At 38.7% G+C, this 124,273-nt stretch overlaps 8 protein-coding genes across 12 annotated transcripts; 4 read left to right on the top strand and 4 right to left on the bottom strand.

Annotated features, from left to right (window-relative positions):
• The first annotated feature begins 3,145 nt into the window (after window positions 1-3,145).
• On the top strand, window positions 3,146-7,235 carry LOC122669602 (sugar transport protein 5-like). The gene is made up of 4 exons (XM_043866398.1): window positions 3,146-3,302; window positions 4,972-5,291; window positions 5,423-6,052; window positions 6,751-7,235. Exons 1-4 carry the CDS (start codon window positions 3,170-3,172, stop codon window positions 7,195-7,197), a joined length of 1,530 nt encoding a protein of 509 aa, XP_043722333.1. The 5' UTR covers window positions 3,146-3,169; the 3' UTR covers window positions 7,198-7,235.
• A 7,432-nt stretch (window positions 7,236-14,667) lies between these two features.
• Window positions 14,668-15,877, top strand: LOC122667340 (sugar transport protein 5-like; the record flags this gene model as incomplete). Its single annotated transcript, XM_043863600.1, has 2 exons — window positions 14,668-14,856; window positions 15,353-15,877. Coding segments are annotated over 2 exons (642 nt in total), but the record flags the coding sequence as incomplete, so codon positions are not given.
• An 8,781-nt stretch (window positions 15,878-24,658) lies between these two features.
• Window positions 24,659-25,449, top strand: LOC122669606. The gene is made up of 2 exons (XM_043866400.1): window positions 24,659-24,925; window positions 25,029-25,449. Exons 1-2 carry the CDS (start codon window positions 24,713-24,715, stop codon window positions 25,419-25,421), a joined length of 606 nt encoding a protein of 201 aa, XP_043722335.1. The 5' UTR covers window positions 24,659-24,712; the 3' UTR covers window positions 25,422-25,449.
• Window positions 25,450-27,879: 2,430 nt separating this feature from the next.
• On the bottom strand, window positions 27,880-85,574 carry LOC122669600 (carbon catabolite repressor protein 4 homolog 1-like). The gene is made up of 13 exons (XM_043866396.1): window positions 85,559-85,574; window positions 75,052-75,055; window positions 56,008-56,209; window positions 47,242-47,932; window positions 47,029-47,115; window positions 45,729-45,812; window positions 45,567-45,650; window positions 45,357-45,431; window positions 45,219-45,272; window positions 45,034-45,122; window positions 35,211-35,322; window positions 31,722-31,857; window positions 27,880-28,536 (listed from the first exon to the last, which is right to left on the bottom strand). The coding sequence occupies exons 3-13, from the start codon at window positions 56,133-56,135 to the stop codon at window positions 28,361-28,363; spliced, it is 1,716 nt and encodes a 571-aa protein (XP_043722331.1). The 5' UTR covers window positions 56,136-56,209; window positions 75,052-75,055; window positions 85,559-85,574; the 3' UTR covers window positions 27,880-28,360.
• On the bottom strand, window positions 50,267-74,897 carry LOC122669599 (synaptonemal complex protein 2-like). 4 transcript variants are annotated; one of them, XM_043866394.1, is made up of 18 exons: window positions 74,628-74,897; window positions 74,490-74,539; window positions 73,856-74,063; window positions 73,655-73,780; window positions 73,378-73,476; window positions 72,425-73,101; window positions 72,087-72,335; window positions 71,873-72,001; window positions 71,710-71,778; window positions 71,520-71,630; window positions 70,958-71,065; window positions 70,765-70,875; window positions 70,604-70,690; window positions 67,917-68,006; window positions 66,164-66,250; window positions 65,992-66,054; window positions 61,499-61,618; window positions 60,106-60,447 (listed from the first exon to the last, which is right to left on the bottom strand). In XM_043866394.1, exons 1-17 carry the CDS (start codon window positions 74,782-74,784, stop codon window positions 61,517-61,519), a joined length of 2,523 nt encoding a protein of 840 aa, XP_043722329.1. In that variant the 5' UTR covers window positions 74,785-74,897; the 3' UTR covers window positions 60,106-60,447; window positions 61,499-61,516. The 4 variants fall into 4 exon arrangements, 2 of the variants coding, with proteins under 2 accessions (XP_043722330.1, XP_043722329.1); XR_006334051.1 differs by lacking the exons at window positions 60,106-60,447; window positions 61,499-61,618 and adding exons at window positions 66,476-66,504; window positions 67,736-67,815 and having other exon boundaries at window positions 66,005-66,054; window positions 66,164-66,247; window positions 74,628-74,895; XR_006334053.1 differs by lacking the exons at window positions 60,106-60,447; window positions 61,499-61,618 and adding exons at window positions 66,476-66,500; window positions 67,734-67,815 and having other exon boundaries at window positions 66,005-66,054; window positions 66,164-66,247; window positions 67,917-68,003; window positions 74,628-74,894.
• On the bottom strand, window positions 78,251-86,487 carry LOC122669607. 2 transcript variants are annotated; one of them, XM_043866402.1, is made up of 6 exons: window positions 86,308-86,487; window positions 86,236-86,277; window positions 81,289-81,579; window positions 80,955-81,051; window positions 79,228-79,339; window positions 78,251-78,617 (listed from the first exon to the last, which is right to left on the bottom strand). In XM_043866402.1, the coding sequence occupies exons 2-6, from the start codon at window positions 86,257-86,259 to the stop codon at window positions 78,539-78,541; spliced, it is 603 nt and encodes a 200-aa protein (XP_043722337.1). In that variant the 5' UTR covers window positions 86,260-86,277; window positions 86,308-86,487; the 3' UTR covers window positions 78,251-78,538. The 2 variants fall into 2 exon arrangements, with proteins under 2 accessions (XP_043722337.1, XP_043722338.1); XM_043866403.1 differs by having other exon boundaries at window positions 79,228-79,336; window positions 86,308-86,485.
• Window positions 86,488-98,501: 12,014 nt separating this feature from the next.
• On the bottom strand, window positions 98,502-116,621 carry LOC122667313 (ubiquinol oxidase, mitochondrial-like). The gene is made up of 5 exons (XM_043863571.1): window positions 116,579-116,621; window positions 105,069-105,472; window positions 101,813-101,941; window positions 100,523-101,011; window positions 98,502-98,784 (listed from the first exon to the last, which is right to left on the bottom strand). The coding sequence occupies exons 2-5, from the start codon at window positions 105,429-105,431 to the stop codon at window positions 98,725-98,727; spliced, it is 1,041 nt and encodes a 346-aa protein (XP_043719506.1). The 5' UTR covers window positions 105,432-105,472; window positions 116,579-116,621; the 3' UTR covers window positions 98,502-98,724.
• On the top strand, window positions 112,374-118,038 carry LOC122667312 (probable mitochondrial adenine nucleotide transporter BTL3). Its single transcript, XM_043863569.1, has 4 exons — window positions 112,374-113,181; window positions 115,241-115,544; window positions 116,716-117,183; window positions 117,969-118,038. Exons 1-4 carry the CDS (start codon window positions 112,715-112,717, stop codon window positions 118,035-118,037), a joined length of 1,308 nt encoding a protein of 435 aa, XP_043719504.1. The 5' UTR covers window positions 112,374-112,714; the 3' UTR covers window position 118,038.
• The last annotated feature ends 6,235 nt before the right edge of the window (window positions 118,039-124,273 follow it).

The raw sequence follows: 124,273 nt of genomic DNA, 5'->3' as shown, positions 1-124,273 counted from the left end.
GAAAGACTCGCTCTCAAAATTTCATGTTGAGACTACTTTAGAGGTCTCTCTACATTACATATAAATACGAAATATCTAAAACGTGTTGCTTCAATGGTATTAAAATTTTATTGAATTTCTACTCAATTAACGTGTTTTTGTTAAATATAATATATGAAGATATGGAAATAAATTGATATACCAACCTTGACATATAGGGCAGTTTGGTTGGTTCTTGTTATCAAAAAATTCATTTGGCTTTGAGAGGCGTCTCAAACAAGCCACATTGTCATGGCTTTCCCAACTTTTTGATAAAGATGGAACAAGGTTTACATTTACACAAACCACACGGCCAAATTTTAGACTAAAATTCAATCAAATATCATTGTGTATATCCATGCATACCTATGCTACTCCGACGTTGCACTTTTTATACGATCCTGGATTTTTCAAATCAAATTCTATATTAATTAAAACATTTTTTTTTTTTTTTTAAGAAAGAAAAATCCTAAGAAGGAAGATTTTGAGCATTAAAAAAAGCTTACCAAACATCAACTTTTATCAAGTTAGTGTGGTCTCACTATTTGGAGTCCTGAGATATAAGTGCTTTGAAATAATCTCAAATCAGCTAAATTTGAGATATAAATGCTTTGAAATAATCTCAAATCAGCTAAATTTGAGATCTTAGGGCCTCGTTTGTTTGGAGGGATTTTGGTGGGTTAGATTTAAGGAAGGCCAACCAACCAACATACGTGCAAAACATAATTATATTATTAGTTGTCAAAAACCTTTTTTTTTTAGTAGGATGAGGGAATGCTGACAGAATAATAATGGATTAATTGGTTATTAGATGGTTGATCAAGAGTGAAACTACTTATAGATACCTTCCATTCTCAATTCCATTTAGTCCTGAGGTAGGTAGCTAATCTTCTTCATCTACAGTGTTTCTTATTTGACTTTTTAGGCACTTACATCAATCTTTTTTTATTGTTTTGTTTATGTTTTGCTTTGTTGTTTTGTTTTGTTTTTTGGTTTTGTTTTTTTTTTGTTTTTTGTTTTATTTTTTTTTATCTCATAGGGAGGAGATCGAGAATCTCTTCAATCAAGGGATTTGACTCTCTAATTGGATTGGAGAAGTATTTTTTTAAATTAGACAGTGGAGCGTGAGAGTTAATGATGAACCCAAAGTCCAATTATAGCGTCACAATACCCATAGTGAAAGGAAAACTTAATCCCACAATGTAAATGAAATTTGTTCTCTTCTAGGAAATATTATAGGGAAGACTCACTCACACAACCTCTTATTGTGAGATACCTCTCACAAAAGCATAAATATGAAATATCTACACATGCAATGACAAAAATTTCAGACTTTCTGATCAAATTATCATTTTTGTTACACAAATAGATGAAAGGTGTGACAATAGATTGGGATTTCAACTTTGACAGTTATAGGTCAATTTCATTAGTTTTTGAAAGCGAAAAATTTGTTGCACCATCTGATATGTTGTATGGTAGAAATTTGGGTTATCTTGAGAGTTTTTCTTCTTATTAACTCAATACTTCTTCTTACATGTCTTTTCGTGGCTGGAACATGGTCTATCATCGATGGAGGTTGAACGTAACCACTTTAATACCATATTAAACGTTTATCTTAAAATTAAATTTAAAGTGGGGTGATCTCTTGTGACTTTTATACTTGATAATTGGAGTTCCCAGAGACAATGTGAGACTATTACCTAAATACTCCTCTCAAGATGGATGGAAGTGAGAGAATTCAAACTAGTTGGTATGACCAAAAATACCTTCCACAAGGGTCCAAAATATCAAAGCCTCTTAAACACAACATGGGCAGTAAGTGATATCCAAAAGGTCAAAGCCACTTGTACTATTATTTAGTACCAAGTGGTGAAGTGGTCCACTGACTTATTAACTCCTTGGCACGTGAAAGGAAAGATGACGACAAAATAATCTCAATTCTTAAACTTTCTTTTTACATACAAAAATTAAAAAAGCAAAGAAACATCTGGAACTAAAGGGGCACAGGTTTAAAAATAATAAAAAAAAAAAAACACTAAAGCAAAGGTGAGCCAACGGGCGTTAGATTAAAAACCTATATGTCTCATCACTTAAATTGTTCTTTAAGGGTGTCAAAATTCAGCGTAGGTCGATTATTTAAAAAATGAGTAAAATTTCAACGTGAATCATTGGAATCAATCATTTTTGCTCGGATTAAATTATATTGGATTCTTATCCGTTTTGATTTTAGATTGGGGTTTTATGGAATCGAATAAGAGTTGAGATCAAATTGGACCAACACAAGAGGAACTTGATAACAAACCGAAAAATGAAAAGAGAAAAAAAAAAATCTCATTAATTTTTGTATGTATACATAAAAATACAAAATTGAAACGGACTGAACCCAACAATTGCCCAATTACAAATGATAACAAAAAATTGTTAAAAACCAAACTAAAATCAAAACAGTCGAAACTGAAAATTCTTTAACCATTTGGTATTGAATTAGTCTAGTAACAGATGGAAACCGATTCAACCCATCTAAAATCAGACCGAGCTGATCATTTGGCGCTTTTAGGTTGATTCCTCTATCAGCTTGGATGAAGATGGAATAAAAATATTTTTTTGGTGTTACCCAAAAAAAAGATATGTTTTTTGGTAGTACTTTATGAGAGGACTTATGGGTATGGTTTGAGGAATTGGACGGTTGATTTTGGCCGTATCGAATTGGTATCGGCCAAGATCGGATCGATAAATCGATCCCGATATCGATCCGATCTAGCTGTGCGGATAGAGAAAAAAATGTAAGAAAACTAATATTTTTTTATAAGAAAACAGAAACAAAAGTGTCATATTTTTCCGGATTTAAACGATCCCCATCCATATCGGCCGATCCGATCCAACCGATACCGAGATCACGAACCATGCTTATGGGATACTCATTTATATTGAGATGAAACGGTAGAATTAATGGGAAGAGTCAAAGAGAGAAGAGATTAGAATATTCATATTAAGAAGGAATTAGAAATAGAAAATGGTCTTTAGTTACGTTTCGCACACATAAAACGCGACCCCATTCATTCATTTTGTCATCTCTCTCTCCCTCTCCCCTCCACACCCCCACCCCCAAAGCTGAACTGGGTCTCTGTGTTTTGAGAGAGAGAGAGAGAACATGGCGGGAGGAGTGTTTGCCGTTGACGGAAATGACAGAGGCTTTGGTGGGAGGGTAACGGCGTCAGTATTGATTACCTGCATCGTTGCTGCTTCGGGTGGCTTAATCTTTGGTTACGACATCGGGATTTCAGGTCACTCTTCTCTCTCTCTCTCTCTCTCTCGTTTGTTTCCTTCTTTATTTTATCTGCTTCTCTTCTAATATTTGATTGAACCAATTAACAATCTCTCTCTCTCTCTCTTGGGGAAAATGGATCGGGTGAATGTAGAGAAACCAGACTAGAAAGAGATATTTCATCGAAATTGTCAAAATCGAGGAATTTCTGGCACTGCTTCTGTTACGAATATAGGTTAGGATTAGATTAGTTAGATCATTAGTTAATTAGTTAGCTTTGTTAGTGAAGTTTAAGATTGATTCCGTAGGATTTAACAGAGTTAATCAACTATTCCCTATAAAATAGCTAAGTGTAATCTTTTGCTTTTCCTTATCCTCTTCTTTCCTCTGTATTTCTCTGAAAATTCTGGAGTTTTGGTTCTTGAACTTGAATCAAGAACGTAGAGAGCTAAGGCGTATTTAGTTTCTTAGTTTCTCAGTCTTGCCTTTGAGTCTTTGACTGTTAGAGAGAGTCCAGTGAAAAATAAATAAAAATAACAAAAAGAATTTGCTACCCTTGGTAAGATCAAAGAGACAAAGACTGGTAGACGGAGAGGTGGAGACCACCATGAACCACCACTCCGCGGTCTTTTTATATTCAACAATTCGGTCTACGTAATTTTTTTTGGGGTGCCAAATTTTCTCCCTGCCGGTGGTGTAGGTTGTGTCCAGACACATGGAGTGGACGAAATGACCGCCCCACCCTTAAGAGCGGAAATATCACCCCCATGTGTCTGAGCATAGCTTGCGCTGCGACACAAAGAACATTGACCTTTTTTTATGGGTCTATGTTCTCAGTGGGGAGTGTGGCCCTTGCGTGCATGCTGGGGCTAATGAGAGCACATATTGGCATCATGGGGGTGGAATTTCTGCCTTTCATGGGGGTTGGGTGGTAATCCTCCATGTCTGGTCGTGGATGGGGGTTACATTCCTCACATAGAGTTATTCTTCCTTTTTTATTGGGAAAGAGTTTTCTGTCGGGAGTATGGCCTACATTGGCACCACCTAGGTCTATCTACTTCCTCCCTAATAGGGATAGAAATGTCATTTCATAGGAGAGGAGGAGAGAGAGATAAAGACACACATAGGACCATTGGCATAGGACGCGCTCTTTGGGACAGAAAATATTTTCTCTGGTTTATTTTATTGTTTTTAGGCACAGGATTCTCTATATAATGGGTCTACAAAAGATATCTATAGGGTAGGGTTTAGAAACCAATCCTGATTCCGATTTAGATCATATTGAAATCGATCTGTATCAGTCCAAATTGGCGTTAGAATTGGTATATTTTAGGCATTTAGGGTTTTTCCATACATGATCGACTATAGCCAAATAGGAAGAATCAAGATCAGCTTCAGCCGATTTGATCCAATCCGGTTCTTAAAACCCTGCTAGGTTGTTCAGGACGATGCTGATAATATATTGGATGATTGAGAGCTATTTGATTGAATTAAGTTCTAAAATTCACAAGTGACTAATCCAAGTTGTACACTATTTATCCAATAATTAGAATGACCAAATCAGGTTTCCACGATGTGTAAATATTCTTTGTAGGGATTTTCTTATTGATACCTCAAATAATTTGTAATCTTATTTTTTTACCTTTTAGCGTGATACATACTTTGAATTGCTTTAATTTTAATTGCAGGAGGAGTGACAACGATGGAACCTTTCCTCCGAAAATTCTTCCCGTCGGTACTAAAGAGGATGAAAGCTGCTGATAAAAACATATACTGTGTCTTCAACAGTCAAGTTCTCACATCATTCACCTCTTCATTGTATATAGCTGGGTTGGCTGCTTCCCTTGTAGCTAGTCGCCTCACAAGAGTTTTGGGTCGTAGAGCCACAATGGTTCTAGGTGGTTGCACCTTCTTCGTTGGAGCGGCCATCAATGGTGCTGCTGTTAATATTGCAATGCTTATATTGGGCCGTATTTTGCTTGGATTTGGTGTTGGTTTCACTAACCAGGTGGGTCAGTTTCAGCCTAAGTACATTATATTGGGCCCATTTAAATGGGCTTATGAAATGGGCTTTGAGCAAGTGAGTTCTGTTCAAAGTGATTTCCGTTTCAATAATTCTGGTTAATTTCCATATTGAAGGCAACTCCAGTGTATTTATCGGAGATGGCGCCATCCAAATGGCGTGGCGCGTTCAACACAGGCTTCCAGTTCTTCATTGGCATAGGTGTGGTCTCAGCTAATGCGTTGAATTACGGGTCAGCTCGGCTCGAGTGGGGTTGGCGCCTCTCACTCGGCGTTGCAGTCGTACCAGCAATGATCATGACACTTGGTGCCTTACTCATCTCCGATACGCCGAGTAGTCTTGTCGAGCGTGGCAAGTTGGAAGAGGCCGAGAAATCACTACGCCGAGCTCGAGGAGTCTACTCGGATGTAAACCCCGAGCTGAGCGCCCTCATCAAGTCGACTGAAGCCATGAAAGCTGCAAATCAAGAACCTTTCAAGACCATACTTGAGAGGCAATATAGGCCCCACCTCGTAATGTCTGTGGCAATACCTTTCTTTCAGCAGCTTACAGGGATTAATGTGATAGCATTTTATGCGCCGGTCCTCTTCCAATCAGTCGGCTTCGGTAGCAACGCGGCTCTCATGGCGTCTATAATATTGGGGATGGTCAACCTCGGCTCCATTCTCGTGTCAGCCGGTTTAGTGGACCGGTATGGTCGGAGAGTTCTGTTCTTACAGGGTGGGGCCCAGATGTTCCTTTGCCAGGTCAGCATTTTCTTCTATTTACTGTCATATTTGAACAGTGTGCTAGCTAGGGTTGTAAACGGATTGGATTCGGCTCGGATAGTGCTAAATGGATACGGATAGGATATTTTTTCCTTTTAGATGTAAATATAGCTTTTCAGATAGCTATAGACTATCCGTATCCGCATCCGTTTAGCTTTCGGACGGATTCGGATAGTGCTAAACAGATACGGACACGGATATGGAAACGGATTTCGGCTATTCATTTACACCCCCTAATGCTAACTTGACGGTGTGAGCCAACCTTAGGGTGAACTCAAAAAAATGGACCCGGTTAACCCAAACCCAAACCAAAACCATATCGATTCTAATTCGAATCCAATCAAATCTTGGAATTTGCGACAAGAGCTAAGTTGGAGTAAAGATTTCCACATATCTATAATTTGTTGAAGTTTTTTATTCAAAATACTTGTAGATTTTGCTACAAGAGCTAAGTTCCACTGATTTTTTTTTTGCTATTTTACAAAATAAGGAAAAAAAAAAAAACAGATTGAAAAGCATTCATGATCGATGAATCGGCATCAATCGGTATCGGGTCTGCCAATTCGGTTAATTCTAATTTGATTTCGAGATCATGTGTACTACATTGGTTTTAGTTGAATTTCAAACCATCATCAATCTATCCATATCAACTTGTGTTGTTTACTCTGTTTGTGAAGGTGGCCGTGGCTTCTGTTCTAGGAACTCAGATAGGAGTCTCCGGGAAGGAAACTTTGTCTAAAGACTATGCTGTTTTGGTATTGTTGTTGATATGCGCATATGCAGCTGGATTTGGGTGGTCCTGGGGTCCCCTGAGCTGGCTTATACCAAGTGAGATATTTCCATTGAAAATCCGACCAACTGGTCAGAGTATAAGTGTTGCCGTGAACTTTGCTACAACCTTTGTGCTTGCACAGACCTTCTTGACAATTTTATGCCACTTCAAGTATGGAATTTTCTTGTTCTATTCCGGATGGATTGCGATAATGACCCTATTCATTGGTTTTTTCTTGCCTGAGACTAAAGGAGTCCCTCTTGAATCCATGGACACAGTATGGGAGAATCACTGGTATTGGAGAAGGTTTGTTAAACAGGAATCATCAGCGATGACATTGCCGAACAAATGAATTGATTTTTGCATATCACATTCATGCAGCAATGTCAGATCATCAGTCTTTTTTCTGAGCTTAATAAATTTAGTTCAAGTTAAGAAAAAATGTATCATTTGTACTTTGAAATGTTTTTAGATCCTTAATTTGATAAATGTCTAGTATAATGTCAAAAGATCTTGTTGGGGTTCTATATTGAAAAAACAATTCCTTATTGAATGTGAGTAGTCCGATGTGAAAGATTATAAGAACTTCGGCACCCTGTATGTAATATCTAGCTTTTTAAGGTCCATCAGGAACTTCATCCATTTCCTTGAGAATTATAACTCAACTGCTCACTACACTACCTGTCCTAGTCAAAGAGAACAGTTCACTGAATTTCGGTAAGCAAGTTAGTTCTTCACCATAAAACCCACCAGCAATTCTCATTTGAACAAAGATTAGATGATCAAAACAGTTGTGGGAATCGTATGCTAAATTCACCACTGATTTAAAAACAGTAACAGTTCAATGAAACCGAAGAACAAAAAACACTCTGTACTTTTAAAGATGTAGAGTTACTAGGAACAAAATTCTTCAATGAAAACAGCTACAACCATACAAAACATATCCTGTTTAATCATGTTTTTAGTTGGAAATTGTTTTAATAGAGTGCATAAATCAAATCAAAGACAGAATTAAAAAGTTCCCATGGCTACCTTCAATCAGTTCACTAAATCCTGAGAATCTGACCATATATCTATATCCTTGCTTCCCATCTACATTGCTCTGTTAAACTTATTATAGTTCTATGATCTCTGCCTCTGGTAGATTCCTCCCTGTATAGCCATAATCCAAAACAACAAGACAAAGTGTTTGATAATTAAAATTACTACTGCCCAATCTGCATATTTTGTTTGGTGATCAAATCTGCCATCAGTAAATGTAGTGGATTACCATAAGTTGGCATTAAACGGTAATTAGACAAAGTACAAGCAGGGAATCAAGGATAAATGGTGACAGAGGATGCAACACAGATCTTCTGCGACGTGCTGCCTTGTCTTGCCTGTGCTGCGTAGACACAGGGCTGCGTGCAATAATCGCCTTACCCTCACTCGGGTAAGATACTTGGACAGGGGTAAGGCAATCAATGCACGCTGTCTTGTGTCTGCGCAGCACGGAAGGACGAGCAGCTCGCCCCGTAGAAGATCTGGATCGGCAGAGCATCACCTTCCATCCATCCAACTTCTTGCATCTAACCATATATAGCATCTGGAGAGGTCCCTTTTATATTATCAATTGATTTAATTTTGGGTGGGGTCCACGCCCCTAACTGGGTGTAAGCAGCACAATGGTTGCTACCTGCCTGGCCGTAGAGATCCAAATCCGGTTCGTAGTCATCTCTCCCAACGGCTCCTCGCCAACTCTTACATCTCCCATCTCTTGCCCAACCCTATCAGGAGTCATGACACGTAGAGAGGAACAATCCAATGGTTCTAAACTCTTCTTCCATTTTCTACCACAATTGACCCACTTTGAATACATCCCGATTTTAAAATGACCCAAACCCGATTTCACCCTGCAACTACTTCACCACCGCCAAATCCCTCTCGTAAAGCATCATCCATGAAAGAAGAAGAAGTGGTTGAGAGTTAGCAAGCTACCTTGGCTCTACAAATAATCAAGTACCCAGAAATTCCACCTCTTCAATGCCAATACATGCTTACTAAAGTAAAACATGTAAGGGTATTTATATAATATTCCTTCATTTGTTCTAATATAATCATACTTGTATTAATACTCAGGCTGTGAGGGGTAATGTAGTAATTAGTCCATCTGACTTAAATCCTAGTTTTCCTATAAATACTAGCTGGAAGTAACAGTCTGAATATTTCAAACTAGATACCCAGAGTGTAATGCTTTAAGCACTCTTAAACACTAAACCCTAACAATCTTAAAGCATTAGGTATTTTCTTTTATCGATCGAATGTAAATTTTTCGGATTCATGACTCTGATTTTCTCGATGATCAGTTTTGGCGTTCATCACTCTTCATGATTCTGTATTTTGAGAGATCGGCTCAATATTTGTTCGTATGATCGATAGAAGGATAGAGGTGATCGTGCGAACGACAAAAGCGTAGAGTTGTTCGTGTGCTCGACAATGGGTACTGTTTCTGCCGTTCCTATTTATTTTATCTACAAGTTTCAATCAGATTGATTGTCAGATTTAAAATAATCACAGCATTGATTGCATTGATTGCCTAAAGCAACAACAAGACCCCAGTTTGCACAAATTTACTCTTTTGGCCGTAGGCTTTGAGTGCTTTGATTTTTGAAAAACAAAAAAACAGAGAAAGAGACAAAAAGCAATTCAGGATGAATGCTTTGAGAGAATGCTTTTCACAAAGCATTAATTGCTATTGATTGTTTGTTTTTTAATAATAATAATAATAAAACAAATCAAAGCAATTTTGGTTGTTTTTGGAAGATTACTTTTGGCAGCTTTTATCCGTATTACCTTTTGGTTACTTTAAACAAAAAAAAAAAATTTTGACAGAAAGTTTTTTTTTTTCTTGGGTTTGACCACTATTTGCGAGCAGTCAACATCGCATCAGAGTCGACACCACTGCAATTTTACGATTCTTTCCTTCATCGTCTAAATTCAGGGTTCTTCATATCAGGTGTGATTGTTCCTTAAAATATTTATTATTATTTGAATTTTTACTTGGACATATAAATAAATCACATAACAATGAAGAAATATGTTGTTCCAATTGAGATGATCAAATTAGAAAGTTTTAGTAACTCTGAGTTCAGTTTTTGGAAAAGGATGACTCAGTTTGGACTGAAGTACCTCAATATTTTCTACACTGTAGTAAATAAATTTTCTGATTGCACGGACCTAACTGAAGCTTAATGGATAAGTGATGAGGACTTTTGCAAAGACTACCTATTGAACTGCCTGTCAGATAAGTTGACAAAAACCTATAGTAAATATGAGACTGTAAAAGATATTTGGAAAAACTTAGAAGTCCAATTCAAAAAGGAGGAGGACCTATCAAAGACTCACTTGGTTGACAAGTTTATGGATTTCAAGTTTCAAGAAAACAAGAAAATACTTCCTCAAGTAACAGACTTTGAAAACTTGAAAACAAAACTGAACCAAGAAAATATCTCCGTTGTTGATGCATTCTTAGTGAATGTAATTATTTTTAAGTTATCCTCTACTTGACATTCCTTTAAAACTGAGATGCATAGAAAGAAAACACAAGTGGAGCTGGATGACCTCTAACGGTTCATTAGAATCGAAGATGAGAACAGAGCCAAGAATAACTTGGAGATGGTGAAACAACAACAGGCATCTGCTAATTTGGTTTTACAACCCAAGAAATATTCTAGTTAGTCCAAGCCACCTAAGAAAGAACCCCAACAGTTGGAGGCCAAAAAGACTAATTTTAAACAGTGGGGTCACTATGCATCTGAGTGTAGGAGTCCTAAGAAAGGGAACACTGACACACCATAGCAGGAAATTCACATGTTGGTGGACAAGGCTGAGACTACTAACTTTGTTGCCATGGTTGGCAAGGGTAAAGAGTTGGCCAGTATATCTTCAGATTGGTGGTTAGACTCTGGAGCGACTTATCATGTTTGCAATAACAAGGACCTGCTAACTGATATTGTTCAAGTAGCAAAGACTGTCACTGTTGCAAACGGAGACGTCGTGAAAGTCATATATATTGATATAATATTTCTCAACCCAGGCCCTATTCGGGCTCAGAGCAGGCCAAGGCAGGTTCGGGCTGACAGGGTCAAACTTGCACCCCTAGTAACTTGTGACAACAACTAAACGACTTACCCTATAAACTGGGTATACCTCACCGATATAAAAAGGCCCAGTTTCTTTTTCCATAGCGGAGCAACACGTTTCAAAGTTTCAAACAATTTTAACCATAAAGTATAGTGACGGCCCCATACGGAAAGTTAAAGATACCATAATTTTCAGAAAGCATAGAGCATCAACGACCGACCTAAAATGGTCAGGTATCCTTTTCATAATGGAGCAATCGTGCTTCCAAGAACTGTGATTTCCTAAGTGGCATGCGAAAGCTGTTTAATATTTTCTTGAGAGGGCAGTGATGGACGTTGATCTATTATCATGTTTCCAGAAGTATATTTTTGATCATCTAGGCAGCCTGCCCAATCAGTATCAGCATAAGCTTTTAAGGTCAAAGCTGAACTAGGCCATATAAGAGTTTCCTCCATACTATGTTTGAGATACGGAGGACACGCTTGGCAGCAGCCCAATGTACATCAGTGGGATGATGCATAAACCGAGCAAGACGATTAACGACAAAATTGATATCAGGCTTGGTCATAAGTAGATATTGGAACGCGCCAACCAAACGGCGAAATTCAAAACCATCCACTAAGGGAGTGTCAGTATCCAAAGTTATGGAGAACCCGTAGCCATAGGGTGGTGATAGGCTTAGCATCCACCATACCAATACTTTGCAATAGACTTGTTATATACTTGCATTGAGATAGCATAAGGCCATATGTAGACCGAGACACCGCAAGGCCCAAAAAATAGTGCAAGTCCCCCAGATCCTTAAGGCAAACGTTGTTGAGAATGTACTAATGAGAGTCTGGATGGCGTTGAATTTATTGCTTGTAATGATAAGGTCGTCTACATTGACCAAACAGAACAAAACAAGACCATGGCGGTGGAAGTAAAATAGTGATGTGTTGGTTTTCGAGGCCTCAAAACCATAAGAAATAATAAAGTTACTCAAGCGAGTATACCACGCACCGGGGGGTTGTTTGAGGTCATATAAAGACTTGTGAAGATGAGACACCAAGTTTGAATGTACAGGATCAACCAAACTTAGAGGTTGGGCCATAAAAACATCCTCACTGAGCTGCCCATTTAAGAATGCATTGTTGATATCTAGCTGGCGAATGGCTACTGTTGTGTAATTGCTATGTATAATACAAGCCGGATAGTTGCTAGCTTCACCTCTGGACTAAATGTATCGTATAATCAATTCCAGGTCGTTGATGAAACCCGTTAGCGATAAGACACACCTTGTAGCATTCAAGAGTGCCATCAGAATGGCATTTAATGCGAAAAATCCACTTACAACCAACTATATTTTGTGTGGGAGAAGGTGGAACTAAGGACCATGTTCCATTTTGTATAAGAGCTGTAAACTCAGCATCAATGGCAATGAGCCACTCCAGGGATTTCAACGCCTGAGTATGGCAAGTAGGTTCAACCAAAGTAGGAGAAATAAGGTGCTTGGTAGAAGTAAGATTCAAGCGAGATGAGTGGCGAAGGAACCTAGTCTAAGATCTGGTGGTCATGGGATGGTGAGAAGTCATGGGATGGTGGGAAATCGGGTGGTCCTGGTAAGCCAGGCTGGGTTGGCGCATCCCTGTGGGGGCGCCTCACAAGAGGTTTGGGTCGTAGAGCCACAACGGTTCTAGGTGGTTGCACCTTCTTCGTTGGAGCTGCCATCAATGGTGCTGCTGTTAATGTTGCAATGCTTATACTGGGCCGTATTTTGCTCAATCCAGATCGTCTACGGCCTGCCTGCCAGTAGCGGCCAGAGCAGCGCCCTGATGAGGCGTGGCACAATGACCGCCTTATCCCTGCCCGGTGCCTTGCCCGAGCGGGGGTAAGGCGGTCATTGCACCCCGCCTCATTAGTGCACTGCTATGGCCGCTACGGGCAGCAGGCCGTAGAGGATCAGGGTCCTATTTTGCTTGGATTTGGTGTTGCTTTCACTAACCAGGTGGGTGAACTTCAGCCTAAGTATATTATATTGGGCCAATTTAAATGGGCTTATGACCTGGGCCTTGGCTCTATTGTTCCTGAGAAATTCTATACTAGAGTAAAGAGGAGGAATCTATACAATGGCCACATATGAATTGGTATCCACCCGTGTCAAGCCAATTACCACACAAGAGGCAGTGTCTAATTTTTAACTGGTTTTTGGTTTCGATCGTTTGGTCCGATTCAGTTTCTATTAGTTTCACAAAACAACAAAAAAGCCAAACCAAAGTTGTACGAAAATGCTTTGGTTTAATAGGGTTCAATTTTGGATCAATGTTGACCGGTCCAATAGATTTGGGCTAGAAATTGACACCCCTGAGTGTCAAGGAAGAGAAAGAATGTCAGAAGATGTACATCATTTTCCCTTAAAATAATTATACTCATTTCAGCCCTCGCGTATTGGCATTAATACCCTTGGATGCCATTTTGAGATGTGTGATTTGAACTAGTGAGTTCTGTTCAAAGTGATTTCCGTATTAATACTTCAGGTTAATTTCCATACTGAAGGCAAATCCAGAGTATCTATCGGAGATGGCGCAATTTAAATGGCGTGGCGCGTTCAACATCGGGTTCTAGTTCTTCATTGGCATATATGAATTTGGCTATCCTCCAGCTGTTGTGGGAGCTGGAGGATCCAGCCTAGCCAAAACAGAGGTGTTTGGGTCATTTCACAAGTGGATCCCACCCTATGAAATGACCAAACCCCCCTGTTTTGGCTGGGCTGGATTCTCCAGCTCCCGCCATGGCTAGAGAAAGCCAGGTCCCATAGGTATGGTCTCAGCTATTGCGTTGAACTACAGCTCAGCTAGGCTCGAGTGGGGCTAGCGCCTCTCACTCGGTGTTGCAGTCTTACCTGCAATGATCATAACACTTGGTGCCTTACTCATCTCCGATAGGCCAAGCAGTCTTGTGCAGCATGGCAAGCTGGAAGAGGCCGAGCAATCACTACGCCGAGCTTGCGAGGAGTCAACTCAAATGTAAACCCCGAGCTGAGCGCCCTCATCAAGTTGACTGAAGCCATGAAAGCTGCAAGTCAAGAGCCTTGCAAGACCATACTTGAGAGGCAATATAGGCCCCACCTCGTAATGTCTGTGGCAATACGTTTCTTTCAGCAGCTTACAGGGATTAGTGTGATTAGGGCTGCAACAGGGTCGGGTTGGGCCGGCCTTTATAAAATCCTAACCCAACCCTAACTCCCTTTAGCTAGGCCCAGGCCCAACCCGACCCTGACTCAGGGCCAGAAAATCCCAACCCCGACCCGCCGTCAGGATCAGGCCGGGTTGACCGTAATTGGCTCTGATCATGGGGAGGGAGAAAGAAATGCATGGCCTGGAATGAGTCGAGGAAAACAATATCAATTTTACATAAAATAACACTAATAAAATATATTATATCACTTATTGTCTTCATATATAATATATTATATAAAAAAATATGGGTGACGTTTAAAGTTTATAATGTATATATAAATCAATATATATTTTATAATATAACTTAAATCAAGGTCGGGCCGGGTCAAGCTTAGCCCGAGGTCTTAATCCTAACCCGACCCAACCCTGACTCATGGTGAGAAATTTTCAACCCTGACCCGCCTTCAAGGCCAAATATCTCAGCCTAGGCCTTGTTCAGGCTCAGGGCGGGTTCAGGCCCACGGGGCCAAACTTGCACCTCTAATGTGATAGCGTTTTACGCATCGGTCCTCTTCCAATCAGTCGGCTTCGGCAGCGACGCAGCTCTCATGGCGTCTATAAGATTGGGGATGGTCAACCTCAGCTCCATTTTCATGTCAGCCGGTTTAGTGGACCGGTATGGTCGGAGAGTTCTGTTCTTGCAGGGTGGGACCCAGATGTTCCTTTGCCAGGTCAGCATTTTATTCTATTGACTGACATATTTGAACGGTATGCTAGCTTGACAGTGTGAGCCAACGTTAGGGTGAACTCAAAAAAAAAGGACCCGGTTAGCCCAAGCCCAAGCCCAAACCCAAACCATATCGATTCTAATTCGAATCCAATCAAATCTTGATCCGGATCGGAAGGAACCCTAGGAATTAGAGTCGGCAAGAAGTAAAGATTTCCACATATCCATGATTTGTTGGAGTTTTTTATTCAAAAGACTTGTAGATTTTGCTACAAGAGCTAAGTTCCACTGATTTTTTTGCTTTTTTATAAAATAATGAAAAAAAAAAGAGATTGAAGAGCATTCATGATCGATGAATCCGCATCAATCGGTATCAGGTCTACCAATTCGGCCAATTCTAATTTGATTTCAAAACCATGTGTACTACATTGTTTTAGTTGAATTTCAAGTCATCATAAATCTATCTATATCGACTTGTTTTGTTTACCCTTTTTGTGAAGGTGGTCGTGGCTTCTGTTCCAGGGACTCAGATAGGAGTCTCCGGGAACGAAACTTTGTCTAAAGACTATGCCGTCTTGCCATTGATGTTGATATGCGCATATGCAGCTGGATTTGGGTGGTCATGGGGACCCTTGAGCTGGCTCATACGAAGTGAGATATTTCCGTTGAAAATCCGGCCAACCAGCCAAAGTATAAGTGTTGCCGTGAACTTTGCTACAACCTTTGTGCTTGCACTGACCTTCTTGACAATTTTATGCCACTTCAAGTATGGAATTTTCTTGTTCTATTCCGGATGGATTGCAATAATGACCGTATTCATTGCTTTTTTCTTGCCTGAGACTAAAGGAGTCCCTCTTGAGTCCATGCACACAGTATGGGAGAATCACTGGTATTGGAAAAGGTTTGTTAAACGGAAATCAGCAGCGATGACATTGCCGAGACAAATGGATTGATTTTTGCATATCACATTCATGCAGCAATGTCAGATCATCAGTCTTTTTTTCTGAGCTAAATAAATTTAGTTCAAGTTAAAAAAATGTACCATTTGTACTTTGAAATGTTTTTAGATCTAATAAATTCTTTTATTTTCTAATTGACAACGGTGCCTTTTGTCAAAGCTCTTTCAATTTGATAAAAATAGCTACTATAATGTTAAAAGATCTTGTTGGGGTTCTATGCCGAAGCAACAATCCCACATCAAATGTGAGTAGTGCGATGTGAAAGATTATAAGAACTTCGGCACCCTCTCTTTAGTAGCTAGCTTTTTAAGGTCAATCAGGAACTTCATCCATTTCCTTGAGAATTATAACTCAACTCCTCACTACACTACCTGTCCTAGTCAAAGAGAACAGTTCACTGAATTTCGGTAAGCAAGTTACTTCTTCACCACAAAACCCACCAGCAGTTCTCATTTGAACAAAGATTAGATGATCAAAACAGCTGCGGGAATCGTATGCTAAACCCACCACTGATTTAAAACTAGTAACAGTTCAAGGAAACTGAAGAACAAAAAACACTCTGTACTTTTAAGGATGTAGAATTACTAGGAACAAAATTCTTCAGTGAAAACAGCTACAACCATACAAAACATATCCTGTTTAATCATGTTATTAGTTAGAAATTGTTTTAATAGAGTGCATAAATCAAATCAAAGACAGAATTAAAAAGTTCCCATGGCTACCTTCAATCAGTTCACTAAGTCTTGAGAATCTGACCATATATCTATATTGCTCTGTTAAACTTATTATAGTTCTATGATCTCTGCCTCTGGTGGATTCCTCCCTGTATAGCCATAATCCAAAACAACAAGACAAATTGTTTGATAATCAAAATTACCGCTGTCCAACCTACATCTTTTGTTTGGTGATCAAAACTGCCATCGGTATAAGAAGTGGATTACCACAAGTAGGCATTAAACGGTAATCAGACAAAGTACAAACAGGGGAATCAAACATAAATGGTGACCTTCCATCTAACATCAAACCATATATAACATCTAGAGATCCCTTATAGTATCAATTCTGGGGGGTTGAGCACACCATAGATCAATCTTACTAACAACCTTGTCTACGCAATATTTGACTAAACTTGAAGGAGACTTGAGTGATGAAGCAAGAAAGATGTCTTAATGTAGAAAAACAAAAACCTATAACAATGTAGAAAACAAATGGAAATCGCAAGCAATAATCACACACAAAGATTTATGTGGTTCAACGAGATTGCCAAAGTCGACAGTGAGATGGAACTGCTTCACTATCAATTGAATAGAGTTATAGTCTCTCGTCCTCACACTTCTTTCATATTGATTACAAAGACACAATAGATGTCAAGACACTTAATTTTCTTGGCTTCTGAAACTGCTAAGTCTTGCAAGAGATATGGATACGATACGTTTCAACACCTCCATCTGTTCTCCTACATGCTGCTATCCCTTTCAATTAACTCTTCTAGGCACTTCTCCTCAACATCCTCCATAGTTCATCTCCTCTCTGTTGTATAAAACCCTCAACAATTCACTCTTCAGACCATCAACAATTCATACTCTTCAGACTCTTAAGAACAGAATTGTTGAGTCCATGCCTTGTTGTGGACTTTGATTATGCTGATAATTCATGCTTTTGAGTAATATCTTCTCAGTATCAATTTTTTTTGTTGATAAGAGACCTCCCAATACCCAATAGCTAGTGGTAATCCACTCAGAATATAATTTCTTTTAATGAAAATGAAATTTCCTACACTTCCCATACCGATTATGGAAACAACAAAAAGCTTCCAATACTCTCTTTGTTTCAGAAGAGTCGCTAGTTCCTCAAAGCCAACAACGTCAACTTCCTCTTCCGGAGCTCTCCTTACCTTCCACGACCAGCCATCATTTAAAAGCGCCAAAATTCCTCCAGCTTCTAAAGTTTCAATCCCGAACTTCGATTTCTTAGCTAAAATCTTCTCAATCCTTCTACCAATGTCTTCCATTTGCTTCCCTAACTTACGTAAAAGGATGTTTAGGTTAACCCAAAAACCTTAGAACAACCTTTCTTCTGCAATTACTGAGCTAGAAAAAAACAATTAAAATGAAAAAAAAAAAGAAGAAGGATGATAATAGGGGCTTTAACTAGCCCAAGATTTATCAACAAACTCCATAGATAGAGGCAAAAGGATAAACAAAAGAAAAGGATAGATACATACAAAAAATTTTGAGATCCATCCAAGATCCACAAACTCTGTTTTCTTAATACAACAAAAATTAAAAGGAAAATACATAGAATGACTAAAAAAAGCTTATCTGTGCTTCAAAGTGAGATTCGTAGTTATTCCACCAATCTCTATCCCAAACAAAGCTGCATGATCTGAGTATTTTTCGCTGGATCTTTCATTTCAGCAGATTAGGGTTAGGACTGGTTCTGCACAAAAGCATCAGTCTCTAAAGATGGAGAAAGCAAATGTGGTCCTCTCATCCTCCTCTCCTTTTAAGTTTCTCCCTCCACCTTCCCCTATATCTCCGCTACTTTTCTCTCTCGTACTATACTCTTTGCTCGATTTGGTAGACTCGACACCTGTACATATGAAAATCGAACGGTCAGTTTTAAATTCGTTGAGTATTGTTTGTGATAGACGGTTGATCCCAGCAAATCAAGCCGGATGCCAGGCAAACCGAAACCGACCAAACCCACTTCGGTTTCAGAACAAAACTCTAGGTTTTTGGAGATTTTTGGAGGTGTTCTATCTTTGAAAATGGTAGATTCTCTACTTGTGTAGCAGTTAATTTTATTCAATGGTCTTTGAGATCATATGTTCACACTAGGATTTCTTGTTAGTGGCATTTTTTCTCGATGCTTTCTATTCATCTTAAATTAAAATATTTTTTTTTGGCGTGTCTTACCTGCAAGGATTTCTGTTAGAGCGACTATTTCGAAATGGACCCAGATCGATTTCCGTTGTGTTACATCTCTTCCTTTCATGTGATTGGTCTAAGCATATTTAGGTTCCTTGGGATTTAGAATGGAATATCTCTTCCTCCCTAACTTGCTCCAGCTTTGCTTCTCTCTTTTATGTGATAATTTTCGGGACAATTATCTCTCTAAATGGGTTTTTTTTTTGGGTATTTATTATTATCTGTTATTTTATTTGCCACCTTAAGAATAAGGTGGTTCATAATTTGTTAAACCTGACCTTTAGTGGGTTTTAAACAATATCTGAACTTGGTTATGTGATTTGAATATTTCTCCCTCCAATCCCCCTTTGCTTTCTGAAATGCCATATCCAAGTTGCTCATTTTTTGTGCTTTTGTTAGGTTTGAATGGAAAGTAGGGATCATCTCATTTTTTTTTTATTTTTTTTTTTTTTTTGCAGTTTCACATCTCAAGTTGGGAGAAAATCTTAGAGATTTTCAAGTATATGGTATCGAGGGCATAATCTTGTGAAGGAAACTACGTATTAAAATCCTCTACAGTGCAGGCATCTTGTGGTGCATTGCTGTGCGGAGCTGAAAGCTCGACACGTGTAAGAAGCTTCATCCAACGGTGCAAGCTCAGTGCAAGGCAGTTTTTTTTTCTTTCTTCTCGAGCCCGGCATTGTTGGATGTCGCAACTTCCACGTGTTGAGCTCTCAAGCATGCACTGCAGTGCACCGCAAGATTAGGGTACTACAAAGGATTTTTTTTTTGTCCAAGAAACTACATGGGTAGCGCAAGAGTTTGGTGGATCTAATTCTATTGGGCTGATTGGTAAACTTGCATTATGAGCTATTATCTCTCATTATGGGAGGTGGGGCGGAAAGGAACTTCAGGCGTTTCCGTAACAACACTAGTACAAAGTCATTAATTTTTTTGGATATGAAGGCAAATGTTTTGGATCGATGTAGCTCTCTATCCTTATCAAGATTTAAATCCTCTCCAATCCCCAATGGTGCAGTTTGGGTTGGAGAGGTCAACACCTGGCAGTCTAGACATATTCCAACTGTCCGAACATTGACTTGATGTTTTTTTTTTCTCTCAAGTTAGGCACAGTTGGATGTTCGAGCTGCTTGGTGTCGATAACTTCGGATCTTTATCACCTCTAGTTGGCTGCCCGGCCCAGTTCCCCAGTTTCTCTAACAAAAGGGGGCTGAAATGATCTCTCTATCCATGCCCAAACACTCTGCCTAGGTGGGGTCCACCATCCCCCTATTAGAGGAACTGGAGAACTGGGCCGATCAGCAAACTGGAGGAGATAATTTTCCCGATACCTTCACCCCGCACCGCACTTCACTTTTTAAAAGTAGAGAAAGAGAGGAATATGTTTTTGGTGGAGAAGTGGGGAATGTACTTCACTTTTTTAACTTCTTATTATTATTTTTTCTTTTCTTCTTCTAAATTAATATGTCTATTATCATTTTCTTTCCAATCCTATAATCACAATGCCAAGGAGATTGCCCTTCTTATTTCATTGTCCATTCCAAACCTATAATTTGAGTCCGGATAAGCTACCCACATGGGGACGGGTGGAGATAGACCTGAACCCTCCGTGGGTCCCACACCCCCAAGGAGGGTTCAGATCTTTCGCCACCCGTCCCCATATGGGTAGCAGATCTGAACACAATCCACCTATTTCTTCGATATTTCTATTCATAATGATTAACGCAAGAGTTGGATGGAGAGAATAAAAGTGTTAGACATGGACTTCATGTTTATCTATGCCAAGTAATTCAATTAAAAACCCAAATAAAGCCCAAAAGACACTTCTGATTATTGGATTTAGATATTTTATTCTTAAAAGCTAGCCACAGAGAAGACTAGGGTGGCCCGAATCTGCCCTAATTCACCCTGAGCCCGAATAAGGTCTAAGCTGAGATACCTTGGCCCTAAGGGCGGATCAAGGTTGATAATTTCTAATCCTGAGTCAGGGCTTGGCTAGGCCAAGGCTGAGGTTGTGGGCTGAGCTTGGCTCGGCTCTGAGGGCGGATCAGGGTTGGATTTTTCAGGTCTTGAGTCAAAGTCGGATCAGACCTACACCTAGCTAAGGGGGCTTAGGATTGAGCTAGAGTTTTAAAAAACCGACCCATCATAGTAGTCCTTCATATTGAATTACTCACATCCGATATGGAATCCTTGTTTTGCGTGGAATCTCAATAGTCTCTTCCTCCACACATTAACACACTTTAGAATTGAGATCTTCCCCTAACAATTCAGAAGAGGATGTCCAACCAAATCTTTATAAACCTTCACATCAGACTACTCACATCGTTGCTTTTGTGTGAAATCCCAACACTGATTTCACAAAAGATATTAAATGAGAAAGCAAAAACCGATTCATATACATGTCATGTCATTAAAACCTTACACCTAATAAACGTTCAGTTGGCCAACCTACAAAAAAAATTTTGCAACTCAAAAATGTTAGATTACCACATGCAGGTGATGAATAAGTGATTCCAATTGTTAGGCTATAAAGTCATCAAGAAATGAACAAAACCTATCAACTAAAATTTTAATAAAAGAGTCGGTGAAGACACAAGTGATTATCACCCTTCAATTCATGAAGCTTTTAAAGCTGTATTTTGTTGGTACGTCCGTTTCTTTAGGGTTGCCATAATAACAAAGGATCAATATTTATGGCCCTTAACTTCAAATTTGGTTACCCTCCAAATATATTTTCCAAAAAAGAGAGTCCTTGACCACTGGGTCCCACCTTTGTTAAGTTTAAACTTCTTGTCAACTTCATTCTTCCATTGAAAATCATTCCCTATGTACAAAGACCTAATTATACACATTACCTTGGTAAGGAGTAAGGACCAATTCAATATGTGGGTTCCATTCCCTCTCCTTAAAATAAGTTATGTTGTAAGATGTGGGTAGACCACTTTTAATGAGGTTATAAAAGAAAATAAGAGAATTTCAAGGGTGTTTCTATAAACAATGTTGGAGAGACTTTGAGTAGCTGAGAGCATTTAACAGAAACCGGTGGTGGTGTGAGTCATGAAGGTGTTGCAGAAAGCGAGGTTTGTCAATGCTCATCTCAATTCTATCATCCTTTGAATTCTAACATTTAATAGAATTCAAGTTGAGTTAATGTAGGCTGGTAGAGATCAACCCCAACCACAATGATTCTCTCTCTCTCTCTCTCAATTTCACACTAGAATTTTAAATTCTTGGGGACCTAGTAATATATTTTGTTTTCACCATCAAAAAAAAATAAAAAAATAAAAAAAATTTGTCACCTGTTAAGCGTATTTGGAGGCTTCTCTGAAAAATTATCTCCTTCAATTTCCTGCCCTATCAGTTCCCCAATTCTCTAATAGGGAGATGGTAGACTCCACCCAGGCAGGGGTGGTTATTTCAACCCCCCATTGTTAGAGGAACTGGGGAACTGAGCCGGATAGAAAACTAGAGAAGATAAAGATTCGAGGGTTCCCGAGCTCTATTTAATCTGGTAGGTGATGCTTCTAGGCTCTCTTGAGTTTATGTACGATGAGGATCATGTCTTTCTTCAAAATAAATTTACTAATTAAAACCATAAATTTATTAATTTTAGATAATTAAATTTCTAAAAATGGTTATTAAAACTTTTTCCTTAAATAATCTAAATGCCTTCTTTAGTTAACCGACCTAAAGATTTTTGGTGTTTCAACAACCCCATTTGCTCACTTCGGTATAAGAAAGAGACGAATGCATTCATGTTAAGTACAAGTCTGCCAAACATGAGATACGTGGAGAGGTTTTCCACCATACTTGAGTGCAATCTCTCATCAATAGGTATCGTGGAAAGGTTCGTGTATAAGGAAAATTTAATTTGGAGAAAGCCAGATTTGTGATAGAATACAGACATAAAATACAACAACATGGAGATCATATTCGCATTCAATTCAATATAGAGATTAGTGTTTAGGCATACTTGAAATGCACGAGCATGCTCTTGTCTGTGATGGCTGTTGGTCTTGTTTATCCTCTTCTCCAAATCTAGAGTTTTTTCATCATATAATTTCGATAATATATAGAGTGAGGGACAGGGACCAATCCTATAAAGGAAAACAAAATCTTCTTCCTCAAAAGAACAAAGGGGGGGGGGGGGGGGGGGGGGGGGGGGGGGGGGGGGGGGGGGGGGGGGGGGGGGGGGGGGGGGGGGGGGGGGGGGGGGGGGGGGGGGGGGGGGGGGGGGGGGGGGGGGGGGGGGGGGGGGGGGGGGGGGGGGGGGGGGGGGGGGGGCGAGGGGGGGGGGGGGGGGGGGGGGGGGGGGGGGGGGGGGGGGGGGGGGGGGGGGGGGGGGGGGGGGGGGGGGGGGGGGGGGGGGGGGGGGGGGGCGGTTGGCCGGTCAACAAAATCGGTGTGACCTATTGGATCAATTAATTATTTCAATGGGATTGTGAGTCGATTCAGCCATTTTTTGTGGCTGAGTCATCAGGTTGAGTTGGTGAACTGGGCCGGTTTTAGACAGTTGTGACTCATGAAGTCATGAAACAAATACTTGTAGTAGTTACTATTGAGAAGGGTACCTTTTCCTTTGGGTTGGTGGTCAAGCCGTCAAAGATGATGAAAGCAAAGAAGAAACATTGAACGGTTTAAAGACTTCAGACTTACAAGTTACAACCATTCATTTTGGCTTCGAAATGAAAATAGGTATTTTGGTGACACGGCTTTTTGTTATAGGAATATCAGTAATTGAGGGGAGAGAGAGAGAGAGAGAGAGAGAGAGAGACTTTAATTCAATTGAAGGGCCATGGGGGTTGTGGTTGTTTTAATAAGTAGAGGATTAAAGGTACAAAGAGCTTTTAAAGTGTTAGTTCTCTAGGTGACCAAATTGAGGAAGTTGGAGTTATTGAAGAGCGATAGGCATTTAATCATTATTCAACTGTATTCAATCTCCCCCATTTAATATCTTTTTCAGCCTCTCTCTCTTTCTCTCTCTGGTTGAAGGTCACAGCCTGTAATAACGGTTAGAGTTTAGGGTTTAAGCACAAGGTTGTTTAAAACAATACACCCTGCATATCAAATTTTGAAATATATAAACAGGTTGTTGCATGTCTTCGGTTAATATTTATAGGAAAGACTAGGGTTTTAGGTTAGATGGGCATTATCAAGTGGGGTCTCCACAGTCTGATTCTTTATTCAAGTAGACTTATATTAGAATATATATTAGGGTTATAGAATATACCCAACAATAACTCACTCAAGACCGATTCGGCTTGACTCAGCTCTCATCTTCTCATGCATGCCTTGGGGTTTGATGTCTTGTATTTTGTTGTTATGTGCCTAACGAGATCCACTTTAGTGTATGGACGCTAGATTAGGCCAGCCTACTATGGGAAAGGTTAAAGGGTTTGATTTAATGTGTTCCATCAACTTCAGAGCTTTTGGCGTATCAGTCAAATACCTAACATCCGTCACTTGCATTAATATGGTAATTCTGGGAGGAGGATTTTTTTTACGGCTATGTGGGTATTTCGATATATTTTTTGTATAAGATTTCGCTATATATTTGTAGCAAACTCTATATACAATCTGATAAAGGTATGAGGACGAGCGACTGTAACCATATTCTTTACTGCAATATAGACAATCTTATTGATAAATCCTTGTGTTCTTTGTGTGGTTGTTTATTTGCAATTTCTATTCTTTACTGCATGCTTATAGGTTTCGTTTTTTACACTACCATCCTAGTTTAAAGAGCGGCTTGAGGTTGATGGAAAACTAGATTAGCTAAAGTTGGAAGAGAAAAAGTTCCACAAAAGGTGGGTCCTTATTAATGTCTACTAAATTTGCTCCATTAAATTCTCACTCGTAGTTATTTGCCTGCAGTTATCTATATAAACACCATCAGTTCACTATTCGATCAAACCAAAGAGTTGCAGAGAGAGATAGAGAGAGAGAGAGAGAGAGTTTGTATCTATTCATGGTTTCTTTTCAATCACCAGTTTCTCCGAATCAAAGAAAAATGATTCCTCAGTTTGAGAATTCATCAAAGAAGAGGAGATGGGAAGAGACAGAAGAAGCCAAAGAGGATCTCGATAATCATTCAAAAACACCCTCAAAGGAGTTAGGCATTGAGCTCCACCTGGAACAGAAGCCCTTGCCTTTGGAGTGGCAACGATGCCTCGATATCCAGGTAATAAGATCTTTAAATGCCAAAAGTGGAAATAAACCATTTTTCAACTTTAATGCTTTTATTTATTCTCTCTCTCTCTCTCTCTCTCTTTAAAACTTTGCAGTCTGGGGAGATACACTTCTACAACACTAGGACCCAGAAAAGAACCTCAGAGGATCCAAGACAAAACCCAGATGAAAATGGTTCAAGTAGTCCCAAACATATGAGCTTAGACTTGGAACTCAACCTCCCAAACGAATCATCATCATTCAAGACCCATACTTCAGATCATAATTGGGCCAAACAAGAACCGGTTCGTAGATCGATGGGTTCGGAACTATCCTTGGAGCCGGACCAGTCAGAGATGGTGGCAACAGTGTGTCACCGGTGTCATATGTTGGTTATGTTATGCAAGTCGTCACCTGCATGCCCTAGCTGCAAGTTCATGCACCCACCAGACCAAGGCACTCCAACTCTATTCAAAAGGCATAGGATCTTGTGTTGTAAGCAGGACTAAGGATTATTAATGTTGGTTTTTCCAACTCTATAGGTTTTTTAATTATAAGGGTCTAAATTAAGTAGTCATTAATCTATCTTTCTCTAACCCACCAGCACTGCAGCACAAAAGAAAGAAAAACAAAATGGAGATTAATACAATAGAAATTAATAATACTATATATAGGATATAAATATTGATTAATGTTTGTTTTAAGTGAGTGTAATTCGTTCCATTCTCAACTACTACTATGGTCTATAAATGGTGGTGTAAAATGTAAGTATACGTTACGTACGTGCAGCATTAAGCAATGGATCTGTTGAGTTGCTTAACTAAAAGCAAAGGTTCCAGGTAAACAAGAATTTCACTTTTGATTCTTGTGTTTTGGTGGGCTTTTGATAAGTTTTCTTATGGGTGTTATGTAAAGGGCGTCGTATCTTGTGCACAAGCCTTCCGCTACTCTAGGGTTTGGAGAGGGTTATTATGTATATAGCATTTACGTGGCTTCAACATTTTTTTTGTTAAACCATTCAAAAGCCGGCCAATTAAAGAATTGGGGCTTCAATTTGAATTACGTTTAGGCCGAGATTAGGTTTTTCTGATTTAAAATTTACCAAAATATGCATTCATGAAACTACTCTTTAAAGCTAGTGAAGATTTCCTCGTGGACCCTGAGAAAAAGCCACCAATGCAGACGCTGAACAAGGAATCTTAAAACTAGGTTTCTCAATACTGTGGGATTCATCATTCGTGGGTAAATTGGATTAATAATTAATTTTGTTTGGATTAATATACCCGCACCCTTGTATTGGTGGCATTCTCTACACCCACACACAAACCCCATTTTTTTTGGTAAGCAAATTTCACTAAAGGACAAACCAGTACATGAGGTTCCCATTACAACGGTATTTGGAGAGATTCATAATGTACGCAGCCTTACCCTCGCTTCACAGAGGGTAAGCAAACTTAGCTATAAGAAAGAAAAGTAACTACAATGAAGATGTAGGAACCACCCAGGGGAATCTTTTTCAAAAACTTTATTGGCCTAACAAAGAGTTGGCACGGAGTACATATGATCTAGAAGTATAAGTAATATTTACATAGCTAAAAAGAGCTTTTTAAAAATTTTGTTTGCAATAGTAAAGGGAGAAGCTGCCAATGATGAAAGCTTGAGTCATTCAAAAGAGCATTTACTACCAAGCACAGTCACTGTAGATAGTAGCAGGTATGAAAATGGATAGAAGCAAGTTAGAACAGTGATAGCACAGATTTGTTTATTTATTGAGAAAGGATATCCCTCTCCCACACCAAGTCTTTTTTTTTTTTCGCAGAGAAGTGTTTATTGGGATTTAAGGCCCAAATTCTATAAATATGTCCACATCATTATTCATTATCTAGCTATGTGTTCATTTTTGTACTTCTTTGGTTTCTCCGTAATATAATGTTCTGAATGTTATTTAAAATGTCCAACCAACTTCTTCATTTTTTTGGTAAATATGTCCAACCAACTTCAAGAACACTGACATTTGAAAAAACAAAAGCATGAAAAAAATCCTATGAATGGATAGGCTTTATAATTGAAATAAACAATCAAATTTGATATGTAACTTATTCCCAAAACTATATCTATCATACGGTTATAATGACCAAATTTATTGTGAGGGGGGGGTGGGGGGGTGTTGCAGTGGTTACAAGGTTAGAGTCCAAGAGAAATAGCTGCAACAAACATGTCGGGGGTGCAGCCATTTTTCTTCGTTTTCTGCTTCAGACAATGATTCGTCAAATTGCAAATTTTCATTGCTTTGGGCAAAATTGACTCACATAATACGCTCGCCATATTTGGGCTTTAATCAAAGAAATGGTTGTGAAATCTTCTATCACATGGACCTATCCATGATTGTTAGTAGTTGAAATTTAATCAATGAGATTGTTGTGAGATCTTCTATCACATGGCCCTACCCCTTCCCATGTGCGTTCATGTCTGCATGTGTCAATGCTAGCAATTCACTAATACTGATGACCCTTAAGGGACCCTGTTATTTATCACATACAATCTTAATTGGAGCTTACCAGGATAGAGGAACAATGCACTTGTCTGGTCACTTAATGGGTCTGTCGTAATACGGCATGATCTTAATCTACCAACAATTTACCCAATCTGTACCCACCATAAAGAGGTCGGATCCAGATTGGATTTGGCTCAAGAACTAAAAATTTTTGGCAGATATGGCAGTGCACATAGCAACCTGGGAGATATTAGTGAAGAGGAGCGTTTGGTGCTACTGTTTTGTCGGATTTCATCACATAGGATCTACAGAAATTAGATTGCAACTGCACTGACACCACAAACAATATCTAAGCAATCACAAATTCAGGTTAGCATACGCTAGAAGTAGATTTCAGCCTGAATTAGAAATACTGCTATTCTATTAAGATCCATTCAAAATCACATTCACTGGAAGCATCAGAAAAAATCACATCCACTGGCCACTTCCATTTCCTTACATTCAAACACATCTTACAGTACATTAAAAGAAATATAAGATGGGGGTATGAAGTTGACCTGATGTTTGGCCTAGAAAGATTCATGGTCGGTGCCATTTCTAATTTTGTCAGGAAGAAGCCATGCACCAATCTGTAAACACATCATCACCACCATCCATCCCTTCTAAAGTCTGTGTCTTCTCTTTTCATTTGAAGAACTAGTGTTTCTACGATTTTAGCCATAACTTGAACCCAAAAAAACGAAAAAGTAATCATTATTACTGTTGTCACTCATATCATCCAATGGCAGTTGTCTAAACCAATTCAAAGAATATCCTGTATCTCAGCCAGCAAGAAAATAACTTGCCTGCTAAGAAATCAATCATTTGAAAACTCAGTGATCTTCACTCAAAACCTGCACCTCACCCTTTACACTCAGATCGACACTAATCAATCACCAGCTCAAATTTTCACTCTCACCATAGGGTCTCAGGAAGCTCAACTTCTTTCTCCCTGCAGAATGACTTGAAACTAAATTTTGCCATGAGTGCAATATGGTCTGATGACCACTCTGGTGATGGAAGTGCTGTATATTTTGTTACAGACTCCAAATCAAGAAGCTCCAAAAGACCTTCAACCTTCAAACTGTCAGCTGTTTTATGAATCAAGACAATATATTAATCAATGAAACATGGAGCAGCAAGTCAGAAGAACTAGCTATCAAGTTAATAGTGGATAAATGAAACTTATAGTACATCTGTTTGGTTGTTTCAAAGCAAAAGAGTGCAATCATACACTCCATAACCCAGGTATTATAGTTGTGATTAGCTGTGTAGGTTATTCAAATCAACTGACTAAAAACAATATCCACTTGCAGGAAAAGGGTGCGCAATCATTGGAGGTAACTCATTTTCTCCATTTAGAGATCATTTTTTTTTGTAGACCTTTTTCTTCTCACCCACCCCCCCCCCTCCCCCCCCCACAAAAAAAAAACACTTTTGCTTTCTTTCCATTGAAATCAAATGTTGTAAATTGTGTGAAGACCAGATAGTACATTCCTTTCTTTCAAAGAGAAGCAGCACCTAAGTTCTAAATCAGATGAATTTGCTTTCCAATGTTGACAAAACACCTAAGCAATCCTAGGTAATGGAGTAATTGGCAGTGCCTGGATACAACAGGCCAAATGATGGCCTAGTACTCCCATGCTCCTTATTACCTGGAATATATTGAAGCCAAATGAAGGCTAGGGTTTATATTAATATATACATAGATAAAAACAAGTGAAAGAGCATCTAATGCTAGTCAATTTTCCTTGCATAAACTGATAGTGTAACCCACATGAAACGATAGGTATAGTGTCATACAACACAACTAAGTGAAACAATGAGACAATATCTATATTTACATTTTTATGGGTGTTAAAGTGTACCGTAGGATAGTGTAACATGGGATAATGTTGAGCTGTAATTAGTTAAGTATTTCAGTTTATTATTTCCCTCATTGTAATTTTTACTTCTTTTGTAATTATAGACTCTTAGTAGGTGATGCAGGGCATTCAGCCATCCTGCGGGCACAAATCTGGCCTTGGGCTGGGCCTAGTAGGCTAGGCCTGGGTGAATTAAACCCAGTGGTTCTGCCTTTTTCATTTTCCTAGGCAAGTATTTACTCTTACTATGTGTCTTGTCAATTTCCTAAGTGGAGTTATGAGGTTGTTCATGCTCCTGGGCATTGGTTATTAGTCGTTAAGAGTCTTTTCGTTTTTCCAAGTAACTTTCTTGGTTGTAGTTCCCTATGTCTTGAGGATGTTATCTATGACTAGGTTTTAGTTTCTAGGTGTTGAAAATCCAAAAGTCTATTTAATGTAAGTTGATGTATCCCAAGGGCTTTTAATGCCTCCCCCCCCTCTATATAATGAAACCATGGGCTGTTTTCTGGAACACCAGATTTTGAAGACAAAGAACTCTTGTAAGATTTAGCTTGTGGACTCAAGTGGGCTGTGAATTCAGCAATGATATCCAAGGTGGATCTCCTTGGTGGGGCTCTAGTGGACTCTAGCAGCCAAAACTATCTACCTCCATCAATTATCATCATCATCAACCACCATCATCCATCTCCATCTTCATCATCAAACTAAAAGGTCCACATCTAGTGGCCTATAACTTTCCGGTTCTCAACCAGTTGTTGAAACACGTTAAAATCTAAACCGCCATCTGAAAAGAAGAATGCATCGATAAAAGCAAAAGAGGCATGGGCTAAGTTGAAACAACAATAAAAAACTCAGCCTTATCCCAACTTAATGGGGTCGGCTACATGGATCCAAACAAAACAAGGTAGGGAAAACTGAGGTCTAAACAAAACAAAAAGGGGGGGGGGGATAAAGAGATGAGAAAAGAGGGATGAAAAATGAGATGATAAATGAAAAAAAAAAGGAAAATGACAGATGAAAGTAAGAGGAAAGAGGCACAATCCAGCAAGTCAGGAGAATCTCAGCTAAATGGGGTCTGCTACATGGATCATTGCCCTCCAATAGGCTCTATTCGACGTCATACTTGGAACAAGACTTAGACTATGCATGTCCTTCCTCACAACTTCTCCTATGGTCATTTTAGGCCTACCCCTATCTCTTTTAGCTCCTTCAATTGGGATCATATCACTCCTCCTTACTAAGGTGTCCCTAGGCCTCCATTGAACATGACCATACCACCTCAAACGACTCTCTCGGAGCTTGTCATTGATCATGGCACCTCCCAAGTCAGCTCTAATACGATCAAGACCATACCACCTCAAACCCTTGCACTTGTGTAGCCAAGTATTGAAGCAAGATAGGGTTTTCCTGAGCCGTTGCTACGGTCAAAAATCACTAGTGACTGAGTAAACACTGAAGTCAGTTTGATCATTACTCCGTGGATGTAGGCACACTGCCGAACCATGTAAACCCTGTGTTATTATGGTTTGTTTATCTTTGTTTGGATATTGGAGTGTTATGGTGATGACATAATGGGTGTGCATCTCCCGATTGGCCTGATTAATTGTGGTTGCGAATTAGGACACATAAAATTATAGACTAGTAAAATTAAGGTGTCCCAGCCAATTGGTGTTTGTGCCAGTGATCTCAGCATTTGTGTTTGTGAGACAACGACATCAGTTTGTGTACAACTATGTGTGTAAGTGCCAATTGTGAGTGTCGTTACAACATTATTGTTTGAGATATTGCCATCAATGTTGGGAATACCAAGGGTGTGTTATAAAAAGTGTTGGGGGAAATTTTGGAGAATTTTTGTAGACACTGAGTCACCCTCCCCTCCCCTCTTAGTGTCAACCTGGGAAATATCAAATGGATATCTAATTTGAAGGTCTAGCTTCCAAACTTCTCAGGACAACTTTTTAGAAACCAATAGAATGACTATTTGTGGAACCTAAGTGCAACAACTTAGGTTTATTTTCTACTTCTTTTTATCTGATTATTGGTGACCCTTCATAATTCGCTGCAGTTCTCACATGAAAATCAGAAGTTAGTTCCTCCAAACCAGATCCCATATCAAATCAAATGTAGTTTTGTTCTGGTTGATGTCGGAACTTCACTGTCCTACATAGGGATTTTTTTCCTTCCGGGAGTTGGAGGAGGGGGGGGGGGGGAGGGGGAAAGGGTTTTGAGCTTTTGGCCTTTAGTATCCCTGCTTGGGCCCCACTCAGGCCTCGTGTAGCTGTTCACATTTCTTATTTTCCCCACCCAACTGGTTCAGTTTATTTTTAATAAAAACCTTCAACTACCAATAAAGATAAGAAAATAACAAAATGAGAACAATTCAAAAATTTATTGATAAATTATTCGCATACCTGTGTAGAAAATGTAATCCAAGGTTCCTCTGAATTGCGGAGAGAAATGAGTGAATGTAGGCTCATGGGTTTTAGGGTCTATGTTTCTCCATTGCTGCTCTAAGAACATGCCACTAGCACTTGCATATGCACTCATCTGGTATAGAACCCTCTTTTGATTAGAGATTTGAAAAGAAACAATAAAAAAACTAAGAGCTTTGAGCATGGTAGTGACAAATCAAAGCAAAGAATTGTGAACACCATGAGGTATAACACTACAAGCCATAATAGGTACAACAGATCTTTGGATTATCTAGCTTTTTACCTGAAAGTAAATTATGGTAAGAGAGAATAAAATTACACTGCCAAACTGTCTAACCCCCCACCCCCACCCCAAATACCAAGCTCAAATTTTGAATTTCTAATTAGGAAACATAGAAGGTGCTACAGGGGAAAATCCTTAGAGTCTTACTTCAAGCTAAATCACTACTTTAACGCTATGCCCGTTGTACAGACAATAAGGAAAAATAACAAAATATGATAGAAAGTTGTTTGGGTTGTTTTTGTTTCCCCAAAAACTGGCCTTGGTTGAGTGTTTAGAAATTTCTCACATCAATTTCAGTGTTTTGCACACTTTCCTGTCAAAGCATTCACCAAATCCAACTGAAATATTGGTTGGAGACACTTGGATGTCACGAATTTTCCCTAGGAATATGATGTAGGAGGTTTAAGAAGCTTCTTTCCAGGATCAGTTGAGGATATCCAGAATCAAGAGAGGAAGGTTGAGATGAGTCAAATTTGTGTCAATCTAAATTAGGATTGATTTGATAACCAAGGAAGCTGGTGTCTTGGATGTTGATGGAAGATTGAAGCTGAAGAGAGGAGGCAAGAATTGGGCAGATTGAGGACTCAGAAGGAATGGCCGCATGTAGCCAAAGTATCAATTAAAGCAGAGTATCAAAGACGATGCTTAATTCTCAGTTCCAGTTCCCTGTTCCAGCTGAATTTCTTCATGGAAAGTGTACTTTTGGCATCTCCTACCAGTCAAAGTCCAAATCAAGTTGATTTCTGAGTCAAAGCTCCATGCAACTCCTAGAAAAAGTAGGGGTTATGCCACTTCTGAAACGAGATCACTGTGCTGTTATCTATTTCAGTTATTTCATAGTCTATTTATTTGCATGTGTTGTTTAAAGTGTTTCCAAAATCCAATCAGATCTCTTGAGTTTCAGTTTTAGTGAGAGTATGCATTTACATATTTCAGGTCCGTAATTAAGGCCCAAAACAAGGCATTGTGGGCTTGTGGCAGTCAAGGAATTAGACAAGAATAAGTTATTCCGGTTTCAGATTTTCAGCATTTCTTCAACTCCTGAGTTTTCAATCCAGAAAACTCTAATGCAAGTGGCTTCTTTTTTTTTCTTTTTTGTTTTATTATCCTAACTAAATTTGTTTTTCCTTTCCCTCATTGTCCCAAAAAACCAAAAAAAAAATCATAAAGGGCAAAGAGCTGTGCAAGGCATAAGAACAACTGGATGCATTAAGCATAAGCATCAAACCACGAGGCTTATACTTCATGGTTGCTGATCTCTTCCAAGAAGCCCGTCTTGGCTACCCAAATAATTGGATGTGGCTCATGTGGTAAGGAAGGGCATGCTACTGTGCATGGTACATGTAGTGATCAACATGGGAGCCTCAGTTACATCCCTCACCAGAAAAGTGTCATACCAAAAAAGAAAAGAAAAAAAAAATGGGGCAGGTATACTAGTAGTATTATGTAAAATCTACCACCATACGGCTTAGAGAAATTGGTAGTTATACATCGGAAAAGAAAGAAAAGAAAAAGCTTAAAAGCAGAAAGTCGAGAGAAGTAAAGATAAAAATGAATTTAAAGGATGCATACAAAATGCCTCAACTAAGAACCATCCGTTCTTCCTTCCACATATCTATAAACAAACAATGTTGTATATATTATTCTCAAGGTACTAAAACTCGGAACTCAGTCCCTTTAAAAACCGAGTGGAGTCGAGATCTCGCCAAGTTGGTGCATATTTTTTTTTTCGACTCGAAGCCTCAACTCGGTGGGTTTTAGACCTAGTTTGGGTCTGAAACTTGGCATTCAGCCTATTTTAGGCCATTTAAACACAATGGCACTATCAGATTTTGCAAAAACAAAGTCCAAATAGGAGTTATGTACCGGTCAAACTTAATTTGGTGTACACGAATGCTGTCAAAATCGCTCTGAATGAAAATATTTTCTTGGACATCAAAACAAATGAATATTTTACCGCACTTTTGGTTTTTAGCAATGTTTTACCATATTAAGATTTATGGAATTTTTAGATTTGAGAAAAACCCCAGCATTAGAAAGTTGAAAATTGCACCTACCGCCAAAAATCCAGTTTTTGTTCTTGAACTGGGGGGTTGACTTTTTTTCCTTTTGGAATTTGATTTTTTAACTATTTTTATTGGATTCAAATAGGAGGGTATTCGCTTATTTATGAATAATATCTTAAGTAAATGAAATACAAATACAAAAACATACAAAGGAGTTTGGGTCGAGATTCTAGAGATCTCGAGAACTCAGAGACATCTCGGCGAGATCTCGAGATCTCGGTCGAGTTGTTGCACTTTTGCAACTCGTTTGCCAACTCGTCTCGGTTTCTCAAAAAACTGAGAAACTCGCCGAGATCTCGGCGAGATCTCGCAAGTTCTCGAACTATGATTATTCTATCTCATACAATGACAGAAATCACAGATTCCAACTCCAAAAATGGTCACAAAATAAGTCAAATATATTGCAGAGTTGCTGCTCCAAAATCCTTCAACATATCAAACAAACTCTTAATGTGAACATATTGAATCCTTCTCATTAACAGAAATCTTCTCTTGCTTATTTGGGTGGTGCAGGGGAAGGGGGAGAGAAGTGAATATAACCTTTTAAAGAGTTTAAGTAACAGAGTAGGTTTTAAACATAATAAATGAAGTGTTAGACTCTTAGTATAAACAAATAAGAAAGATATATGAAAGGATATGAATTTTAAGCCTCAAACATGGAAGGACACCCCTACATAAATTATTTAATGAGGTTCCCACCTCAATAAGGTAATAAATTGAGAATGAACTCAAGGTAAGCTTCCCAAGCATAAGCTTCACACACCCTTTATAAGAAGCGCCTAGAATAAGAAAGGTATCATCAAAATCATCGTTGATTTCTGTGTTTATAGTTGTAATGGGAACTACGTGTCTGATGAAGTGACTGATATTTCTTTGTGTATAGAAAGACTTGAGTTCAAGCCTTACAAAGCTCTTTCAGCTTCACCTTGAGCAGAGATGATAAATAACAGTTTACCCAAAGCAAAAAAGCTACTTTTTAACCAAAACAGTGTCTATAGAATGGGAATTAAGGGGTGACACTTGAGCCTTTCCTCATGCACCGAGTACTTGTGCAGAGACTCCAAGATATGGGGACTACAACAATTTGTGATCTCCACGGGAAGAGAAGAGCAACTTTACCAAGTGCAATGAGTGCTTAAACACAAGATGTTGAAATACGCCATAAGGGTCTTCTGCCATATCCTGATGATCAGAATCAACTTTGCCCATAACTAGAAGATTATAAGGAGCACTGTAGTAAACAACGACAGAAACACAACTTTATAAATATTAGTTTAGGAAAGGACCTAGAAATAGATGACATACTAACGTAAGAAAGCAGTTGAAGTTTTCGACTTAGAAGATGGCAAAAGATGTAATTATTTTCTGAAAAACAGCTGAAGAGCCTTTACTATTGAGAATGGTAAGATGTAAGATGCATTTTGGTTTCACAATTGGATAATATTGGGGTAGCAAGTAGATATAGCAGCAATATGTGTGCAGACAGGAATATTTTTTCTAACTTCAGTATAGCGCCCGACATCCTTGACCTTTGGATAAATACATGACTTCACTCCAACATAAATATATTACAAATACAAACAAGGCTTCCGTCATTCCACATACATGCAATGGAACTCAGCCATTACAAGTAACTTTCCATTCTTTCACTCCCTGTATTTTTCTTCAAACAAATAGAAGACAAAATTATAGCGGAAAACTAAAGAAAATTAAAAAAGGAGTGCCTGGATTGCATATCCAATATCCTCTCTTTTGAGCAAGGAAAGAAAAAACATGCTGAAAATGCTGCAATTCTTATGTCAATATACTATAAAAACCATTAGACCATTGGAAACATTATGAATAAGAAGAAACATGCTGGAAATGCTGCAATTGTTATGTCAATATACTATAAAAACCATTAGAACATTGGAAACATTATGAATCTTGGGCATACCATCTACACATTATAGACTAAGCATAAATAAAATTTCTAAACTATTTTTCACCACAAATGCCCATAAGATAGTGAGAAAAAGAAAAATAACTAGATAAGAAATACGCACTTATAAAATTAGAACTTTGAGTATCTCAGTGATCAACTGCTGATCCCCTTTTCATAGACATTCCACTAATCATTTCAATACTACTCTAGATCATGACATCCAAACCCTATGATAATAAGACGATTTTGCAATTGTCTATTATTGTACTGACTGGCTATGTCAGACTGAATTTTGATGAATTCTTGCAGGGGAATCTGGGACAATTGGGAGTGGGCCAATTGATTAAGGACATTTTAGAGGTGGTTATCAAAGCTTATTCGGGCCTTTTATGTGAGGATGACTTGGCTAGCCCAGAGCAGTCAGCACTGAAAGTGGGTTTGGACATGCCTTTGAGAACTGGTTGTAGTAATCTCATGGTTGAAGGGCACGCAGTTAAATTATATGCTGGTCAGATATGTTGTTCACTTGCTATTAATTAGTTTCTTACTTAGATTATGATTGGGTTGCTTTATTATAAATACACGTATGCGGCTGAGCAGAAGAGGACAGAGATTGAAGAAAAAAGAGTTATGGTTGAAGCTGTGAGACGCGGCAACGGTGAGAGACCGTGCATGAGAGGCCCTGGGTGAGAGGATGATGGGCTGAGAGAGCTGATCCTATCCCCCCCTTCTATATCCCTTTATTCTTCTTTTCCTTATCCTTTATGTTCTTGTTGTAATATGAGGTATAAGGGTAAAATTGTCCTTAGGATTTATGTAATGTTGCCCTAGGGGCTTTATTGTCTTTGTACCTCATATCTCATTATTATAAATAAAGTGGACTGGTGTCACATTGACACAAGTCATAATTTCCCACACCATCATGGCATCAGAGCTCTCGGGAGAATTGACCTAGATATTCCCAACACCGCCACTGCCATCTTTCTCCTCTCTCTTTCTTTCTCGTTTTAACCTTAGCACCGCCACCACCTAACCACCTCCGTCACCTTCCACCTTACTTCCGGGGGCCTTTTTTTCCTCTTTTTTTCAATCAGCCTTTCTCCAAGTTCTAAAAAGGCTGTGTTTTTTATCACGTGGATTATTTTTATTTAAGATATGTTGATGATCACGTTTCTCTTCCTCCGCTCTGGGGTTTGGTTATCCTGTTTTTTTGTAACAATGTCGGATCTATCTTCTGCAACATCTGGAATTGAAGGGCAAGGTCATGGGTCTCATGACGGCTTCCCTACCTTCCCTATTTGCTCCGTTCATTTTGATGGAAGCAATTATTGATGTGGTCACGACCCTGTTATCTCGCCAACTACTCACGCGGGTATTTAGGTTACCTCGCTGGTATTTAGGAGAAACCCACCACTGCAGGTGTTGAACAAGACAAATGGAGTTCTTCTAACTCCCTGGTTATGTCCTACCTTCTCAGTGGCATGCAACCCCAACTTGCTCAGGGTTATCTCCTATTAAATACGGCCGCAAAAATTTGGAAGACTGCTTAAGAGACTTATTTGCAGGTTGGGAATGATGCACAGGTCTATGAACTACGCAAGAAACTTCATGAGACTAAGCAGAAGGAACTCAGCCTGTCCCAATACTATTCTGAGTTACGCAGTTTGCGGCAGGAGTTGGATTTCTATGATACTTTCTTTGCCACTACCCCTGAAGATGTTATAAAGTTCAAGAAACATGAAGATAAGTTTAGGGTGTATGACTTTCTTGCTGGACTTCATGTGGAGTATGATCAACTCTGTGCCCAAGTTCTTAGCAAGGATCCTTTTCCCACTCTAGAACAGGCTTACTCCCTGATTCAACTCGAGGACAGTTGTCATGCTGCAATGCTACCTCCTCCTCTCCAAGACCGATCGGCCCTTCTGTCCGATCCTACTGTGCAATCCAAAGGTGACTCTTCTCGCCCTGGTGATCGTTCTGAACGCGATCCTATCAAGTGTGATTATTGTGGGAAAGAAAGACACACCAAGGAATTTTGTTGGAAGCTTCATGGGCGCCCCACTGCCTCTTCCAACCAAGGTCGTGGTCGTGGAAAACCTTCTGCCAATCATACAGAGGCTACTGCAGTTGATGCTCCACCTAGTGTTATCCCTTCCACCTCTCAGTATGAGCTTACCAAGCTTCTCCGTCATTTGGTAACCAAGTTGGACTCCTCTGGTTCTGCCAATTCTGCTTCTGCTTCCTCTTCCACCTTGGTACCCTCGGATTGTACAGCCCCAGGTATTTCTTTTGTTGCCTTTGTGCATCGACTATTTCCCAATCCTGGATTCTCAATTCTGATGCTTCAGACCACATGACCGGTAAGGCCAGTTTTTTTCTCCAAATGTTCTCCTTGTTCTGGTAAGGACAAGGATTGCATTGCTGATGGCTCTCTTTCCTCTGTTTCTGGGAAGGGGTCCATCACATGCTCTCCCACTTTGACCTTAAATTATGTTTTATATGTTCCTAATTTTACTACAAATCTTCTTTCTATTAGTCGTCTCACTTCCGACCTTAATTGTAAAGTGACTTTCTTTTCTTCTCACTGTCTTTTCCAAGATCTGGTAACAGGGGAAACGATTGGCTCTGTTAAAGCTTATGGTGGTCTCTATTTGCTCGATTTCACCTCTTAGTCATGCTCATCCGCAAGGTTCGAAAACTCGGGTCTCGGTGCCAACTCGGACCCTTGAAAAACCGAGTCGAGTAGAGATCTCGGCGAGATCTCACCGAGTTGGTGCACTTTTTTTTTTCTCGACTCGAAGCCTCATCTCGGTGGGTTTTAGACCTAGTTTGGGTCTGAAACTTGGTATTCAGCCTATTTTAGGCCATTTAAACACAACAGCACTATCAGATTTTGCAAAAACAAAGTCCAAATAGGAGTTTCACTTAGTGGAAAAGCAGGACAGACACTTACTTATGCTAGAAACCAGGACAGACACAGGACAAACACACTTATTTATACCTAATATCATTTAAGTAAATGATTTTGTATTTGTATTTCATTTACTTAACATATTATTCATAAATAAGCAAATACCCCCCTATTTGAATAGAATAAAAATAGTTAAAAAATCAAATTCCAAAAGGAAAAAAAGTCAACCCCCTAGTTCAAGAACAAAAATTGGATTTTCGGCAGTAGGTGCAATTTTCAACTTTCTAATGCTGGGGTTTTTCTCAAATCTAAAAATTCCATAAATCTTATTATGGTAAAACATTGCTAAAAACCAAAAGTGCGGTAAAATATTCATTTGTTTTGATGTCCAAAAAACTATTTTCATTCAGAGCGATTTTGACAGCATTCGCGCACACCGAATTAAGTTTGACCGGTACATAACTCTTTCAATATAAATCAGATTTAAGCAATCTTGGACTTGTTGGAAAGCTTTCAACGGTCAAACTTAATTCGGTGTGCGCGAATGCTGTCAAAATCACTCTGAATGAAAATAGTTTATTGGACATCAAAACAAATGAATATTTTACCGCACTTTTGGTTTTTAGCAATGTTTTACCATAATAAGATTTATGGAATTTTTAGATTTGAGAAAAACCCCAACATTAGAAAGTTGAAAATTGCACCTACCATTGAAAATCTAGTTTTTGTTCTTGAATTGGGGGGTCGACTTTTTTTCCTTTTGGAATTTGATTTTTTAACTATTTTTATTGGATTCAAATAGGGGGGTATTTGCTTATTTATGAATATTATCTTAAGTAAATGAAATATATATTTAAATGATATTAGGCATAAATAAGTGTCTGTCTTGTCTGTCTTGGTTTCTGGCATAGATAGGTGTCTGTATACCAAGATTTTCCAGCAAGATCTCGAGATATGGCACTCATATAAAGGACCTAGATGGGCATTTTCCTATGTCAAACCGAGATCTCGGAGAGATATTGTACTTTTATGACTCGACCCCCATCTCGTCTCGGGATTTCGAAAAACCGAGAAACTCGGCGAGATCTCGCGAGTTCTTGAACCTATGCTCATCCGACTATTGCTGATCTCGATGTTCCTCCTGACTTACTCCTTTGGCATAGATGTTTAGGACACCCTCCTGTGCGTACTCTAGTTAAAGCTTTTCCTAAGTTATTTTCAAAATGGAATCCCGAGGATTTTTTTTGTGATGTTGTGATCCATTTATTACAGTACTTGAAGGCTGCCCCTGGTAAAGGTATTCTTTTCTCCCCTCATGATCACCTGCGGGTGGAGGCTTTTACGAATTCTAACTGGGCTACTTCACCTGATGATCGAGAGTCCACTTCCGGTTACTGCACCTATGTTGGAGGAAACTTGGTCACATGGCGAAGCAAGAAACAGACGGTTGTTGCCAGATCAAGTGCTGAAGCCGAGTTTCGTGCCATGTCCCATGGGATTTATGAATTAAGGTGGCTCCAAAGACTGTTGAAAGACTTGGGTCTTCCTACATCATTACCCATGATGCTTTACTGCGACAACAAGTCTGCTATCAGCATTGCCCATAATCCAGTCCAACGTGACAGAACCAAGCATGTGGCGACTAACTGCCATTTCATCAAAGAGAAGTTGGAACAAGGACTGATTTGTTCTCCATTTGTCAAGTCAGGTTAGCTGATGTTTTTACCAAGGGTTTGAGTAGTAAATTTTTTGTACCTCTTGTATGCAAGTTGGGCATGTGATATCCATGCACCAACTTGAGGGGGAGTGTTGTAATATTGGGTATAAGGGTAAAATTGTCCTTAGGATTTACGTAATGTTGCTTTGGGGCCTTTATTGTCTCTGTACCTTAGATCTCATTATTATATATAAAGTGGACTGGTGTCATAATTTCCCAAACCATCAGTTCTCCTTCATATGTAAAGAAAAATAGCAATAAAAAAAGAGTTCCAATTAATTAATTTGTTCTTCTTTTTTATAATCCTGCTTCAATCGATCTCCCACTGGTTTCCCTGGTTCGAGGTTGATTTTCCATTGCCCCTCCATTTATCTGGCATTTTCCTTGTGCTCATAATCTTATTAAACATCTTGGTTAGCCAAGACAAACCACAGATTCCTAAGCTCTTCCACACTTCTATTCAGACCTCATCTGAGCCTGGTGCCTTGCATACTTCATCCTCCTTAAATCATTTTTTTTCCATTAGACACCCTAATTTCTCGTACGTATCTACGACATGTGGTGTTTTGATGGGTAATGCAGACTTTTGGGACACTCTTACTCGAAATGTCTTCATTTAGTAGGTTGTAGAATAATCTTTCCATCTCTCTTTAATGTCCTCATCCCTTATTAGTACTTTACCATCTTCACTTTTAATACATTCAACATGGTCGAGATCTCTACTCTTCCTTTCCCTCATTTTAGCTATTATATAGATAGTTTTGTCCTCTTCCTTTGTGCTCAAATTGAAATAAAGATCTTCATATTTCTTCGCCCTTGCTTTTCCCAAGATCTTCTTAACTTCATTTCTGGCAAATTTATACATTTTCAGATCATCTACATCCTTAGTCATTTGCTATGTCTTAAAACTAACTTTCTAATGGCTGCTTGAACCTCATCCTCCCACCACCAAGTCTCCCTAGAGGAATGACATTTTCCTTTCGATTCGCCTAGGACGTCTTTAGCAACCTTCTTAATAAAAGTAGTCATCATGTTCCACATCGTATTAGTGTCTCCCTCAAAGTCTCACTTTCCTTGTTTGACCATTTTATGAGTAAATGATTTCAAGGTATCTCCTTTTAAGCTCCACCACCTTATCCTAGGGCAAATAAGCTCATATTTCTTACAATTCTGCGTAATGAGGCACATATCCATGACCACTAATCTATGTTGTGTGGTTAGGCTCTCCCCTGATATAACCTTAAAGTCCTTACGCCATTCTAGTTAGGAAGAAATCTATTTGGCTACTATGATGCCCACTTTTGAAGGTAATTAAATGCTCCTCTCTCTTTTCAAAGTAAGTGTTTACAATGAATAAATCATAGGCCACAGAAAAATCTAAAACTAAGGTGACTACTTTGAAATCTCCTCCATACATAGAAACCCATCCATAATGTATAAGGTGAGCCGATGAACATGTAATCAGTCAAAAGAAGTATCACACTGTAACCAAGCCACCAAGGTTGTAGACTGTAATCTTTGGGGGGGGGGGGGGGGGGAAGATTTCATGCAATTCAGAAACTGAACCTTCATAAGACCTTCAGCTCATTTTAATATTTTTTGCAGTTTTAGGATGGTTTGGGAGGGGAGGCATGGCAAAAAGGAATTTGCCACTGAAACTTAGTAAAATATTCAAAAGAGATATGTTTATACATGCATAATTTTACCATCCAACAGTCCGGACTTCAAAAAAAATTTACAAGACTTTCCCACACTTGAATCCAGAAAAATTATATCAATTATTTCATAATCTACAGCATCAAAGTTCATCTTTGACTTTATTTTCAAACTTACAACCATAATGCAATCAAAGAAATAAAACTGTATACAATCTCTATTGGCAAAGTAATGCCCAAAATTAATCATTAATTCCTTATATAAATGATTAAAAGGTTTCAGTTGAAACATATTTCGCCCTTTTAGTATCAGCAGAAGCTTCAAAGAACTGCCAAAACTACCAAAGAGTATTTCAAATTAAACAAAAGTAAAAGAAATAGACCTAATACAGTGCATGGTAGGAGCTTATACTGTTTACAGTTCCATGGTGAACACAGACACCTTTTGGAAAAGATTAAAAATCAAATTGCAGTTGGCCATGATACCTACAATGGTTTAAATGAATTGGCATATTTCTGTAACGTGAGACTAAAATTGAAGCCCAATAAACCAAAATTCAAATCACGGTTTTTGATAGTAAGTAACACTTTGCATCACGCAAAAGGAGGTATTGCCAATCAATACACCGTGGTTGGCTATTGCGGTTTTACTCTCAAGCACCCAATAACCAGCCAAAAGGAATCACAATTTTGGTCGCTTGCGTACCAAGAAAATTATGAATTCCAACCAAGTCTCATGGTTAAATTAAAATAAAATAAAAATGGTGGCCATTTTTGGATGCCGCCATCAACATGATGTCGTAAAAAGTATGATATTGTTATATCTATTAAAACATTGCCAAACACACCATGTAAATTAAAATATTATCCCATGGTTGGATTGTTTTGATCAAATCTGTCCTCCAATCCTCTTAAATCTACTGGCGTGGTATCTATGGGCTTCCTCAGTCCACAATCAAAAACATGGAATCCCTATTCTGTGACTTCCTTTGGAAAGGCCAAGAGACTGCCAAATTCCTCCACCCGATTAGCTGGGAAGCAATCTGCCGCCCCAAATCTGAAGGTGGCCTTGGTATCTGCCGTATCCGAGACTACAATACTGCAGGTCTCCTTAAGTTAATCTGGAAAATCTCCTCTAAGCAAGACTCTATCTGGGTAAATTGGGTCTACTCTTACCTCCTCAAAGATAACTCCTTCTGGACTGCCCCCCAGCCTGCTGACCCCTCCTGGGTTTGGCGGAACCTTCTCCACCTCCGTCCTCTAGCCCTTAGTGCCATCTCCTGTGGGATTGTCAACGGTTCATCCACTTCCCTCTAGCTTGACCCTTGGCACCCCTCTAGAGTTCTTTTTAATTCCCTAGGTTTTACTCTTCTGGTATCCCCAAATCTGCCCTCCTTTCCTCTATAATCTCCAATGGCTCCTACCCCCCCCCCCCCCCGTCTCTCCCAGGTCTGGGCCTCTCTCCCCCCCCCCCATCCCCCCCTCTCGGACAAAGTTATCTGGCTCCCCTCCCGCAACCTCCCACTCAGCTTGGAAGTCTGTCAGACCCCATGGCCCTACTGTCCCTTGGCTAAAGCTTGTCTGGTTCAAGGGCCACATCCTGAGACACTCCTTCACTGTTTGATCCCTGAACCGCTGTCTCCCCATCCAATCCTTTCTCCTAAATCGCTACATCTCAGCCTCCTCCTGTATCCTTTGCTGGAACGGAACTGAGGACGTTGACCACCTTTTCTTTTCTTGCCCCCTAACCTCTTCTATTTGGAAAAAGACTTGCAATCCATTTGGCCCCGCTGTAGACGCCCCCCTCCCCTTTGCTAGAGAGTGGCTTTGGGTGATCAGGTCTTTTTCTGGCAGCTCTATTTGCGATACCATCGGTAAGCTTGTGTTTGGGGCGGTTATATCTCATATTTGGATGGAGCGGAACCTTCGTAGATGGACCTCCAACTCTCGGTCCCTTGACCTGATTTGAAAAGCCATCTTCTTCGATGTCAGCTCCAGACTTCTCTCGCTCCCTCATGGCTCCCTTTCAGACTCCCCAAGGAACAGGCTCATTGTTGTTACCTGGGGTTTAGATTCTTCTATCTTTCGTCCTCCCCCCCTAGTTGGCCCTCTTGGTCTTGGGCTTGTATAGTTCTCCCTCCCCCCTCTCTTTCCCTTTGTATATCCCCCCCCCTCCATTCTCCTCCCTTCGGGGTTTTGGTAATGAAATTTTTATTCACCAAAAAAAAAAAAACTATTTCGTTTAAATATTCTTCTGCGAAAAGCGCATCAAAGAAAACAGAATGCTCGTATTTTTATTTTTTCTGTAAGAAACTTCAAATAGTATTAAGATGGAAGGTAATTATATTAAAAAAAAAGCTCTTTATAAAATGTTTTAGGGAAGAAGAACTATCCTCTACAGGAAATGAAACTGATAAAAAGGAACACAAAGATTAAGAAAATGATAGCCTCCCTCCTCAAGATCTTCATACTACTGATCCCTAACTCCTTAAGAACCGAATCAATCAACCAACAGATGACCTATATCCAAGCATATTTTTGGGGTGACATCTCCAAATTGTGAAATATTGTTCTATTGAAGTGCTTCCGAGTTGGAGAAATGCAGATCATCCCTAGATTTTCACTCCAACACTAACCCCATTCCCACTTGGGCAGGAAGTGCAAGCATTCTTCACTTTTAATTTTAAGTTCTTTGTTGCAAAATAGGATCATTAGAGGCATAAAAGAACACTGACCTTCCAGGTAGAGAGTTCAGATCCCCACATAAGATTACAGGGATATCTGATTTGCCAATTTTCTCTAACCCATTGATAAGGGTTGCAACCTAGGGTGACAGAAGGAAAGAGGACTTATCAAAATAAGCTTTCCCACCCATAGATTAGAGATGAAATTAAGAAACTGATAAGAAAAACCTCACTACCTGCCATAATTTGACATCTGAGTGCAATGCCTGGGCATGTATATGAGTATTTGCCTGAGGATACAAGAATCATCTTTTATCAGTCTACAATAAGAATTTTGCATACCCATAGATTATTGTAGGAATTTAGAATAGTACCACACATAATCTAGGATGCGAAGTGTCAGAATCGGTGTTGATTTTTTCCAGTATTACAACAAGGGCAACATTATCCTGCAAAAAAAATGTAAACGGTCAAATAACAAATTAGAGCCAAAAAAAAGAGCCACTGGATTAAGTACATAATGAAAACACATGGCACTCTAATAACTCACATGGAAACAATTCATAGAGGGACAAAACCAATACCTTAGCCAGGCGTATTTGAGCATCATTTTTCTTCTCTATATTAAGGGTAGAAACCACTGATGATGCAACTTTAGCATATTCAAGCTACAATAAAGACAGAAACCATTACACCTCATGATATTACATGCACAGCTTAACTCAAGGTAAATTAATGTTACTTACCTCATACCGCTTAATTTCTTTGAAACGACCTCGATGGAAAAATGTTGCACACCCATCAATTGCAAGTCCACAACCTGTATACATCTACAAGAAGTACAACCAAACCACACCTTACTAGAAAAATAGGGAATAAACAAAGTTGACTAGAGCCACATGCACAAAATGTGCGCCAGAAGTGCACAGAACATTATATAAGATAGGGGTTAGAGTGGGTGGGTGGGTGGATGGAGAATGTGGCCCTGTGTGCTAGCATGTGCTTGTGATTATGTGCTACAAAATCTGATGTGCATATTAAGTAATTGTTACAGCATGCCAAAAAATAAAATCACTTGATAGAAGTCTAACTTGGAGGGTTTAAGAAACTAAACACCAGATAAGGTGGAACATTATATTCTTTAAGCAGCAGAGCAGAGAATTACTTGATAGATACAAGAATTAGAAAAGGAATAGAAGCAGTAGATAATACTGCTGAGAGACCCATGTGCAGCAATTATTAACTGCAGGATTACACTCCCCTAAGAATTATTTTTTTTTGGTAAAGACACTCCCCTAAGAATAACAAACCTACAAACAGAACTCCAAAATAGATCTCAAAAGAACCCACTCAGAGATAGTAATTTAAAATGGATTATGTAGGCTCCTGACATTTCTGAAGCAGAAGCTCTGAAGCCTCCAACAATCCTCAGTACATGACCTTCAAGTTTCCTTACACTCACTGATATGGTACCTTATAGAATATGAGAAACCTATAAAATTGTTTCATATACTTTTTTTTAAATTTTTAATCAGAAAAAATAAAGAATTTTATTAAGAACAAAGAAGCAGAGAAAGCATAGAGAAGAAACAGAGGTTGGAAAATAAATAGAGAGTCAACCCGACCATAAAACAAAATTAATCAGTCCCGCCCTCTCCCTCGCTCCCTCCATAGGAAACAAGCATCAAAATGTCACCACCAGTCCACCACCCACTCATATGCTCTGTTCTCATCCAAATTCTGTCCTATTTTGCTGAAATTCTTCAACTTTCCCAGGATAAAAAATAAAAATATTCCTCAAAATCTGATTCCTTGATTTGGTTTTCCTTTTCCTCAGCAGGCTATAACCCCACCCACACCCCCCCCCCTCCAAAATAGAGCAAAGAAATCCAGAAAAAAACTTTTTTGAATCTCCTCAACAGATAAAAGGATTACTTTCCAATGGAGAAAATTTTTTGTTTTACATCAGGAACACACCCAGAATCTTTAAAACAATTTATACAGAACCCAGAAAGAAATAACGAACACGTTACAGTTATGCCATACCTTATTTGTTTTCTCCCTATAAAGGACTGAGTAGCCACATTTTACCAGCTCAGGTTCAAAAAAATTCTCGAAATGATCACTTTGTACCTGCTCAACTAACACAAATATATACATGTTAAGAAAGCTAGAAGCCACAAATACACTATGGATCCTAAGGGATTGGTTTTTTTTTTTTTTTTTTTTTTTTTGGGGGGGGGGGGGGGGAGGAATTACCTCCTGAAGGCAAAGTATATCTGCTTGATATTCAATGATCTCACGGAGCAGATTATGCCGACGGTATTCCCACAAAATAGCCCATGATTCGCTGTAACGGATGTAGTAAGCATACAACTGTGCTAGTACATTATAAGATAGTACATTAAAAGTTCCATCTGCGGAGGATTGGCGTTCCAAATTGAAGTTTCTAGGTCCTTCCTGAGGTATGAATTTGATCAAACAACGTGGACGAGGCTCAGCTGCAGAAATTACAGGGCAAGTCAATATGATATTTGTTGGGGCCAATGGATTTCCCTCAGTGCTGTCTGTGGCTGTGGATTCTAATCTCAAAATGTAGCCAAAATCATCCGCTGAGGGTATATAGGTCTTTGAAGAACCCACCCTAATCCATGATCTACCCTCTCGTTCCACCACGGTTTCCATTGAATCGACTAAGTCTCTGTTTTCATAGGCAAACCAAGAACTAGTAGGTAACCAAGATCCATCTGTAAGCTTACTTAATGTCTCAGCTGCCCGTTTATGACGTGCTTGGTGTTTCACCCATGTATCAGAGAAGCACCTCTTAGAGCAATAGTAACTCTCTTTCACTGGTACCTTTAACATTACACAACACATACACTGAAAAGTAGCTATCTCAGAATTGTGCACACAACAAGTAGATGTCACAGTCTGATCCTGCTCCCGATACCTGCTTACAAGACATTTATAGGATACATGTCAAACATCCAACCCAAGAAAAGTCTCCACAAAAATATTCAGGCAATACTGACAGCAACCTCTTTAAAAAACAACTTTGGATAACAGAATATCGGAAATAAATGTCAGCAAATTACAATTTTACAAAAAATAGAAAATGAAATTTTTAAGCAAAAATAAGAATATAATCATAACAATTTAACCCGGTTTCATCTTTCTATAGATATGCTTCTGTCAAGTTCTAATAAAAAGGTCACAAGTTAGGAGGCTGCGATAAATAAAAGCGGCATGCCACCATGAAGGCATCCAATCACACGAAGTGTCATGCCAAGAAAATTTTATGATTCCAATTTCATTTCAAATTTTCAAAATGGAAACCAGAAATATGTCAAAAGGAAGCAAGCAGTGATCCTAAGAGATGGAGAATAATGATTCAATTGAAAAATCATCACTATCCAAAGAAGTTAACTGATTATAAATTTTTTACTTATAGGGCAAGGGTTCTCTGAGTGAGCGGCATAGTGGGAACGCACCAGTAAGGTGCGACAAAACGGTATTTTACGTAGAAGGGCAGCGAGGTCATTTCATATGAGAAGGAGAGAGATAGACACAGAAATGCTAGCATTCCCTGCCTCGGCAGCTCAGATAACCTTTTCCCTTACCTATATTTCAAAAAGGAATTCCAGCAACTCCTTTGGGATAATGTTTATTTGGAAGATAGGTCACAAAATTAGATCATAATTCATAAAGCCAACAGAGTGGGGCTGTGGGGTATGATGTGCTATCAGAACGGTGGAACTCCTACAGGCACAAGAAAAGAAAGTTCTACAAGGACATTAAATGGTACAAAAAAAGTCGGAGGTCTAAGTACCATATAGCTCACCAAAGCCAGTAATTATGACAGCCTATCAGATTGAATAAAAGATTCACTCCGTGGAGGAAAGCAAATACATTTCCATCGTCAGTTGTAACTGGTAAACATTAGATTTGTCTTGCTTGGCTCTAGAAATACTTACTATAGTCATATCTTTTAATGAGTACTTGAATTATCTAGAAAGACCCTGAAGTATAGCAGCTCAGAGCAAATATCCCTGAAAATATCATTTGCAGCTGCCCAATTTGCCATTTTAATGGTGATCTCAAAATGACCACAGAAATATCAGCAGAAAGATACTAAAATAACCTTGCATTTTGTTCCTCCCCGGTACACCACAATGGACCTAGCAATACTTCCCATCCACAGGAAATTCCCTTCCTTTTCCCAATTAAAAAAGTGACAAAACCAAGATATCTTGGACATCATTAGTAAATGGCTAATCCATTTGATTTTGATACGATGATATTTAATAGTTTTATTAACACTGTTTTCAGTCATATTTCGAAGTTTAAGTATAGGTGGGAGTCGAGTTCATGAGTCCTAGTAGTACTAAATAAGTAGTTTGCCTTTTCCACGTTGGACTTGGATTGGGATTGGTTTAGTGATTTTACCTTTCCAAGCTGGATTAGAATTGGTTTAGGAGTCTTTTATTCATAGCAAATCAAAGTCCAAGTAGAGACTTGCAGAAGTATTTGGGTTTGGTAATAAATTTGATTGGTTATCCCAGTCATTGCTTAAATATAGGTTTCTAATTCAAACTACAAATTTCTGCTTCATGGTATGGTTTTGTTTATGAGTTAAGAGATTATTTCTCTTCAATGATGTTTAAGTTTTGATAGTCAAACCCCAGCACTGTTGCCCCTTGTTCAATTCTTGGTAATAAATTCTATAAAGCAACGTATGAAATTTCAATTGGATGAGTCATTTCGACCCCTCTCAAAATCGAAAAATTTCCTCGAAAAGGTGGAAATTTGGTAAAATTTTGAGAAATGAGGAGATACTAAGTACTTAGACTTGAGCAATGAAACTTTAGGGGTTAAGCAGAAATACACTTGTAAGAATGATAAAATGGGGAAAAAAAAATGGAAGTTTGTTTCTGCATCGTATTTGTCTAGCGTATAGCATAGTATTGTATCCTTTCACCTATATAAGTTATGGTGCACATACCTAAAAAATTGACATCAAGTAAGTTATTCATAGTTCATACTAATGTCTATTCATTTTCATGAGCAAGCAGAGCCTGATGTTGTTAAAATATAAATATATGGGCCCAACAAAGCCAATTCAACCTATTTTTGGGGGGAAATGAGTTTCAAGAAAGTAGGGGTTTTAAGATTTAAGAAAATATGTTTCAATTTTGCAAAACTCCAACAAACCCTCATAGTATGATGTGAATCTTATGAAGCATTCAGCCAATGCTCAAATCTAACAAACAAATAGAACCAAGATGATAAGTTTTAGGGACTAGCCACTTTCTTGAAGTTTCAACCCAAATGTATGCAAAGATCTTAGAATCTCCTTCCAATCTTGTCGTGATAGCTTAGATGAATTTGGGAGAGGTTTGAATCTCCCAAGATTTGTAAGTTCATCAACAAAAATTTGAAACATTTTAGCAATATCCTAATTTCAATCATTTCAACTGATTTCCACAAATTTGACATATTTAGACTCGAAAATTGGTATTTTATATGATGGAATGTAGCATTTCTATCATTTAGACTGAAATTTCGGTATTTCGATAATTTCATTTTGCTTATTTCGACAAAATTTTGTATTCTTTGTATTTCCCATGTGAACTTTTTTCGAGGTTCAGGAAAACTAATATATTTGCAGAATTTTGACCATATCAATCAAAATTTTGAACATAACAATAGATTATAGATAGTTTACTTCTTCTTATACTTTTGGGTTTGTGTTGCTTACTGGTATTGGGTTGGGCCTACTATTTGTGGCACAATTCTAACGTAGTCTTTATTTTGTGTATGAGTGCCGTGTGCGTGTGTGTGGATATGTTCTAACTTATAGTCTTAGAACATATTAGAGCTCCATGTGAATGCATGTGATATCCTGCAAAGAAGACCGACCAGGCATCTTTTGCCTTAGATGTGTCAGACGTGTAGGAAGGGCAAGGGAACCGCTAGTCACTTTTTATTCAGTATCATTTTGTGAAGGAGGGGTGGTAAATGTTTTGGGGTCTTTGTTGGATGCGTCCTAAGACTTGCATCCTCCTAACATCTGAATCAAAACAAACTCTGCTCACCCAGCCTGAGGGCAAGCTTCTCATCTGAGCCCAACTAAAAGAAAAAGTGGAAAAAAGAGAGACTAAGGGCAGAAAACCATATTTTGCTCAAGACTCAATACCCAAGCCATCCGATCCCAAATCACAGCCTCTGAAAGAGCCCTTAAACATGTTGAGATGATTCTTCATCAACTCTCATCTTTTGAGTTAAAAAAAGATTTGGTCGAAGTTAAGATGCTACTTAAAATTGGAAAGGAAAATATTACGCAAGCAACCTAGAAATCAAACTCAGTTTTATCCCTCAAGTTCACTATAATTAAGGAAAGATTAATCAATTTTGTTGAACCAAAATCATACTTCAAGGAGGATGGTCAACTTTGATAAATCAATCTTGGGTTCATGCACTGTGTTTGGGAAAGTAGTTGATTGAACCCTATGCCTCAAAACTTGATAGTTGTCAAAAGTTAAAACTTCAACAATTACAATTCCTACCCTCATACTGATGCAGAGCTGAAGCACTACATCCGCAAGAAGAAGAAGAACAAGAAGCTGCTGCCCAAGTAGAAGTAGTGGTAGTAGTAGTTCTATACTTAGTTTTTTTTAAGAGTTTTATGTTTTAAATTGAACCAGCCCATCCTAGTTGAACCAGTGGTTCAATTTAAGCGACTTAAGTCACCCCTTTTTATTTCATGTAATTTTCTTTTTTTTGGGTCCACTCCACACTCCCACAATTTAGAGAGGAGTGTGGACTAGTTAAGTCGGCTAGAGGTAATTCAGACTCCTTGGCTGAATAGGTGTAAGGCACTAAGGCCATTATTTAAATCAATAGAACCGTGGAGCTCCTCATTCTCCAACTTTGAAAATTAAAACTTGTCTTGCAAGCTGATGCTTCTCTTCCACTGTGAAGGTTTGCTTTGTGTCTGATCAAAACTGGTGGGATTGGTGTGCGACCCAATCGACACCTTGCAGTTTGAGGCCTGGGTGGTTCGTTCAAGCTCTCTTTCAAGTTCTTCTGTCCAAGCTTCTATTTTTATTCAAGTTTCTGCTGCTGAAGATCCTCTGCAACTACAAGTAAGTTTGAGATCTCCCCAACCCCATACTTCTTCTCCTAATCCTCTATAGCCCCAACCCAAACCTCCCCCCTTCTTATTTTACCTGTTTTCACACTCTTAGTTCTGTCCAGTCCTATTACTCCAAAAGTTTATCACCACAGCACCCCATCTAGTACTTACACTCGATCCACACCCCTGCCCCCTGTCACTCAACTAAACCCTAGATTCCCTTACTCCCCATTAAACTCCAAAACCCTAACTTCCTGTCCAGAAATTTCCAACCATCAAAATCCATTCATACCTTGGCCGAGTGCTCCTCTCCTCCCCTGGAAAACTCGATCCAAAGCTCCCTCCCAAATTTCCCCTCTAAACCCTAGATCCCCTCACTTTACACTTTTCAAAAACCCAAAACTCTAACTTGCTGCCCATTCAAGTTTACACACTTCCACCCATCAAAACATCTCAAGACCTTCACTGATAGACTCCCCTACACCTGCCTAGCATAACCAACACCTCAAATCCTAACCCTAATTTTGACCTAAAACCATATTCTGCCCCAATCGGACTGCCTGTTCATAGCAGATCCTGTAGTACTGGTTCCTAGTTGGTCTCCTACAAACCTAGGATCACATTACATTCAATCATACCTATGGACCTAAACAATAGGACTTCAACACTTGATGCTTCAACCAATACTAGTACAGGAAATAATGTTACCCCATTAATTTACTATCATACCTTCTACCAATGGACACTTTTGCAATTGGGTTGGTATATCCAATCCAAAATGTTTGAATAGAGACCTTAGGCCTAATATCAACTCCACCAAGAAATTGGGACGTGAGGGAGGATATTAGAGCACTCATGGATGCCCTTGGAAGAGTGTGCAGCGTGTTCTCCCAAATTTCGTTGCATGGATAACATACACCAAGGGAAATGGGTAAAGGATCAGGTTTTGGAAAGATTTCAACTGTGGAAATATATCTTTGGTGTCGGATTCCGAAGATTGTATTCTATTTCTGAATGGAAACGACAAAGTCATTAACTTTCATATGCAGTAGTTCCCCATAGAGGAAGTCTTAGGGACCTATGGTTGAGGAGAGTGCTTAGGAAGACAGAGACAGTGTACAACATCTTCTAAATCCCTTTAGGAGGTCTACATCCAATGGCACACCAGGATAGGAGGATTTGGATCTCCAATGGTTTGTTTTCACCCAAAAACTTTGTTTTTTCATTCTTTTCTTATTGAAATTAATTTGCCACATAAACATTTGGGACATCCAAGTACCTCTGAAATATAGAAGTTTCTTGTGGGACAGTATAGCACCCCATAAAAAGGAAAAGATAAATGTGCTTCAAAGGAGGAGAAATGGATGGTCTCTCCTCCTCCAAGTCAGTTTCATGTACAAAGAAAACTGGAAGGCAGTTAACCACCTGTTCTTCAGTTTCTTTCACCTCAAGAGTCTGGTACCATTCCCAACATTGTTCAGTTTGGAATTGGGTCACTCCGAAGGCAATTTTTTTTGTCAAAGTGATTCTCGCTAATACTGCAAGAGGTACGCAAGGATATCTCTATATAAGTCCAGTATTGTGCAGGTCCTAGGAATATATTAATAGAACAAGTATAGCACTTTGCACATCTGTGTTGGAATAATTTTAAGTATTCAGTCCAGTATCATCCACAAATGCTGGCACTCTTTTTCTCTATCCAGACTAATCGCTCACATTGTCACTTCCTCTCCTTATAAATAGACCACAGTTTAATAAAAAAACTAGGTTCAAAGATGACCCTCAGGCTAAAAACATTCACCAGCAAAGCTAAAAAAATGAGGATAGAAAGGCCCAATCGGAACCCACTACATCCCAAAGAACCTAAAACGCAGCTGAACTTTAGATATGAGGGTGTGCCCCATGCAGTGAAGAATGCAGTTAACTGAATCTCCATTCACTCAGCAAATGAATTGTCCATTGGCCTTAAACTAGCACCACAAATGCCTAAAATTGTTTCCATAGTCTGTTATGTGCAATAGTCCCACATCGGTCCCATAAGGGATTGGATGTGGGCATATATGATATTGGGTTCCCTCCCCTTGTAGACCGGTTTATGAGGGTGAGTTCTTCCAATCGTAACATTGGTGCTTTCATTGATCCGTCCTTTGCGGTTGGCTACTTGGGAGGGGCGACCTGATGCCAGAGTGCGAGCCGTTAGGAAAGGGCTACCTGCCGCCAGGAAAGGGTCCTGGAGCAGAGTGGAGCCGCCTAGAAAGGGCTACCTGATCCGGAGTGGGCCGACGAGGACGTCGGCCGTTAAAGGGTGGGGTAATGTTATGTGCAATAGTCCCACATCGGTCCCATAAGGGATTGGATGTGGGCATAAATGATATTGGGTTCCCTCCCCTTGTGGACCGGTTTATGAGGGTGAGTTCTTCCAATCGTAACATAGTCTTTCTAGGAAATTAATTCCATACCAAAATAAATGCAACAGCAAACAAGATTAATGAAGATCAAATTTTATTAAATAAGAACCAGAAATATGTTCCGGAAGAACAATTGGTAATTTAGTTTTCCAAAGAAGGGAATAAGACCGGGAACATTGCGGCGAACAGAAACAAGAAGAGTATGTATAAAAATTGGAAAGATACAATTAAACCCAAAGACGAACAATTAAGAAATGCACAAGAAAAGGAAAAGGTTGATTCCTTTGAACTCCTTCAAATAAAAAGACCCATAATGTAATAATTGATAACTGATCTATTACGTGAATCAGACCGGCATCAAAAAACAATAAAACAAGTAAATTGGAATTCATCTGTCGATAGATAAAACATTAAAATTATTTATAATTTATAAGCGGATTTCAGCACATACAAGGCCATAAGCTAATCTGGCAGCTGCCATATGGAAGTTCAGTTAGGGCTCAAATTCAGTGGGCATGTTTCCTAGGTCATAGTCCGAACTTAACTTTCAGACCAATCTGATACCACCACCATTCCAAAAAAATATTTTAAAAAGTGTGCAGAATAGTCAAATGTGTCTGGAACTGTTTGAGAAACAATTGACTGTTTAACAAACAAGGGGGAAAGCCCATATATTGTGGACTATATGGTTGAGAAAGGCCACCGAAATTTGACACAATTCCTATCCAATGAATTCTTGATATATCCAATAATCAGAGTTACCTATATGGAAGGTATATAGCCATGTGGGATGGATGAGCTACTGGCCTTGCATGTGGAAGAAACCTTTGTCGTAACAACACATAGTTCATAGGTTTTCCTAAGAAACTATTTGATATTACTATCTATGATACCAATGATGAAGAAGATGGTATTAACTATTAAGCAGAGTTTACTGCCTAATAAGAATTTATATATCTGGATTTATTGGATAAGTAGTATTATCAGCAGATAAATATAGCAGCAAAACATCTATTGATCTATCTCATTAGTAACCACCGATACTACAAATAGCTCATGTGTAAAACCATTAAATCAACCTAATACATAATCGAACAGTGAACCAACTAAGCTATTGTCGCACTAAAGATGCAACACTTCATTAATCCAGCATCGAACCATTTTTTGTTTGTGTTCTACTAAAAAAGGTGATCACAAAGTTCAGCCAACTTTCTACGATTTATACATGCAAAGGATATAACTGGACGACACGTTAACAGAACATCTCAATAAGTATGGATTGTTCTCGTCGACTTTTTCATTAGAAAGAGCGAAACTCACTAAACCATAAAAGCAGGCCAACCATTAAAAAAAAAAAAGGGCGTAACCAGTGCACAAGGCTCCCGCCACTGCGGGGTCAACCATTACCATTAGAAATTCGAATGAGCAAGTGGCAGTCAATAACATGAAAGAAAAATAAACACGATAAAGAAAGAGACTAACCATTCGAATTTAACGGAATGAAGAGGAACACCGAATGATCCACGACATGTTAAGGTGGCAGCGGGGGTGATCTCGCAACCCACGACGGGGGTTTTAGAAAGAAGAGTCACTCTCAGTTCACATTGCATGCTTTCAGATTTTTCGAAACCAATTCGAATGAGTCACGTTCGCACGATTGAAAAACCATAGCCATTACAGGATCAAAACCGAGTAGCAGAGCAGAACAGCGGATGGAAGTACTCCGAATAAAGGGGAAATGAGCGGAAGGAGGACAGAGGAATAAGGAAAACGAAGAGAGAAAAAACAGAAAAAAAAAAGATCGCTTTCGGGTTTTGGTTTCCCGGATTTAGGACTTCACAGCTGCTTGGGCTGCCATCGTTGATCGGCGAATTCTTGAAGCTTTCTTTCTGTGGGGATTTTCAGGGTTTTCTAGTTTTTTTCTCACGGGGTTTTGATCGTAAGAGCTAAAAAGAAGAGCAAAGGGAGTTTTCTTTTTCAAAGTCGCGCCAATTCCTCTTTACCCATTTATGGGCTCTTACGGTCTTAATCCTACCGTACCTTCCGTCTTTTTTGGTTTTGGGTTTGGTCGGAAATTGGACTTATTTTCTCACGGTTTTCTTATGTCCTTAATTTTTCCCAAAGGAAGTCTTTATCATATGGTTCACATTTCCTTGTTTACCTAAAAAATAAAAAGAATTTCCCCTTCCACGACAGCTGTCTTGAACCAAGCTCTTGATGAATCCGTGAATACACTTTTGTGTTCGTTTGTCCAGATGGAAAAGAAGAAAAAAATGTGTCAAAAAAAAAAGAGAGGGAGACGGTTCCTAAAAGCCGCATGCAATACCAATGAGGAGTTAAAAAAATTTGGCATGAGGAGTTAAAAAATTGATATCTATCTATATGGCATCCATACGGAGCCCACATATGGAACCCACATGATTAGGAGATAGTGTGTCAATGTGGGCCCTATAATTTGGGGTTGAGAGCTCAATACCGATCAAAGAATTGGATTTTATTTCCTATTGTTTATTATGTGAGAATGGTATAAAAGAATCTATACCAAAGCGGCAAGTAACAATCTTTTAAAAAATAAATAAATACATAAAAAAGAAGGAATTAGGTCAACACTAACCCATCCTAAGACTATAAAGGGGAAAGGTGTGGAGCTAGGGTTTTTAGGCTGGTCCTACCTTAGCGCTATATATTGGACATGTCATCTGACTTGCTTAAACATTACGATTCATAGAGGGATTATTATCCTCTCCAATTCCTAAAGTATGGTAGTGCGGCAGTGCTAGGTGGAGATGTCGATACCTGGCAGTTGCTGCATCCAACGGTCCAATCTCATTGATATGGACTATTGGATGCAGCAGCTGCCAAATGTCGACATCTCCACTTAGCACTGCCACACTTAAACAAATTGGAGAGGATAATTTTCCTTCATAGAGAACAATTGGATTTATTTTTTTTTTTTTTTTGAGGTAGAAGAACAATTGGGGTTCATCATTAAAAGAAAACTAGGGTTTGTGTTTTTGCATTCAAAAGAGAATAATAACTCTTTTCTTGTTTTTGGAACTCTGTTCCTTCGTCAGTAAATTTCTTTTTATCAAAAAAAATAATAATAATAATTCTTGTGTTTGGTAGGAAAAGACAAAAATAACTCATGGGACGGTTTTCCTCACCTACAACGAAGGAGGTATTCTTTCACTGTAAGCATTAATAGGAGTTAAATGAGTGTCATAAGATGAGAAAAAATGTGTTTTCAACATTCAACTAGTATTTTACCAACAAAAAAAATAAAATTCAACTAGTATGAAAAGTACTCCTACAAAAAAAAAAAAAAAAAAAAAACACTAATATGAAAAGTACCATTGGCGGTCAAATCGTAAGCCTTTCTTATCTCACGATGGAGAAAAACTCTCTCAATTCAAAAAAAGGAAGTAATAACTTTTTTTCAGGGACGGTTTTCCTCACTTACAGCGAAAGGAGGTATTCTTCCACTATAAGCATTAATAGGGGTTGAATGAGTGTCATAAATGAGAGAAACATGTTTTCAACAATCAACTATTATAAAAAGTAACAATGGTGGTCAGATCGTGTGTCTTTCTTATCTCACGATGGAGAAAAACTTTCTTCAGACTCAAAGATGGAAACATACCATAAACTAAACAATAAACTTAAATAAAAACGCCTCAATCAATTATTAGTAAGTGATATATGCATCATAATACTAGTTGGACAAGCATTGTTTGGAGATAAGAGAAAAATAAGGTAACACTAACTGGGTCACCCTGATTGTGTTATATGGACAGACGATGTAGCTATTCCAGGATCTTTATCCTCTCAATTACACTGCTCGTACTTGACCTCAAGTACATCTAACAAAGGAGGCAAAAATGATTATCCTACCCCCTGCCCGAACACATTGTCCAAAGTGGGGTCCACATCCCTCTATTAGATGTACTTGACATCAAGTTTGAGCAGTGTAATTGAGAGGATAAAAATTCACCAATTCCAACCTTTAGATTGATATTGAAGGACATAACCTAGATTAACACCTTTTTTTTTTTATCAAAAAAAAAATGACAGGTTTACCATAATGATGACATTTGACAGAAGTTTCTAATGAGTCGTATATCAAATCAGTTAAACAATTTGGTTTTGAACAGATTAATCATTGGTTTTAAAATCGACTAAAACCGATTAGAACCGGTACTACTAATCGATTAAAAAACTAGTTAGTTCTGACATTCTATATAAGTTCTCTCCAGTGTTTTATAATGGTTTTACTCCATATAAACTGTAATTTAATCTGTTTTTTATTTTCTTTCTCAAGTTACAATTTGAATGTCTGGTTCGAGCTAATTAAATCCATAATTGTTAACTCGATTTGACAACAAAATCGAAATGAAAATGATAAAATCCATTTAACTGGAACTGTTTATTAATTGTTTTCAATGTGGGATATAGGAATCGTTTAATACACTGTTCAATTATTAATTGGAGGGATTTTATTGCAAAATTAGGCAAAATTTATGACAAACCAACAGTATATTTGAAGATTGTAGTTCTCGACTCCAATTTCTACCACATGACATGCCAATTGAACAAATCAAAACCATTGAATCAAATAGAACATGATGCGTTCACAGGATCTAGTGCTGACTTGATGCGCATTGGTAAGGGGACGTATGCCCGTGCCAAAAGGGCCTAGTCAAGTCAAGCACTCGGGTCAAAGGTCCGAGCACCCTCACTAGCAAAAAATGGAAAAAAAAGATGCATTGGCTAGGGTTTAAATTTGAGGATACCAAGTCATCGCATGGCCCACTTCAAATCGCACATTTTTTCTATTAAATTTTCAAAGTTTATTTATTTGTTTTTGGTAAACAAGATTTAAAGTTTTTGAGGATGCCTTTTCATATTTTTATTTGTTTTATTTATTTATTTATATTCTTAGTACAGTTACATCGGACTGTAATTTGATATATAGGGAGAGGCGGTGCAACCAACCTGCAGTTAAAAATTGGACCCCAGTGGCAAATAGGGAAAGCAGACATTCACCCGGTTCCCCAAAATAGTTTCCAATTTTTTGAATAACTCCTAAATTTTTTTTTTTAAGTTTTTGAAAGCTCGGCAACTTGTATTTTTGTATTAGAATATAAAAAGGGAAAACCTTTTTGTAAATGAAAAAAATATATATAACCTATTCTTTTATCCTTTTAGTATAACACAATTCATATCGTTTTGAACAAAGAATTTTCACATATCTATTTGTAGAAATTAAAAGACGAGTAATAAAAAACCTCCACTTTTTGCAAGGACAATGATTACCTTTTCATCCTCCAACAAGGTTTTAAAGAGCGGAATTGAGATCTGGATCAGAAGCACGGTTAGGAATGAACAAGAATCCGATGAAATCTGACCTAACACTAGATTTTGGAAGGGGATCAGCTCGAATTGGGACTAGCCTTGGCCGATTCCAATTCTTGAATCTATGTCCACAAACTGAGGCAAGAATTGTGATTTTTTTTTTTGGGGGTGGGTGTGGGGGTTGTAATTTCCAGAGATCTACTAGCAACTGCTGGAGAATTTACCATCTGGTAAAAAGAGGTTGTGTTTATGGTTCATATTCTGATCTATACGCCACCTGGATGTATTTACAGCAACCATATGAACAGGTGTCTATTCCTAATTCCCAGAGACTGTAAAATGGGAGGGTTGTGCAAGCATAACAAATATGTACATAAGAAAAGTCTCAGCATCTCTGCTGGTGCAGTAACACTTAAAGAAGAATCTTGGTAAGAGGTCTTTCTGATTAAAATCAAATCTTTGTCAATGTCTCCAACTCCAGCATGTCATTCTCATCTCATCTCATCTAGCAGATAAAGAAACCTATAACCAGCTCGCAGATAAAAGAATCTTTGCCATGAATCTTAGCGCATTCTGAAAAACAGTGCCACTAGCCACATATTTAAGACATTAATTCCAATAATCAGGCACGAAAAATGTTTCAAATAGTAGAACTACCACATTAGAAATCATAAGAAGAAAGAGATAGCACGAAGCCACAAAACACTTATTGCCTATTGGGGCTGGGATGTTGGTCTTCTGTGATCAAGGTCTTAGGCGGGTCAATGGTACGGTACGGACAAAGGAAAAATGGTAAAAAAAAATGTTGATATTGGTATCTTTGAGGGCAAAAACAGCCGATACAGACCGTTGCGTATCAGTATCGGTATCGGTTTTGGAATTGGCCGAAACCCGATCCGATGCCATGAACTAAATCCATATATGTGATGCTGGATCCAGCCCTAAGAAATGTTTCCAGATCTAGATAATTCTACTCCTTTTATCTCCACTTGCAGACTCTTTCTGCAAAATAAAATCAGAGAGCACTAAGGTTTAGTTCAAAGAGGACCTTTTTCCTTCATTTTAACTGATTTCGGGATGGTTCCATCCAAAAGTTGTCAGGATTGAGTTCACTCCTCCAAAAGAAAATTTTCCTGATGAATATTCCACAATTGAGTGGTTTTGAATGACAATGGGAGTGGGGTTGATCTAGTTCAGGCCCACTCTGCTAACTGGAGCACTCCAGGCTTCAAAAAATTGGCCAACATTTAGTGGTAGGTGTGATGGTTGGAGAGCAATGTCTTTTGTGAGTCCCTAGTCCCCCATCTGACAGGCATAGACCCCTTTCAGAAAATCGTAAAGGTGCATAGTCTAATCTCAATTCAAAAACTCAACTCACCAAGCCTTTTGACGGCATTATGCCAACAGCTAAATCTTGATTCACCAACAATGTAAAAGACATATATTGATCTATTATTGCAGGAAAGATGAGTTGGAACCAGGAAGGCATGGGATATTTGGGACAATAAAGAGAATGCAAAAAAATTGTGGAAAACTCAGATTCCTAGGCCAGAAGGTGTCCAAGCTACCAATTTGAGCCACGAAATAATATGAAAATTCTCAAATGACTACAATTAGATATCAAAAGTTGACAATACCTCTAATCAAATGCATAAGGATCATCAGTATAAGGATTCAGGGACCCTTCTAAAAACAAATCACCTATATTTGAATGGCGAGTATGACCACCTCTCTTGACTACCTGCAGAAGCAAATAGATTCTTATATTATAATGAAATCCAAGGCATACAGAAAGTAACACAAACATGTGCAACTGTAAAACAGTTCCATCATCACCTATGATGGATTTGTAAAGGTCAAAGTGGGATACCTTTCTCTTAATTTCTTTCTTCCATGTCCATCCAATTTTAATCCTTGAATTCCCTGTTTTCTTTTGCATTAAATGGAAGAATGCAGCCAATGCAGAGAAGTATTTGAAATGCCTCATTATAGTAACCAACTTTGATGTTTACTTTTTGTCTAACAAGTCTCCAATGGACCCCAAGTGGAGATATGGCATATAAAGCCATATAACAAAAGCAGTATTATTACAAACAGAAGACGACAAATTTTAGGTCAGACAACAATCTACCTAGCAAGGTCATCGACCACCAATTAGCTGGCATATGTTTTATTAAGAATAGGCATGTCCATAATGCAAGATGCCTGCAACACCTAATGAGATGAGAGACACCACAGACCACTAGCTGGATCAGTCATCCAACCAAAATGTGTTGGCTGAGTCTCCTTCTATCACCATCTCATGGAAATTTCTGAGTAATGTGTCCAATGTGAAATCTTGAGTGCCTACTTGAGACCCTGTGGATTAGGCACTCAAGATTTCTCAAAGTCCGGACAGAACCTCTAATCGTTGATGGCTCAGATTGATGACACCAATAGTCTGCACTTATCCATATTGGTTAACAATTCACAAGCAGTGCCCTATCTCACCTAGGAGTAGCTGCATTTCTACCAATAACCAATTACAAGCTAAGAGTATAAGCAGCTCTCCTCATTGAGCTTAATCTTTTAAAATTCATTGCTTTACAGACTATTCAGTAAACTACTCAGTGATCTCTGCCGCAAAAAAACCCCGGTGCCCAAAAAGAAATTTTGATTCTAGAGAGGAGTATGGGATAACACGTAGTGATGATGATGGAAGACCTACGTTTATTTAAAATATTATTGGATAGAACTTAAAAAGTACATGGTGGAGGATAGGCGGGCTGAACAATTTAGATATCACACATTTTAACAGGATCTAAAGAAAACCCTAAATCAGAAATTAGGTTAAGTAACAAAGTCAAAGTCATCCTTAATGGATGGGGCTCAGATTCTGGTCAAAGGTAGTAGGCTGTTAGGATAACAAAACCTCAAAGTACAACAATGATCCAACGGTTGGATTAAGATCAGAATTCAAAACAATGGAAACTGAGCTAGAAAACCAAGAATTTAGGAGATTTCAAACCACGGAAGATCAATGGCTCTGAAGTCTGATCAACCTACCATGAAAAACTAGTGTCTTTTTTTGTTATGCTATCTGCATGAAGAATACTAACTGCTTCCGTATTTCCTTGGAGTTATTCATCTACAGGAATTGATCTTTATCAACATAAGGACTGGCGACAACCTGTTTCGGGAGTTTTTTTTTTTTTTTTTTTTTTTTTTGGGGGGGGGGGGGGGGGGGGGGGGTGTGGCAGAATTAAGATCTGCCCTTATTTTGCATCGAGCCAGAATTAAAACACCTCCTGGTATTTTAGGGATTTGTTGGCACTCATGGTAAGGACATTCGATCCCTGTTTGAGGCTGGGAACCTCCAATATTGTGTAATCAGATTTCTCCCTAGGCCATGCGATACTCTATTTTTTAGGTTATTTAGACAGAATAGATTTTTGAGATTAACTTGGATCTGACCATTAGATCCCTATGAGGTTTAGGGCACTGTTTCCCTCCTGTAGTAGGTCATTCGACCTTGGTTTGGTGTCCATCTGACACCAGATTTTGCTGCTACTAAAAATCACCCAATCTCTAGGTTTTCAAGGTTCTGATTTGACTCGGTGTGGTGCTGCTGCTTTTTGAGCTCATCAGATCAGTGTTGAATTGTGGGGTTTGTACTCCCTACTGCCCTTCTACATATCTCCGGGATTGGAGACAATGAAAAGTTTCATACATCTGTTTTTGAGGAATTATTCTTGCTGGCCAGAGGTGTTTCTCCCTGGCAGTATCGATTCCTCATGGTGTTGTTGCCGTTGTGCATGATGACTGATCCCAAACCTACTTCAGACAATGCCAATGTCCAGATCACTACTATCAAATCATGGAACTAAATCTCGGTCGAAACTGACCGAAATCCAAGTTGTCTCAATCTTGGGCCTGGCCGAAACGATAACCAAGGTCAAAGCCCTAGGGAGGCCTAGGATCGAAAGCCAATGTGTCGAAACCTAGAAATGAGATCTGGTACATCTCGGTTTCAAGCCTGGCAAAAACCGGCCTTGAAACCGAGATTTATAACATTGTATCAAACTAAATGGAGTTTCTAATTATCTGTTACGGGCCCAGGTAGTTAAAGTTTATATTAATGCTAAATGGAAGATGAAGTATCTCAAATCTGAACCGCCTTCAAATGATTCAAAAGACTATGAGGAGTGGATGTGTGAGAATGACACTCTTCTCAAATGGTTGTGGAACATTATGGACCCAACTATCATAGCAAATGTCATGTTCCACACAACAGCCAAAGGGGTTTTGGATGACTTGAAGGAAAGCTTCTCTCAAGAGAAGAATATGTCTCGTATTATGATTTGTATGATAAAATTTTTAACTTCAAGTTGGGGGACAAATCTTTGAATGAGCATTTCAGTGCCTTTCAAGGAATGTAGGAGGAGCTCAATATTCATCAACCTCTCACTATTGATCTGGAACAGTTGAAGGTTCAACGAGCTGAATTTCAGGTTGCAAAACATATAGTTAGGGTAATCTTCAATTATCAGTCTGTTAAGAGCCAATTGCTTGCAAGGGAGAAGGTGCCTTCCCTGAATGGCACCTTCTCTCGCCTTTAGCGTATTGTTTCTCCTTCTCGGGCTGACATCTTACCCTCTCCTACGAAAGGTTCTGCGTTTGTTATTGGCTGTGTCCGAGGTTCTACCTTTCTTGGGAGAGGTCATGGTCGTGGTACAAGTGAACAACAGACTGACCAATCCTCCAGACAGAGTATTATTTTTGTGCAAGCCCAATCACAAAGTTGAGACATGTTGAGCCAAACATGGCAAACCAAAATGAGCTCAACAATTGGCTAATACCGCTGTGTCAATTGGTATACCAAGAAGGTGTCTTTTGGTGACACCACCCTTGGCTATTCATCTAGAGCTTCTCCATCAGGTTCTATGTCTCGAGACTACTACAATGAAATACTTAAACGTCTCCAAAATCTTTAGTCATCCACTGCTACTCCATTAGGTTCTATTGTATGGGTCTTTGTAAGCAGTCCCTGGTTATGGACATTCTTAGCCAGGAAGGCTGGGCTCCTCAGTCCTCCTCCCCCCCCCCCCCGCCCCCACAGGTCATTGCACTTTGGAGCACTCTTCCTTCCCTCCCTAGAAGGCCCCCAGGTTCTTCTGATATCATTGTTTGGTCTCCTTCTTCTGCCTCTTCAGTTCCAAGTCAGCATGGGACCTCATCCGAGCTCATGGCGCTATATCTCCTTGATGAAAGTTGGTTTGGTTCAAGGGCCACATCCCCTGCCACAACTTTTCAGTTTGGCAGGCTTTTTCTAACTACCTCTTACGCAGTCCTTCCTCATTTATTGCCCTATCCCGGTCCCCCCCTTCTTGCTGTCTTTGTTGGAATGCTGTTGAATATGTGGATCATCTTTTCTTCTCCTGTCCGTTCTCGTCTTCAGTTTGGAAAGGGGTTTTGGCTAAGTGTTGACCTAGGAGAAGGAGGATTCTGACCTTCTCGAGAGAATGGATTTTGGTTGACATGTCTTTCGCCAGCAAGACTATCTGTGATTTGGTGGGCAAAATTGCCATTGAGGTTTCCATCTACCATATTTGGATGGAGCACATTCTCAGGAAATGGACCCAGAGCTCCAGATCTTTTCAGCAAATTCGGGACTATTGATTTTGATGTCTGTCGTAAGGTCTTGAGGATCTCCTCTAGATGAGATGATACCCTAAGGAACATGCTCATTGTTGTCTCCTGGGGTCTCCCTTTCTCTTGCTTCAGGCCCCCTCCCCCTTATCTGAGGCTTTGGGTTTGATCCCTTCTGGGTTCTTATTGTAGTCTCTTTTTCCCCATCTTTCTAGGGATCCTTGTTTCTCTCTTCTCCTTTGGTAATGAATTATTTATTCATCCCCCACCCAAAAAAAAAGAAAACTATTTCAAAAGCAAAACAATAAAGGAAAAAAAGAAACTGAAGATATTTGATGTATCAGACTACAGAAAATAATTCATTAGTTATTATTCAAATAAATAAAAAATATGATTTTGCAAGGATGGATAAACATATACAGCTGAATGAATTATTCAAATAAATCGAGGGATACGAAACACTAAAATCAGCTTTTCATGCCTCACCTTCTCAACATCTTTTCTGGTCTTGGGTTTCGGTGTGTTTATCATCTTGTTCTGTTTAGGGTTCTGAGGTTACAACAATAAAGAGAAATGAATAAGAAAGTAAAATAAAATGGTTGAACAAAATGTCGGATACCTCTCAGAACAGAATTGATATTTCTGGGTGAGTGCATACCCCAAACATGACTGTGCTTGTCTTCCTACGCTTTCTAATCGTTCTTCCATTGGACGTTTCAACTTCATATTCATGATGAGTGACCTGCTGTGAAAGAACAAAACTGGGAGTTAGGGCACATCTCAATCAGATCTGAGAAGTATTTCAGGACTATTGCCAAATAGCTGAACTGATGTACTGAAAGAATAGTAAATGATTTTCCACTTCTATTTTCCTTTACTAGTTGAAGTAAATTGGAACCATCCCACAGTATAAGAACATATTTAAATATTAAAGGGCATATACAGTCAGATACATGTGGAGGCAGCTTACCTTCTTACCATGCTTAGGAATAGCCTGATGCAGTTCAAAAGAACAAGAAGGCCAGCAGCAAACCAGGCCATCAAACTGGACCAAGAATGGACTAATATGTTTAATTTTAAGTGTCCAATGGGTTATATGGGCCATGGGATTAATATTTTTGGGTTTTCTATGGGCCATTTCTATAAAGAGCATCCCAGTGCACGAGGCTCCTGGTACTGCAGGGTCTGGGAGGGATAAATGTATGCAGCATTACTCCACTTCGCGGAGAGGCTGTTTCCATGTTAGGGATTTAAGTCCTATACGGGATTAAGTAGTTAGTAACTATCTTTTGTTTCTTAGTCATTAAAAATATTAGGTTTCTATATTGGAGTTCCTATTCTTGTAAGCATTAAAAAGGGCGTACCCAGTGCACAAGGCTCCCGCCACTGTAGAGTCTTGTAAGCATTTATTTAGTTTAAATTTTACTAAAACTCTTCCTTAGCTAAGGAGAGTTTCCTTTTTGTGTACCAAGACAGTTCTATTAATAAAGAAGGGGCAGCCCAACCCCCCCCCCCACCCCCACGATTTTGACAGCCGAAGAATATTGCCATGTGCATGTGTGTGAGTGTGAGACGGCAACCCTTGGTGGGATTCCAAGGTGAAGACTGGTGAGAGGCCTTCTTCTAGTTGGTGGGAGACCAACATATCTCTGTTCTTCTCTTCAGTTCTTCATCTTCAACTGCAGAACCTAATCAGCCATTGATTCATCCTTTCCTATGGTTGGTACTTGGTAAGACTCTTCTTTATCAGTTCCTCTTATTATAAATTGGTTTCTAATTTCCAGAGTTCAGCTCTGTCCTACTTCTGGTATTCCTTCTTCTGTTGGCTGACAGTTCTGAGTCGTATTTTACAGTTGATTTGAACTTAGTTTATTAAGACTACTGATTTGTGGATGGTACTGTGCTCATCAGCTATTCTTTGTCCAGCCATCTTTCAGATTTAGAAACTTTCTAATTTCTCCATCTTCTAATTTAGATTTTGAATAATTTCTATTTTCTGACATAGGCTATATCTCCTGACCCCACAGTTGGATGATTGCGAAACTTTGACGATTTATTCCAGCCCTTAGATAGACTCTTCGACCAGAGTTTCTGGTCCATCTGATCATAGAACTCTGAGTTACATTTCCCTTCAAATCTGGTCTTTATCTAGCCCTGCGGTTCTGGGTTTTCTTTGGATTCCTGCTCACTATTGTTAGGTGATTAGGATACCAATACCATTTTTAGTCATTATGCTCCCTGGGTTCACTTTATCTACTTTCTTTAGTACGTTTGACCCAGTTGTTTGCTTTGCTCTTAAACAGTTGAATCCTATGACAAGAAGCAATTATATATTGAACCAATTATAATACTTTCCACTTATTAAGGACCCAGAATTGAGAAGGCAGATAAATTATAGGTTTATTTATTACCTTCCCCATGTTCTCAGGTCTTCTGTGAGATCGCTGATTTCTTTTTACATCATCTGTATCTCGCATCTTAATTGATGAAATTGAGTACTCCTGCAAAAGAGACAAAGTAGTAAAATCAATTGCATTTTGGAAAAGAAATTATAAAATCAATTGCAGTTCGGGAAAGTATTTATTAGATCAACCATGGTTGGAGATTATATTTACAAAAGATCATTAAGATTTATTAACTTCGACGCCTTTGCACTTCAAACTACTCAAACAAATGGAAAATTTTGGAACCTTCAAAGAGTCAACATAACATAAGCTATATGGAGCTACTGTGAAACTAAAAGGTGAAATGAGGCACAAGAAGTTGGAGAATGGAAATACTCATGCTTAATTGAAGATATAAAAGCATAAAACCAAAGAAGCTTATTGTCATGCAACCACGCCTCAATGTTACTTCAGAGATGATTTAAAGCCAGAAGATTTCCTTGTTCAAAAACCAATTAAGTAGTTTTCCCACCTCAAGGTAAGAGTTTTATTGGGCATTTGGGGAGAGCTGTCAAAATACCAGAATGGCAGAAACTATGTGATCAACCATATTGATGTAGATATGCTGGTCAATCTTTACCAAAATAGACCGTTACAAGTAGTCAAAACAGTCCAAGGACACATCTTCTCATTGAAAGGAATTCCTCTCGAGTAATAAGTCCTGGAATCTGACATTTCTCGGAAGCTAGCTCATCTGATTAGCAGAGCTAAAGTGCTATGTCACCAAGAAGACATCTAATTTTCTTGGCGATTGAGAAGTGCAAACTCCTTAGGAGATGCTTTAGCTCATGAAGGGTTTGGTAGACAGGTTACATATGTAGGCCCATTATCCAATTATGTTGTGAGAGATTTCTAACATCATTCCCTAAGGGGTATCTTTGGGCAGGAGGGTTCCTTTTATATCCTTGTATATTTTATATCTTTTTTGTATATCTGTTCTTAGACATATAGTTCTCTTTGGCTTCTCAGTCTATAAATTCTCTTATTCCATAAAAAAAGAAATCCACTTAAAAACATCTACTCCTCCATTGACAAGCCTCTTGAAAACCCTAATCTTTTTTCTTCCAAGATCAACTAGCCCTAGGCCTAGTTTTCATCTCTCTCAAACCCTAATTTCCAATCCTAGACAACTTCTCTTGAAACTCCAATTAAGTGCATTTCTTTGACTGGTAACAACATAATCTAATATTTTAGTTACACATTTCCAATTACTTTGCACTCTCATTCTAATCTTAATACCTTAATCCTCCCCTTCCATTTTCATACAAACCATGGGATTCCTTTGCATGCAATTCAGCAACTTAATTCACTATGACAAATATTCAAAACCAAATTAATAACAGCCATGAAAATATTCCTATTTCTCATACCCTAGCTCCAGTGTCCATTGTATTTCAAAAGTAGACATTGAAACTATAGGCTGTCCTACATCAGAGAGTTCGTTTCCAATTGTTTGCAAAATCCAAAACACACAACATGATCCATTTGGAATTATGCACATAACCTGAAGAGCATTATTGACTTAGTTCTCATCCTAATTTTCAGCAAGGGCAGCGGAAAATGTTGAAGAAATGGATGCATATGCCAAGTTGATGCATGAACATTTGTGCTGGCAATTTGAAGAAACGAACAAGATGCACACAGCAGATGAACATCATTTGAAAATTCCTCTTAATGTGGGAGAAAACAAATCACCAATTCCAACAAAAGAGAAAGTGTCAGCAGGTAGGTACCAAGAGAGAGAACAAAATTCTGTTTGGCATAAAATTACACAACTTCACTTGAAGTGAAAGTACTTTGTAAGAGCTTATGGAAGTACTTTTTAAATCCAGTAGAAATTGTGATTGGAATGATGGAAATCTTAGATGAAACTTCAGGAAATGCCAGAATAAGAACCAATACACATCTATGAGTGTTACATGAGACAATCAGTAGCAATTTATTTATGAGAATGGTACATTGTACATAGTGGATCACACGGGAATGGTGTAAATTACTAGGGCCAAAGCTCAAAGAACCCTTCAAAATATTTTGTGCACATCTTGAATCTAAAAGTCAATCTCACAATAGTACAGATCTACAGATGGAGTTTTAAAGTACATACTGAAGTTTCACAGCCATTAAATGGGACTGAAAACCAACCAAAAGCAAGCAATGATAATGGTGTGTCACATAGCGTACAAGGGTTTCATTCAGCACTAGTTCTTACAGATAACCAAGTCCAGATTGAAACTACAGGAAGCATGGAATCAGCAAAATTTGGTGGGTTAGACACATAATCAAATGCTTATAAAAGTTACACAGTTACAAAGCAGTAGTTCTGTATTATTCTGATCATAGTCAATACATTAAAAGCATAAAATTCATTTATAATAAATATGTGGCTTGCTTTCTAAATTTACAGGAAGGAAATATACAAAACGAAGGTTATCACAGTCAAAATCGAAGCTATTACCAAATCAAGATAGTTAATTCGCGACAAATGTAATCATCTCATGTACAGATTGTATAGTCTTTCCACATCTCTGTGTGTATGTGTCTACGTGGGTGGGTGGGTGTGAGGGAGTGTGGTTGTGGCTTGTGGGTGTGGGGGTTTGTATGTGCATGTGGGAGTCTGTGTGCGTGAGAGAGAGAGAGAGAGAGAGGTGCTAAACCTTTTTTGAGTTCACTTCCTGATCCTCTTGAGGATTGGCACTCATTACTTTCCACTGCAATTGCAGCAATGCCCTTTGCCTTTCTTCCTGTTATGTATTAACCTTTAGTTCAAATAAGGGATAAATGATCAATAGATATGGCATCTGAGTCAAATATATACCTTCGACTTCTGAAGATCAAGTTCTTCTTGCAGTTTTGCACACTCATTTTCATGTTGACGCCTCAAAGCTTCCATCTGAACCTCATGTTCTTCACTCAGTAACCTGGTTTTCTAAATTTTGACAAACTTAATCCGTTAGCAACTGAATGAGGCTCCTAGACAATGAGAATATCAGCACTTTAGAGATGTTTACCTCCTTCAATTCATTTTCATCTTGAAGCTGAATGCATTTCAGCTCTTCCTTGTGGTCCGCTCTAATACACAATTCTTTTTTATCATGCTCCAGCTGGATACGGTTAATCTGCAAATTGGAGAAAGGTGGTTCCTTTCAATACTGCGATCTTTTAACTAAGGAGGGAAGCTTTAACACATTAAAAGTTAAAACACTGATGCACAACAGCAATGGAGTGATGATAGAACATGCACAAAGATTATTATCTAGCAATATATTAACCCTGAACTGCAAGGGGGAATTTTCTGTCCCCCTGAAAATAGGATGATGCTTAAGGTATGACAAAGATTGACCCCTATCTGCAAGTAAATAACCCTGTGATCATAACACAACAAGCAAAGTCAGGTATGACAAATCTGGGACTTTTGAACTCACAAAATATGTGAAATTATAAACCTGAAATTAGATGAAAGGAATGATAACATTGATCATCTATCATCCACATGAAATATGAAATCATAAACATAGAAGAAAGAAAGATCAATTGTACAACTTTATATGTGAGCACCAATCTTAAACATACCAAAGCAACATGTTCCTCCTGAACATGCATCAAATACTGCCTCGATTCTTCTTTGCTCTCTGTAATTTTCAGGTCACATTTTCTTTCCATTTCTTCAATTAATCTGTCTGCCTGAAGGTCCACACCCATCAGTTGAATGATTAATAGGCAAAATATGTACCACAGACGGATGAATTTAAAACAAACAGACCTTTTCCTTTTCACGATTAACAATTTCCAGCTTTTCCACCTCGTATTTCCTCCGAATGTCATTAATTTCCTGATCACACTCCTCGTAGCATCAAAATAAGGGGATTGCATAACCATTTGGGGACTCCTGCAATGATAAAATCTGAATAGGAAAAGCATCAAACCTGATCATTCCTCTGAGATATTTCCTTCAAATGCTTTGACAGCTCTAATTGTTTACTTTCCAGCATCAGATCATATTGCTTTTTTGCTTCTACAAGTTGACTTTCAGCTACCTCTAGCTGTGATTGAATCTGCAATAACATAATACGTTGTTTCTTAAATATCCACTAAGTTCTCATAACATAACAATACCAATAACTCCAACTTTTCTATAACCTCTTCTGTTTTATCTTCCAACTGTTTCTCTCTGTCTCTTGATTGCATAAGTTGCTGCTCCTTCTCTTTTGAACTGTCATGAAGCTGGCTGACTTGTTTCTCGAGGGAATCCACAAGCTCCAAATGCTTGCCAATCTCTTTCTCAAGAGTTTCTATTTTGTCTGCTTTCTCTAGTAGCTTTGCCTGTGATTTCTCTTGAATATCTTGGTTCTTAGATTCTAATGTTGAAATTTTCAGCAACAAATCTTGCTGCAAAGTCCAATGAAGTATCAAACAGATTAGAATAGAAGAGTAACAATCTACAATTTATCCTGAATAAGCAAACAAATCCTTCAAACCATTTTATTTTCTGATTGATCTGAAGTATGTATAAGATTCTTGATGTTCTCCTCTAGCTCGGTAACCACTGTCTCCAACTCAGTCTTCTTTGAAACAAGAGTTTTTGCCTCAGACTCCAACTTCCGAATTTTCTCCTCAGATTGATGGCATTCCTCAGAATGCTGCACCATCATATATTCTTGAACTTTTTGCAGCTCAAGGACCTTATTATTTAGACCTTCATTGACTGATTGCAAGGAATCTTTTTCTGAGATAACATGCAGAAACTGACCATGGAGTTGATCAAAGTGGCGTTGAGAAAGCTTGGAGGCCAAGTCTTTCTCTTGATTGGACAACTTGTAGCAAGCATCAAATGCAGAGTTTAGCTGAACAACTTTGTTTGAAACAGTCAGACTTTGTTTATCCAATTCAATTAACATTGCCACAAATCCATGAATCAAGTCTTCAAGACGTTTTATGTCTTGACCCGATATAAGCAGCTTTTTGGCAGATTCTTCATTGCTAGAATGAAGAGCATTCTTTTCTGTCTCCAAGCTTTCCTGAACGGATCTCAAGACTTTGCAGATGTCTTCTTTTAAACTTAAGTCAAGATGCATCTCTTTCAACTGAGAATTAAGACTATCAACATCCAACTTTTCAGCAGCAAGAGTTTCTTCTAATTGTTTGATCACAGAATCTGGGGCCAAAAAAAGATGTCTAAGAAAAGAATAATGTTCAACCTGTAGTGTTCCTTTCAACTTTCAAAAATCAGTCAAATTTGTCAAAGTCAAGATCCTACTAATCAATCTGCAATTACTCTAAAATGCTTTCAAATAAATTTATTTCACACATTTTCCCCAGTAAAGCAGCAGGGGAGAGAAAGAGAGAGAGAGGGAAAAGAAGCAGTTCAGGTTGACTGAAGGATTCTCACCAATTGAAAGGCTGGTAAGAAATTTCAAGGAAAAACACATACCTTTGTCCTCTATGAGGCTGGCAGCTCTGCAATGTTCATCCCTATAAGTTTTCTCCATTTCTTCTTTCTCAATTCTGAGTTCCATAAGCTCTTGTTCCCCTTCCAAAAAAATAGAACACATCACAAGAATGAAGCATTAGACTGGGTTCCATACGTGTTCTGCCACATTTAATATTGGTTTCTGGCCAGATAGCAGGTTCAGTACCCACTTGCAAGGAAATGAAACAGATCAAACAAAATGAATTCTCCATCAAATAATTACTTGACAAGGACTTACTGCTTCTAATAGTTTTCTCATCTGACTCCAATTTCACAGACAGATCATTCATCTGAAGATGCAAAATGTCAAAAGCTTTTGAACTTGCAGACAGTTTGTCTTCAAATAGTTTCTTATCCAACTCAGCTGTGGATGAATTTTATAAATAGTTAAGACTATGACTCTGCAAAAGCAAACAACGTAAGAATCAGAAGCACCTACCATCTCGAACCTGACCAGCTAACTGCTGTAGAGTTTCAGTGAGCTGATCACATAAGGTCTTTGTAGAAGAGAATTTCGACTCAAGTCCGTTCCAGAGCTTGGAATCTTCATTCTGCTTCACTGAAAGCTTTGCATTTTCATTGATCGCATTTTGTAATTTCTCCTCTAGCAAATGAATGTGCTCTGTTGATTTCTTCAGCTTTGAATTCTGCATAATTCACCAAATGAACCTATACATAACTGAAAATATCTAACAGCGATAGATGAAAAAACTATTTTGAAAAAAGAAAGGAAGAAATTGATATTCAATTAGAGCATGAAAGAAAACGATGGAACTGGTAACTCGGTAATACAAAGGGGAAATTCATTAGTGAATGAACAAGCAGTTAGTATTAAGGAAAGAAACAGCTTTAAATCTATCAATTGATTTAGGCACAGATTAAATATGACTATAAGAAACGAATCCAAATAGTTTAGTAGTATTATGGAGAACAAACTAAAATAGAGCGGAGCCAACTCTGAAGTTAAAAGACAAGTGAAGTAAGATTCTATGGAAGTACGCACTACCAAAGGCGTGAGATATTAGAACCAATATCGCCTAGTTACGACAAATAAAATATGGAATTCATTTTACCGCCATTTCAAGGCTAGTTTTCACGGAAGCTTGTTCTTTAGCCAATTTCTCTGGAAATGAAGAAATAAAGAACAGGTATCATCACACACATTCAAACTTTCTACAAAGACTGAAATATTAGAATTCATCCTCTACAACCTGCAGCGAACTTCAAATTTGCAAAGCCTGACGATGAAAATGAATCAGATTGCGACCGTGAAGGTGGAGAGAAGGTCTTCACGGTTCCTGAAACTGATCCTGATAACGATCTGAACTGATCTAAGCTCTTCATCCCTGGAAACCCTAGCTTATTCATCGCGAATGCGCAGTTAAATCTCGTAAGGAATACCACAAAGAAGCCAAAATTCACTCACACTCGTAAGTCTCTACTGCAATTCCACACTGGAGCAGTTCAAACACATCAGAGCGCCAAACCCCATATTTATACTGTCGGAGTCGCTCGTGTCGTTTCAGTTTGTTGGCTTTCATATACCAATTATTACCAAAATTACGATCATACCACTACTTTAGAGACTCGACTCACTTGCCATCTAATTTCGAATCCACGTGTCTTTCCCCTTCTCTTCGTGGGATGCGGCTCCTCTCCAACGACTGACGCTCCAACCATCCACCTCCCAGCTGTCCAACGTCGACACCTATTCCATGTTTAAATCCAACGGTGGTGAGCAATCCGGTGCACATTGGTTTTTCAAAAGCAAAAGCATACTCTCCAACCCGATCCAGCGACTAACGCTCCGAACCCGTGAAATTTGTAGCAGAGAAGGAGGACAACGAAATCAAGCGAAGAAGGAGAACGTCTGAGTCTGTGTTTTGAGTTTTCTCGTTTTTCCTTGGCAGAGAAGGAGAAGGAATTCGTGTACTACCTCTCTTTCCCTCTTTCCCTATCACTGCAGAACCCTAGAGAAACCATAATCGAGAATCAGATTTCCCATTTTCTTGTTCAATCGGTTATAGTTTCTCTAGGGTTCAGCAATGGGAGGGAAAGAGGGAAAAAGAGGTACGAGTCGAGAGTGTGCTACTGCTATATCGGGTTGGGAGTATGAAATGGGAGGAAAAGATGATGGGAATGGTTTCTTTATAGGGTTCTGCAATGGGACGGCAAGACGAGAGGTAAACTTTCTCTCGTTTTTCAAATCTCACGGGTTTGGAGCGTCAGTCGCTGGATCGGGTTGGAGAGTATGCTTTTGCTTTTGGAGAACCAATGTGCACCGGATTGCTTTTTGATAAGGCTGTGCACCGGATTGCTCACCACCGTTGGATTTAAAATAAGACAGGTGTCGACGTTGGAGAGCGGTGGATGGTTGGAGCTTCAGTCATTGGAGTCTTGGAGAGGAGCCGAATTCACCTTTGTGTCGGTTTCCGATAGGTACGCAAGGATGAATATCCAGTATCGGTGGCTATATTGGTCTTGATTGATGTCAGTATGGATCCAATGTATTAGGTTGGATCATAGTTAGTAAGTTCACGTATTAATTGTTGTATTAATTGTCGTACCCAATTGTATAATTCAAATTTCTGATTCTTACCATATTCTAGGGGTAGCTTAATTCCGTACGCGACTTTTAACAGCAGTCGTACTAAATGTCATATTAATTGTTGTATTAATACATATTTATGTATTTTAATTTAATTAAACAAAATAAATAAAAAAAACTAAAACCTAAACCTAAATATTATATTAATTGATGTATTAATACATGTTTATGTATTGATCGTCATATTAAATGCCATATTAATTGGTTGTCTACTTATTATTATTATTATCATTTTGTACTGATACATACTATTATTTGTCATGATAGATTGTGGTTGATGGATTATCTATCAACATTTGTTTCGATAGACCCGGTTAAATTTAATTAATATTAGATGTAGAGATCCAAAAGAATGTGAAATGATTTCAAACTGGAAAGCCATATTGGTTTTAAGTGTTCATGAATGCATGAGACAATTAGAATTTAGTTGCAACAAAATTAGTTTTCTCCTTGATTTTTATTAGGATAAACCCGTATTTTTGCTCCTATATTATTTCAGAGCAATCATATTAAAACAAGGACCAATTAATTGTCGTACACGTTTTATTGCACCGGATTTTTTAGAACAAACTATTATTGTGTAGGCCAATTAATTGCCGTATGTATCAATTCCGTAGTATTGTTGTACCAGAACTTACTATGGGTTGGTTCAGACCATTTTTCCCTCCGATGATACTAGACCATTGATTTTCATACCACTAACATCGATTTTTGGACCATTTTACCCTCTTATGATAATGAGTCTGACTACAATCTGTATTGGTATCGGTGTCAATTGATACCAATATTTATTGGCCGATACAACTAACACGGTACCGTTATCTAAATCAGTGGAGAGTGTGAAAGGGAATCCCATGTGGGCACTGTGAGAATCATTTTCCCTTAAATATTACATTTGAAAATTGGGAAAAAGAACTCTGTCTGGGAGTATGGCCTACGCCCGCACTCCCATGAGTCTATCTCTCCTCCTTATATGAAAAGACACATTTGCCCCCTTATTTTGATGAGAGATATAGACACATGAGAGTCCTGACGTAGGCCACACTCCAGAACAGAAAGCTACTTCCCTTCAAAATTATAAGGGAAAAAAAATGCTGCCAGCAACACCCCTACGCCTTTTCACATGGGCCAGTAAAATGATCACCCTACCCCTCCCCTTGGATGTTAGTGCACAGCCCCCATGCCATGTAGCAAACCCCCTTCCCACAGTATAATTACAAAGGGATTGAGTTCCATGTCCGACTGCATAGCGTACGTTAGTGCCTCCTATGCTCATCTCTCTCTCCTCCCACGATAGGAGGCAGATATATTATTTCATAGGCGGAGAGAGATAACCACAAGGAGTCACTAGGCTATGCAGCCTAGCAGAGTTGCTTCTCCTAATTACAAAATTTCAAACCATTCCAAATATGGTAAGAATTGTTGGTAGGTTTCACAATCATGATTATAAAACTTCCTATTTTCTTTCCAAAACTGATTTCACTTCCCTTCCCTTCACTTTACCTGCAACCACAGTACTACAGAGGGAAAAGAAAATCGAGGGAAGAACGCCTGACTTCTTCTTTTCTTCCTCTCACAAATGGGGAATATCTAATTGTAATTCTTGGACAACCAAACAACAATTGAATCTGTCATATTTTTCCTTGATTTTCTCCATGAATTGGTATCATATGCAGATCCAGTTGTAACCGCTTCACTATACTTATTAAAGACATTGATAACAGGATGCCATATAGGCAATCGCCTTCAACCATTACAATAACAAGATGGATCTGCTGGGTTATAGAGAAACATTCTACCAAAGACTGCCTCATATCATTCGGCCACAAACTTGCATTTGCAAGCAAGGACCCTGGCCAAAAAAAATTCTGAAATGGCTAAAAAAGCGGAATCCAACGAAGATGAGCAGCACCTAGAGCTTGAGCTTCCTCAAACATGTCACCCTCGAATAATTCAGATGAAATTCATGATGATTCCATATGACATGTTCGGGTAGGGCAGTGGATGACCTGTGCGGGCGTTTCTATGAGATTAGCAGAACTTGCTTGGAAATGCAGTTCAGGTGGAAGAGTTACTGCACAGTAAACTTCAGTAACTCATTTGATTGAACCTATGAAGCTCCAATATATCCACCTACTGTTGATTCTTGATTTGCGCACATGCAATGTACGTGAGGGTTGTGAGTTGTGACTAGTAAATGGTAAATTCAACATTAACAAGGAGCGAAAAAACAGTATTTTCCTTTCCATTTTCCTGAGCCTCAACAGACCACAAGCAATAGAATCAACAGATAGTACCATAATAAACAAGGTCCAGGAAATGACAGAAAATCAAGAGTTGCAGAAAAGAGGACACTAACTTGAATGTGGGCATATGTACATTAACTGCCAATGTGCGTGTGAGAGAGAGGGAGAGGGAGAGACTATACCAACAACCACGAGAAACAAAACATGGAGCACCCACACTAGGCATGAACTAGCTCATTACCAATCTGTTTCACTCCAAGTGTCACCACTAGGCATGAACTACCCCATCAGCAATCTGTTTCACCCTAAGTGTCAAGTATATCAATAACAGTGTTCCCATGCTTGACCTGAAACAGAATTTAGAAAACACTTGTAAATGACGTTGGTATGTGAGACAAGAAAACAAAAGATACGACAATACAGTTTTCGATTCCACCTATAAGATATTAGCATCAGAATGGTATACACATTGGAATACAGTCATACAAGATTGAACATATTTACATATTTTCACTTGCCCCTAATATGGCTGCCATATTCTACAAACAAACATTAAACCTTCTTAGTAAATGACAAGATATATAGCACTACATTTAACACCAGACTTGAATCCTGAATTTCAGGTCCAACCAGATCAACTAAAAGCAGTGGAATTTACAAAAGATAAATGACAACAGATTTCACGTCCTTCTAAGTTTCTGACTATGCCCATGATCAGACAAGATTTCAAATAGATTGGATATCTAATAGGAATATGAATTTACCAAAGATAAATGACAACAGCATGATCAAGCACTTTATAGAGACATGCTTTACAAATAAAATTGCATGAAAGGTTAAATCTTTAGAGTACTGGCTTTTGAAGATCTGATGCAGTGTCAAAAACTGAACCATGCACATATACATATGAAAGGTTACATGCATTCAGTTACTTGTAATGAAGGACTGGAATCTTACAGTACTGAGAAAAAAATAACAACTTTTCTTGAATCTAGTGAGGCAGCACGTTTATATCTCCGCCATCTGCTACTAGGTGTATCATGAGCTCCCTCGGTCACTGATTTGTCTGCTGATGAATTGGAGGAATAATATTAAAAGAAAAGGAGGATAGCATATGTAATTAGCTGTCGCAAACAAAAATAGTAAAGATCTGATGATGGCAGAAAATGGAAATGTGAACATCCAGATCGAAAAATTAGCAAATGGTAAAAATTGAAAATTTCAACACTTAATGATATACTGGGTAATGAAAGTAAGGGGAAAAGGACTCTGTCCAGGAGTGCAGCCCCTGCGCCCAGACACAAGATGGGTGAAATGACCGGCCTGCCTCCCATGAAAGGCGGAAATCCCGCCCCTGTTGATGCCTCCAAGCATGCTCCCATTGGCCCCTGCGCTGGCGCAGGGGACACACTCCTGGACAGAGAATGCGTTCCCTGAAAGTAAACTCACAATTGATTTTTAACATGGCAATAAATGCCAAGCAATTGAAAATCTAGCAATTTTCTGATAAACTGAAGAGAATGGACAATCTCTGAAACACTCACCTCCACCCCCCCCCCCCCAAAAAAAAAAAAAAAGAGGGCGGGAGGGGAAGAAGCAAAAACATCAAACCCCCTCTGTTTGTGTGCGAACCACTTTAATGTCTTTTATTTGGTTGTTGCTTGGTTCATTTAGCAACACTAATTAGTTGTATATTACTGTTTATGTGGTGGCTGTGAGCATACATTTATTTACAAAAGATAACTATTGAAAAAAAAGGTGTTCTGTACAATCTTACTGAAGTTAACTTTCCTTCTTTTGTCATAACTCATAAGCAAACATATGTCTTCCAAATCTCAAGAAGGAAACCTGTGAATGCATGTGAAGAGAATGTGCACATAATAACCATGTGATTATTCTGAGTCTTCTAAACTATATTTATGGTTCAAAATTGAACTATAAAAATGGTTGTAAGCTTCACCTATGTATTTGTACAATTGAATTTTTCAAACCAGGCCTAAACTTTCCCCCTGCTGCCTTTTTTGCCATCCTAGAATTTTCTAAAGTCAAGGAAAAAGTCTGCTTCACATAGGGGGTCATGACAGTCAACTTTATGAATCTCAATAAAGAGACCATACTAACAAGTTGAATGAAATTTAATGACCTTAATAATCCAATACATATTTCTACTTTTCTTGAGCTTGTAGATAAATTGCATTGTAAGTTCAATCCACTTAACCACGAAGTAGTGACTTGTTTTGGGTGATAACTTGGTTAGTCGAAAAAAGGGAAAACAAACCAAATATTATTTTTGGGTAAATTACAGATCACCCCCTGGTTTTTGAAAAAACTCAAATCATCCCCTAGTTTAGACCCCAAAATGACAAATTAGTCCCTAACGTTAGTTTTATGCTGTTAAGTGATGATGTCAGCCAGTCAAATAAATTTAAATCCCTAAACTACCCTTGACCAATGTTGAAGATGAAGGAAGGGTAGTATTGTAAATTTAATTATAATGTTTTAGTAAAAGGGTAAAATAGTCCTTTCACACCAATAACTAACAGCAGACTAACACCGTTACTGTAGAGGGGGACATTTGAGTTTTTTCAAAAACCAGAGGGTGATCTGTAATTTACCCTATTATTTTTTTAAGTAAATTTACACTAACACATATACACGGAATCTTATGCAGTCCTAATACATACCTCTTAAAGAGGACTGCAGTAAAATTAGGCTTTGATTCAGTAAAAGCTGCATGATCTTGCCACCTATTTGTATGCCAATCTTTCTCTGGGATGCCCTCTGCAATTGCAAACCAGTTGGCAGGTATAACAACAGTGTTGACAAGATTAGGAGCAGAGGAAAACAAAGGTGCACATCAGTTAGAGTGCAACAATAGTCTTATCAATGAAAAAATTCAATGTCCTTGGTAGACTATTGTTTTCCATCCAATGGTACCTCCGGTTTCCTCTTAATATAATGAACTTGTAAACATTTTTACGGCCATTTAAAAACACATAGAGGTGAATGGTGCCATACAGTTTGAGAACTCTCAGGTTTTACTGAACAATGATCACTTTGTTCTTTGGTTTTAGGTATTCCCAAGATTTCCTCTGTAATATCTATATTCACACTGCATGAGGAACATCTAGCTGCACTTTCCATCTCAAAACCAACACAGTTCATGCTATTCCAATCATTATCCAAGCTTGATTCACTTTCAGATGTATAGGGAACTTCTAAGAAGCTCAAGAAAGAAAATTTTGAAGGGCACTGCTGATTCGTATCCCCTCTTTTAGAAACAACTGAAATGTTGTAGTCACCTTGATCCTGCACCAACGGAAAACATTGCAACTCAAAGATATATCTAGTCCATAGTTTGTCATTATTTTGAAACAATCATCTTAATATGAGACAGCCAAGTTAAAAACACCAGAGTGGATAAAAAAATTGGGAAAGAGATCGCTGCCAGGCCTCCAGAGCCTGCACGCACGCACAAGCATCACCCTGTGCGGGATTTCCACCTTTCCATGGGGGTAGCACGGTACTTTCGCACGCTTCTGTATCTAGGCGCAGGAGACACGCAGGCGATGTGACCAGGTAGCGTTCTTTTCCCCAAAAAAATTACAAGAACTATTTTGTCAGATCAGCAACTGATACACAGAGAAAGGGTTCATATAATGCAATAAGAAATAAATTAATGAATTTAAGAAACACCAAACAAAAAGACTAGAGCATACAGAATATTTTCAGAAATATGGCTGATAAACAACCCTTGTGACATGAATAAATCATATGGGAAATTTATAGCTCATTTGAAATTTTTTGCATGTTGCAACATCTCTCAGAAGACTTGGTCTCCAAGGGACATTTCAAACTGGAAATGATGCACCTCCATACAAGCTCTCTAAATTGCCCAATTTTCTCTGTCCTTCCAAGAATAATCCATAAACATACTTGTTGGAACCTCTGAAAACTAGAATAGATTAATCTCCAAGACTCCAACCGCACATAGATTCGGGATAATTTATTTCTGATCCACATGTTACCCTGCTTTATAATCTTCATCTTTTCTTTTACCCCGCTGACACACCCAGTTTGTAAGATCACACTAACCTAACTTTTCAACCTATCAAATTAGTAGAACTCAGCCTTCCTGACAAGCTCTGTATTGAGTCTGTAACCCACAGCCCAAAAGGTATCCATCTTTGGCACCATTTCTGTCTCCTCATATACAGCACTTGTAATAGCAAGGTCAATTTTCAAATACAGCATTCAAAATACAATTTTAACAACATTCATATTTGGGATGCTTTCACTTTCCAAAAAGAAATAATTTTCCATAGTATGATGATCAAAAACTCAATACCAAATTTTCAGTGACAGCACAAGCAGATATTTGTTGGAAAAAGACCACCAGTCTATTGTAATAAACATTTCATTTTCCTGCTAAACTGATAATTATAAACAGGTAATGCAATCTAATCTATTTCACTGAATGCCCAATTATTTCTTAATGCCATTTTCAAGAAAACAAAATTTGTATGCCCGAGATTAGACTAGGATTTTACTAGTTTTCAAAGTCCATTTACTCATATAGCTCAGGTGTCTATATTAATCATCACAGAGAATAAATAAAAAAAAGAGGAAAATGTTGCACAGGCTGGGAACAGGACCAGCCTACAAAGATCAAACTACCAACCTAAACTGAATCAATGAGGTGATCACAACTAAGGGTGTTAATCGGTTAGGTTTCAGTTAACTGGTTCGGTTTTGCTTCGGATGAAGATATGAAGGGTAGAAACCAGAACCAAATCGTTTACTAAACGATTCCATTATCCGAAAGTGAAACCAATTAATAAACTGTTCCTATTAAACAGTTTTACTGGCTTCAGTTTCAGTTTTGTTGCTGATTCAAGTTATCAGTTCGAGTTAACAGTTCTGGACCCAATTGGGAATGAACCTATTTTTAAAGCCTAATAAAGAGATTTGATGTTGTTGGGCTTGAAACATGGCATCTAGGCCCAAATTGTGACTCAAGAAATAAAAATAGTTTAAATTAATCTACACGGTGTAAATCCACTATAAAACACTAGAGAGCATATGTAGAATGCCAGGACTAAATGATTTCTTACCGGCTTAGTATGTATAATGAGTTTAATAGTGCACCGGTTCTAACCGGTTTTAATCAGTTCAAAACCGAACTGCACTGTTTAATAAACAGTTTCACTTTTTAAACCAGAACTGAATCGATTAGTAAACGGTTTATCAGTTCCATTTTAAATGGTTTGGTTCAATTTTGTTAAACGGTTTCAGTTTGCAATTCACACCCTTAAATCACAACCACTAATTATGGCATTATTTGAACAATCAGAAAGATACAAAAGCTGAGGTATACACAAAAAGGACTTCTACAATCATCATAGAAAGTCAAATCTGGCAGTGTTTCTAAAAAGTACAAAGGCTGGAGCATTCTAGGCTAGCAGTCATCTTGTCCAACCATTAGGTTTTAACACTCCCGGCCAGTGATGCAATAAACCAAAAAACATAGAAGATTAAAAGAAATATAACAGCTGTCATTCAAACAAAATAAGGTGCTCATCCATGCTGCACTCCATTAGATTAATTTAGCTCATCACAAAATGTCTAACCATCTCATCCTAATAGTGTAAAGTGTGAACCATTCAAGCACTAGAACCAGGTGATACAAGTCAATGGTCCTTGGCTCCAAATGGTCAGTGGCAGAACCAGACTGCCCACCCCCACAGTGATCAGTCTGAAATCTGAACAGCTGGAACCTCCCATCCAAAATTTTCCAACAAACCCATGCCAGCACAGAAGATCATTTTTATGGTCTAACATGTGAGAGGAGATATTTTAGTTGCCATGACTTAGAGAAGGAAAACAGTCCAAGGTATCTTTTCATGTCATATACCCATATATCGTATCAGTATGCCTCTGTCTTGCCCTGATCGTGGACTTCATCATGACTTGAATGCTGACTGCTTTGTGCAAATGAGTTCATTAAACAAGACTTCATTGCAATGCTGTAAAGAAGCAAGTGCCGGATGTGCAAAAACAATTCCAAACTAATAATATTGAATTACATAAAGAAGCACCTCCATGCATATATGGTAGAGTGGCATACACTATCACTCACTTATTACATCTTCACTCGCACTTTACAAACTTCACTCCTCATGTGCATTAGAGATACACATTCATCACTTCACTACCACTCAGTCAAAACATACAAGACAATACTCCTATAAATACAAATAGTGACCCAAGGTTCACTCAATCACTCACACTTTCTTTAAGACACACATACACTACACACAAGGACTCAACAGTCCTACTCATACTTATTCTATTCTGAGGCACTTAATGGGTCGGACTTTTGTGTTGGTAACTTGTCACGTATTTCTAGAAAATTTCTGAAGGTCAATTAAACTAACTGAAGGAGATCTACAGATTCTTTTATTTTTCTTCTTCTTTTTGAAAAAAATTTCAGCATTGTGAGTGTGTCGAGTCCCAACAAATGCTTCCTATCATGAACCATTTCGTAGCAGGATAAACCCCAAACTCAGCATAACAGAGCTCCTAAATAAATTAAAATATTGAGCTCGATAATTGAAGAAGAGTTATTAGTCACATAATGAATCCATTCATGGAACTACATAAAAATTGGTCAAAGATGACATTAATTAGTCGCATACTAAATGAATCCATACAAACAAAATTTGTAGAATACCTCAATAATGATTCTACACACACACACAGAGGAGCTAGGACTCTGTTCAAATACTTGGGCCACACGTGTTAACTGATACACATCTGGCATGGCATCTCACACCAAGATGCTCATCAATTAAATAGTAACATCTGTACAGAAGAAAAGCTTGCAACTGCATTGTCCATGCACAAAAGGGAGGTAAGAAGACAAAATTAATATATCAGAACAGAAAGTTATCACTTCCAAGTTTCTCGTTCATTTGAGAAATTATTCACGAGACAAACAGAGGATAAACTCACTAATAAACCCAAGCAAAAAATAATTATTATAAAAGGATCTTTCTGTTATTAATGCAGTGAAACTTCTGGTATGAGCTTAATTTATATTTTAGTTTTATACTTGTATGTGGACGAGAAAGATGTTTTCCCTCCCGTTAAAATTTTGATAGAAATTCAAAAACGTTCCTTAAGAAAAGATACATCAAGGATATGGAAGCATTAATTAACCGTATAGGTGTTCTTAGACCAAAAAATATATTTCTTCCGAGTTGCCCTATTTTTCAACAAGAATCAGAGACAGAAAAGTCAATACTCGAAAGTTAGTGTTAAGGTGAGATTCATGTTTAATTCAAAGATGACCGTGGAACTGTACCCGGAAATTTACATTACTGGGTTGCCCCTATCTCAGCAACAGAATTTACTGGCTAGTTTTGGAACCAGCATCATCCATAGATTTAAAAAAAAATTCTGCAAAATCATAATGCTGCCACTATGGCAGAAGCATATTATGAGCTGATCTGAAAAATCTCCATATGGTCAAAAAAACTCCTTATCAAGCAATTTTAAGTTCTCTACTGGCTTATTAAAATGCTTCCATGGCGTATTCTCGCTCCAATTTTATTCGTTAAAATGTACTAAACAGTGAGCAGAATTGGTTTATCTATACTTCAAGAGAACCTCGGCCTCATGCATCTGCTACATGAACTGACTCGAGCCCAATTCATCAAAACCCAAAAAGTAAATCCCAGCTCTGAAGAACAGCAGAAATAAAAATTAACTAAATTTTAAAAAATTGCTTCCCAAACCACCCCCCTTCCAAAATAAAGAGAAGATAACTAAATTAATAGCATATTGCATCCAAACAGAGCATCAGAAACAGAACAAACACCAAGTCAACCAAAGTTGCCTTGGATAATGATGTAGGCACGAAAAATGAGCATTAAAAATAGAAAGATAAGCAAGAAATCTCACCTCATTGCAAGGAGGAGCCGCCATGCGTGACACAACAGAGAAGTTTAAAGTATTGGAGTTGGCTTCAGAGATGTAAGATCGAAGAACACTTAATTTTACTTTATAGGGAAACAATGAAGAATCGGATGGAAGGGTTTTTATGAAATTGAGGAGCGGAAGTCCAGAGGAAGCAGGTAAACAAAAGCATTAGACGCTGGCCGTGAGGCGTGGATTCGAACGTTAAGTTCGAAGGAGCTTTTCAATGGCGCTTGTGGATACTCGTGACTCCACAGTTGAATCCACAGATGAGACTTAAGAGTCGAGAATAACAAAAGTACAAAACTCCTGGTCACGAGTCACAATGTTGGTAAAGATTGAAGAGGACAAATTGAAAGTCAAGATGACTGAAATACCCCTCTTTTTCTAAATCAGAAAATAGAAGAAGAATGCACTATTCTTTAACTTCCAAGCATGGTTTTAGGAATAATAATCACCTCCAATTCGTGGGCACCTCCAATTCCATCAATTCTTCTAATAGGAAGGAGTGGACCCATCTTGGACAGTGTTTTCGGGCAGGGAATAGGGTGGTCATTTCTACCCCCATGTGAGGAATTGGAGGAATTAGAGGGGATAACGATTCTGGTTTTAGTGCACGATATAACTTCCAAGCATGGTTTTAGTGCACGATATTGGATCGGGTATCGGTCATCTTCAAAATCAATGCGATATTGTATCGGTATCAGCATAGATCCGACGTATCAGACAAGTTTATCCCTAGATTTCCTTTAAAATGTGTTTTATTGACTATTTTAATCCTTGTCCTTATCGGTCTAGCGATACGATATCGATCACCTTCAAAACCATGCAATATCGGTTGTGTATCGAGCAATCCAATACTGATACGGCGATACCTCAAACCATGCTTCCAAGAATAAGAATTGGAATCAAATCAATGAACTTGGTTGATTTGGATCAGAACCAGTTTGATGCAACATAACAATGGTGATATAATTCATTAATTTTCAACAGCAATATCACAATGATTATATATCCCAACAACTTTTTTCCTTTCTCAGGGGGAGCATAGGGGCCACACGTGTGTGGCGACCAATGAGAGTGTTCATTGGCATGGGAATGGGGGGTAATCATTCTCCTCCCCCCCTCCCCCCCTCCAATATAGAACATTTTCTCATATATGTATGTCTTTTGACTTGTAGAAGAAGAAAATTTTGAATTCAATGTAACATCTTGTGGTAAGTGAATCTCATTATTGGGTTGAATAAATTCCTATTTGAAGTTAAGATCCTCTTATAGTTGAGTGAGTCTTCAAATGGTTCCATATAGTTAAGGAGTCCTCTTACACCCTCAAGTTTAAATGGTTCTCTTTGACCCTTATTATATTATACTTAATTTTTTATTCTAACAATAAAACTCTTCTATATTTTTTAATTTATTTTTGGATTGCATTATGGTCAAACCAAACCCCTATTCCTACCTGTAAAGGAGAAATCGATCCCACTAGATTATGTTCCCAACCTCATTCCTTCTTTTTACCCAAATAATTATGTTCTACAATCAATAATCATTATGAATCTCAATTACAATGGCAACTTTTTGGATGGTGCGTTTATGCACTAAGAAAAATGTAATTTTATTGAAAATAGAAAAGATAAGAGGGCAAGAAACACATCAAGCACAAAGGATAAAAATCCTTTGCAGTACCGCAGGATGTGCACTGCACACCCGACGATCCCGCAAAGGATCTTGGTTCAAGCACAAAATGTACTTTAAAACCCACACTTACACATACTCAAATCATGTATATTTTCCATTTTGAGTCGATCTGTCTTTTTTTTTTTTACATACATTTGACGGGAAAATATCATCCCCCTCCCCTCTAAGTTTGCCTAATATCAATCCAGTACTCAAGTTTTGAAAAATATCTTCCCCCTCCCCTACTTTATAAAGATTATATCAACCGTACCCTAACCGTTAAAAAACGTCATTAAGTGATATCCAATTTTTCTAAAACCCCAGATTACCCTTAATAATTTTATTCCAATTTTACCCTCTTCAACCCAAAACCCCATTTCCTCTTCTTCCTCTCTACATTTGTTCTTCTTCTTCTACCAGCACCACCATCATCGGCACAGCTGCCGCCACAGATCCTCTTCCACCACCACCACCGTCGAACCCCATTTCCATCTTTTAACCCAGCTCCTCCATCCTTCTCTTGGACTGGATATTACCCATCTCTTTCTCCACACGAAACTGAAACTCAAGCCCACATCTCCATCTCCAATCTTCTTCCCGCCTTTCTTCTTCTTCTTCTCCAAACACCCTAACTGAACCCATCTCTCTTTTCCTTCAATTAACCAAATGTATCATCACACCGTGACCCACTCCCTTTCCAAAACCCAAAAACATGATACCCAAAATTCTGGAATCCAAAATTTGCAGGTTTCGGGTGATTTTAGATAGCAGCCAAGATATTGATCTGATGCCCACCAAACTAAGGTTGAAGGTTACCTAGGAGATGCTCTTTGATGTCCCAAAAGTTGGGGCTGAACAGGTTACAAAATCAGATTTAAGTAACAAATCAAACCATGCTGAAATAAATAGAAAAACAGAGAATCCACTGGTTTGTTAAAACTGAAATTAAGCTTTGGAGATTTGATTTCTATTATCTTTTATCATTCAACCATCCACAATCACCCCAACTTCCGCCTTTCACCTTCCACCCTCCACCCAACTTCTATTTGGCTTCTCATTTCCATCTCCTTACCTTATCTCTTCCCTACCTTCTTCCTTATTTTCTTTCAACCCGGACCCTTGTACATATCAGTATGTCACTTTAACATAATTAGGATTTGAACTCAGGATTCAAGAGATTTACTTTAACACACTCAAAGAGACATGGATGAGCTTAAAAATCCCATTGAGTGGAGATAATATATCAAGAGATAAATTCTAAAAACTTCAAATTCTAAAAACTTCAAGTTAAAGAGATGAATACATTCTAAGATATGCTAATTCTTGATATAGGGATCAGATGTAGAGATTTATCAGCATAGATCAAACCTAATCTCAGACCAGCCTTCAACTACTGTTGAATAGCCCTTCTAGTTTGATCTCCAAAATAACAGCAACAGTTGTCGTTCACCCATGATTTTGGAGGCTGCCGGCCATCCTTTTGGCCACCACAAGGGGGGGCGGTGGGTGAATTGAAACCCTAATAGGGTTTTATCCCTGTTTGTCGATTTGGGGAAGACGATGGGGAATATTCTCCATCTGATTCCCTCAATATAATTAAAAGAAAAAAGTTTTCTTTAAGTTAAGTAATTGGAATTTGCTAACTTGCACTACTGAGAAGGTGCTAATGTGTGCTAATGTGTGCCAGGGTCGGGTTGGTGGATCCACCCATTAACTCTAATTTAAAAAAGGTAATATTGACTTTTCATATGCTATTTTAACAGAGTTAGTCATTTAGGGTACGGTTGATGGTAACTTTATAAAGTAGGGGAGGGAGAAGATATTTTTCAAAACTTGGGTACTGAATTGATATTAGGCAAACTTAGAGGGGGAGGGGGATGATATTTTCCCTACATTTGACATGAAGGTCAATCATCATTTATATTTTTTTCCCCCACCAATTAACAGTTTTTCTGAAAGACATTTTAACTGAAGGGAGCGTAGTCGATATCTATATTTTTTCATTTAAGAAAAATTTGAAACACAATATATGTCTTACTAAACAAAAAAATAAAAATAAAAATCGAGATCAATAAATTAATTACAAAATAAGTAAGTGTAAAACAAAGTCAAACCTACTTGTTTGGTATTAATTGTCTTATCTTAATTTTATCAAACAAAAATGGCATAATATAGATCATTTAAGCTCTCAAAGATAATAATTTTTGCATGATTTAAGTGATTTTAAATGTATAATATGATAAAGCCTCACAAATTATAAAATCAAACTTAATCACAGTAAACGATTGACCAAAATTCCACAAATGTCAAAAGAAGAATCAGAACCTTATTACACTACATAGTGACGTATTAAAAAAAAAAAGCTAAAAACCTATGCCTCAATAGGTTGGGGTCAGTTACCAAAATACTGTTCTTCAATTCCACTATATTTTATTAAATTTTTTGGATGAAAAATTCCACTATTTAGGGTGAAAGAAAAGTAGTATCCCTCGTCCCCATGGAATGATGATGTGGGATTTTTTATTGCTGAAGATAGAAGACATGATTACGATTAACCATCTTTCAAACTTTAGATGCCTAATTCATTAAGGGGGAAAATTCTTTGTGGGGGATCATGCACACACAGGGGCCAATGAGAGCGTGCACAAAAGCATTATGGGATTTCCACCTTTCATAGGAGGTGGGGCAGTCATTTTACCCCCTGTGTCCTGATGTGGACGATACACTGTCCCACATAGAACATGTCTCCTTCATTCAAATACCCTTCGCTGTATGTCGAGAGGATATGGTCAAGATCAGCCATTTTTAAATATTATAGATGGCTCCTTGAATTGGTATGTACACTCTTGATAGTTAATACCTTAGGCTATGTTTGGAAGCCAAGAAAAGAAAAGAAAAAAATTAAAAAAACTCTTAATGTACACCCTCTTGGTAGTCAAGGTTTTTTAGAGCTTTATTTATACCATTTGAATAATAAAGACAGCATTCTCAAGACTTCTTTCTTCTGCAGTATCATCTGGAATATATGGAATGGTTATTGGGACTTAATCTTTAGACAAATGAATTTCCAACCAGGGAGATTTTCTTAAGAGCTGTTTCGGGTGCAAAAGGATATGTCACTGATTTTCATAGGATCTCTACTAAGATTCCTAGGTTGGTAAGATGGTCTCCCCCTTCCATTCCTTTTGTTAAGTTTAATGTTGATGGATCGAATAAAGGGAATCCTGGAATGGCTGGGATCGACGGAGTTTATCGTTCATCTGAAGCTTCATTTATTTGCTGCTTTTCGGTGGGAATTGGATGGAATTATGCTTTGGTTGCAGAGACTTTGGCTGTTCGGTTCGCTATTATGATCGCTATTTCAAGGAACATTAAGAGACTAATCATTGAAAACGACAACCTGCTTGTGGTGAATGTTCTTTGTAAGAACATTGATTCAATTCCTTGGAGAGTCAAGCCTATCATCAAGGACTGCCTTCCACTCTCTCAGTCGTTTGAGGACATTCAGTTCAAGCATACTTTGCGTGAAGCTAATTCTGTAGCCGACTGTTTAGCCTCCTTTGGGGCATCTGTTCAGAACACTCTTGTATGGATCCCCCCCCCCCCCCCAGCTGTATTCTCCTTCCTTTGTACGCCGACTATTCGGGAACTTTGTTCTCTAGATAATAAAGTCTTTTTACCAAAAAAAAAAAAAGTAATTCTATTTGGGGTGAAATTTGACACCTGAGTAGAGAAACTTGAAATATAACACACAAAATTTAGGCCCATCCAAATTGTAATGGACTATCCTAGAAACTTGGTCTAATGTATTTATTTTAATGCATGGGAATATGAACATCTTATCCTCCTATGGGTCGGGAGTGAAATGAAAACTAATAATTATGGGAACTTATTAGGAAACGTAAATCAATGAAAACTCAAGGGCATCTACTTGATTCCGTGTTTTGAATCATCATAGGGATCGTAAACATATTTTTGCATGTGAAGCTGAAAGCGAAAGGTTATAATACTTCCTAGAAGGAGAAGTCAATCAAACTCATGAAACAGTCTCAACTCTCAAAGGCCAAAGCAGAGTCACGGGCGTCTCAAGCGGGTGGACGGACGATAGGACGATAGGACGATAGGACGAGTGAGAGTATATTAAATGATCCACTTTACTCTTTCTTCTTTGAAAGCCAACCTTCTCTAAAATAACTGGTAATGATAGTATCATGTATCGGTCAATACAACCAAAAATATTTTTTTATTTAAAAGTGATTTTTTAGGATCCAGATCCTCTATGGTGCGCTGCGTGTAACGGCCTGAGGGGCATAGATTGAGCCGCATGCAAAAACCGTCTTACTCCTGCCCAAACGGAGGTAAGGTGGTCATTATGCACGCTGCCCAATCTGCGTTGCACAGGCCGCTACGGGCAACTGCACCGTAGACAATCTGAATTGGACTTTTTTTTTATCTTAAATCAAACAACACAGTCTAATATAACCGATCCATAATACTGCGGCTATACAGATATGCATCAATATCTTTGGAGCCCGATACTGATATGACACCGATGGATCGTCATATGCAACCAAAAAGAGGCAATGGGTGAGCACGCCTAGACATCTCTACCAGGGGTAGAGGCATCATCTCACATCCAAAAAGAGGCTATGGGTGAGCACGCCTAGGCATCTCTACCAGGGGTAGAGGCATCATCTCACATCGCCCTGGGAGAGGGTAAAGAACACCACCAAATAGAGATCTTTTTCCCAATGACAATTTACTATCATGTCTAAACTCTCTAGCCAGCCTAAGGGATCTATGCTCATGTTTGACTTGACACGATGAGTGAGCCCTTCATATGCTTCCTCTTTATTGGATGAAAATAAAAGCAAAAAAGAAAAGAAAAAAAAGATACCTGGTTGTTGTTCAGTTTTAGAGAGGAAGGAGAAGAAGGAAAAGAGAGGGAAAGAGAAGAGCACATACGGTTGTGTTTAATCTCTTCTATCTCAAACTAGAGACAAACTTCCTTATATTGAAAAAGAATAACTAATTACACAGGGGCCCTGGCCTTATACAAATAATGAAAGAAATATAAAATACATGTGGTTATATACAAGAATACCCTTAAACTCCTATTCTTAACACTCCCCTCAAGTGGGTGGTATATGTCATACATACCCGACTTGTTCAATAAACAGATCAAAGTGATGAGTGCTAAGTCCTTTGGTGAAGATGTCGGCCACTTGTTCATTCGTCTTCACAAAAGGGGTACATGATGGTCTTTGACTCAATCTTTTCCTTGATAAAATGTCTATCAACCTCAACATGCTTGGTCCTATCATGTTGCCTTGGGTTGTGGGCAATACTTATGGTGCCTTGTTGTCACAATATAAACTCATAGGTTTGACAGTCTCAAATCCCAATTCCCGAACAAGTCTCTTCCGCACAAGACTTCACACACTCAGTGAGCCATAGCTCTAAATTCGCCTCGAGACTTGACCTAGCCACCACAGGTTGCTTCTTACTTCTCAAGTAACCAAATTCCCACCAACAAAAGTACAAGATCCGAAGTGGATCTTCGATCGAAATAGATCCAGCCCGGCATCGATGTGTATGCTTCGATCCTCAAGTGACCATTTCTAGAGAAGAAAGACCTTTTCCAGGGCATGACTTTAAGTATCCGAGGATCCTATACACTGCATCAAGATGTCCCATTTTGGGTGCATGCATAAACCCGACTTACCACGCCAACAAGATAGGCTATGTCCTGTCGGGTAAGGGAAAGATAGATTAGCTTGCCTACTAATCTCGATATTTTTCAAAGATCTACAAGGGGCTCACCACAATCTTCTCCTAGTTTGTGATTCGATCAATAGGAGAGAAGGTTGGTTTACACCCTAAGTACCCTGTCTCTGTAAGTAGATCAAGGACAAACTTCCTCCGACAAACACGATCCCTTGCTTGGATCTTGAAACTTCAATCCCGAGAAAATACTTCAATGGACCAAGATCTTTGATCTCAAACTCCGAGCCAAGTAAAGTTTAAGCTTTGTGATTTCGGTTTATTGCTCCCGTGACCACAATGTCATCAACATATACAATAAGAGTGTAATAGTGTTGCCCTTCCTTTGTATAAACAAAGTGTGATCAGCTTGACTTTGGATGTATCCATTCGTAGAATAGCTTGCCTAAACCTCTCAAACCAAGCCTTAGGAGATTGTTTAAGGCCATAAAGCGCTTTCCGAGGCGACACACTTTTCCATTGCCACTAGGATGCTTGAACCCGGGGAGAGTGCATGTAGACTTCTTCTTCTAAGTCACCATGTAAGAAAGCATTCTTTACATCAAGCGGTATAATGGCCAATCAAGGTTTGCGACCATTGAGAGGAGTACCCGAATGGAGTTATGCTTGGCCACTTGGAGCAAAGGTTTCCGATAATCAATGCCATACACTGGTATAGCCCTTAGCAACCGTCTTGCCTTATATCTCTCTACGATGCACATCGGACTTGAACTTGACCGTGAATACCCATCCGCATCCAACAGAACTCTCCCTTTGGGAGTTCAACAAGATCCCAAGTGTGGTTCTTCTCAAGGGCCACCATCTCGTATTCATTGCTTCTCTCCATTTTGGATCAGCCATGGCCTCTACTACATTCTTAGGAATAGAGATGGAGGAGATAGCCACGTGAAAGCAATACAGTAGGGGAGACAGAATCATAGGAGACAAACTTGGCAATGGGATTAGTACAAGCTCGAGTTCCTTTGCGGTGAGCAATAGGAAGATCTAAGTCCGAGGGTGTAGGAGTAGAGGAAGGTATACTGTCTCGGGATGAGGAGACGAAGGAGGATTTTGGCGGTCTTACAGTATAGGGAGCCATGAAGGAGGATTTCTCTTGTCCTTTGTGTACACAAGTAGCTCCCCCTCTCTCGTTCACCTCTGCACTCGGAGACTCCCCTCAACAACGGTATCCTCGGTCCTTTTCTTTCCCTTGTCAATTTGAAATGGGGAAATAGGGACGAGAGAGGGGAAGGAAATGATAGAAACTCGGAGCCTCTTCAACCTCACTACCACGACACTCCCCTGAAGAGGTGGTAAAAATACGGAGATGTTCAAAGAAAGAAACATCTTTGGAGAGAAGCCACCCGACGGGTAGGAGGGTGATAACATGTGTAGCCTTTAGAGGTAGAGGAATACCCAAGAAAGATGCACTTCGAGGACTTAGGATCCAATTTAGTGTGGGCAGATTTGCTAAGATGGACATAGCGGATGCAACCAAAGACCCGTGGGGGAAGTGAAAAAGAAGAAGAAAGTAAGGGTAAGACCGCAAGAGGTACTTTGAAGTTCAAGACACTGGAGGGCATATGATTGATAAGAAAGATCGAGTGAGTAAGGCATCGGACCAAAAGGTTTTTGGAACATGCATTGTAAACCAAAGAGACGGGCTACTTCCAAAAGTGGCGGTTTTTCTTTCAGAACCCCATTTTGTTGAGGGGTATCAACACAAGCCACCTGGTGGATAATGCCACGTCAGAAAAAAAGGACTCCAAACCACCATACATATACTCTCCACCTTTATCGAACGGACAATCGAATACGAGTTTGAAACGAGTGTAAACCAACTCATAAAAGTTTTTAAATGCAACATAGACATCACTCTTTTGTTTCAAGAGATAAACCCAAGTAACTCGAGAGAAGTCATCAATAAAGGAGACAAAGTAGCGGAAGCCACGTAAAGAAGTAACAGGGAAGGGCCCCAAACATCAGTATGAACAATGTGAAAAGGTGAAATAGATCTATTGCTAGAAGATGGATAAACTGTCTTACAACTTTTTGCAAAAAGACAAGGTTCACAATGAAAAACATGATTGACAGGAAAAGAGGTAAATAAATGTGGCAACATTTTTCTCATAACGAAAAGGAAGGATGTCCCAAACGCCTGGTGCCAAAGCAAAATGTCCTCCTGTACGTCCGCCATGTTGCCCACACACATAAGATTGAGCTATCGTCACGGGGAAGCACAAGTGTCGAACATATAATCCATCGTCTCACGTCCATCGCCAATCACTCTCTTCGTCACCAAATCCTGAAAAAGACAATGGGTAGGAAAAATGTGACAAAGCGGTTCAAAGATTTAGTCAATTGGCTAATGGAAAGAAGATTAGTGGCAAAGTTGGGAACATGAAAGACAGACTTCAAAGGGATAAGTGGAGTAACTTGGACATCTCCCTTACCCGAGATGGAAGAAAGGGAACCATCGGCAATTTTTACCTTATCTTTTCCAACAAACCGAGTAGGAGTTAAAAAGTGAGACCTACCGGTCATGTGATCCGTGGCCCCCGAGTCAATTACCCGGGTGTAGTGGCGGATGAAGTAGAGACATCAGTAGAGCGGGAAGTAGTGGGTGCGAGTAGAGGAGGATCCATCCAAGTGTGCTACAATCCGACGAAAAGCTGCTATGTCTTCTTTGGAGAGGAGGATGAATCGGACTCATGAACCCCAACATGGGCTTTAGGCCCATTCTTCTTCGGTCCTTTCTGTCCTCCCGGATGCGTAGGGTGGTTTCCCATGAAGATCCCAACAAAACTCCTTTTTATGCCCGGACTTGCCACAATAGTCACGGGAGAATCGGCCTCTACCACCCCTTAGTGAAGGGAGGACGGTCCGTGGAGTGGATGAAACAAGAGCGAGCGCTCAACGGTGGGAGTGGTCTCCATAGCACTTCTACGCGTCTCCTCACTCTGTAAATAACCACACACCTCCTCCAGGGAGGGAAGACTTGGTCGGCCAAGTATCTCCACCGTATGGGTTCAAACTCGAGTTAAGACCTCCAAGAAGGAACAGGACCCTCTCCTTCTCAAATAACGATGCACTTTAGGCTCATCAACGGGACACGGTGGAGATCTCTGTAGTGATCATACTCCTCCCAAAGTCCCACAACAAGGCTATAGTACTCGAGAGATACTTTTGTCACCCTGACGCAGCTAACAATGTGAAGAAGTTGATAAACCTTTGTAGAGTCCCCCACTCTATCAAAAATACGAGCAACACTATCCCAAATATCTTTGGTCGTCTCCTTGCTCATAAACCTTCTTCCAATCTCCGGCTTCATTGAAAAAATGAGCCAAGTCATCACAAGGAGTTCTCGGTTTCCCATTTAGAGTAACCCGGATCATCAATGGAAGGGGCCTTAAAGCTCCGGATATATATCCCAACTTCCCCCTACTTGAAGGATAAGCTTCATTGACCGTGACCAATCCAAGTAATTGTTACTATCAAGCTTAACAATGGGGAGTGAACATTTGGATTCTCATATGATAGAGGGATTGGCAAGGCTCGCAGAATGGGAAGTTCGGATGTCTCAACAGCTTTTTCACCCATTGTGGTTTTAAAACAAACACTTGAGAGGAGCAATCAACAAAGACTTCAAGCAAGAACAATAGATTCCCAAAGTAACAAAAAAAAACAGAGGTAACCTAGACCACAAAGCTTGAAAAAACTTGTAGAGCCTCACACAAACAGAAAACAGAATGAGTAGAAAAGAAAAGTCTTCCTTACCAAGAAACGACGGTGGGTAGTCCAAAAACTCCCAAACAAAGCTCTAGTGAAGAGCTATTGCCAATCCCACACTGGTTGGCGGAAAACAGGCGAACAGTCCTGGCCGAGATTCACTCCTGTCCCTTGGATGCTCCCAAGCGGCTTGAGATGACACAATGGGAAGAAAGGTAACCTCCAAACGAAACTAGAGCACTTGGTTGCTCTCCATTTGGATGAGAACCGAGAGAGAAAACAGATCTGTGAAGAACCGCAGTTGGAGCTCAAACTCCAAGAACAACCAAGAGAAAACCACCTCTTGGTCCACTAAACACCCTTCTAACACCTTCAAACTCCGGGAAGAGTACGCTCGATACCATGTTCGAGCTTTTAGAGAGGAAGGAGAAGAAGGAAAAGAGAGGGAAAGAGAAGAGCACATACGGTTGTGTTTAATCTCTTCTATCTCAAACTAGAGACAAACTTCCTTATATTGAAAAAGAATAACTAATTACACAGGGGCCCCTGGCCTTATACAAATAACAGAAGAAATATAAAATACATGTGGTTATATACAAGAATACCCTTAAACTCCTATTCTTAACAGTTGTATGGTCCCTGCGCTTAGGCACAACTATGTGTAAAATAACCACCCTCCCATGAAAAGGCAAAAATCCCACTCACTGTGATGCTTGTATACTATGCATGCAATTAGACAGTGTGGTGGCACAGGGGTCAGGCGACCAGGTAACAATTTAGCTAAAGTTAGAGATAATTGCCAATGATCCTATTCTTAACTCAATGCAACTGATCAAGGCAGTTATGGTCTCAGGGGTAGGGCCCACTGATTAGTCAAAAAGTTGGAACTCATTTTGTTATAAATTTATATGAAAATATGATGGTAGTCTTGGTTATATTGGTCAAAGCCAAAAATATTGTCTATATTATTAGGTAGTTTAATATTATCCCTAATTTATATTACTTCCTAGAATTTTATGTGAAAGGAGAAAAAAAAGACCAATAAAATAAAATTAAAAGAGTAGATGGTGCATAAAATGGTATACTGGCAAAGGCAACTTGTGCTTTCTTGTTTTAGTTTTTACCACCATCCTCAGAGATCTTTGTTCGTGATGTTCAAACAACAATATATCGCAATATATTTCAGTTATATATACGACATTCAGCTTACTAACCAAACTCACTCTAGCAATGCATGACAACTTTAAGGTCTTCTCATTGCCACCTATAGACATCAATAAACACACGAAAAAAAGGAAAAACATGTTAATGGTATCCAAGTGGAGCTGGAGCCTCCCTCAATTCTTTTCCCTGATAATGAATGTCCTGCATCACGAAGAAATCATCAAGCACCAAAACATGGCATTAGACTGATTATCACTAAAAACACAATAATACTTGAAGTTAAAATAATATAATCTAAAATGACAACATTCCTGAGAAAGCCAGCAATAAATCAAAATAGAAGCAAAGTCCAAGGGCAACTTAGAATCGAAAATAAGATGGGAAGGTTGGTAGATTTCCCACAACTGCAATATTAGCTGGATTATCAACAACGAAGAAAGGATGAAGATGCTGCTGCCGATGATGCAATGTGCTTCTATATAGAATGATGTATGCACATAGCCATATTCATTGGAGGACTTTAGATACTCTAGTACGAAGGAGTAATTTGATTCAAATTGAAGGAACTACAAGAGCGAAGGGCAGACCTAAAATGACCTTCGGAGAAGTGGGGAGGAAAGACATGAATAACTCTCAAATCCATGTAGCCGACCCCATTTAGTTGGGATAAGGCTGACTTCTTGTTATTGTTGTATGACCAGGCACATAGCACAACCAGAATTAATTTTGATGAGGCATCACTGAATTCCTAGGTGATACGACTAGAATCAACTCATCACGGACTGAGCCTGCCCTTGCCATGGCTTTTCGCATGGAAAAAACTTTTCGCACACTTTTTCATTCTATTTAATGAAAAAAAGTGCTTTTTGCACTCCAGTCATTATTGTCCATTTAGAATGTGGAAGCACATGTACAAAAAAAATATAAGAAACACATTGAAAACTTTTTATTGTTTGTAATTTCATTTTTCTTCATGTAAAGCTGCTTTTTATTTGAGTCATCACAATCCCTTCCCCAACCCCCACCTCATCCCAGAAAAAAAAAATCGATAAAAAACAACAAATAGAATATATGCACCAAACACAACCTTAATTCATGGGTGGCCTAATTCCCTTTGCTAAATGAGACTCCCCACCTATTGGCAACATGGCTAATTCCAACCATCTGGTGGATGACACCCTGAATTGGCCATGTGTTCAGCCTCGGTCCATGCCGGATCAGAACATTAATATGGTGGACTCTTCCCTTGCAATAAACTAGACTTTTAAGAATAAATAAAATTTTGGAAACAAAAAAGGGGGTCCTTTTTGCACCTCATGTAAGCAAGCTACTTGGCTGAAGTTGCCACATGTGGAGAGATTGACATGCATAACATACAGTACCCTTTTGAGATGGCAACTTCTAAGTTTCCAACTGTGAGTTGCCAAAATGCATAACCTACAGTACCCAAACCATTTTGGAGATCCATTCCCCTTAATTAAAAATTTTCACATTCTGGAAGGATTTCATAAATTCCTTACTAAACATTTACGTTTATTAACTTCCCCCAGAAAATTCCTAACTTAAAGTACATATCAGTTGATACTGATTCAGCGGCGAAGAAGAGTTTCAGACCCAGGTCTGGTTTGAACCCCTCCCCCCCCCCCCCCCAAAAAAAAAAAGTCTGTAGAACTGGAAACTTCAACTTTGGCTGGCTGCTACTGGAGAGTCCCAGCATGAATGCAAAAAAAATTTCCTGGTATGGCACTATATCATGATTAAGGAAATGATGGAATCATGCACCCATATAACCTATAAAAACAGGCACTATATCATGATCAAGGAAATAATGGAATCATGCACCCATATAAACTATAAAAACAGATTACAGTTCCATTCTAGAAAATATTACCCAATAATCACTAAAAATCATGGATGGAGAAAGGTTGGAAGTACTCACAGAAGCAAAATGGTTGACATCTCGATGGTGCGCTTCATCAGCTCGGATCACAATCACAACATCTTTAAGAGTGGCATCCTTGGGCAACCTCCAATAGTCAATAGCAATTGCAGGAGCTTGAATATTTTCGATGGCACCACTGTCAATATCCTTCAGGTACTCTGTATATGAATGTATTGCTTCCTCCTCCAGATATCCAACAATTCGATGAGCCAACTTCGGAGAAAGAATATAAAGAACAAAGAACATGTTGAAGAACCCTCCTTGAACAACAAGAACCAGTAGCCTCTCATACCATTTGGGCTTCACAAGCTCCACCATAGTCATCAAGTGCATCCTTTCATTCTCCGCTTCTTCTAGTAGGGCCTTGACCCAACCACCAGTCTGCTGGAACTTACGGAGAGACCTAAGATGCAACAGCATCCCTCCCACCATACCAGGAACAGCTGCAACTGTCTCAAGCATCATTGCGCGACATCCATACCTTCTCTGTATAATGAATGAAAATATAAAGAAAGTTGAACAGTCTTAGAACCTTTTTCTTGAAAATAATATAGATTTCATGAATAAAGAAGTGCTAAATGACTCATTACATAAAAAGTCAAGAACAGATTGGCCTAGTCAACTTGGGATCAGAAACTGACACTCTGATTCCGAGTTTTAACACCTTTAAATAACTTGAAATATGAGTCTATTTCCCTGATAGCACAGAGAAGATTAGAAACACTGTGTACAAGGGGGTACAAATTCACCAAATAGTAAAGCAGCCTACAAACTCAACAAAGCTCACCCTTATTACACAATTCAGTTGACCATTCAAATCCTGTTCCACTAATGGAACACAGAGGGACCTATCATCCAGCTTACGGGAACATACAAACCAGTAAGTTTCTCAGCCCCTGGTTTGTCAGGAAAATATCCTACACCTGGGCCAGCTGCAGTCAATCAATTAATTGATTACTAATCTAGTTTCAGGATGGGCTACTTGCATCATGCCAACTCCGATTAACCACAAATCTAGGCAATCCAACTGAGTCTAGATAATTCCAGTCAAACCCAACTGATTCCTGGCCAATTTCGGAAAGATTCAAACTGAAATCGAATCAGAATTGGAGAGACCAATCCTATATACAATTATGAGTTTTTTAAACCTTCTGGGAAATACAAGATATGATCCTAATAGCTATATTCATAACCTATGCTTCATAAAAAATTTACTAATAATCATCAAAACAAAACAAAACAAAACAAAACAAAACAAAAAAAAGAAAAGAGAAGCAGATTATGCACCTGAAAGAAAATATCAGTTGGTAACCGAAGAAGCTTCACTGTCCTAAACGCAAACTTGTCCAAAAATGTTTTAGGTACATGATGCTTAGTCAGATCAATTGACAAGTCAGCTTTGTAGGTCTCCCATGGCTGCAGGAAAGAAATAAAAAATATATTAGCAAAAGGACCTGATAACTTCCAGAAAGATTATTTGAACACAATCAGAATAAAAAAAAATCTTAATTAGACATAAAGGATAAGCTCATAAAAGTACAAAGATTTCCTATCAAGAAAAGTACCCACTAATAATTAATCATTTAATTGCATCATTTTAAATACAAACAAGAAAGGTTTTGAGTTTTTTTTCCACAGCTTGTAAACTGCAATTTTCTAGAAAAAAGCATGCATCTTTAGAACAGCAGGAAAGTAATATTATCTTACTCTAGTAGTATTATCTTATTCTATATTATGGGCCATTAGCCCATTAGTTGCAGTATTCTTCAAATGAATTATTTTAGCATTTAGAACTTGCTCTGCCACTCAATAACTCCATCACTCATCTCAGTTGACTATGTTTATCAAGCAAGAAAAAAGCCTGATGTAGGATGGGGTACCCCAAAACTCACCTTAATAATAACTAAGATTCTTGATAATAAGAGCCAAAACGGAAACATTCATTAAACCATAAATATAACTGCATAGAGAAATCGCAAACAAAAAATATACAATGAACCATGGGAGGAAGAATAAGATGATGATGGATGTAATTTTGTAAGCTAAAGCTGCAAAGCTGTCAGTTTTTTCTTATCAAGTATGCTCAGTTTTGCTTTTAGAAAAGAGGAAAGATGAAGTGTTTCACTCTCCAGGAGTCATGCTAGCACAACTTGATTAGAAAAAGGGGAGAAATAAGAAAAAGAATCAAGAATAATATGTTAAATAAAATCTACAAGGAAATGAACTCTGAATCTTTTTTGGGTCCTTATTCTCAGTTCTTAACGTGTGGACTTGCATTATTTGTGTCACTTCTCTAATTAAGAGCAGAATAGTCCTTCCCTCAGGAGTGGGGTTGAAAAGGGGTATTAAAAGATGGTAGGATGGGAGAAAATCAGGCAACAAGGTCAGGGACTCAGAGTTATTAGAAAGGTGTAAGATTTAAACAGGTCTTAAGGGTTAATAGGCTAAGAAAGATTGGGTTTCTCTCCATCGTTGAAGGGTGTAGCTAGGCTGGCAGGATTTTATACAGGGCAGGTTTTGCTTGCTTGATTCAAGAAAGAATCAGCTGACGTTTAAATTTTAAAGTTAAGCGACTTACAGTACCAATTAAATGGTGGGAAAAGTGGGAGAAGTGAAGTAATTGAAGGGTATTATTTGACAAAGGTTGAATGTGATTTTCATGGATGAAGATGCAAATTTAATTTTAAAAAAAAGGTGTATCCAGTGCACAAGGCTCCCACTACTGTAGGGTCTGGGGAGGGGCATATCTACGCAGCCTTACCCCGTTTCACGGAGAGTTTGTTTCCTGACTCCGACCCGCAACCACAAGTAAAGCAACCTTACCGTTGCGCCGAGGCCCGCAATGGTAAACAGTATCAAGAACTCAATAAATAAAGAGTTTCTTAAAACAAAATTACAACACTTCCCAAATCACCAAAACAATGCCAGCTAGCCTATGGAACCTCAGGCTCAGGTTCCCATGGCAGCAGGTTTTTGTTGAGCCACAGCCCGTAGGGAGGGTCCAAAACTTTACTCAAACATCTTAGAAGAATGTAGTATATTCTGTTTGCTAGCAGTTTGTTCTCAAAGATACTTTGGAGAAGATCTTCATACGGGGTGAATTAATTAATAAGGCAGGAGGATGGCAAACAGTGCATAATATTCAATAAAGTGGAAAGTAATTCCAACCCTTGTTAGACCAAAAACCATTGGACCAGTTCCATCTGGGTTTGGGTCTCCAAAGCCTATCATGCTGGTCCAACCAGTCAAGAGATACTGCAACAATCACTTACTTATTTGGGCATGTTTGGCTAAGCTTTTCAGGCTTCTGCTTCTCTAGAAGCCAGCTTCTAATGTTAAATTCCAGTTTTAGATTAGGTGATACAGAAGCTAGGCACCAGCAGCACTCACTCAAGTTATGTTGTTGCAGATTTTCCATCTTATGAAATGGATGTTAATTTGGAGTGGAAGTCATTATTCCAGGAGGCCAGGCAAGTTCTAGGGCATCCTTCTGTTTTTTACATCTCGTACAGGGCCAGTTTTTAGAAGCACAAATTTATTGTGTAGTAATCTTTGTGTCAGCGTGGGTACTTCTCATATTTGTACATATAAACATTTTTTATGAGATGGGTAATATCAACGTCTTACCTATTGTTCCAGCTATTTACAGGGATCAGTAAATTACAGGACTATTAACAGAAGATAAGCAGTTTTTTCAAAGGAAATCATCTTTGTTTGATAACTAAGACATTGCACACAAAGTGATATCAAAGAATCCAAGTCTCAGACGCTTTATCAATCTAGAACTGTTGACAACTTTATATAGAGCAACTATTTGCCTATTCTTTCATGCCACAACTAACAAATGAGCCTTGTATTCACAATTCGAAACTGCCAAAATTTAGACAAAAATGAAATAATTATATTTCCATAAAGCTGAAAATGGAAAACTAATCATTTGCAAAACACCAACCGTTAGCTGTTCTTTCTTACTGTATCTGATGTCTAATATCTCATATATATCAAAACTAGTTGTCATATTTGTTAACAACATACAGATTGAATCAGTAAACTCACTGGAAAATGAAATGGACAAGTGAGAATACATTACTTTTGATCATGTAAAATTTAAGTACAGATTCAAGCGAGGGGGTTATCATAGAAACAAAAACTGGCCAGCAACAGCATCTTGAGAAGTTGCTTTGATACTTCCCCATAGTAAATATACACTATTACCCGGTAGAAACCAGATTACCTGACAAATCAATCTAAATATTTTCGAATTCAATGTTTCCAATGAGTAAAATAGAAACAATACTCATTGGAAATACTGGATTGAAAATTCAAAGCCTACAAAGAGTGACCCGAAAAATCGGAAATCCAAAGCCTAAACTGTTCCGTTCTAATCAAATAGGAAACAATTGAAAAAACAATAGTGGTCCAGACTCCTAAAGGAGAGCGGGAGAGGAAACAAAAAAAAAAAGAAAAAAAGAAACAGCACAAGTAGAGAGTAACATAGGAACAAGGCAAAATCAAATGTAGAACCTTACTTAATTCTCCTTACCATGAAGCAGTTCCATGGCCAAGCAGTCCCGTCCTCCCTCGTGATCTCCGGCCGTATTATACCCCAATAGGAATTCACAGAACCCTTACCCGGAGACTTTCCACTCTGCCGTTCGGCGTCATCTGTAACCGAATTTTCCTTCAGATCCTTCTCAGCCAACGCAGTCTCCGCCGCAGAAGAGGCAGAGCTCAAATGACGTCCAAAATGCGAGATACCAGGGAAGAAATAACTCGGACAAGAAGAAGTTGATAGGGTTTCAGTACACCTTCTGACAGCATACGAAGAAACAACGTAACGTGCTGAGTTCTGGTACTGTCCATGGAGTAAACCACGGATCAGCGATCGAGCCAGGTGTTGATTCATCTCCGATCTCTGCACAAATGGCCCTGTGAGAACACCTTGGAAATACTATAATTTCTCACGTTTACACAAGCGATTCAGGTTTCAGACTGGTGTGACTCTCAGTACTCAGTCAGATTCAGACGCTTGGCGTGACACCCCGATTCCGGTGTTCAAATAGCCCAGAGTCGGTGCAAGTATGGAACTCCGACTGTCAACCCGTGTAATAAGGATTTTGTTTAATTATCTAAACGTCAATACCTTTCTTGACCTCCAAGACAATGGATGATTAGCAAAGCTATAACGACTTTCGATTATCTTAAATAAATTTTTTTTAGAAAGACACCTTAACGATAGTTGTATCGTTTGGGAAACTCTAGGGTCTTGGTGTGGCACATGTAAAATTTCAGTCCACATAAACTAAACGAATCTTTGAATATTCAAGAATTTGAGAAACTGCATTGTAGTGACAGCAGTACAGGAAAAGGTTGGCCACGCCACTCGCGTACGCTAATGGGCGCTGTATCTGTCTATAATGATGTGATAGTTCTCACCGTTAGATAGAATTAATAAGATCTAAATCTTTAGATGATACGATCTGATGGTTGGCATTTAACTGAACACTTTCTAAGGATATGACTGTTCTCTTAGAAACGCTTTTCTTGTGCTCTGGTTAAGTTGTATTACTTAGGGGAACTGGGGAAGTACTCATTAGAGTGATCCACTTGAACAAGTTTATCAAGTCATCGTCCATACGAATAATACGGTAGGAGAACATAGTTAGCCGCTAGAACACGTTTTAATAGCCGAGAGGCGACGGGAGTTGTGGTCAAGGGAAGCAACACGAAGGTCAGTCTCTAGCCACCCGACCAAGAGGAGTTTTTCGTTTTTGGTAAGAGCTGACCAAGCGGAGTATTATAGAACGTTCTTTTAACGTTTTCCTTCTTAAAATAATTTTCTCATGACGTAGAGCATTTTTATAGTATTTATGCTAATGGAATGTGTGAGAAGTTACACAATGTTACGGAAGGCACATCTCTTATATCCTTTTTCCAGCTTGCTCAGGGATTTAGGAATCGGAATCGGATATTGTATTGATCTTAGCCGATACTAATCTGATACCGATACAGATTGGATACATCGTTTATTTTTATTTTTCTTTAAAATCTTTGATCTGTATCGATCCATCAATACAGAATCAACCAAGAATTGATCGATGCGACTGATTCTTCAAACCATGCTTGGAACGTCTCTTTGTATCAAACAAGTCTTCTATTCAAACCAGTACTGCACCAAAGTCGATTATAATCGCATTCGGCTCTTGTCCTACAGTGGCGGGAGCTGGAGCGTCCAACACCACCTAAGATAATGACAAGTGTCATTTTATTAATCCAACGGTCAACCTGAAAATGGGCAAAATGCAGATCCACTTTTCATCCCTCTCTCATTTTACCATAATCCGACCCGAACAAAATTTAAAACCCAAAAAATCGATTAAAATTTCCCCCGTTTTTCTCTCGTCTTCCCCCTTTCTTTATGAACAAATCGATTAAAACCTTAGGCGAACTTCCATCGTCCCTTTAAACGGCGATCGGCGACCCATGACGACGAGGCTAAACATCAGTGCTCCTGTAGCGCGAGAGCAAGCATGCAAAAGAGGAGAACTTAAAGAGAAGGATTAGGGGGGCGTGGGAGAGAAAAATTCTATCTTTTGCTTGTTGTTTGCCTGTTCAGTTATTTAGCAGAGAAAGTGTGAAAGCCTCTGGTTCTGAACCTTTCTTGCTCTTCTGATTTTGGTCTCATTGGGTGTTTGTGTTCTCTCCCCTCTTTGATTCCCATCTGTTTGGTGTGAAGAGAGGCATTCATTTTCCTTTTCCTCTGGTTAGTTGTATCCCATATTTTCAGCTAATATTTTTTCTTGAATCGCAGAACTGAGATTTCACTACAAGTTTGGATTGATCGTTTTATGAGATTTTTCTTTGGTTTTCTTTCTAGGCTTTTTTTTTCAAGTGGAACTTTTTTGACTCATGAAATTATGGGTATTGAGTATCTTTTGGCTTGTTCTTTGATAGTTCTTTGATCACTAGATAGAATTTCATTTTTTGGGTTATGGAATTTCAATAAGTTCATCTGTTTGTTGAAATAAAGGTGAAGGTTTGGGTACAGTACATTCATCTTTTGGGCGAGTTCTTCAAGCACAGGAAAAGGAAAAACCAGAAAGGAAGGAAGGAGAAAGAGGAACGATGAAACTCGATTTCGAGGTTTGGTTTTCAAAATTTGAACTCCACGGGTTGGGTTAGGGATTTGGTCGGGTGAGAGAAACAAATAGGATTAATTGGATTAAAATAATCTATATTCATTTCATGCCGTTGGACTTCTTGTTGTCCATGTGGAGGAATCTCAAGGGAGGTGTTAGACGCTCCAGCTCCTGCCACTACTGGACAGGAGCCAAATCCATTATAATCGTGGAATTGTCAGTGGATGATGTACTGCACCAAGGAATCGACTACCCTCTCTCCTGGCCGGGGATTTTCTCCCTACTACTTGCCCCCACCCCCAACAGCACTTCTGTCTATCGCTTTGAGATTGGTAGCATTGTTCAGGATATTGGGTATCTGTTCAGCAAGTTCTTGAAATGTACTCTTCGTTTTGTTTCTAGGGAGGTTGATGGTGTAGCGCACTTCCTAGCAGGGATGACTAGGTCCCCAAAAAAAAATCATTCTCTTCAAAATTTTCTTGGCCAAACCCCGAAGTCTTCCAATAAATAATGACGCTGCAAGATGATGATTTTTGGGCTGATCTTGGAATTTCCATTTTCCAGACCCATGAGGCCATGACTAGTCTTCTGGTCCTTCATGCTTCCAAGTTTAGATGATGATTTTTGGGCCGATTTTGGAATTTCAATTTTTCAGACCCATGAGACCATGACGAGTCTTCTGGTCCTTCACGCTTGATTGTTTTTTTAAACAAATTTCATAGAAATAATACTTTACATAATTTTTTTTTGTCTATTTTCTAATATATTCTATTATATTTTATGTTAAAATTAAAAGAACGTTATAGTATTATTCATATGAAACCCACATGGAACCAATATAGTTAGAATAAGAAAGAGAAATGTCAATGTAGATCCCACTTTTTATAATGTGAAGATGACAAAAAGAATCTGGATAAGGGCATAGTAGCAATCTTTTCCCCTTAATAGTATTTTGAGGAATGAAAGGTCACATTGTACCACATGGAAAGATAATTTGGCAATTACGATTGTTGGATAGGAAGTACATGACTTGCGTGAACCTTGTGTCAAATTTTAGAGGCTAATTGGATCAAATACCCTCTTATGTATTGACATGCATGCATTCCTATGTATGTTCCTGCGAGCCTTAGCGCAATAGATAAGTTGCATTATTACAACCATCAGGTTGCAGGTTCGAAACATGAAACAGTCTCGCTAAGAAGCAGGGGTAAAGTTACATATTTGAGTAGAGACCTAGGGATTTACGGATTTACTTCAATTTGACTCTCTTGAAGCGAGGGTCCAGCCCAACAAAACAATGGTGGTTTTGATCATTTCAAAGGTGGGACCCAAATGAGCCCCCTATGAAATGACCATACCACCGCCAAATCCGTTTTACCAATATATAAAATTTGGCACGTTTAATTTGCCAGATGATAGATTTCTAGAGCCATTTAGGTTTCCGAAACTAAGTATGTTGAAAACTCTCTTCAATTAATTAACACATAAAAAATGTCTTCATGAGTATCACTTTTAAGAGCGGGTGTAATAGTACATATCATAATACATACAAATTGCATCTCTTTGCTTTACCAAAAAAAAATTGCATCTCTTAGAAACACAATAATCTTTTTTTATATCTAACTTTACTTGAATAAAAAGGACTAACCAAATTAGATAGAATAGTTTGATACACAAAATATTTCATAAATAACGTATGGAGAAAAGTTCTATGTGGGTGATTGTACTGCCCACGCCCAGATAAGGGGGATGAAATGATCACCCTGCCCCCCATGAAAGACAAAAATTTTGCCCCTTATGATACCAATTCATCTGCTCTCATTGGCTGCTACACACATGTGGCCCCTCCCAGATTCTCATTGAAGAAAGCTCAACAGATCTGGTTCCAAAACTAACGAAATTTTAGGTGGGCCTTGATCTAACTTGAAACCCAAAGCATGTCTATGCCTATCAAACGGCCCTTTCCTTTTTGCTAGGCTTTGCGATAAATGGTTACCTCCATGTACATTTAAAATCGAAAAATGTTAACCTCATAGAAATTGTGACATCACAGTTCAAGCTTGGTGCAACTGGGCCGGGTTAGGCCCAAGATCCCTACTCCTTAGCTCAGGCCCAGCTTGGCCCAAGGTCGGGTTAGGATATGCCCATGCCCAGCCTGTCCAGGCTTAGGGTGGGACCATCTGGGCTTGACTTCAAACATTTCCTAAGTTCGACGTTCTATCCTAGTGTTCTCCCCCACCCACCCCAAAAAAATTGGGAAAGAGAACGCCGGTCGCGCATGCTTGACACGAGGGCTCGTGAATTGACCACTATACCCTCTGGTTCGAAAATGATCAAGGGTGCAAAGCAATCATTTTGCATGCCCCTAAGTCAGAGCATAGGGGTGGCGTGTCTGGTGCAACTGGGTGACGTTCTTTATCCAAAAAAATACATATATGATATAAATTTTTTACTTTTAGTGCAATACATGTTTGTTAGTGGAATAATCGGAGGAAGAAGGATTTGATCCCATATTGTCGAGGCCGACCACACCGAGAATCTCACTGATTAGAAGGAAAAAAATACTTACATTTACGTACATCTATGGGCTGATGTTCTCTGTGCCGCAACGCAACTTGCACCTAGACACATGGGCCTACCATTAGGGGGCAAGGTGGTCATTTCGTCCACCCCATGTGTCTGGGCGCAGCCTACCCTGGCACAAAGAATATTTGGCCTAAATCTATATACCAAACAGTGGCTCCTACTCCACTGATTGAATAATGGGTCCTAATTCTCTAGTTATATAAGGGGTAGGAATGTAGTTTTTGGATTCAGTTTCTATAGTAACGTGAACTTTCACCTGAAAAAGGAGATTTGAACCCTTTAATTTTTGACTTTTATACAATATATTATAGTAATAGAAACTATCATAGGAGTCCAATCACAAGGTCACATCACCAATAATGAAGAAAAAAAACTTGGATCATCCACAAGTGAAAGAAACTTAATTCATGCTTTTCCCTCCTCACTCCTTGTGCTTTGGTCAATGATCATGCCATTTTCCCCTTATTTTGGATAATCTACACATACAGTCAGAGGATGCCATGTGTCTTTTTTCACTCTCATAAATACCCCTCTATACTTTTACCCAAAAAATAAAAATAAAAAGCCCCTCTATACACCCTAATGAAATGGCAGCAAATGGAACGCTTAGCATCCTCTGACCGTAAATGCAAAGGAACTCAACTCTTTTTCCCCTCCCCTCCCCCTTCATTTGGATCATGTTTTGCTGATGCCTTCTAGAATTTGGAAGCCTTCATAATGCAGTCATAGAGAATTATTCTAGGGTTGTGGTGGATGCCAGGGACTTGGACTTTATGATCTTCAACCTCATTCCGGAAGCATTATTCTTCCTTCTATCATGGGCATGGTTGTGTAAAAGAATATATTCTGTATGGATCAAACGTTAGATCCCTACATTAATAATAATAGTTTAAATTTAATTGTAAGTTCTGAATATTGATTGATACTGTTTATGCTCATGAATTTGATCAGGTGCAGTTAAGGCAATTATTGAGTTTGAATCAGTTCCACGTGTCAACAAATTATTGATGTTTCTATAACTTTTTTGATGGAGTTCCATATGAAAGACATCAAAAAATAGTTCTACATTGAATATGAATGAAGAATATGAGGATTAGGATGAGTTTTCGCTATGGCAGGTGTAGTTTTGCACAAATAGGGAGGGGGAGGGGGAGGGGGAGGTTATGAATCTTTCAATAGAAGTGAGCATTTATTGAGAAAAGAGGGTGGAGTCTCTTAGTGGGATCTAAGAGAGCACGCACAAGAATCTGCACACTAATGCTTGATGCCATGCACATGGTTTGAGGTATCGGTATTGTATGGTTTGTATCACCTATATTGGGTGATATGTGATAGTTCTACTAGTCATTGAACTTGATACCGTGCTAATATGGTATTGATGAAATAATACGGACAAGGGGAAAACAATAAAAAAATATGTTTATTAAAAAAAATTAGGGTCAAATTTGTCTGATACAGTCGATGTACACTTCCCTTACAAATTAAAGACAATAAGAAATCATTTTTTATATATGAAAGAGAGGAAGGATTCGTACATGTGAGATTCTTCCACCGCATCCGTCAAATAGGTGGAAGGACAAGTGGTTTTATGTCATGTTATATTGGCATTTATACCAATCTGACCTTATTTAATGCGTGTACATGTTCAGCGCTTTTTTTTTTTTGATAAAATGCACATGCTCAGCCTTGCATGGAAATTTTGGATTCAAATGTTCTCCGGTGTTGGAGAAGCATCAGCGCGCATCCAATGACTGTGCTGTCATGATATGCATCGGAATGTGTGCCTGGAAGCGCATCATGCCAGCACAACCGTTGGATTTGCTAGTAAACTAATCCAATTTCTTAAACTTTTGCCTATGAAAAACAAGCGAACAAGAGCCCGTCCAAAGAAACTGCTAAAGAGTTAAAATAAAGGAACAATTTAGTATTTTCCTATACTCTTGTTTGGTGGAACGGAATCACGAAAACGGCTTGAGGATCGATATATTCCGTAAGCACATTCATCTAACATGCGCTACGGGAGACCTTGCAGACTCCTTCGGCTACCCGCCGCAGAGCGCACATAAGCGTTCCGGACAGCGAAGGCGAAAAACGCGGCGGTTGAGAAGTTGTTATCGGCATATTCTGTACTGCGCAGTTCCCTTCCATTTTAGTAATCGCCGATTCATTGATACATTAAGACTTCAAGAAAGAGAAAATCCGAAGCAAAAACGAACTGAACTGGAGAGATTTTAAGTGTTCGACTGCGGCGATGGCAGCAAAGACTAAGCAGAATCTGGTTATCCGTCACTGTCATTGTTCGAACCCTAATTTTATGCGATTCTCTCGTGCTCTTCAAGCTTCTGTTGTCTGATGATAAACTCATGTCAGAAGCTCAAGAAACCCTAGCAATCCAGTATCGGAAGAGCTCGACCTCTTTCACCTGCTTATCTCATTTTTTACAATTCGTTTTCGCATTGTTACGATGCTGGGATTGGAAGCCTGGTTTAGGGATTTGACTGCGTCGGAAGTTCCAGTTTCCAGTTCTGTTTTCTTTGTTGGTGGAGGACTGTTTTTGGATTCTACTGTTCCTTCTTCATTTGTTTCTTTGATTTCGACTGGGAGTTCCTTGTGTGGTGGTATTTCTAGTTCATTATCTTCTTCTTCTTCTCTCAGAAGTCGAAACCCCGTTATTTTTGGGGTGTACCGGCGAGTTAAGGGAGAGTCGGGAGTATTGGGTGATGGTTTTTTGTCGGTAAGCCTGTCGATTAAGGGGAGTGATGGATTTGTTCAGGAATCAAATGGGTTCTTGCACCAAAATGGAGAGAAAAGTCCGGAGGAGGCGGTTGTCTTTGAAGAGGATAAGGAGCAGAAGGTTCCGTTACGACAATCGGGTGCCATGAACACCACGAAGCATCTTTGGGCTGGAGCAGTTTCTGCAATGGTATCTAGGTTAGTTTTTTTTTTTTTTTGGTTTTTATGATGTAGGTTTTGGTTTACAGATATTGGATGGCAGTGATTATTGCCATTTTGGTTTGTGCAAAGTTATCTTCCATACCTGCTTGTGACCTGCGCTGTGGCATTTGAAATTTTTTATTTTGGTTAGGGAATAATTTGCTGCTTCCCCCTTTTCCTACTGAAAAATTTTTATATTGGCATCTGAAAGTTTCTTAGTTCCTTGGTTCTCTTCACTGCATATCATGTGTTGTGCTTCTTCTTTCGTATTTGCAGCACCTTCTGTTTTTATTCCAATGCAGCAATTAACTTTACATCCTTCTGCGTGCAACTTCTATGGTCCTGTTCTTTATGCCTTTTCAAAATGCTCCCTCCCCCCAATCATTTTCCCTTGGATCACTTTGTGTCACCCTATGATCTTGGATTGTTACTCTCTGGTATTTGTCTTTCAGTGACCTGAAACACTACACCCAGATGCATGGTTTACCCATGAGGAAGATTCAAACTTTTCTAGCAAGGAAAGCCAGTGTGGAGGATCTATAACCTCAGCTTCAGTTATAAATAGGGTTTTGGTGTCTTCCATTCCATTTTCCTTGATTTTGTTTTATTAAGTACAATAATGTTAATAAAAAAAGAAACAAGAGATGTCTGCCAAAAAATTGAATCTGTTCACATTCAAGGTTCTAAATTTCAGTTTCACTATTAACTCTGGTCATCAATAATGTAGAAGTACATTGTGGTTGTCTATAGAAGTTGACAAAAAAAAATGAATAAGATGGGATTTTTAGATGAAATTCAGAAATGCCAGAATAAGCACCAATGCGTACATAAGAACCATTGCAAAAGCAAGAGCATGTTTCATGTTAGTTCAAGAAGATTAATAGCTATCGCAATAAGTTGTGGTGCATATGTGGAACACTAAGATTATTTCTTTGCATAATAAATAGGTCTATAACTTAAAAAAAACATTTCTTAAATTATAAAACAGTAATACATCAACATAACTATTCTTGGAACACCTATAGCTCATTTTGGGTCATTTTTGGAAGACTAGCCAACTCCAATGATGTGTTGGGTGTGTCAACAAACCCTTACTAAGCCAACTCCAATCAAATGTTTCTACGTCTTTGTTTAGAATTAGTAGAACCCACCAGTATGCAGATTTTTTGGTGAACTCATCATGGACCTAATGATATTGATCAGATAATATCTATCTCATTCATCCGAAATGTTTTTCTTTTCAATATTGGTCAATATTTATGGGGGTTAATTTGGTCCTAGTTTCTACACAGTTCCACCGATAAATGATTCAAAATTACTAATTAGAAACTCACTCCTAACTGATGTAAGTGGAAAAATAATTAAAATATTTGGACAAATAAAAAGAGGCATTCGTATTTCACATATGATTCAAAATGATAAATAACGTTAAAGTTATATAGTACCTAATTGATAGAGTCATGTTTTACGGAGAGGAAGAAACAAGGTATGCACTTTTCTCGTCCGTTTTTTATTTTTTATTATTAAATATTTGAGTTTGGGGCTGTAGTTTGGGAGTTGGGTGGGGGGTGGTGGCCTGGATACTAGTAGAACAGCTTTTGTTCAGCACTATTTTGGGAGCCTGCTCTGTTTCAGATCAAACAAATTAGCAGAAATTTTATAGTTCTTTACTTATTAAAAAGGGCGTACTCAGTGCACGAGGATCCCGCCATTGCAGGGTCTGGGGAGGGTCATAATGTATGCTGCCTTACCCCCACTTTGCAGAGAGACTGTTTCCCGACTCAAACCCCCGACTGCTAGGTTGCAATGGAGCAACCTTACCGTTACACCGAGGTCCACCCTCTAGTTCTTTACTTAATATTTGTGCAAAATGAACATCCAAGATTTTTTTTTGGTAAGATCTGCAAGTGAACTTTCTGCTGCGAGAACATGAATTTTTGAGAGAAGACTTACTAACTGTTTGAATCATGAATGCTATCTGCCTTGGCTTGTGAAGTAGTTAATGTTATTTTTACTCTTCTTAATTGCCTATTCCTTTCTTATACTGCTATCTCAGAACTTTTGTCGCCCCGCTGGAGAGACTCAAACTGGAGTATATAGTTCGTGGTGAACAGAAGAATCTTTTTGAGCTTATCAAAACAATTGCTGCCACCCAAGGCTTGAAAGGCTTCTGGAAGGGTAACTTCCTAAATATTCTTCGTACAGCTCCATTTAAGGCTGTAAATTTCTATGCTTATGATACATATCGAAAACAACTTCTCAAAATGTCCGGGAATGAGGAAACAACAAATTTCGAGAGGTTCCTTGCTGGTGCTGCAGCTGGCATTACAGCTTCTATACTCTGCTTACCAATGGATACGGTATTTATCTGTCTTTGTTCATAATTTGTTCAATTTACTGCATACAAGTTTACTTGGGTACATTTTTCACTGTATTATATATAAAAGGGAAGAGGTTTTCCATGGCGCCGGAGTGGGAAATCGCACCAATGTGAGGGTGGGAGACAGTTTCGTTCAGTAGGGAGCCCATGGCTCATTATGTGAGGATGTGGGAAGGCATCCCCACTCTGGCATCATGGGAATCTTTTTCCTGTACAAAAATTAGTTTTGTATATTTTTGTTTTGTTCATGGAAAATTTTAATCAGAAGTAGCCTATGATGGTGAGAGGAATTCTAATAAAGGAAGGGCACAGAGAAGCTGACCTGTGCTTGTTGGACACTTCAGTGGTGGGTCCAGAATTTTATGGCTTCCATGTACTGGACCCAATGGTTTCTTGGCCAATGAAGCAGGTTGTAAGGGAATCTTTTCTGAAAGAGATTGGTCTTTTGTTCTCATTTGCAATATCATGTCAGAACAGGATGTATGATGTCATGGAAATGCTAGAATTTTGAGAATATATTAGCTAGTGAGACAATTCAAACTTAAAAATTAAAAGTGTTTTACATGCTCAAACATGTATTGGTCATACCTTGAAGTCAGGTTTGTATCATGAGGCTCAGCATTTGTCAATCATCACCAGAGGATTTTAATGAATAAGTAGGCTTGCTCCTAATTTGCACTTACATTTACTACCAACCTTCCCCCCCCCCCCCTCTTCCCCTTGGGTGGAGAATAAGAAAAAGTATGTAAAGCTGTGGATTTCAGAAACTGAGATAATCGTTTCACCACATTAAAAAAAAGGGGTAACTAGTGCACAAGGCTCCCACCACTGGGGGTCTGGTGGGGTCAGAATGTACGCAGCCTTACCCCCGGTTCGCGTAGAGGCCGTTTTTTGAATCTCCTTTTCACCACATTCTTCTTTTTTTCCCCTATAGATGGCGTCCAGGATACTAAGTTGTTAATTATGTAGGCAAATGCTTGTTTTCTGCTGTCATTCATAACTGTGGGATGACTCAATGCTAGAAGAGTGCACTCTGTCACTGTTGCCCAATGGTTAAAACACTCAATACCATTTCTGTGTAGAAAGGAAGACTTACATGATTCCTTGTTCAAATTGTTGCTGATTATACCTCCAATTGTGGAACATTTCAGATCCGAACAAAGATAGTGGCACCTGGTGGTGAAGCTTTGGGTGGAGTCATTGGTGCTTTTCGTCACATGGTCCAAACTGAAGGGTTCTTTTCCCTATACAAGGGCTTAGTGCCCTCTTTAGTAAGCATGGCACCCTCTGGTGCAGTTTTCTATGGTGTGTATGATATGTTGAAATCGGCCTATCTGCATTCTCCTGAAGGAAGGAAAAGAATCGAGCACATGAAACTAGAAGGCCAAGAACTGAATGCTTTGGACCAGCTGGAGTTGGGTCCCATGAGAACTTTGCTATATGGTGCTGTTGCTGGTGCCTGTGCTGAAGCAGCAACATATCCCTTTGAAGTTGTGCGGAGACAGCTACAGATGCAAGCTCAAGCTACAAAATTAAGTGCAGTGGCAACATGTGGCAAGATAGTTGAGCAAGGAGGTATTCCTGCACTTTATGCAGGGCTCATTCCCAGCTTATTACAGGTATGTTGATGCAGAACCGGAGTATCTGAATGACTTTTGTATTTTTATTAATTGTTGTGCATGTGAATATGAATAGGACTGATGCAATTGATTGACCATTTATAATTATGATTGTGATCATTCTTCACCTGAACGATTGGTAGATAATTTTGTGGTTTAATATTTATTTAGAGAGAAGTTGCCAGTTAAGCTCAGTTGGCAAGTATACATGTCGTAGCTAGGTCCTGGGATCGAATCCCACTTCACTCTTTTCACGACATACACGCTACTTGTGTGTTATTTGCTCCCTTCTCTCTCCTTGCATGCTACGCCCTTCCCTATGATGTAAGCAAAGAAGCAACTTCAATCAAATTGCCTACCATGTGAGGCATAAGAATGGCAGTAAATTTTTCTAGGTTGCGCTGGGGAATCTGAATGGGGTGAGCAAGCAAGAGGTTGTTCTTTCGCAGAAGGATTTTAGGAACGTCTGTGGTGTGTGAAATGCATCAATTTAGAAAGTACTTGTAACATTGCTTGCATTGTTATGCCATTGATGAAAGGCTTAGAACTTTTGTATACCTTTTCTGTCAGCCATTCTCTCATACATTTTCTTTGTTTGATGTCTTTAACCTTGGTTTCTGAGTAAAAACACATAAGACGAGTTCTTTTCATGGTTTTTCTGTGTTGATTTATTTGTACTACAATTAATGTTCTACAGTTATGTGCTGCTAATTTGTCCTTTCCAGTATTTATTTATTTTTCTTATGCAATCTTGCCTTATTCTAGGTCTTTTTGCATATTTTCAGGTTTTGCCTTCGGCTGCTATTAGTTACTTTGTATACGAGTTCATGAAGATAGTTCTCAAAGTAGAATGAACTTAAAATGCTAGGATTCCCATGGAAGTCTTGGAAAATACATACCCAACATACCCGGTGTGGGATTAATTGATTCGAGATTAAGGATCCATGTAGTTGATCCCATTTAGTTAGGAAAAGGTGTGTTGTTGCTGATGGAACCTCTACAATCTCTTTTATTTATTTAATTTTTTTTTTTTTTTTGTCGTTTTTAATCTTTTTGCTTTCCTATTATTAGTCTGACAAGCAATAAGAACTATATATGGAGGCTTTGTAACTGGATTTTTTTTCCCCCCTTTCCAGTGGAGGTTTTCTAATTGTTTCTGATAAGCAACGCACGCATTTATGTCATTTATATCGCAATTTGTTAATATCAAGATTAACAAATAAAACCCTTTTCTTTAAGTAATGAACTGTAGAAACGTCCACAAACAATACTATTAATAACTAATTAATAAAAACGGCAGAATCAAATGCACTGATGAAACCCATTAAGAGTTCTGTTTAATGGCTTTATATATAACCAGTAGAGTAGAGCACAAACATCTTCAGCGTATACAGTCATGGCGTCAGCCCTTCGCTTTGGCATTCTATGTGTAATATTAATGTTGTTTGGGCTAGCATCATCTGAATTTATCGGCAAGAAACGAGAGAAGATCACCATTAGAAATCGATTGAGTCATAACGGAATCGTAGCTTTCGATCGGCATATGTGGGTTGATAATGATGGATCAGTTGATATCACTTCAGGTGATGAATATACAGGATATGGTACTGCCTTTCCATCATTATTCTTTTCGACTTGGCTTCTTTGGAAAGATTACTATTTCGTTTTGGACACAAAATTCATAGCTTCAAAAGGATGTAAAGTAAACATTGACACTACTTATAATTCATATATCTTAGAGGTTAGGGATGAAGGGTTGTATTGTTGGAGTAAGAATAAGGATGTATTGTGGCAGTTGATTTGCAAGGAATGCAACTATTGAATTCGATACAAGTGGACAGGAGGATTTTTATGAAAACACAAGAGTTCAATGATGAATAAGATGAGAATTAAACAATTTTTTGTTTTTGTTTTTTCCCCCTGTTAATTGGTATTGCTAACTTTTGTTTATTTTATGGTAAAGAGAACGCTAACTGGTCATGTGTGGTCCGTGACCCTTGCGCCTAGACACATGACTGTGTAAAATGATCGTCATGCCTTTAGGGATTTTTTGCCTTCCATAAAGGTGCGGTGGTCATTTTACACGACCTTGTGTCTAAGCGCAGGAGCCACGTGTTGCACGCTAGGGCTGCAACAGGGTCGAGTTGGGCTGGGCTTAATAAAACCCTTGCCCAACCTTGAGTCCCTTTAGTTGGATCCAGGCCCGACCTGACCCTGACTCAAGGCCTGAAAAATCCAACCATGACCCACCTTTAGGGAAGGGCTAGGCTGACCCTGATTGGCCCTGATCATGGGGAGGCATAAGGAAGATGCATGGGCTAGACTGGGTTGAGGAGAATATTATCAATTTTACGTAAAATAACACTATAATAAAATGTTTTTATCACTGAGTATATTTATATATAATATAATATATAACAAAATGTGGGCAATATTTAAAGTTCATAATATATATTTTATAGTATTAACTTAAAACAGGGTCAGGCCGGGCCAGGCCAGGCTCAGCTCAAGGCCTCAACCCTGACCTGACCCGACCTTAACTCAAGGTTAGAAATTTTCAGCTTTGACCCGCCTTAGGGCCAAGATATCTCAGCCAGGCCTTATACGCGCTTAGGGCGGGTTCGGGCCAACAAGGCCAAACTTGCACCCATATTGCACGTGACCAGGTATCGTTCTTTATCCCTTATTTTATATATCAACTAGTGACATATATATATATATATATATATATATATATATATATATATATATATATATATTTGGGTTGTATGAATTTAAAAGGGGACTGGCCGGGCAGGGAACTGGAAGAGATAATTTTCCTAAAGGGCTGCCAAAACACCCATGGTGTAGAAAAGTTTAAATACTTTTGCCGACCTTTTGAGCTGTGATCTGTATGAAAGAATGTTTACAGGACGAAGTTTCCTCATGAACCCCACCGCAACCCACCCGGCCTGCTTCTCACCATCCTCATGAGACGAACAAATAGTCAAGGCTGTCCCAATATTCTAACCTTAGCCATGGGCCCATGGCTTCCATCTCTCGCTCTCACTGGCTGGAATGTTGACCTGTATAAACCTTCCATGTTATGACAAGTTCGTGTTATTTTTACCGTGCTACCACCATCTTCATTCACATCTATAGAAGGGTGAGAGAATTGTATGGTTTTTCTATGGAAAAAGATCTTGTGCACCCGTGGCGGTAGTTGCATAGGTGCAACACCATTAAATGATAGCAAAAATAGGGATAAAGTAGTCATTTCCCAGGTGGGTCCCACCAGGGTCTCATATGTGAAATGACCATCCCTGTATTTGGGGTGGTTTTCGTGTCCTGTGTAGCTCCCACCACGGCTGCACAAGAGCCAAGTCCTTTTTTTATATAATATTAAAAATAGGGTAAATATCATCTCCCTCCCCTCTATGTATCCATAATATCAAACTCTTCCTCCAAATTTTGAATAATGATAATGCCCTTTCCTATTTTAAAAAAAAATCACTTCCCAAACCTTTAATTTTCCTTGCAACCAAACATATCCTACGTGTAAGTGATAGAAGAGAGAAAAAAAAAAAAAAAAAAAAAAAACCTTAGAAGAGGGTGCAAGCATTGTTGAATAGTGGATACAAACATTTTCTCACATATTATATCCATTTTTTTGTTTTTGTTTTATGGAAAAGCCAAAGAATTTATTAAATTACGAAGAGAGTTGTTCACAAGGATCGAAGAAACAACAAGCAGTAGTATTATGAGTTAGCCTAACATAATATTTCAACCAGTTACTAAAAGAAGAGTTAGGAAAAGTTTTAAAAGTTAGTCCTTTGACACGGTCCACTATCTTCAAAAAAATGGTCAAAATCTCAAAGGGTCAAGGAGAACGGGATGGAGTTGGAAGAAGTCCTGGTAACACTGGGTTGGAGCACCATACTTCTTTCAACTTCAAACCTCTCAAAAGAGCATGATCCATATCATATAGAAGTCCTATTAACTCTGATTCCAAGTTATGAGTGGTTTTAATCTGTCCTACAGCCAACAAAATGAGATTGCCATCCAACAAAATGCAAAAAGTCCAGCCAGAATAATCTATACTACCTATGTCTTTGGGATCAAACCCTGCGTATAACAAAACAGGAAAATCTAAAATAGATAAATGCATATTAGGAAAAGAAGAGATAACTGTATCAGTAGATAACACAGAGTCCAAATTGAAGAAAGGAGGATCTAGCTGAAGATCCCGCAACCAAAGTTCAATACGACGCATCACAGCGGTAGGATCAGGCTTAACAGAATTAAAAATAAAATTGTTTCTAACGGACCAAACAACATAACAAGTTATTATAAAAACTGAAAAAAACCAAATGAGTGAAGTCTTATCAAGCCGGCTGCTAAGTAAGGTAGGGATGCAGAAATGTCTGATAGAAGGGAATGAAATGAATTCCGTCCTCAGACCCAGTAGACCAGCTGTCCAGGTATGTTTAACCCAATCACAGGAGAATAAGATATGTCAGGTGGTCTCATTACAAGTGCCGCAGAGAGCACAAGTGGGATCGACTTGAATCTATTTCAAAACAAAATCCTTAACCGAAATCCCTGCATGTAATACACGCCAGAAACAAATTTTAAACTTATAATGAAGATTGAGTTTTCAAAAAAACTTCCACCAAGTGGTACAAGAAAAATCATTTAAAGATGTACTAGAAAGAAAATTGACCACTTTCTTAGTGCTGAAGCGCCCATCCTTAGAAAGAGAACACCACCAAATGTCAGACATCATCATCCACTACTCCATTAGTTAACTTTCTATCAACCTTCCTTTGTCTGTCACTTCACACACTGATACCTTTGTATCTCTTTTTAAAGTGACATGGGTTGTGACCTTAAAAGGCACTAGATAAAAATGGACCCAGACAGACTAGAACTTCTCAGTGACCTATTGAGGTAGCTGATGAAGTGGTGACTCAATATTGCACTAAGAGCATGGGCCGGGGGGTAGCTACTTCGAAACCCCACGGCCATGTTTTTTTTTTTTTTTTGGGTGAGTAAAAAAAAAAGAGGTCGAGGATCGGGATTCTCTGTTGCTGCCTGCCCGTGCAAGCCACGATGATTGTGTAGTTTGATTACCCGTATTAAAACACTCTTTCATTGATGATGAAGGTGTTGACCTAGAAGAACCTGTAATGTCACAGTCCAAATCACACGCCAATGAAACTTATTTAATTTTGGAGGACGTGTTTTTAGTATATTTGATCAATTGGTATCTTTAATCTTTATATTTTATGAGAGAGGGTTTCCTACACTGCTCGAGTGCAATTTTGGACTAGTGAGGGAATCCACTTTGGATTCTAACAATAGGGAGAGGGGTATTTATGACATATATATCACTCCTTACATGAACATTTATATGAGAGGGGTGTACATGCATTTTCATTTTTTGTTTTAGCTAGTGTTGTGTAATTCTTTTTTCCATATCTTATTGTCACATGAAAGATAAAATAAAATTGAAAGTTTGGCAATAATTAGACAAGTTTCTGTCTAATTGAAGCTAATCAAATAACAAAATGGGGAAAGTTTTCATACACGACTGTGTAAGCCATGTATGTGAGAGAGTGGGACTTTCAAGGCATTAATTAATGGGTGGTGGTTTATGAGTTTTTCAATTCTTTGTGAGAGGAGATATGACTGTGCATGCTTATACGACTGTGTATGAAAACTTCTCCCTAACAAAATAGAGCTTTGAAAATTCCGAGACTATTGTAAAGTGCAAGTGGATTATAAAAACAACAAAAGAAATGCTACTACATGATTGTATTAGAGTTTTGAAATTTTATATCTAATCGAATCATTTTCCTACCTATCCAATAATTGGAATTGCCACATCATTATTTAATATAATGAAAGAAATATTTAAATACATTAATCTGGTCAATAAACAAGAGGAATTTTTACCTCATTTTTATTTGGAAAAAGAAAACATGTGCCGATTTTGTGCAAATTTCAATATACCCCTTTTCACATAATAGTTATTAGGGCTCACACTGACACACTTTCTTACCTATTCTGACCTTGTGGATCCAATATGAACCTCATATAGATGATACTATTATCCAAATCCTCATTGATATAACATGTAGATTCCTTCTTTCATTGCCCTTGTAGGAAATCCTCTACCCTTTATTTTATCCCCTATTTAAGGAGTCCTTGAAGCTTAGGATCCTATGTGAGCCCCAAGTTCGTCTTTAGGAATTCCATGGCAATAAGAAAACCCCTAGCCTCAAAGAAGTTGTAAAGCTACAACAATTTGGATTTGGGTTCTCTTAACCTCTTACAAATGGCATTACATATTGACCATGTCATGTAAGTTTGTAAAATATGGCTGAAAAGAAATAAAAATTATGGGAGCAAGTTTTATGGATAGGCATATCTAGGGCTGCAATAGGGTCGGGCTTTATAGAATTCTAACCCAACCCAAAGTCCCCTTAGTTGGGCCCAGGCCCGACCCGACCCTGACTCAGGGCCAGAAAAATCCAACCCTGACCCGCCCTCAAGGTCGGGCCGGGCTGACCCTGATTGGCCCAAATCATGGGGAAGGAGAAAGAAATGCATGGGCTAGAATGGGCCGGAGAGAAAATTATCAAATTTACATAAAATAACACTATAATAAAAAGTATTATATCACTTATTGTCGTCATATATAATATATTATATAAAAAAATATAGGTCACATTTAAAGTTTATAATATATATATTATATCAATATATATTTTATAGTATAACTTAAATCAGGGTTGGGCCGGGCCAGGCCAAGCTTAGCCTGAAGCCTCAACCCTAACCCGACCCGACTCTAACTCAGGGTAAAAAATTTCCAGCCCTAACCCGCCCTCAGGGCCAAATATCTCAACCCAGACCCTGTTCAAGCTCAGGGCGGGTCAGGGCAGGTTTGGCCCAACAGGGCCAAACTTGCACCCCTAGGCATATCCAATTATCCATAGTCTATGTTTAATTAGAATAAACCAAATACCAGAATAAAACTTTAGAAAACCTATGAGTATTAAAAGGGTGCGTGATAATTTATAAGCATTTTAACTAGAATATCTCTAAA

This window comes from Telopea speciosissima, chromosome 7, assembly GCF_018873765.1.
Source record: "Telopea speciosissima isolate NSW1024214 ecotype Mountain lineage chromosome 7, Tspe_v1, whole genome shotgun sequence".
In the NCBI taxonomy this organism is placed as follows: Eukaryota; Viridiplantae; Streptophyta; class Magnoliopsida; order Proteales; family Proteaceae; genus Telopea; species Telopea speciosissima.
This window is presented reverse-complemented; position numbering and strand designations above follow the sequence as displayed.

Excerpts from the sequence above, each read along its gene's own strand:
- LOC122669602 (XM_043866398.1), top strand. The coding sequence starts at position 3,170 with ATGGCGGGAGGAGTGTTTGCCGTTGACGGAAATGACAGAGGCTTTGGT. Across the intron at positions 5,292-5,422 it reads GTGTTGGTTTCACTAACCAG|GCAACTCCAGTGTATTTATC; the intron begins GTGGGTCAGTTT and ends TCCATATTGAAG. Across the intron at positions 6,053-6,750 it reads CCCAGATGTTCCTTTGCCAG|GTGGCCGTGGCTTCTGTTCT; the intron begins GTCAGCATTTTC and ends CTGTTTGTGAAG.
- LOC122669606 (XM_043866400.1), top strand. The coding sequence starts at position 24,713 with ATGGTTTCTTTTCAATCACCAGTTTCTCCGAATCAAAGAAAAATGATT. Across the intron at positions 24,926-25,028 it reads AACGATGCCTCGATATCCAG|TCTGGGGAGATACACTTCTA; the intron begins GTAATAAGATCT and ends AAAACTTTGCAG.
- LOC122669600 (XM_043866396.1), bottom strand. The coding sequence starts at position 56,135 with ATGCAATGTGAACTGAGAGTGACTCTTCTTTCTAAAACCCCCGTCGTG. Across the intron at positions 47,933-56,007 it reads CATTCCGTTAAATTCGAATG|GTATCGGGAGCAGGATCAGA; the intron begins GTTAGTCTCTTT and ends TCTTGTAAGCAG. Across the intron at positions 31,858-35,210 it reads TTAAGCACTCATTGCACTTG|ATGAGTGCATATGCAAGTGC; the intron begins GTAAAGTTGCTC and ends GTTCTATACCAG.
- LOC122669599 (XM_043866394.1), bottom strand. The coding sequence starts at position 74,784 with ATGAATAAGCTAGGGTTTCCAGGGATGAAGAGCTTAGATCAGTTCAGA. Across the intron at positions 71,779-71,872 it reads TATCTCAGAGGAATGATCAG|GAAATTAATGACATTCGGAG; the intron begins GTTTGATGCTTT and ends GAGTGTGATCAG. Across the intron at positions 68,007-70,603 it reads AGGAAGTGAACTCAAAAAAG|GAGTACTCAATTTCATCAAT; the intron begins GTTTAGCACCTC and ends TCTCTTTTGCAG.
- LOC122669607 (XM_043866402.1), bottom strand. The coding sequence starts at position 86,259 with ATGGCGGCTCCTCCTTGCAATGAG. Across the intron at positions 79,340-80,954 it reads ACTGCAGTCCTCTTTAAGAG|CAGACAAATCAGTGACCGAG; the intron begins GTATGTATTAGG and ends CCAATTCATCAG. Across the intron at positions 78,618-79,227 it reads GTTATTTTTTTCTCAGTACT|GTCAAGCATGGGAACACTGT; the intron begins GTAAGATTCCAG and ends ATTCTGTTTCAG.
- LOC122667313 (XM_043863571.1), bottom strand. The coding sequence starts at position 105,431 with ATGAATCAACACCTGGCTCGATCGCTGATCCGTGGTTTACTCCATGGA. Across the intron at positions 101,012-101,812 it reads CAACTGATATTTTCTTTCAG|AGAAGGTATGGATGTCGCGC; the intron begins GTGCATAATCTG and ends TTCATTATACAG. Across the intron at positions 98,785-100,522 it reads ATGTCAACCATTTTGCTTCT|GACATTCATTATCAGGGAAA; the intron begins GTGAGTACTTCC and ends TTCGTGATGCAG.
- LOC122667312 (XM_043863569.1), top strand. The coding sequence starts at position 112,715 with ATGCTGGGATTGGAAGCCTGGTTTAGGGATTTGACTGCGTCGGAAGTT. Across the intron at positions 115,545-116,715 it reads TCTGCTTACCAATGGATACG|ATCCGAACAAAGATAGTGGC; the intron begins GTATTTATCTGT and ends GGAACATTTCAG. Across the intron at positions 117,184-117,968 it reads TCATTCCCAGCTTATTACAG|GTTTTGCCTTCGGCTGCTAT; the intron begins GTATGTTGATGC and ends GCATATTTTCAG.